Source organism: Rhinoderma darwinii, chromosome 1, assembly GCF_050947455.1.
Source record: "Rhinoderma darwinii isolate aRhiDar2 chromosome 1, aRhiDar2.hap1, whole genome shotgun sequence".
NCBI classification, from domain to species: Eukaryota; Metazoa; Chordata; class Amphibia; order Anura; family Rhinodermatidae; genus Rhinoderma; species Rhinoderma darwinii.
In genome coordinates this window covers 312,474,368-312,618,546 of record NC_134687.1, presented here as the reverse complement: position 1 = coordinate 312,618,546, position 144,179 = coordinate 312,474,368, and the positions used below count along the sequence as shown (strand labels likewise).

The 144,179-nt window shown below is 43.7% G+C and overlaps 1 protein-coding gene across 2 annotated transcripts; it reads left to right on the top strand.

Moving 5' to 3' along the window:
- The first annotated feature begins 81,138 nt into the window (after positions 1 to 81,138).
- Positions 81,139 to 140,139, top strand: SLC49A3 (solute carrier family 49 member 3). Of its 2 annotated transcripts, XM_075825530.1 has the most exons (11): positions 81,139 to 81,544; positions 91,523 to 91,681; positions 107,513 to 107,732; positions 107,892 to 107,968; positions 108,070 to 108,207; positions 109,759 to 109,875; positions 117,553 to 117,705; positions 122,727 to 122,884; positions 125,255 to 125,367; positions 134,626 to 134,802; positions 139,537 to 140,139. In XM_075825530.1, the coding sequence occupies exons 1-10, from the start codon at positions 81,347 to 81,349 to the stop codon at positions 134,769 to 134,771; spliced, it is 1,479 nt and encodes a 492-aa protein (XP_075681645.1). In that variant the 5' UTR covers positions 81,139 to 81,346; the 3' UTR covers positions 134,772 to 134,802; positions 139,537 to 140,139. The 2 variants fall into 2 exon arrangements, with proteins under 2 accessions (XP_075681645.1, XP_075681646.1); XM_075825531.1 differs by lacking the exons at positions 125,255 to 125,367; positions 139,537 to 140,139 and having other exon boundaries at positions 134,626 to 134,792.
- Positions 140,140 to 144,179: the final 4,040 nt, after the last annotated feature.

Here is a 144,179-nt window from a genome sequence, read left to right as displayed (position 1 = left end):
GCAGATCAACCCTGTCGCCTACAAGCTTCGGCAGCCTCCTACCATCAGGATTCCCAACTCCTTCCACGTCTCCCTCCTGAAGCCTGTGATCCTAAACCGCTATTCCAAGACTCCCAGCCCTGCGGTTGCTCCCAGCAGCTCCTCGGACATCTTTGAAGTAAAGGAGATCTTGGACACCAAGAGAGTGAGAGGAAAGACCTTTTATTTGGTGGATTGGAGGGGGTTTGGCCCCGAAGAGAGGCCCTGGGAGCCAGAGGAGAACCTCAATGCCCCTACTCTTCTAAAGAAGTTTCTCTCTCGCTCCGGTCCAAAGAAGAGGGGGCGTAAGAGGGGGATACTGTAATGTCCGTGGCTGCGGGCTGTCAGCTCCAGCCTCCCGCTGACAGCCGCAGCCACGAGTCGGCAAGCGCTGGCCCCAGCCTCCTCCTCAGGAGACGCCAGCGCTTGCATGCACTCACCTCCGCCAGAGCCCGCAGGGTGCGCGCGCACGCTCGTCCCGCATCTTGAACGACCTTTGACCCGTGAGTACCCTGAGTACCTGCCATGTCCAGAGGAATCTGCCACATCCTGTGTCATCTGCCACGTCTGGAGGAATCCGCCACGTCCTGTGTCGTCTGCCACGTCTGGAGGAATCCGCCACGTCCTGTGTCATCTGCCATGTCTGGAGGAATCCGCCACGTCCTGTGTCATCTGCCACGTCCGGAGGAATCCGCCACATCCTGTGTTATCTGCCACGTCCGAAGGAATCCGCCACTTCTGGCGCAACTTGCGGCTCCTGTGTCATCCGCCACGTTTGGCGCCATCTGCTGCACACATCTCATCTGTGCCAGAGCTGCGGCCACCATCTGGACTATTCAGGTACCCTTGTGTGGGACATTGTATTTCTGGGGTGTCCTGTTGTTTGGCCAGCTGCCTCCCCGCTGCGGCGGTACGGCCTAGTGGGTACACTAACCCGCTCCGTGACAGCTCAGCACATATATACAACATCACAGCCAAGCTCGATACATATATACAGCACCAGAACATATATCCAACTCCAGAACCAAGCTCAGTACATAAATACAGCACCAGAATAAGGCTTATTACATATATACAGCACCAGAACCCAGCTCAGTACATATATACAGCACCAGAACAAAGCTCAGTACATAAATAAAGCACCAGAACAAAGCACAGTACATATCCAAGCTCACTACATATATACTGAGAAGTCTGTCGAGTATCTGCCATCAAGACTTGGTCTTGGCTCTGACTGGAAGCCCAGGTTGCTTTGATAGCGGCCTTCAACTCGTCTGCATTGTTGAGTCTGGTGTCTCATCTTCCTCTTGACAATACCCTATAGATTCTCTATGGGGTTTAAGTAAGGCGAGTTTGGTGGCGAATCAAGCGCAGTGATACTGTTGTTATTAAACCAGGTATCGGTACTTTTGGCAGTGTGGCAGGTGCCAAGTCCTGCTGGAAAATTTATTTTATCTCCATAAAGCTTGTCATGAGAGGGAAGCATGAAGTGCTGGAAAATGTCCTGCTAGACGGCTGCGCTGACTCTGGACTTGATTTAACACAGTGGACCAACACCAGCAGATGACACGGCTCCCCAAATCATCACTGACTGTGGAAACTTCACACTGGACTGCAAGACACTTGGATGATGCCTCTCCACTCTTCCTCCAGACTCTGTGACCTGGATTTCTAAAGGAAATGCAAAATTTACTTTGTGAAGTTTCCACAGTCAGTGATGAAGCAACCTGGGCTTCCATAACACCTCAGCAGTGCCACAGGCTGATCGCCTCCAAGCCATGTCGCATTGATGCAGTAATTCATGCAGTGTCGGAGCCCCAACCAAGTTTTGAGGGAAGTTACTGTTCTAGGGTTGCCACGATACCAGAATTTGAACTTCGATACCGATACTTTGTATAGTATTGCGATAACAAAACGATACTTTTACCAGCAATAATAATAAAACAAAAGTTCTTCCATTGTCTGATGTGAGGCAAGTGGTATTATTAATTTTGAACCTCCATGTGACTCACAATAATAGTAATTAATCATTTCCTCAGTCATAATGGACAACATTGGGTTAATGTAGGCGGTACATGATGGGGTTAATTACTATTAATGTGAGGCACATGGAGGTTCAAAATTTATAACACCTCGTGCCTTACATTAATAAGTGAAAGAAAGCAGTTTTTATTTTATTTTATAACAGCTTAAACATAAATGACACTATAAATTTATTACGGTCACAACGATGCTGAATATGTGTATATTTTATGTATTGAGACATTTTATGTTTATTGTAAAAAAATGTGTGTGTGTTTTTTGTTTTTTTTCAGACAGCCCTGGGGTCCTTCAATGGACCCTGGGTTGTCTGTCTATATATGGTATGGCCCTCGATCCATCACAGGGATTACCTGTGACGTGATCCAAAGGGTATCCCCCTTCTCATTTACCCCTTGAATGCTGCAGTCAGCTTGATCAAGGGAATAGCGGCGGCGGAGATGAGAGGTTTCTCTGATCTCCGTCGTTACAGAGGGACTGCGGCTGTGTAATATAGCCATTGCACCGCTCCTGACAATAAGTGCACGTGCACGGTCAGCATGAGGAGATGCGGCTTGCGCTGCACTAATGAGCGGCGGCGCAGGCACTGAAGAAAGCACATGGGGGTGTTCTGCAGTGCGCCCGCCATGTTCTGTCTTCAGTGTCGGATCTCATTAGTGCAGCGCAGGTCGCATCACATCGTGATGACCGCATGCGCACTTGTCAGGACTGTATCACACAGCCACAGCCCCGTTCTAACTACATTCATATGTTACAATACTACCATTTGAGGGTGCACAGTATAAAAACAGTATCGAAGTTTTAATGCATCGTCCATCCCCATACTGTACATACTTCTCCATAGGGCAACATTTCGGTATTCAAAATCATTTGATATTCTGGTACTGTATATATGTATTAAGCTTGGTTCTGGGGCTGTATTTATGTACTGAGCTTGGTTCTGATGCCGTATATATGTACTGATGTATAAATGTCCCAGGAGACACCAGCACTCACTTCCGCTCCGGTCCCCTGTGTCCCGTAGGGTACGCGTGCACACTCGTGCCTGGCCTTAAAGGGCCAGTGCACGCACAAATTGAATCATCATCATCATCAACTGCCCATGATTCCCTGGACTATAAAAAGGGGCCTGCCATACTGATCTTTGTCTGAGCATTGTTAGGTTATCCCATGTCAGTCTTGCAAATGGTCCCTTAGTGTTATCCCGTTCCTGTTACCACCCGTGCCCTGTTACCTGTATCCTGTATCCCGTGCTGTGTTCTTGTTCCTGAGCCTGTTAGTGTTGGAGTCATGTCCTATTGCTCCTGCTGTCGTCTGCCACGTTCAGTGTCATCCGCCACGTCTGGCGTAACCTGCTGCACCTGCTGTCATCCGCCACGTCTGGCGTAACATGCTGCACCCACCTCCATCTGTGCCAAAGTCTCGGCCACTGTCTGGACTATTCAGGTACCCTGAATTGCTGGGGTGCTCTATTGTTTGGCCAGCTGCCTCGCCGCTACGGTGCTGCGGCCTAGTGGGCCCACATTCCCACAGACCGTGACACTAAACTTTGTTGTGATGTTGTATTTCTGTACTGAGCTTGGTTCTGGTGTTGTATATATGTACTGAGCTTGTATATGTACTGAGCTTTGTTCTGGTGCTGTATATATGTACTGAGCTGGGTTCTGGTGCTGTATATATGTAATGAGCTTTGTTCTGGTGCTGTATTTATGTACTGAGCTTGGTTCTGGAGTTGTATATATGTTCTGAGCTTTGTTCTGGTGTTGTATATATGTACTGAGCTTTGTTCTTGGGCTGTATATATGTATCGAGCTTGACTGTAATGTTGTATATATGTACTGAGCTTTGTCCTGGTGCTGTATATATGTACTGCGCTTGGTTCTGGTATTGTATATATGTACGGAGCTTGGTTCTGGGGCTGTATATATGTACTGAGTTTAGTTCTGGTGCTGTATTTATGTACTGAGCTTGGTTCTGGTGTTGTATTTATGCACTGAGCTTGGTTCTGGTGTAGTATATATGTACTGAGCTTGGTTCTGATGCTGTATATATGTTCTAAGCTTTGTTGTGGTGTTGTATTTATGTACTGAGCTTGGTTCTGATGCTGTATATATGTACTGAGTTTAGTTCTGGTGCTGTATTTATGTTCTGAGCTTGGTTCTGGTTTTTTATATATGTACTGAGCTTGAATATGTACTGAGCTTTGTTCTGGTGCTGTATATATGTACTGATCTTGGTTCTTGTGCTGTATTTTACATAGTTACATAGTAGTTACATAGTTAGTACGGCTGAAAAAAGACACATGTCCATCAAGTTCAACCAAGGGACGGGAAAAGGGAAGGAAACATTTCTATACATAGGAGCTAATACTTTTTTGTTGTAGGAAATTATCTAACCCTTTTTTAAAGCCATCTACTGTCCCTGCTGTGACCAGCTCCTGCGGTAGGCTATTCCATAGATTCACAGTTCTCACAGTAAAGAAGGCTTGTCGCCTCTGCAGGTTGAACCTTTTTTTCTCCAGACGGAGGGAGTGCCCCCTTGTTTTTTGAGGGGGTTTTACATGGAACAGGATTTCACCATATTTTTTGTATGTGCCATTAATATATTTATATAAGTTAATCATGACCCCCCTTAGTCGTCTTTTTTCAAGACTAAATAGGTTTAATTCTTTTAATCTTTCCTCATAACTTAAATTCTCCATGCCCCTAATTAGCTTCGTTGCTCTTCTTTGTATTTTTTCCAACTCCAGGGCATCCTTTCTATGAACTGGAGCCCAGAACTGAACTGCATATTCTAGATGAGGCCTCACTAATGCTTTGTAAAGTGGCAATGTTACATCCCTGTCCCGTGAGTCCATGCCTCTTTTAATACACGACAATACCCTGCTGGCCTTTGAAGCAGCTGATTGACACTGCATGCTGTTATTTAGTTTATGATTTACAAGTACACCCAGATCCTTCTCAACAAGTGAATCCGCCAGTGTAGCTCCCCCTAGGACATATGATGCATGCAGGTTGTTGGTACCCAGATGCATAACTTTACATTTATCTACATTAAACTTCATCTGCCAAGTGGATGCCCAAACACTTAGTTTGTTTAAATCCGCTTGCAATTCATGAACATCTTCCATAGACTGAACTATATTACATAGCTTGGTGTCATCTGCAAAAATAGAAATAGTGCTATTAATCCCATCCTCTATATCATTAATAAATAAGTTGAATAATAGTGGTCCCAGCACTGAACCCTGGGGTACACCACTTATTACCGTGGACCATTCAGAGTAGGAATCATTGACCACAACTCTCTGGATACGGTCCTTGAGCCAATTCTCAATCCAATTACAAACTATATTTTCTAAACCTATAGTCCTTAATTTACCCATTAGGCGTCTATGGGGGACAATGTCAAATGCCTTTGCAAAGTCCAAAAACACTAAATCCACAGCGGCCCCTCTGTCTAGGCTTCTGCTTACCTATTCATAAAAACAGATTAGGTTAGTTTGACAACTTCTGTCCTTAGTAAAACCGTGCTGGCTGTCACTTATAATACTATTTTTTGTCACATAATCCTGTATATAGTCCCTCAAAAATTTTCCCCACGATGGATGTTAAGCTTACTGGTCTATAATTACCCGGGGAAGACCTAGAGCCCTTTTTGAAAATAATACTAGCTAGTTGCCGTTAGGCAAAAAAGCCCTGTTTTCCAACTACCATAAAAGATAGATAATAAATAAATAAAGTAAATTCTTTAATGTGCTATATATAGCAATATGACAGACCACATGAAAATTAAAATTGTCACTGCTTGATTGCCGGGTAAACGTATGCGAGACAGCTGCCCATGCACTAGTGTGACACACCTATGAACCAACGTGACACGACCGCTATCTTAGCCGTCAGTGATTGAGGTGTGTGCTTTAGTTTAGCCAGCAAAAGCAGGAATTAAAAATTGAGGAGCCCCCCCGACATGTTTCCCCTGAGGACGTTACAGCAGTAACGAAACATGTCGGGGGGACTCCTCAATTTTTAATTCCTGCTTTTGCTGGCTAAACTAAAGCACACACCTCAATCACTGACGGCTAAGATAGCGGTCGTGTCACGTTGGTTCATAGGTGTGTCACACTAGTGCATGGGCAGCTGTCTCGCATACGTTTACCCGGCAATCAAGCAGTGACAATTTTAATTTTCATGTGGTCTGTCATATTGCTATATATAGCACATTAAAGAATTTACTTTATTTATTTATTATCTATCTTTTATGGTAGTTGGAAAACAGGGCTTTTTTGCCTAACGGCAACTAGCTAGTATTGTGTATTGCGCCCACCAACTACCTAGGATCTCTTTCATTTTTGTTAGTACTTTTTGAAAATAGGCACCACATTTGCCCTGCACCAGTCCCCTGGCACTATACCAGTCACTAGAGATTCTCTGAATATTATGAAAAGGGGGACAGAAATAACTGAACTAAGCTCTTTAAGAATTCTAGGGTGTAACCCATCTGGTCCCGGGGCCTTGTGCACATTTATTTTATTTAATTTAGCTTGGACCATATCAACATTCATCCAATTCAGTATATCAACTGATATATTAACAGCACTGGCACCGGCTACATCAGCTGCTCTTTCTTCAGTTGTATATAGAGAGCTAAAGAACCCATTTAGTAACTCTGCCTTCTCTTGATCCCTTGTGACCAACTCCCCATTACCACTATCTAGGGATCCTACATGTTCAGACCTTGGCTTTTTAGCATTTATATACTTGAAGAATTTTTTGGGATTTGTTTTACTATCCTTGGCCACCTGCCTTTCATTTTGTATTTTTGCTAATTTTATTACATTTTTACAGATTTTATTAAGCTCTTTATATTTTACAAAGGCTACAGCTGTACCCTCAGATTTGTATTTTTTAAATGCCCTTTTTTTGTCATGTATTGCCCCTTTCACAGAAGTGTAAGCCATGTGGGGTTTAATTTGAGTCGTTTATACTTGTTACCTGTAGGAATAAATTTTGCACTATAATAAATCAAAGTAGATTTGAAAATCTCCCATTTATCATTTGTCCCATTATTTGACATTAGTTCTTCCCAGTCTATATCCTGAATTGCAGCCCTCATCCTGGGGAAATTGGCTTTCGTAAAATTAAATGTTTTTGCCCTCCCAGCCTGCGTTTGTTTTTTACAGTATAGGTAAAATGTAACTATATTGTGATCACTGTTACCAAGGTTTTCACGAACATTGACATTCCCAACAAGATCTGCATTATTAGAAATGACCAGACCCAACAGAGCTTCACCTCTAGTTGGGTCTTCCACAAACTGGCCCATAAAATTTTCCTGCAACAGGTTGAGGAAATGTCTCCCCTTTGCAGTTGAAGCTGAACCATGACACCAATTAATATCCCAGAAATTAAAATCTCCCATTATCACTACAGTACCCGCCTGTGCAGCCCGCTCCATCTGTTTATATAGCTGACCTTCAATCTCCTCAGTTATATTGGGGGGTCTATAGATTACACCAAAAGTAATTTTTTCAGTGTTTACCTCCCTTTCTAGTTCCACCCACAAGGTTTCAACCTCCTCACAATCTTCACCCACTATTGTCTCTTTCACAATCGCCTTCATATCATTTCTCACATACAGACATACACCACCGCCTTTCCTATTTGTCCTGTCTTTCCGAAACAGTGTAAAACCCTGTAGATTTACAGCCCAGTCATGTGAAGAGTCCAGCCATGTTTCAGCAACACCAACTATATCTATATTTTCTTCCAGTATCAAGGCCTCCAGCTCCCCCATTTTGCTTGCTAGACTTCTGGCATTTGTGAACATACACTTTAACTTGCCTGTCAGTTTTACACTTTTATCAGAAATGTGATTTGACATTATTTGGGCATTTTTTTTTACACTGCTGTACTGTAACAAAAGGATCTCCTTATCTTGTTGCCTAGTCCTCTCCCCACATTCTGTTTCTCCCCCCACCAATATAGTCTGACCCCTCTCTAACCTGGCTACCCCTTTTTTTTCTATTTATGTACTGAGTTTGGTTCTGGAGTTGTATATATGTTTCGAGCTTGGTTCTGATGTTGTATATATGTACTGAGCTTGGCTCTGATGTTGTATATATGTACTGAGCTTGGTTCTGATGCTGTATATATGTACTAAGCTTTGTTGTGGTGCTGTATATGTCAGGGTTCCTTTCCCTGTTATTTCACAATGAATAACCACCTCTGTAAATTGGAAACTGAGGGCATGCATGGAAGAAATATACCAGACAGAGTTGTTTGTAAAGATCCTCCCTCGGTGAAGTAGGAAGTACAACTGAACTTTATTAAACAAAGAATTACAAGTTTCCTCCCTAGAGATGTGGGACGTGCTTAAGCCCCATTGGCTCTATTCAGCTGTGAGTTCATCTGTACACTCCTCTTGCATTCCAGGGGCGGTGTCTTCCATAGGCGTGTTCCTTATGATCCCGGACAGTCCCCTCTAAAAAAACTATTACACTATCCCTGAGTCTTGCCTAGCAACCTACTACTGACCACTTGAACCAGGCGTGTAGGGGTTTTGGATTTCTTCACCAGCTTGAGACGAGCTACTCATTATGAGTAACCCCCCTTTGTACCTGGACTTCCAAGGTTTCTGAATGGTCCTAACTTTCCCTATTCTCCTCAGGATACAGGATGGTTGTCTTTAAAGGGACTGTCAGTGTCACCTCGTCTATTTGTGTAAACATAGTGGGCACAGTCTGTTTGTCATCATTTTCCTGATACAAGGGAGAACACAACACACAAGGACAGAGAATAGTATCAAAAAGACCACTATCACTACTCCTATTTGTGCTAATATTTTCTGCCATCCAGTCATCCATGAAAAATACTAGTCCCATGGGTCGGTAATACCAGAGTTCCTTTTCAACTCTTGAGATAAGCTCTCCAACTTATGTATGGCCATTGTGACTTTCCCTTTGGGCCCGGTGTTGTCGGGGATATACGTACAACAGGTTGTCACTATCATTCGGCATACCCCACCTTTTTCAGCCAATATCATATCAAGAGCCATTCTATTCTGGAATGTCATAGTTGAGGTGGGCCCTAGTTAGTCGGCTAACCCTTGTAAAGCATCTCGGGTATAATTTACAAACCGCTGCTGGTTGTAATATATATAATTAATCCAGTCTACATTTTTATTAACGGTAATAATTGGGATAAGAGACTCAAATTCAAACTGGTTTGTAGCTACATGTGTATTAGAAGAATTATACCAAAAGGTGGTCTCTCCATCAGCCTGGGTGATTGCTACATGTCCCCCCTCAGCACTCTGTGCAATAACACGAAAAAGGATAAGGATGTATATGGTGATAGTCATTCTTTGGAAGAGACCCTCTTGCAGTGCCAGGTGTGGATCCATGTTGGCCTTCCTTCCAGCTTAACTGCAGTGGGCGAGATCAGGAGGACCTGGTATGGACCCTCGAATCTGGCTTCTAAGCCCCTCGCATTCTTTACTGTTAAACCTACCAATATTGGCAATAGTCCAAACTTCTCCTCCACGGCACTTGTATAGGTCATAATTGTCGCACTGTCACTTACTGTCTTAATGGGACTTTTACCCCTGCAGATATAACAGGTCATGGGCAGCAACTTCCCCAAACCTAAAGACACCCAGGTAACATAACCAACGGGCTCTCATTGCTGCCATGTACTTCTTACATATGAGTGACAACAACCAGTGACCTTCACCTCACACCTCCATATAAAACTCCTCAGATTGTAATTTGCAGTACTGTGGCATATTTACACACATTATAATTATAAACCTCAGACAATATAAACAATAGGGCCTCAATTAATAATATAATGCTATCACCAATCTCATGCTATCACCCTCAGGTTTTGGGTCCCATCAGTTCATTGCAATTCCTGTACATCATCGTCCTCTTCTTCTCCTGTTTTCTGACCTTCACTGACTGTCACCCTCATGGTAACCCACACAATTGTGGAATCAGACTGTACGGTGGTGTCCAGTGGGGGATTTATTATTACCCCCTCCTGGTCACTTACTTATTAAAACACTTGATACTGCTGACGGATTCACTCAGGTCTTTGCTCTTTACTTTACTTTGCTGATGTCATCAGGACTTGATTTGGTCCTTCTTATCTGTCAGACACCATCTCTTTTAGTATACGTCACCGGGCTGTACATAGCACCTCATGCTGTGAGCCTGGGGTGAGATCCCATGTAGACGAAGTAGTGGAGTTTTATTGTGACTACCACAAACCCTCCGTATCTGTCCTCTTTCTCCGGTAAGTTACTTGTCTGCACGGCTGCTTAGAATTGTGACACTGCCGTCAGTTCATGACAAATGTGTTGTATTGGCTCTGGCTGCGCTTGCCGCATCTCAGTAATGAAGTTCATCATATTAGAAGTCTTCTAGTTCATGTTTACTGGCACTTGCTGGGGACTCAACCCTTGTCAATTGTTAAAATAAATGCTAATCTGGTGATAACATCATCCGCATACGTTGTTCTAAGTACATACAATAATAATGTCAGGCCCTTAAACTAAATCAAACACACACCTTTATGTAAGAAAAACTTCTCTGTTCCACTGGACGGGGCACCTAGAAGATGTGTAGTTACTGGGTACATTGTATTTGCACTTAGTGTTACACTTTTCAGCAGGATTTATAAATATTCACAGATACCATACGGTTTATCTGACAAGTGTCTCAAAGCAATTTTTCCCACTCTGGTTTGTTCTACCTGGGAAGGCCTCTCAAGGTCTGTTCTCTTTGTCAGAGGCGGCTATGATAAGGTTGGCACCGGTCTGCCAGGACTGTTCTGTAGGCAAATCAAACAGCTCTAACAGAATTTACCAGCCTCAGCTGTAAAGCCTGGGACATACCAATTAGATCTTACCACATCGATCCTTGCAGTCTTGGGGCATATGTGAGGTCATACACCATCAATACAAGTGCCATCAAGAGTGCCTTGGGTGCTACCGGTTTACCTTCCTTTATCCGTCCACATTCTGTTAGGCCCTGTTCACACAGAGTTTTTTGCAGGAGGAAAATTCCTCCTGTAAAAACTGACCCTGGAGGTTTTCATGTTTGATGTGGTTTTTGACGTGGTTTTTGACGTGGTTTTTGACGTGGTTTTTCAGGCGGTTTTTCAGGCTGTTTTTGCCGAGGTTTTCACACGCATGAGGCTGGGTTCACACAACCATGTTACGTCCATAATGTACGGAACGTATTTCGGCCGGAAGACCCGGACCGAAGACAGTGCAGGGAGCCGGGCTCCTAGCATCATAGTGATGTACGACGCTAGGAGTCCCTGCCTCTGTGTGGAACTACTGTCCCGTACTGTAATCATGATTACAGTACGGGACAGTTGTCCTGCAGCGAGGCAGGGACTCCTAGCGTCGTACATCACTATGATGCTAGGAGCCCGGCTTCCTGCACTGTCTTCGGTCCGGGTCTTCCGGCTGAAATACGTTCCGTACATTACGGACGTAACATGGTCGTGTGAACCCAGCCTGACATCCTTCTGTCAACGGATATGTCACCATTGAAATGAATGGTGATGCAAACGGAACTTACTTCACACTTGCCTTTCCGTTGAGGGGTTCCCCTGACTGAAAGCACAGACGGAACCCCTCAGCAGAAACCACGCTGATGTGAACAGGCCCACATTAAAAAAAACATTGTTTTCTGTTTGCATCATCATTGACTTCAATGCTGATGGATCCGTTGCTAATGGGATTCCCTACACTGCGGTATTGGTTCCGTCGAAACGACAGAACCCTTTGCACAACGGGGACAAACAGAAACCATTAGCAACGGATCTGTCACCACTTCACACTTGCCTTTCCGTTGAGGGGTTCCCCTGACTGAAAGCACCGACGGAACCCCTCAGCGGAAACCACGCTGATGTGAACAGGCCCACATTAAAAAAAAAAAAAGTATACTTACTTCTTGAATCAATTTCCCAACATCAATGTCCATTCGGTGGTACACCTCTGCTGTCGTCATTTCTGTTCCTGAAATGTTAAAAAAAAATAAAAAAGAGATGACATACATGAACAACTGCATAACAAAATTAAAAAATTAAAAATAAAAAAATTGAAAAAAAAAATCGAAAAAAAAAAAAAATCGAAAAAAAAAATTAAAAAAAAAAATCGAAAAAAAAAATTGCACAGCTCCATACATGTATAGCATGTATGGAACATAGGAGCAATTGCACTTACTTGTATTCGATTTGGATGCAGGACTTCGGTTTTCTGTATCCCTGAGTTCTGTCCACGATGTTTTTCAGGCTCCACGAGCAGACAGGAAATGACAGCCCCTTGCTGGGCTGGACTAGCAGCAGGAGACGACTCCTGCAAGAAACTCCTCCAAAACACTCGCCAATATACTCATCAGAAAACACCTCACTAGTTCGAGGTGTTTTTTGACGTGTCCCCATTGCTTTCAATGCGGTTTTGGACGCGGAAACCGCATCAAGAAGGGTCATGTCCCTTCTTTTTGCCGCGAGGCGTTTTTTTTACTAGCGGTAAAAAAACGCCTCCGTCTCCCATTGAAATCAATGGGAGTCATTTTGGGTCGTTTTTGGCGCGTTTTCCGACGCGTTTTCCGTGTCAGAAAACGTGTCAAAAAACTCCGTGTGAACGGGGCCTTAGAATCTGGTTTTCACGCCTTCCGCTCCCAGTTGGATTTTTCCTGTGGAGAACAATCTTTTTCATTGTATAATCATTAATTGATCTTAATCAGATAATTAAATTGAAGAAAAACATTAACAAATAACATCTTTACATTAAACGTTCACATTGAGCAGTAACTAAAACTGATACATACAAACTGATTCTTCTTCTTTTTATATATATATCTATACATACACATATACACTGCACAGAATTCTCTGCTCTAAAATTTTCCTTTCACAACAAAAATATTTTCAAATGGGAATCTACTTGCACTAAGAAGTTCTCATTTACACAAACATAACACTTGCACATGCCTCCAATAGTCCAATGCTAAGATGCTAAGGCCGGTCCAGAACTTTACATAAAACTTAACCTCAGTATTTAATATTCCCACAACACTTCTTGAATACAGTTATTAAACAAACTAACTTTGGGATAACATCTGGAGAACTGCTGACATCTTATCATTGTACAAACACCAGTTCAATACTTGGGATAAGCACTGTTTCCCTGTCACTACACATAACGTCTGCAGTGGGGAAGATACCTGCCGAGCTTCAGGCCACCCTGAGAACAGATCTACACATACGAGCACATTGTCATACACTTCTACCTCGGGTAGTTGTATGTTCTGCAGTCACTGGGACGGGTAATCTGGCCGGGCTGCACTTTTCACAGGTACCTTTGCTGTTTTACCTATGTCATGCCGTGCACACATCATGCAGGCTGCTACAAACCAAGCGGTGGCATTATTGAATCCAGGGACAAGCCAATTTACTGATACCTGGCTGCACATAGCCTTGTTGTCAGTTCTGTCTTCTCTTGCTCTCTCAATTGGCTTACCCGATGATCCAATAAAGTTCCTACTACCAATGGGCCCATAATTGTGGGCGATGCCAAAAGCAAAGCCTAGAGTCAGTGTAAATGTCGGCCGTCTTACCTTCTGCCAGGTTACAAGCCTGAGCGAGCACCTCCAGCTCTGCTCCTTGAGATGAACAAGAAGGTGAGAGGGGTTTCTGGATTATTTACCTTGTGCCTCGTATCCTGTCTTATACATACTGTATATGATTAAGTATCTCTACATTACAAATTTACATTGGAAACCCATGTCACATATAGATAAAACATTTCAAAAGGATGGAGTTTTATTTTTCCCCATTCATCTGACAATCCAGGACACTTGTAAATCCCACCCCCACCAGGTCCTGTAAATACCTGATTAATACAAAAACAAACAAATTATGTTACTGAAATCTGGCATAAAATTAACAATGTTCAGACAATTATTTTTTGGTTTTGTTTTCTCCCCCATTTAAATCTGTAAAGACTCATCTGTGAGTGACATCATCTCGCCTCCTGTGTAAATTTGCTGGAGGGGGATGGTCTCTTACACAATACCTCATATTGGGTGGAGACTACAGCACAGCATACCCAGTGCCATATTTACCATTCTGGAAGGATCTGGAACCATCTATACAGAAAAACCTTAAAATGTAGATTACTGTCATACACATTTAATCTGGATTACTCATTGGGGTCTCATACACATTTTGTAGACCTCCTAGAACCAAATTCATTAATTCAAAACAAAATAAAACACAAAACAAAACTACCTGATCAGTCCCTTCACCATTCCCTCCTATTTGGACTCTGCGAAAGTAATGTAGCAGAGTTCAAAACTACATATCTGAACATAATAAAGTCGGGCACTCTATCTGGGGGGCACTAGTTTAGCCCCCTGTAATACACAACAGCCTGGAAAAAAAATGACATACTCCTGACAAAAATACATTTTATCTTTAAAATGATTTGCAATCATTTACCTGTAAAACATCTCATATTTTCAAAAATAACATTTAGGCCGCATTATAGCATGTGCCCAATGTGTGAAAACAAAAACAAATCAATTGTAATTAGTCATTCAATAAAACAGAAAATAATATATCTGGTAATATTAATTACTGCAAACCAATAAACTATATACAAGAATAGGGAACAGTGGGGGCACATACATTTTCAAGACCCCATGTCTCACAATATCTGTATTTTAATTCATTTGAATTAACATCAAAACATTCCAACATTAAATCTTATCACATCATAACACATAAATATGCAGTGTAACTTTTATCTTTTTGCAGACAAATCCTGACATAATATTTTACACACTCGGTACTTACGGACAACAGCGCATGCACAAAGATAAGAAACATTCCTTTACACAGAAAAAAAGAAACTAATTTTTATTGATCCAGTATACATCTAATCATTACATACAGCAATGAAACATTGCAAACAAAGCATTGGGATAAAGATCACTTTTTTTTTTTTACAAAAAAAAAACAAAAAAAATAACACACAAACAAACAAACAAAATTCCTGATCCAGACACGGCAAATTGACCACATATTCGACTAAGGTAATCATAAGAGTATGTCAGAGTAAGTAGAGTCAGTCCATTGATCCCATAAGGAAGTACGAGCGTAGGACCCTTGAATAGAGGCTAAAGCGCGTTCCATAACACAATTATTGTTAACATATAAAATCACTTCACTCATACTAGGCACTTTTGTAGATTTCCAGTATTTTGCAATCAATATTTTTGCAGACAGCAATACATGAAAAAGTACGTTTCTGACACCCGGAAAGAAATCTACCAATCCCACATGCAGTAGGGCTAGAGCAGGGGCGAGCTGAATGTCAACCCTTAAAAGAGATCGTAAGAAATCTTCTACTTGCTGCCAAAAGCTGGACAATACTGTACACTCCCAGAAAATATGGAGGATGGTACCCTTAGAAGTGAGGCACCTCCAGCACCTATCTGATTATGTTGGATATATTCACGACAAACCACTAGGAGTGTAATACCACCTATACATTATTTTCCTAGACGCTTCCAAATGTGTAGCGCATTTAGAGAGAGAGCAAGCTAGATTGAAAGTGGCTTCCCAATCCTGCGTACTTATAGGGATTCCCAGATCTCTCTCCCAATACCCCAGACAAGGAAATTCCTCCCGAAGCAAACCCTCACACAATACCTTATAAATTTTTGCGTTTTAGGGGAATCAATCAGAGGAGGCAATGTACTCAACAAATGACGTATTCTAAGGGATTTATAGTGATTTATAGAAGTCCCTACGGGGTATGTTGTACTTCAGACATATATCATTAAATGCCATTAGATGAGTTCGCTCCATAATGTCAGAAATACACTCAATGCCGGACAACAGCCAATTTTGGATATCAATATCAGGTATCAGAAGCGGAAGCAGTCGAAGAGGAAGATCAGAAAATCTCACCGGGATTATAGGGTGAATAACAGTAAATTTTTTCCAGACCTGGAGCCCCGCATCAATCGTTAAAAAAGAAGATTTAGATATTTTAGCACCAGTGGACAATAGCCAGATGCGCGCTTCTACAGAAGATCCATCAAGTAATTCCTTTTCCATAGAAATCCAATGTTTCATAGGAACTTTCGTCTTCCACATTCTGGCTTGATCCAAAATTGCTGCATAATAATAATGAGCCAAGTTCGGGAGACCCAAACACCCTTTAACAATTGGATGGTATAATACCTCCGCAGCTACTCTAGGGCGGGAGTTTTTCCATATATATTTATTAATTATACCTTGGAGTCTTTTAAGATAAGATACCGATAGCAGAATAGCTACATTTCTAAATAGATATAGTATTTTTAGGAGAATCATCATCTTAACCGCAGAGATTCTCCCTACCCATGATGCCTCATACTTCATGTACTTGGATAAGTCTGCTTCTATCGCAGATACCAATGGTATATAATTATATTTATATAAAAGAGAGGTGGGGTAGGTAAGTTGTATTCCTAAGTATAAGAAAAAGTGCTCAACCCAAACAAACGGAAATTTCTTACGGAGAGAGTCCAAAAGAAGATGAGAAATATTCATACTCAAAACCATAGACTTAGTAACATTAAGCTTATAATACAAAATTGCACTAAAAGCCTCCAATATCTTAGTGACCTCTAATAGAGATGTCTCAGGGTCAGATATAGCAATGAGCACATCATCCGCAAATAAGCCAATTTTATGAGATATATCCCCCACCGTTATCCCACTAATAGCAACAGATGACCTAATTGAAGTAGCCAACGGCTCCATCACCAGGTAAAGATGAGTGGAGATAAAGGACACCCTTGTCGAGTCCCATTGGTTATGTTAAACATTTTTTATGTACATTCAGAGGTAAATACCAATGCAGAGGGAGAAGAATATAGGGCCATTATACTATGATGCGCCGTACCATGAATTCCAAATGCCTCCAGAAGTAACTGCAAATATCCCCAATGGACCCGATCGAAGGCCTTCTCCGCGTCCAAGTAAAGAAGCAGAGAAGGTGTCTGACCTCGCTCCACCAGGCCCAACAAGTCCACAAAACGCCTTGTGCTAGCCTCCCCTTTACAAATCCCACCTGATCCTGATGTATCAAATCAGGCAAAATGACGGCTAGGCGTTCCGCAATTATTTTAGCAAACAATTTTAAGTCTGTATTTAGCAATGATATAGGTCTGAAGTTGCCCGGTTTGTCCGGAGTTTTCCCCGGTTTAGGTAAAACAACTACTGTAGCTTTTAACATTTCCGCAGGGAAATTACCACCTTGCTGTACATCAATAAACAGATTCAATAAATGGGGTAGGAGAAGAGAACCAAATTTTTTGTAGTAGTCTGCCGTGAGACCATAGGAGCCTTATGAGGTTTCAAGGACTTTATAGCCTGGAGGATTTCAGTTTCAGATATACTAGCAGAGAGCATCTCCAACTGATGAGAGGTGACTGAAGGCAAATTCATGTCCTGTAGAAAGGAAGAAATCATGGACACAGAAGGCTGTGGGGTATCTAAATTATCCTTTGAGATTATATAGATCTGCATAGTAATCTGCCAGTACATTTGCTATGCCTTGAGGATCAAATACCTTTTCTTTCTTACTATTATAAAGGAAAGGAATCCTAGATTGAGCCGAGCTCTGTTTGAGATGTGAAGTTAATAAGGCGCTGGTTTTATTGTTATATCCATAATAACGTGCCTTTACCTTTCTCAAGGACTGCTCATATTTATAAAGATCAAGTTGGTGGCGTTGATTCTGTAACTTCTTGAGCAAAGCAGCCCTATGTGGACAGTAAGACTGCTTGTTGGAAGCACTTAATTGAGTGATGTTGGATGACAAATTAAATCTCAATTCATTTTTCTGTCTTTTATCTCTAGCTGCAATACTGATAAATTGACCTCGCATATAAGCTTTGTGTGTGCACCAAAGTGTAGCCGAGAAAACGTCGGCAGTATCATTGAGCAAAAAAAATTCTTGCAATAAATCAGTGGATTTGTTAGCAAATTGAGGGGCAGATAGAAAATAATTGTTAAGTCGCCATTGGTTCGCAGGAGGAGTACTATATCTTTCTGGAATGGATAAATAAATGGGCGCATGATCGGACCAATCGATATTACCTATTTTTGTAGATATTATTCTACGAAACAAAAAAGCATCCGCAAAAAACATATCTATCCGTGAATATGTCTTATGTGGATGAGAAAAAAAGGTGTAATCTTTCTCTGAAGGATGCTGGAGCCGCCACACATCTAATAACATTTCTTTTTGAGTAATATTGTACAAGTCGGACGGTTTATCTGACCCTGAATGAGCTGAGGAGTCTAGTGTGGGCCACATTGTTTTGTTAAAATCTCCCATAAGTAACACCGAACCCGACCGATGCTTATTGAGAAGTTTAAACATTGATTGGAAAAAACGTAACTGTTTTTGGTTGGGCGCGTAAATGGCGACCAGAGTGTAGGTAATATTATTAATGTCACATATCAATATCACAAAACGCCCATATGGATCTATATGGGACTCCCTAAGTATAAAAGCCACAGAGTTTCTAATCGCAATTGCGACTCCCCTTTTTTTGTGATAAACCAGGGAGGCATATATATTCGCAAATTGCTTATGGTGCAACCTACTTACATCTACCTGATTTAAATGGGTTTCCTGCAAACATACGATATCCGCATGGGACTGTTTTGCCTCTTTCCATACCATAGAACGTTTAAACGGACTATTAAGTCCTTTAGTGTTAAGCGAAACTACCTGTAGCACCATTTTAAGACATGAAATGCATCTGCTAAAAGACAATTACCTGAGACCCACTGACTTACTACATGTCTGAGATAGAGATATCCAGAGCAGCTTTGACCTGCCCTATATAAACCAGAGTTAACAAAAGCAGACATACAACAATTAGGGTATGTTCACACGGCCAAATTTCAGACGTATACGAGGCGTATTTTGCCTCGTTTTACGTCTGGAAATACGTCTCAAATACGTCGGCAAACATCTGCCCATTCATTTGAATGGGTTTGCCGACGTACTGTGCAGACGACCTGTTATTTACGCGTCGTCGTTTGACAGCTGTCAAACGACGACGCGTAAAAATACAGCCTCGTCAAAAGAAGTGCAGGACACTTCTTTGGACGTTTTTGGAGCTGTTTTCTCACAGACTCCAATGAAAACAGCTCCAAAAACGGTCGTAAAAAACACCGCGAAAACGGCGTGAAAACGCTGCGAAAAATGCGAGTTGGTAAAAAAACGTCTGAAAAGCAGGGTCTGTTTTCCCTTGAAAACACCTCTGGATTTTCAGACGTTTTTGTTGACTACGTGTGAACATACCCTTAAACAGTATCCTGAGAGGGAGGACATCAAACCCTAAAGTGAGATGTAGAGGGGGGGGAAGGTGAAACACATCAATTGCAGTGTATCACCGTGAACCATACCATGGCATTTAAGAAAATACAGCAAGGATATACAACAGACAGTTATGTCATAACCCTTTCTGAAGTACAGAGAATATTCTGCAATAACCTTTAGGCCCTGTTCACACTGAGTTTTTTTACTAGTTTTTTGACGCGGAAACCGCGCCGCAAAACTCGTCAAAAACCGCCCGAAAATGCCTCCCACTGATTTCAATGGGAGTTGGACGAGTTTTCTTTTACTAGCGGTAAAGAAACAGATTTTAACCCCATACACAAAACACTAAGAATTATTTTTTAGACATTACTGCTGTTAAAAATAAGAGCATACAATATAGATCTAAAATCAGTGCAATATTGTAATCCCTTGTCTCACCAGTCCATGCTCTATATATAAGCTTATACTGGTCTACTTTTCAGACTTCAAACTGCACACGTTATATCACACACGTTACATCACACAGCCCCTTCCCGTCACAATCTATAGAAGCCATCACATTTTACAGGAGGGGGTCACGCACTCACTCCTCACAGCTTCTGTTCTCACAATCGTAACAATTTCAATGTTCACTGCTGGCAAAAACTCTCCCATACCATGAACCTCCAAGATCCACACATCTGTACAACAACTCAAGACAACGTACAGTACATATCTGCAATCATTCATCACACTAAAAGCTTTCAACATACCTGCTGGATAAAGACTGCGTGTCAGGAGATGTGATGTCATGACCGCTAATTCCGGCCTCGGCAATGAATGAGTGAACCATGTTTGTAAGAATAAGCTTCTTACTTACTGGCCGGTTTTTGATATTCACTGATGCAAATGCCGTCAGGCATCCAGCGAAAGCGTACCAGACAAGCAATTTCCCGCGGTTTCGGCACCAAAAACTGTTAACGCAATCATGGGCTAAAATATATTAGACTGAAATTTGTAATGGGTATGTCAACCGATACCCACCCTCCAGTGATTTATCCAGTTTCCAAATCATAGGTGATATATATATATATATATATATATATATATATATACAGTGAAGGAAATAAGTATTTGATCCCTAGGGCGGGTCGTTGCAAGTAGGCAGGGACTGAGTGGCGGGTAGATTAGGGCTCACTTGTCTGTTTCCCTATCCCTGTCATTACACGCAGAGAAGGATTTTGAGCATACAAGCATGGTCTCGTGTGTCATCTTTTCTCTCAGATATATAAATATATATATACAGTGAAGGAAATAAGTATTTGATCCCTTGCTGATTTTGTAAGTTTGCCCACTGTCGAAGACATGAACAGTCTAGAATTTTTAGGCTAGGTTAATTTTACCAGTGAGAGATAGATTATATAAAAAAAAAAAAAAGAAAATCACATAGTCAAAATTATATATATTTATTTGCATTGTGCACAGAGAAATAAGTATTTGATCCCTTTGGCAAACAAGACTTAATACTTGGTGGCAAAACCCTTGTTGGCAAGCACAGCAGTCAGACTTTTTTTGTAGTTAATGATGAGGTTTGCACACATGTTAGATGGAATTTTGGCCCACTCCTCCTTGCAGATCATCTGTAAATCATTAAGATTTCGAGGCTGGCGCTTGGCAACTCGGATCTTCAGCTCCCTCCATAAGTTTTCGATGGGATTAAGGTCTGGAGACTGGCTAGGCCACTCCATGACCTTAATGTGCTTCTTTTTGAGCCACTCCTTTGTTGCCTTGGCTGTATGTTTCGAGTCATTGTCGTGCTGGAAGACCCAGCCATGAGCCATTTTTAATGTCCTGGTGGAGGGAAGGAGGTTGTCACTCAGGATTTGACGGTACATGGCTCCATCCATTCTCCCATTGATGCGGTGAAGTAGTCCTGTGCCCTTAGCAGAGAAACACCCCCAAAACATAATGTTTCCACCTCCATGCTTGACAGTGGGGAAGGTGTTCTTTGGGTCATAGGCAGCATTTCTCTTCCTCCAAACACGGCGAGTTGAGTTAATGCCAAAGAGCTCGATATTAGTCTCATCTGACCACAGCACCTTCTCCCAATCACTCTCAGAATCATAAAGATGTTCATTTGCAAACTGTACATGTGCCTTCTTGAGCAGGAGGACCTTGCGGGCACTGCAGGATTTTAATCCATTACGGCGTAATGTGTTACCAATGGTTTTCTTGGTGACTGTGGTCCCAGCTGCCTTGAGATCATTAACAAGTTCCCCCCGTGTAGTTTTCGGCTGAGCTCTCACCTTCCTCAGGATCAAGGATACCCCACAAGGTGAGATTTTGCATGGAGCCCCAGATCGATGTCGATTGACAGTCATTTTGTATGTCTTCCATTTTCTTACTATTGCACCAACAGTTGTCTCGTTCTCACCCAGCGTCTTACTTATGGTTTTGTAGCCCATTCCAGCCTTGTGCAGGTCTATGATCTTGTCCCTGACATCCTTAGAAAGCTCTTTGGTCTTGCCCATGTTGTAGAGGTTAGAGTCAGACTGATTAATTGAGTCTGTGGACAGGAGTCTTTTATACAGGTGACCATTTAAGACAGCTGTCTTTAATGCAGGCACCAAGTTGATTTGGAGCGTGTATCTTGTCTGGAGGAGGCTGAACTCTTAATGGTTGGTAGGGGATCAAATACTTATTTCTCTGTGCACAATGCAAATAAATATATATATTTTTGACTATGTGATTTTCTGTTTTTTTTTTATATAATCTATCTCTCACTGGTAAAATTAACCTAGCCTAAAAATTCTAGACTGTTCATGTCTTTGGCAGTGGGCAAACTTACAAAATCAGCAAGGGATCAAATACTTATTTCCTTCACTGTATATATATATTTATATATCTGAGAGAAAAGATGACACACGAGACCATGCTTGTATGCTCAAAATCCTTCTCTGCGTGTAATGACAGGGATAGGGAAACAGACAAGTGAGCCCTAATCTACCCGCCACTCAGTCCCTGCCTACTTGCAATGACCCGCCCTAGGCGACGGGGTACAACTGGGCGACGGTCCCTACACTCAGTAAGTGCACGACCGACAACCAGACAAGGAAACACAGAGCAAAGGGAAAACGGGGCAGTTGCCCACGGCAACACCGTGAGCAACAAGAGTAGTAAACGAGCCGAGTCAAACCAGGAGAGTACGAGGTACCAAACGCAGAGCAGAAGAGTAGTGAGTAAGCCAGGGTCAATACGAAGCAGGGACAAGTAGTTCAAGAAGCTGCAGCAGGGCCAGGAAACCAACAGAGAAGAATCACAAGCAAGGAGGAACAGGAAAGGCAGGTATAAATAGACAGAGGGCGGGAGCTAGCTCCGTCTGGCCAGGCTGTGATAGGCTCTCTCACTCCTAAGCCTGCCATCCTGAGTGGTGGAAGATGGAGTCAGTCTCACAGACATAGAAGCAGGTGCAGACTGATTACCTATGGGCGTGGATACAGAAGCTGTGCCTGGCAGATCCTTAACACTGCGGTTTATTGATCCAAACAAATATACTGTATAAGTATAATGTCAGGAAACGTGTAGGCTTTACTTTGAGCCAATCATCTACAATATGATAATGACTCTGATTCAGCCAATGAGAATATTTCAATGCATTATAATGATTCTTCACTCTCCAAGGTTCCTAGAAAGTTAATTAGTCTCTACTTCTTATCTCACTAGAGAATCGACTGTAGATAAGATTAAATCATTTAAACAGAGTGCTTCTGCAGGGCTCATCACCCCCTCCCCCATAGTAAACAATGTCATTGTGCATTCCACCGAGGCTATTTGATCTGCTCCTTACGAGAGTAATAAAACATTCAATTTAAGAACACAAAATAGAACTGCTTCAGGACATCTGCTGACATATTACGTTTTACTTATTAATCTTAAGATGGCTCCTTCAGGCCAAAAGATGGATTCCAATGATCCAAAATGGACGCCTACCATACAAGATGGAGTCCATGCAAAATGTTATCTTTTAAACATATTCTAATCACTTAAGGCCCCTCTGACGTGTTTTTTCACCAGTACATAGTCTCCTAGTTGTAGCTTGTGCACCCATGGGACAGAATCTTAGTCTGGAATAGAAGAAAACACTGCAGCATGTGTTACTGTCAGCTCTTTACTGAGGGAAATGACAAAATTAACAAGGCTATCATTTCCTAATGATTTGGTTGGGCCGGGCGTGACCTCATCAGGGGGTGAGTGGCGGCCTCTCCCACAGAAAACACATTGCTCAGCTGTGAGGGGGTTTTGCTGCCCACAATGAGGACACACCCAACATGAGGGACCGTCGCCATTATAGGGCAGTGGCAGGTCCTGTGGTTTATAATACATATAACATAATACAATGCCTTTCTTATTCCTAACTTCCCTTTGTTCTCTCGAATACCTTTTGCCCAGTCTCCGGCTTGTAGCCGCCCTCCCCTATGCATCCCACCCACTTCCATCAATTTCTTCATTTTACTCACGTACTGCTTCCCTTCCCTTCACTTCACCAAGTCATACGAATAGGATCGTTCGGGGACGGGTGATCCTGATGAATTGAATATGGACCATAAACCATCCATTCTAACCTACTATATCCTTCACGTAATGTATATAACAACTTGAAGTCTGCAACCCTCTAGTGACCGGTTTCACCGGGGTCTAGCCAATATATAACAACTTTTGGTCTGCAACCCTCTAGTGACCGGTTTAATCGGGGTCTAGCCAATATATAACATCTTTTGGTCTGCAACCCTCTAGTGACCGGTTTCACCGTGGTCTGGCCAACATATAACAACTTTTGGTCTGCAACCCTTTAGTGACTGGTTTCACTGTGGTCTGGCCAACATATGACAACTTTTGGTCTGCAACCCTCTAGTGACCGGTTCACCGGGGTCGGGCCAACATATTACCCACGACTTATCACACGTCTTATCAATGTTCTACACACCCCGCGTGCGCCTGTATAAGACAGGTTATATTTTCTATCTAGTCCCTAATTACCCAGAGGATGGTTAGTCGGGCGCGACTAATTTCTTACGGGTTCGTGACCACACAGCGGGGATGTCTCTCCTGTCGCCTGAGGTAATCCAGCCAACCGACTAGGGTGCTACAGATTCCCACAAGACTGTCCACTAACACATATAAGTCTACAAGGGGGAGCTGTGTGGCGCTATCTACAAGGGGACTATATAGGGAACAGTAACTATAGGGGACTATAGGGAGCAGTATCTACAGGGGACTATATAGGGAACAGTAACTACAGGGGACTATATAGGAAACAGTAACTACAGGGGACTATATAGGGGGCACTAAATACAGGGGACTATATCGGGAACACCAACTACAGGGGCCTATATAGGGGGAGCTGACAACAGGGGACTATATAGGGAACAGTAACTACAGGGGACTATGTAGGGAACAGTAACAACAGGGGACTATAAAAGGAACAGTAACTAAAGGGGACTATATAGGGAACAGTAACTACAGAGGACTATATAGGGAAGTACATGGGACTATAGGAAACACTAACTACAGGGGACTATATAGCAGGCACTAACTATAGGACGCATGAACTACAGGGGACAATATAGGGAACACTAACTACAGGGGACTATATAGGGGCACTAACTACAGGGGACTATATAGGGGGCACTAACTACAGTGGGCTATATAAGGAGTCCTTATCTACAGGGAGCGCCTCAGGGGGCCCTATCTACAGGGAAGGCCACAGGGGGCCCCATCTACAGGGAAGGCCACAAGGGGCCCCATCTACAGGGAAGGCCACAGGGGGCCCCATCTACAGGGAAGGCCACAGGCGGCCCTATCTACAGGAGACGACACAGCGGACCCTATCTACAGGGAACACCACAGGGGGTTCTATCTACATGGAACGCCACACACAGCTCCCCCTTGCAGATAGCTCCACACAGCCACCCTTGTAGATAGCGCCACACAGCCCCTTGTAGATAGCGCCACACAGCTCCCCCTTGTAGATAGCGCCACACATCTAACCCTTGTAGATAGCGCCACACAGCTAACCCTTGTAGATAGCACCACAAACAGCTCCCCCTTGTAGATAGCTCCACATAGCCCCCCCTGTAGATAGCCACACACAGCCCCCCTTGTAGATAGTGCCACACAGCCCCCCCCTTGTAGATAGCCACACACAGGCCCCCTTGTAGATAGCTCCACACAGCCCCCTTGTAGACAGCTCCACACAGCCCCCTTGTAGATAGCCACACACAGCCCCCCTTGTAGATAGCGCCACACAGCCCCCCCTTGTAGATAGCACCACACAGCCCACTCCTGTAGGTAGCGCCATCCCCCTTGTAGATAGTGCCACACAGCTCCCCCTTGTAGATAGCGCCACACACAGCTCCCCCTTGCAGATAGCGCCACACACAGCTCCCCCTTGCAGATAGCGCCACACACAGCTCCCCCTTGCAGATAGCTCCACACAGCCACCCTTGTTTATAGCGCCACACAGCCCCTCTTCTAGATAGCGCCACACAGCTCTCCTGTAGATAGCGCCATCCCCCTTGTAGATAGCGCCACACAGCTCCCCCTTGTAGATCGTGCCACACAGCTCCCCCTTGTAGATAGCTCCACATAGCCCCCCCTTGTAGATAGCCACACACAGCCCCCCTTGTAGATAGCACCACACACAGCTCCCCGTTGTAGCTAGCTCCACATAGCCCCCCTTGTAGATAGCCACACACAGCCCCCCTTGTAGATAGCGCCACACAGCCTCCCTTGTAGATAGCCACACACAGCCCCCCTTGTAGATAGCGCCACACAGCTCCCCCTTGTAGATAGCGCCACACACAGCTCCCTCTTGTAGATAGCTCCACACAGCCCCCTTGTAGATAGTGCTACACAGCCTCCCTTGTAGATAGCACCACACAGCCCACTCCTGTAGGTAGCGCCATCCCCCTTGTAGATAGCGCCACATAGCTCCCCCTTCTAGATAGCGCAACACACAGCTCCCCCTTGCAGATAGTGCCACACACAACTCCCCCTTGCAGATAGCGCCACACACAGCTCCCCCTTGCAGATAGCTCCACACAGCCACCCTTGTAGATAGCGCAACACAGCCCCCCTTGTAGATAGCGCCACACAGCCCTCCTGTAGATAGCGCCATCCCCCTTGTAGATAGCGCTACACAGCTTCCCCTTGTAGATCATGCCACACAGTTCCCCCTTGTAGATAGCTCCACATTGCCCCCCTTGTAGATAGCACCACACACAGCTCCCCCTTGTAGCTAGCTCCACATAGCCCCCCTTGTAGATAGCACCACACACAGCTCCCCCTTGTAACTAGCTCCACATAGCCTCCCTTGTAGATAGCCACACATAGCCCCCCTTGTAGATAGCGCCACACAGCTCCCCCTTGTAGATAGCACCACACACAGCTCCCCGTTGTAGATAGCTCCACACAGCCCCCCTTGTAGATAGTGCCACACAGCCCCCCTTGTAGATCGCGCCACACAGCCCCCCTTGTAGATAGCGCCACACAGCCCCCCTTGTAGATAGCGCCACACAGCCCCCTCCTGTAGATAGCGCCATCCCCCTTGTAGATAGAGCCCCACATCTCCCCCTTGTAGATAGCGCCACACAGCCCGTCCTTGTAGATAGCCACACCCCCCTTATAGATGGCCACACACAGCCCCCGCTTGTAGATAGCGCCACACAGCCCCCCCTTGTAGATAGTGTCACACAGCCTCCCTCCTTGTAGATAGTGCCCCCTGCCCTTGTAAGTAGCACCGCACAGCCTCCCCCCGTCCCTTGTACTTAGTGCAAACAGAGCAGAGAGCTCTGCCTGACATGACTCACCATCAGGAGGAGGAGGTGGTCATGCGGCGAAGCATCACTTTTGACAGGGGTCGGTGACGGCACAGGACTGGACCAGTCCAGTCACCTGACCTCACTTGACATCGGCTGGCCTGCATATTTTCAGATTCCGCAGAATCTTAAAATATGCCGGGCTGCAGCCCACTATTCCTTTGCACTGCGCATGTACATTCAGGCGCATGCACAGTGCAAAGTTTCGGGAGACTGCCGAAAAATACCGGACGCTGCTTTTTTCTGCCGGACGCTACAGTAGAAAAAACACCCATTTTTGCGGACTGTCCTTAAATTTACGGACGGTTGGCAACCCTGGCTATGGATGGCTGCTCTGGCATACAGTCCCTTTTCTCTATCAGCTTAGCCTGACTCTCTGCTGCATCATTAATGCGTGCAGGCTCCAATAATTTTGCTAAAGTCATGGTGGGATCTCTTAGGGCTTGTTTTCCTAACTTAGAAGATGTGCATCCTTGTATGATTTGCATTTGAAGTTCTTTGTCAATATCTGCAAATTCACACTAGGTAGCAAGATGTTTTAATTGTACATGATACTCATCAATGCTTTCTGTTGGTGACTGTTTTGCTTGTCTAAACGCAAAAATCTCAAATGCTGCATTTGTATGTGTAGAGAAGTGCTTACTGAGAGCTGCTGGGCACAGCTCATAGTCACTGTTCCCTCCTGTACCAGGCAGGGCTGTGAAAACATCATAGACTTGCTCTCCAGCATAATGTAATAGCATTGCTTTCTTTCTTGCATTGCTAGTAATGTTCAGAGCTTGCAGAAATATCTCAAAGTGTTTCAGCCATTTATTCCAGCATGCCCCTAAGTTTGCTTGGGACTGGTGCACATCATAAGAAGGAAATTAGAGTAAACAAGGCCATGGTAGGTTCTAGTATTGCAGTCTGGTACAGAGTTTGCTGTATTGCTGAAATACCTTTAGCTGATTATTATTAATCCTCGTCCCCAGTTGTAAAGTTGTAGTGTTGATGCAGGTGATGCCCAAGGAAACCCACACTGGAATAATAGATTGCAGGGTCAGAGATCACTTTATTACATGCTTTGCTTCATAGCTCTGCCTGTAAGGCTGGGTTCACACGACCTATTTTCAGACGTAATGGAGGCGTTTTATGCCTCAAATTACATCTGAAAAAACGGCTCCAATACGTCGGCAAACATCTGCCCATTACTTTCAATGGGCTTTACGATGTACTGTGCCGACGACCTGTCAAAAGATGGCGCGTAAAATTACAGCCTCTGTCGCCAGAATCTGCTGATGACATCTAAGAAATAGAAATTTATACATATCTGGTTTCACAGAAAATAAGTATAAAACCAAGTGATATCTGCGCTCAATGAGTCAGTGCAGTACTATACCCAGTCAGACATGAAACAAAAGAAGAGGCTTCTCTTCATAGAAATACTAATTTTCTCAGGAAAACTCTTATCTGAGAACCACTGAACACTCAGGGCGCTTCCGCCCCAACACGTGGAATTTGCCAAGGGACGCTGACTCAGGCTTCCTAGAGGGAGGAAAAGGTTAAGGTGCATTACTGAAACATACAGCTAAAACATTAATAGCAGGCTGCAGCAGCAGTCCCCGGGTTGCATATGGTTGAAACACCCTTAGGACACCTCCCAGGAATCTAGGAACTTCAGCATAACAAATAAAAACAGTACCACAAAGCAAACAAGCAGTGCAAACCCATCTTATCCACAGGACAGAAAAAACACATGATGGGAGGGGCTAGATGTCCTTATGTAGGGCGGAGACTCTAATTAATTAGTGTTTCATTTTATTAAATTCAAAGTTGCATCTGTCCTACTAGTTCACAGGGGCAGAAATACCCCATTATTGTGCTTCTGTACGACATATGGGAAACATCTATTACCCAGGGTTAACAGCGCGATCCGGGTGTCAGCACTACTCTGAGACACCCGGATGGCGCTTTTAGCCCGGCAAGCGCCAACGTGAATTTACTGTGGGCGGTCGGGAAACAGTTAAAAATGGTGATCATATTCTCTGTAGCTGAACCAATCGGTTCGGCTGTCAGAGAACAGGTTGCTGGGGAGCCACGGACACTGACACCGTTGGCGTCAGAGCGATCTCCCCAGCGCTATGCTGGCAAAAGCAGAGGTCTGCAGATTCACGTCCTTGCTGCCCGGGGTATATGCGAATAGGACGTGAATTTACAGATTGTTGGAATGAAAGGGTTAAACATGATGGTACAAGGCGCAATTCAATAAAACTAAATACAACTAATAAACAAAACACAAAGAACAGATATGTGGTTAAGAAAGGCCGCAATGTTTTTATAAAGGGTTACCAAAAATCCATAAATGATAAAATAATCATGTATCAATAATAATAAATACTTGAATAACCAAAAATACTTAAAAACCATTATGATTAAAAGCACATATAATAAATAAGGCTACATTCACACGACAGTGAAAAAAATGGCCATTAAAAACTGATCAACTGTCAGTTTTTCATGGCCGTTTTGCATCGGTGCGTTTCCAAATTTTCATCCATTTCCAGTCCGTCTGTCCGTTTTTAATGGTCGTTTGCCATCCGTTTCTCATGGCCGTTAAAAAAAAGGATGGATTTCATTTGTCAGTTTTTTTTGTCCCAACCCCCTGAAAACACCACAGTGCCCACGTAGATAGTGCTGCAATGACCCTGTAGATAGTGCCACAGTGCCTACTGTAGATAATGCCCACATTGGGCCAGGGCCCACATAGTACCACAGTGCCCACATAGTACCACAGTGCCCACATAGTGCCTCAGTGCCCACTGCAGAGTGCCACAGTGCCCACATATAAAGTGACATAGTGCCCACATACAAAGCGCCAGAGCCCACATAGTGCCACAGTGCCCATGTAGATAGCTACACACACCCCATATAGTGCCACAGTGCCCATGTAGATAGCACCACACACCCCATATAGCAGAGGCGTAGCTAGGTTCTCCAGCACCCGGGGCAAAGATTCAGTTTGGGCCCCCCCCCCAACCTCTTTCCCGACATCTCCTTCCCCCTCGCCATGTTTGTTTTCTCTACCAATCAATGACGTGTCATTTCTTTTCCATATTTCTTTTTATGTAACTCGAGCATAAAAACATTTGTACATTTTACAAGCAATATAGTTCTATACACAACACCAGAATAGTGCTCAGTGCATAAATACAACACCAGCACAAATACAGCTCAATTTAGTGCAACCCGTGCCATATAAGTTTACACTAATTTGTTTTCAGCTCCCAGCATAGACCGAACAATGGTAAGGATATACTGGGAGATGCGGTTTCACCAAAAAATAAATCATATCATAATCATACCACCCCTCATCTCGCTGCAGATCATACAGTGACTACAGTACTGATTAGAGGCAGAATAAACATTTACATTAAGTGACTCACCGGTGACGTCTCAGATTCTAGTTCTTTTTCTCCTTTCGATCCAGACCTCTATGATGACTTCTCCCGGTCACAGCCCATTTCTGCAGTTTGCCGCTCAGATGTCTTCAGCTTCTCACTTTTCCAACATTTCTACACCTATAAGCAAAGATAAAGCTCTCATTATACCACACACTATGCCCCTAAATATAATAGCGCCATACACTGCACTTCTAATTATAATAGCATCATACACGGTGTCCCACACAAACACCGTGCCCCCTGTAGATAGTGCCCCCCATAGAGCCCCTGTAGATAGTGTCCCCATATAGCCCACCCCTGTATATAGTGTCACACAAATAGCTCTGCCTATAGTGTCCCACAGATAGCCCACCCTTGTATATTGCCCCCTGTAGATATAGCCCACCCCTGTATATAGTGCTCCACATATAGTCCACCCCTGTATATAGTGCCCCACAGATAGCCCACCCTCGTATATAGCCCCCTGTAGATATAGCCCACTCCTGTATATAGTGCTCCATAGATAGTGCACCCCTGTATATAGCCCCCCTGTAGATATAGCCCACCTTTGTATATAGTTCTAGATAGATAGCGCACCCCTGTATATAGCCCCCCTGTAGATATAGCCCACCCCTGTATATAGTGCTCCACAGGTAGCCCACCCCTGTACATAGCCCCCTGTAGATATAGCCCATCCCTGTATATAGTGCTCCATAGATAGCCCACCCCTGTATATAGCCCCCCTGTAGATATAGCCCCCCCATAGATAAAGCCCCGCTGTAGATAAAGCCCCCCCCCATAGATAAAGCTCCCCCGTAGATAAAGCCCCCCATGTAGATAAAGCCACACACTTTTTTATTACAATAAACTGACAAACTATTCAAACTCACCTTAATCCCGTTCCCACGCCGTCCGGCAGCAATGGAAACGTGCTCTGTTCTGCGCAGGTCTCCTGGGGTTGAATAAAGCATCTATAAAAGGCGTGATGGCAGGGCAGAATGACTTTCCCTGTCATTCAGCACCTTTCAATGACGCAAGCGGCGCAAAGTATCGTGCCGCTTCACTTGTAGTACCCGGCCATTCATTGCTTCTATTTGTACCTGTGTCCTATAGACGCAGGTACAATTACAGTGCAGGAGGGGGTGGCCCTGCCTGCCCCCCCCCCTAGCTACGCCCCTGCATATAGTGCCACAGTGCCCATGTAGATAGCATCCCTCCTTGTAGATACCCTTGTAGATAGCGCCACTGTAGCTCACTTTGGGACTGGAATTCCTCTGGCCGGGGATTCCGCTCATAGACGGAGCCCCTGACGTCTCTGCCCATATATGGACAGTGACGTCATGAGAGCGGAATCCACTGCCAGAGCAGGCCGGGGATTCCACTACAGGAGTAATCCCTTGACGTCTCTGTCCATATTTGGATAGTAATGCAGTGGCTTCTCCAGGAGTGGAATCCCTATAGGGAGCTACAGTGGCGCTATCTATGGGGGGTTGCTATCTACAGGCAGCGGGGTTCTATCTACAAGACTGGAGTCCCCAGCCAGAGATCTTGTGATGCTCTGGCTGGGGATTCCATTGTTGAAAGGCCTGACTTTACTGTCCTTATATGGACAGTAATGTCAAGGGCTTCCCGGAGCTCAGCTCTCAAAGTAGCGCTATGTGCGGGGAGTCCTCGGCCAGGATCAGTTTTTACCGGCGTTACAAGGATTGCTTCCTGACTATTTGAAAACACCAATAGAACTTAATTGTTCTGAAAACGGCCATTAAAAATACGTCCGTCACACTGTGAATGTAGCCTAATCAAGTTTAATAAGTCAGTCCACCCAGCAAAAACCCCACTAATAAAAATTAAAGAGAGGTAACAAAAAAAGGGGAGGGAGGGTGGGGTGCTGGTCACAGGAATACTGGAACTGGCATCGGACCCACGGAACTTGGGCCTTATAAGGAGAAATTTTCCCGCCGTTTGGTTCAAGCTGCCAATCAGAAACAGACTCCTGGTGTTGGGCAGATTAATGGAATTTGCAAATTGAACCAATATAATTGAATGAGTATAGTCTGTACCATCATGTGTCCCCCAAGCAATACTGCTCTGGGGCGCCCGTCAAGAGGCCTGTCAGGTGACAGATGCTCTTTATGAGTCTCCGAAAGCGTCACTTTTTTTTATTGTAGTCATTGGGCCTCCTTTATTAAGACTGTCTTAAAGAAAAACAGGCCTTGTTGCCAATAGGGAAAAGTTTGGGTCCCTTTAGTGAATATTAACTTTTTTATTATAGCTTGCACCTTTGCATTAAGTTGGACATAACTTTTGGGAAAATATATGTAATATTCAATTTATTTTACAAAGAAAATGCATAAAATTGCAAAGGAAGATTCATTAAACTGTCTAACAGAAAAACTGTTGCCCATAGCAACCAATCACAGCGCAGGTTTAATTTCTTAGGCCTAGTTCACATTCCTTAAGGAATTGTGAGGCAGATTTTGACCTGCCTGCACTATCTTGGGCCATTGTGCACCGCGGGCAAAAAATGCTATGAAAATGCTTCTTCTGCCTCCCATTGATTTCAGTGGGAAGTCAGAGGCGGAATCACGGCAAGAAAGGAGATGTCGCTGTAATGTCCGTGGCTGCGGGCTGTCAGCTCCAAACCCCCCCTGACAGCCGCAGCCACGAGTCAGCAAGCACTGGCCCCAGCCTCCTCCTCAGTAGACGCCAGCGCTCGTGTCCACTCACCTCAGCCGGATCCTGTAGGGTGCGCACGCACACTCGTGCACGCTCTTAAAGGGGCAGCGCGCACCGGAACTTGTGATGAACTTTGACCCGTGAGCACCCTGGACTATAAGCGGGGTCCAGACCCCTAGTTCTGCGCCTGAGCGTTGTTGTTGTTCCCTAGTTTGTCTATGTGATGGCCTCCTATTGTGTTACCTGTACCTGTTCCCGTTCCTGTTCCGTACCTGTTCCAGTTCCTGTTCCTAGCATTCGATACCTTCCTGGTCTAGCACTGTGCTGTGCCAAAGTCGTGCCGTGCTGTATCCACATCTGACCTGCTTCACCTCGCCTGACGTCCGCCTGCTACCTGGTCCCAGCCGAGCCTGCCTTGCTTTTGTCTACATCGTCTCAGCTTGCACCAGTCCTTGTCTCAAGAAGTAAACCTGAAGGAGCAGTTCTCCAGGGCGATCAGCCTATATGATGATTACCCAGCGGCAGAATGAAGGGTTGGGGCGGCAACTGCGCGAAGCCCAGACTCAGAATTCAGAGCTGAAGGAATCGTTGCGCAAAACAACTGCCTGTCAAAACGAAGTGGAAGACAAAGCACACAAACTGGAACGCCTGGTTGATGTATTATGGAAAAAGGATGGCTCTGGATCAGTTCGAACAATGATTTGACTTACCAAGTTGCCATCAGTGGACCAGTATGTCTGCATCAAAGTATGGAGAAAAGGCCTAGTATATCTAAATGACTTGGCAGCAACACAACTTTATTCATATTAAGTTCACTTACTGGCATTGATCCTACATCTAAATCAAAGATACAGTTCTTGTGGGTATGGTTCCTTTGGAAAACTTTTAGCCACCTCAGGAAAATGAGGCCTAAGTAAATCCTGGACATCACTTCCAAGCCACAATCTACTCATTTCTTTTCATCATCTATAATTATTTTTATCCAGATTTCATTATATTCGCCAGCACAGTTCTCTCCTCCTTAACACCCAGCCCCTGAGCTGACCCCTCCTAGCCACCACCCTGTCGCCTACAAGCTTCGGCTGCCTCCAATCCTCAGGATTCCCAACTCCTTCCACGTCTCCCTCCTGAAACCGGTGATCCTGAACCGCTAGTCAAAGACTCCCAGCCCTGCGGTTGCCTCCAGCGGCCCTTCTGACACCTTTGAAGTCAAGGAGATCTTGGACACCAAGAGAGTGTGAGGAAAAATGTTTTATTTGGTGGATTGGAGGGGGTTTGGACCTGAAGAGAGGTCCTGGGAGCCAGAGGAGAATCTCAAAGCACCTACTCTTCTGAAAAAGTTTCTCTCTCGCTCTGGTTCCAAGAAGAGGGGGCGTAAGAGGGGGGATACTGTAATGTCCGTGGCTGCGGGCTGTCAGCTCCAACCCCCCCTGACAGCCGCAGCCACGAGTCGGCAAGCGCTGGCCCCAGCCTCCTCCTCAGGCGTCCACTCACCTTAGCCAGATTAAAGGGGCAGCACGCGCACCGGAACTTGTGATGAACTTTGACCCGTGAATACCCTGGACTATAAGAGGGGTTCAGTCCCCTAGTTCTACGCCTGAGCGTTGTTGTTCCCTAGTTTGTCTATGTGATGGCCTACTAGTGTGTTACCTGTACCTGTTCCCGTTCCTGTCTTGTACCTCTTCCAGTTCCTGTTTCTAGCATTCGATACCTTCCTGGTCTAGCACTGTGCTGTGCCAAAGTCGTGCCGTGCTGTATCCACATCTGACCTGCTTCACCTCGCCTGACGTCCGCCTGCTACCTGGTCCCAGCCGAGCCTGCCTTGCTGCTGTCTACATCGCCTCAGGTACCCTTTTCTGGACTATAGACTTTATACCATACCTGTTTGGCCGGATTCTGCCCCGCTACATGGTACGGCCCAGTGGGACCACACCCCGCCTCCTGACAGCCGCTTTTCTTTCCCGTGGGAGGCAGCTTCGGACAATTTTTGGTTCTGATTTTGACGCGGTTTCCACATCAAAATCAGCGCCGAAAAACTTTATGTGAACTGAGTCTTATAGGGCTCTTTAAAAATTAAAGCTGCACTGATTCGTTGCTATGGAAACCAAAGACAGTTTCTCATTGTTTCTGGGGCTATGAAAGAATAACGGTCTTCATAGGGGTGTGCTACCTGTGCGAGTGCACAGGGCCCTGCACCCTCCCAGCATGTAGGGGGCGCCACTGGACTCTACCTCTGCTCTGTCCTCTGCTCCTCGTTACACACATGGAGGAAGCAAGAGTAGAGGTGGAATCCCCGCCCACAGCCGGTCCTGCAAGGAGCCTGTGAACCTGTCAGCAAGGAGTGATGGTAAATGTCTATGTGTCTCTGTGTTTGTGTGTGTATATGTTCCAGTATGTGCGTGTATATGTGTATATATGTCTCAATGTTAGTGTGTGTATATATGTATGTATGATTCTGTGTGTGTTTATATATGTGTGGGTATACTTATCAGTGTGATATCTATGGTGTTACATAGGACTTCAGATAACATCTACTACATTATCTTAACTTTAGAGTTATCACTGTGTTATCTGTGATGTTACATAGGACTGCAGGTGAAACTACTACACTATCTGTACTCAGAGAGTTATCATTGTGTGTTATCTGTGATGTTACGTTGGACTGCCGATAACATCCACTACATTATCTTAACTTTAGAGTTATCACTGTGTTATCTGTGGTATTACATAGGACTGCAGGTGACATGTACTACATTATCTGCACTGTGTATATATGGGTCTGTATGTGAATGTGTCTTTGTGCTTGTATATATGTGCCTTTTATGTATTTGTATATGTTCCTGTCTGTGAATTTATGTGCCTGTGTGTGTCTGTGTATATACAGTATGTGTATGTATGTCTATATATTTACCTTTATGTATGAATATATTCCTGAATGTGTGTGTGTATATATATATATATATATATATATATATAATTTGCCTGTATGTCTAAATATGTCTATGTATGTACGGTATATATGTTTCAGTATGTGCGTGTCTATATATGTGGTTAACTTTTGGTTTGTGAAGGGCAGCAATAGAGAATCCCGCACAGGGCACCATCAAACCTAAGGCCGAGGGGGCGTTCCCGGAAGCCGATGGAGTAGGTCGCACAGCCAGGAGCTTCTCTGATCCACGGCCTAAACGAAGCGGTTCATACTCGTTGTAGCCACCCAAGACATACCCATAATGGTGAGACGGTCTGCTAAGAAGCCAGACATTAAACTGGCATCCTCTGGAATCCCGAGGGATGGCACCTTGGACGCTTTCTTCTCGGATATGCCGGCGGGACACGCGCCATTGCCTGTGCCCTCTCAAGATGCTGCGTCACAGTCCTCCAGGTGTCCGTCGGAGCTGGACGAGCAAGACCCGGCTAACTTGCTGCCGCTGGCAGTTGGAGATACACCGCATCCTGAGCTGGATCCTCATGACGGAAATGGAGATGGCCTGCCTCCATCTTTTGTTGTAGCCTCTACTCCACATTCGGATGAACCGGAGTCGGAGGCACTTAACTCCCTGGGACCACCCTCCTCCCGACGACGGAACTTTCAGGTCAGTGACTTCCCGATACAAACTGGGGACTTTCCAATATCCCCCAAACCTCCGAGACCCCAAAGGAGCGACATTTGTGCTTCTAAACGCCCTAGCGACTCGGGCAGGTCAGGGAGAAACCCTGAGTTGGAGACTCCCTCTATTTCTGATCATTTGCCGCCATGTGGTCATGGCTCAGACTCGCAACCATGGCTTTCATCGTCTGACTCTGAGAGTCCCACTCCCAAACGACATGACTGGCAGTCTTTTTTAAGACAGCTTCCTACCAGAGATGATTTTAAATCACTTATTGCTGAGGTGAAAGACACCTGTAATGCGGCTATTACAACAGTCAGACAGGACATTCAGAAAATCTCCAATAGAATGGAGTCGTTAGAAGATGATCATGACTCCACCCGCCAATATGTATCCCAGTTGCAAACCACGGGGGCAGCACAATATACTGCTCTTTCTGATTATCAAAAACACCTGGAGGATCTGGATAACAGAGGTCGGCGACGTAATATTAGAGTTCGTGGTGTGCCTGAAGCTACTCAGGATGAGAATCTGAAGGAAGTACTGGCGACCATTTTTAATAATGTTCTGGGTGCCTCCGCTGACCATGCTATCAAGTTAGATAGGGCTCATAGAGCTCTAAGACCTAAAGGAGCTTCGCCTCTACCTCGCAATATTATCTGCTGTGTGACTGACTATGAGCTTAAGGAAACCATTATGAATAAAGCTAGAGCTCACCGTTCTATTCAGTATAATGGCTCAAGTGTCCAACTGCTTCTCGATCTGTCATGGATCACACTGCACAGGCGCAGACAATTACGCCCTTTACTTTCTACACTGCGAGAAAATAATATCTTATACCATTGGGGATTCCCGTACAGTCTCACAGCCAGACGTGATGGCCGTTCAGCTGTTCTCAGATCATCGTCTGATGTCCGGGCCTTCTGTGATAACCTGGACATTCCGATCCCGAAACTGCCCGATTGGGAACTTTCTCCGCCCCCACCCCCTCCTGTTTGGCAAAAGGTTTCCCCACAGAGGAAATCTGCTACTCCACGAGGCTCCATGTTTGATCGTGGACCCAAACCATCATCTCAACGTTAATGCTTTTGTTTATGGAGGCTCATACTCTTGTTTGCATGTTTGCGTGCTTAGACCGCACTGAAAGTTTACTTAGATTGTGTAAATGAATGTTCTTTCTGAACGGTTTTCTTCTTTATATAGGCTGTTGCGGAGTTCCACTAGTACAGATTGTACAAGATTTGTTCATCCCTGCTACTGGGGTTAATGGCTGTGTTGCTGATAGATTTAGCTTCCAGTGGTTCTTCTCCCTTATGGAGACACTATACCCTCCTAGTGCATTGGATGCATCTAGCGCTCACATTGTCGCATGCGTGTAAGAATTTCATTATTATGCTAGTCTTCCTATGGAATTTTGATTCCATTCATAGTCGCATAACCGAGTTGATAACGCAAGACTATTATATGTACTTATCTTTCTTGTCTGTTTTCGTTTGTCTATATCTCCCCCACCCATTCCCCTCTTTCCACCAACTTTGTTTCTTAATTAGGAGATATGGTCTGTGGATTGGGACTATATCAATGGTGTGGCAACTCCTCTTCATGACACTCCACTCTGCACACAGGTTTGTAGGCCCTCTGGGTTCGTTGTTAATATTTGATCCACTGCTTACGGAACTGTCATGGCGCGTATAGTATCCTTAAATGTTAAAGGCCTAAATTCTAATGTTAAGAGGCGCCTTGCACTCCGAGAGCTGAAACACTTGAGGGCAGATATCGCCTTCCTACAAGAGACGCACCATGACAGTTCTGGGTCTTTCAAATTTGCATTACCTAATTTTCCTGTTGCTTACACAGCTGTTCAAAATAAGAAAAGGGCTAGGGTCGCTATTTTAATATCACGGGATTGTCCATTACAAGTTACAAAGTCCATTGCTGATCCGCAAGGACGATATGTCATCCTCGCAGGGACCCTGAAAGGTGTTCCGATCACTTTATGCAACCTATATGCTCCAAATACGTTACAAATTCCCTTTTTGGAGAGAGTTTTTGCTAAGATCTCCCGGCTACCGCCTACTACTTTGTTTATAGGAGGTGACTTTAACCTCCCTCTCTCTGATATCATGGATAGGCACTCGCTCAGTTCCCCTTCTCCGCCTTTAGAGTTGCGTCGACGCGCATCGGCATTTCGTCGTTTCATTCGTAAATATAACCTCTATGATTTATGGCGGATCTCTAACCCATTGGCTAAACAATACACCTTGTACTCACACCCACATAGCACCCACACTCGGATTGATCTATTTCTCTGCAATATACCAGGTCTTACTTGGTCGGATCATGCTCCAATTATGTTGGACACACATCCTGATTTACGGACCACCCGGATATGTCACTGGAGGTTGAACGAACCAATGCTTAAATCCCCAGTACATAGGGCGACCCTTACTGCACACATTCATTCCTATTTTGCTCTTAACAAAGATTCGGTCCCTTCGTTAACCACAATATGGGAGGCGCACAAGGCGGTTCTCAGGGGGAACTGTATTTCCCTCTCCTCTCACATCAAACGAGATACGGCCCAACAACACGCAGATCTAACGACGACCCTCACCAAACTGGAACATAAAATGTCCCTTTCCCCCTCAACATCTACTCTTCGACTAATTATTGCCACACGGGGAAAGTTGAAGGATCTCTCTATTGCTAACGTAGAAAAGATGCTCTTGTATATTAAGCAACAATATTATGAGAGGGGGAACAAGGTGCATTCATTACTTGCGGCCCAATTGCGTGACAAAAAGGCTCAGTCGACCCCATCTGCACTCCGGGATACACGAGGTCAGTTGATCTATGATCCTAATCAACAAGCAGACATGTTCCACCAGTACTACTCAAAGTTATACTCTCTTAAATCCCAACTCCCTGTAGTCCACGCGTGCCCAACATTTAACTGAATATTTAAGATCCTGCCCTCTTCCTACTATTACATCTGATGACGCCCTTATGCTCAAATCCCCATCACCACAGAAGAATTGCAAGATACTATAAAAGACCTTCCTAATGGAAAATCCCCAGGACCTGATGGTTTCTCATACCTTTATTATAAGGTTTTTCAAGATTCATTAACTTCACATTTATTGGCCCTCTTTAACTCCTTTCTGTCGGGGGGCCTTGATCCCCCCCCCTCCATGCTTCAGTCCTTTATTACGGTTATTACTAAACCGGGGAGGGACCAGTCCGATTGTTCCAGCTATAGGCCAATTTCTTTGTTGAATGCTGATCTCAAAATATTTACCCTAGATTCTGGCCAATAGACTTGGCATGTTGCTCTCTGGCTTGATTCATAAAGATCAGATTGATTTTGTCATGCATAGACAAGCAGGAGACAACACTAGACGTACCATTGATTCAGTGGACGTTCCCAATAAAATGGATTCTCCTGGCTTACTCCTTAGCCTGGACGCTGAGAAAGCCTTCGACCGATTGGACTGGTTCTTCTTCTTTGCCGCATTAGAAACCATAGGCATCTCCGGTCCCTTTCTTACCGCCCTACACTCATTATATACCTCTCCAAATGCAGTGGTTAAATTACCGCACGCGATTTCCCAACGTTTCAGTATTTCCAATGGAACCCGTCAGGGTTGCTCTCTCGCCCCCTTTCTTTATGTTTTATGCATAGAACCTCTGGCCGCCCGTATCAGGAGTAATCCGGTTATTCAGGGTTTTTTAGTGCGAGATAGGGAATTTAAGATTTCTCTATTTGCTGATGATGTCCTCCTGACTCTGCGCAATCCACAAATTTCCTTACCTAATTTACATGCGGTCCTAGATGAATATAGCCTCCACTCGGGATACAAGCTTAACAATTCTAAGACGGAAACCCTACCACTTAATCTTTCCCCACCGCTTACTTCGACCCTAAAAACAGCCTTCAACTGCACATGGAAAGATAATGCGATTAAATATTTAGGTATCCAGATCACCCAATCTTATACCGCCTTGTATAAATGTAACTTTTCCCCCTTCTTCCAGGAAATTAATACACTATTGTCTAAATGGTCCTCCCTCCCCCTGTCCCTCTTCGGCAGAGTGTCTGTAGTCAAAATGACTATTCTACCAAAGTATCTGTATCTCTTGGAGACCCTTCCGGTGCCTATACCACGTAACGAAATCCGACGGTTTCAATCAGCTCTATTGAAATATATTTGGGCGGGTAAACGCCATAGAATCCCAAAATCAGTCCTACTTTCCACCACTACATTGGGTTGCCTAGCTGTCCCTGATGTATATCGATACTATTTAGCTGTACATCTCAGTAGAATCTCTAGTTGGACTTTGCTGTGTGCTTACAATAAATGGACTGAGATTGAGAAGCTCTGGATTGCTCCTACTCACCCGAATGCGCTGTTGTGGTCTGGGGCTGTGGACACTCTGCCGACGCCCTTACTTGGCCCCATGCTGTTCACTAAGAACATATGGCGGCTGGCTAATGCCTTGTACCCTTTGTCCTCTCTTAAATCACCAATGACCTCTTTCTTGTTTAACCTGTCCTTGCCCGATGGACTCACTGCGAGGATGACTAAACCATGGTTGAGAGCTGGCCTATTTTATTTTGCTGACATCATAGACCCATGCTCGAGAATTCTTTTACCGTTTTCGAAATTGCAGTCTAAGTATAACTTCTCACCAAACACATATTTCAGTTATCTACAGATCACCCATTATGCCAATTCCCTTCCTGGTGATTGTAGTTTCTCTAAACCTACACCCTTCGAAATTCTCTGCAAAACTATTACTTCCACTAGTGGTCTAATCTCTGAGATATACAACATTCTCTCCTCTCCAAATGGTAGTATGATTCCCAAACATAGCTATATGGTTAAATGGGAGACCTATTTTGGTAGGAAGCTCCCCCTGTCGCTGTGGCAAATTGTTTGGTCGCAAGCTGCGAAGTCGTCTCTTTGTGCCTCCTATAAGGAGAACCAGTATAAAATTCTGATGTATTGGTACCACACTCCAGATTTTCTCCACCGCATATACCCCCTTGTTTCAGACAGGTGTTGGAGATGCCGCAGCAATAGGGGGACACTTCCTCATATCTTCTGGGATTGCCGATTACTTCGCCCCTTCTGGAGAGAAGTTGCAGATTTAGTCCGTGCACTATTAGGGGTCCATATTCCTCTGACAGCTCTGACTTTTCTTCTCAATGTACCGCCGAAAGGCCTCCGAAAAGTATGCTCCAGATTGCTACTACATGTGCTTACCGCTACTAAGTGTCTCATAGCGGCTCACTGGAAGAAAACTAGTCCTCCTACATTGACAGATTTGTATTCTAGAATAAGAGAGGTTAGAAGAATGGAGTCCTTGACAGCCTCCTTGAACAATCACTTAGATCGTTTTCATGCTGTCTGGTCACCATGGCATGTGTATGATTCGTCTAGACCACCCTGAAGCCGCATACTACCTGTTCTAATCTCTTTTTGATGTGCTCAGACCACGCCAGAATATCTCTTTGCTTCCTTCCCTCCCCCCCCCCCCTATTGTCTTGTCGTATATGTTTTCTGTTTTCACAGTTTTTTCTTTATTTTTTATTTTTTAAGACAGAGTATGCCTAGTTGATTGGGTAATATGTGGAACCCACGCTTCCCTATCAGAGGCTCTTCATTGGGAGTTTTTGCAACATGATTGGTCTCTCTTATGGTGCCCATTGTAGACTATATGTTATTTTTGGTTTTAACCATGTCGTACCTTCATACCATTACTGTCCTGACTTATACTCTGTACTGTGATGATAACTTAAATATAGATATAAATAAATAAAAATATATAATTATAAAAAAGAAAAACCTAAGGCCGGCCCTGGTTGCGCATAGCAACAATTACAGAACAGCTTTAATTTTTCAAGAGCAGAATATGAAATGAAAGATGTGCTGTGATTGATTGCTTTGGGCAACAAAGACAGTTTCTATTTTACACAGGTTTCAAAGGCCCAGTTCACACTGACTTTTTGGTGCTGATTTTGACTCGGAAACCGCGTCAGAATCAGCACCAAAAAGCGTCCGAAACCGCCTCCCATTGCTTTGCAGTCAGAAAACTGTTGTTTAGGCCCATTAACCCCTTCCCGACACCCGTCGTATATATATATGGCCGAGGTCAGGTGGGAGAGTATGGAGCGTGTCAGCTGTATCTTATGGCCATCACTTCACTGTAACAAGCGGGATCCCGCTTGTTTAACCCCTTAGATGCCACAGTCAATAGCGACTGTGACATCTAAGCAGTTAGAATGAGGGGGTGGCCCCTCTGACACGCCAACCCCCCCCCCCCCCACGCAATGCGATTAAGGTCGTCATGGCAGCCTGAGGGCCTAATGAAAACCTCTAGGTCTACCATCTCTGTACTCCTGCTGAGCTCTCACGAGTCACATTAGTATTGCAGCATATTGTGTAAGCGATCCAACGATCCAGCTAGGGGGACTAGTAAAAAAAAAAAGTTAAAAAGAGCTCAATTACATTTTTTAATGTATAACAAAAATGTCAAATATTATAAGTAATAAAAACAACTTTTCCCATTTCCCCACAAAAGCAATGTAAAAGTCAGAACTATCCCAATCTAACATTATTTAACCTGAAGGTGAACGGTGTAAGGAATTTTTTTAAACCGGCAGAATCACTGTTTTTTGGTCACCTCATCTCCCACAAAAAATGGAATCAAAAGTGATCAAAAAGGGTCATATATCCCAAAATGGTACCAATAGAAACTACAGCTCGCCCTGAAAAAAATTAACACTTAGGGTAAGTTCACACGCTTAACCAAAAACGTCTGAAAATACAGAGCTGTTTTCAAGGGAAAACAGCTCCTGATTTTCAGACGTTTTTTTAGCACCTCGCGTTTTATGCTGCGTTTTTTACGGCCGTTTTTGGAGCTGTTTTTCTATAGCGTCTATGAAAAACTGCTCCAAAAATGTCCCAAGAAGTGACCTGCACTTCTTTTTCGCGGCTGTTTTTTTACGTGGCCGTTTTTCCAAACGGCCGTGTAAAAAAACTGCCTGTCGTTACAGAATGCCGTTTTTCCCATTGAAATAAATACGCAGATGTTTGGAGGCGTACTGCTTCTGATTTTTGGCCATTTACGGCGCGAAAAACGGCCCAAAATAAGTCGTGTGAACATACCCTTATACCGCTCAATCGACAGAAAGGTTAAAAAGTTATGGCTCTCAGAATATGGCGACACAAAACACGTTTTATTTAACCCCTTAAGGTCACGGATAATCTTCTTTTTTTTAATTTTCGTTTTTTTCTCCCCGCCTTCAAAAGCCATAACTTTTTTTTATTTTTTTGTCGACATTGCCGTATGAGGGCTTGTTTTTTGTGCGGGACAAGTTGTAGTTTTGTTTTTTTACATTTTTAAAGTGATCATGTTTATAGTGAAATGTGAAGAAAATAATACTGAGGGCGGATTTACGCTCCACACAAAAAAAAATCCTATTATTTTAAAATAAACTTTGCATCGACTACGGATTTATCGGGCAGTGCCGACGATAGTTTCCTATTTTCCATTTACTATAAACAAAGTCTTCACATACCAAGTCCAGCTACAGGATTCCGGTAATACAAATTCTGGCGACAGTACACCAACTGAAGACCAAAAACCTGTGGAGTTGAGTCCCGCAGCACAAAATACATAGGTCAGTACTTCAACCTATACTTTTGTCTTTCTTTACACAGAAAGAGGCTCCGTCACCACATTATAAGTGCCCTATATCCTACATAAGGAGATGGGCGCTATAATGTAGGTAACAGCAGTGCTTTTTATTTCGAAAATCTATTTTTAACACTTTATGAGCGATTTTTAGCTTTATGCTAATTCGTTTATTAATGCCCAAGTGGGCGTGTTTTTACTTTAGACCAAGTGGGCGTTGTACAGAGGAGTGTCTGACGCTGACCAATCTGCATCATACACTTCTCTCCATTCATTTACACTGCACTAGCGATATAGCTATATCGTCATGTGCAGATACATACACACACTATAACATTACTGCAGTGTCCTGATAATGAATATATATTACCTCCAGCCAGGACGTGATGTGTATTCAGAATCCTGACACGTCTGAATCTTTTCTGTGAGATTTTCAGCAAGGCAAACGTAATCTCGTTTACATCGTAATCTCGCTAGGATTACATTTGCCTTGCTGGAAATCCCACAGAAAAGATTCAGACGTGTCAGGATTCTGAATACACATCACATCCTGGAGGTAATGTATATTCATTATCAGGACACTGCAGTAATGTTATAGTGTGTGTGTATGTAGCTGCACATAACGATATAACTATATCGCTAGTGCTGTGTAAATGAATGGAGAGAAGTTTATGACGTTGATTGATCAGCATCATACACTCCTCTGTACAACGCCCACATGGTCTAAAGTAAAAACACGCCCACTTGGGCATTAATAAACGAATTAGCATAAAGCTAAAAATCGCTCATAAAGTGCTAAAAATAGATCGTTTTTCTAAATAAAAAGCACTGCTGTCACCTACATTACAGTGTCAATCTCCTTATGTAGGAGATAGGGCACTTATAATGTGGTGACAGAGCCTCTTTAAAAATAAGCTACCATATGAAACGCTGTCTTTTTTGTTATCTTGCTTAAATACTGCTAGTATGAACAGAACCTAATAAATTGTATAAGGAAAATGTTTTTTTCGCTGAGATGTCACACATGATGTTTAACCCGTTAGTGACCGGCCCATCGTGTTTTTACGTCGGTCACTAACGGGCCTTATTCCGATGCCATAGACTTTTTACGTCGCGGCATCGGAATAAGTAAACAGAGCAGGGAGCTGTCAAATCTCCCTGCTCTCAGCTGCCAGAGGCAGCTGAGGGCTGGGAGCGTCCCTGCTCTGCCGGGTGAGATCGATATTATTATCGATCTCACCCGTTTAACCCCTCAGATGCGGTGCACAATAGCGTGCACCGCATCTGAGTGGTTTTGGAGTGAGGGAGGGAGCTCCCTCTCTCTCCCACCGACACCCGGCGATACGATCGCCGAGTGTCTGTGTCTCCAATGGCAGCCGGGGGTCTAATAAAGGCCGGAGGCATGACCTAGCAGATGCCTGTCCGTGTTAAATGGACAGGCATAATACACTGCAATACAAAAGTATTGCAGTGTATTATAAATGCGATCGCAGAATCACATATTATAGTCCCCTAGTGGGACTAGTAAAAAAGTGAAAAAAAGTTTAATAAAGTTAATAAAAAAAAAAAATGTGAAAAAAAATGAAAAACCCAGCTTTTCCCCTTACAAAATGCTTTACTATTAAAAAAACAAAATAAAGTTAAAGAGTTACACATATTTGGTATCGCCGCGTCCGTAACGACCCCGACTATAAATCTATTACATTATTTAACCCGCACGGAGAACACCGTAAAAAATGTAATAAAAAACTAAATTTGCTGTTTTCTGTGAATACTGACTTAAAAAAAATGTGATAAAAAGTGATCAAAAAGTCGCATCTACTCCAAAATTGTACCAATAAAAACTACAAGTCTTCCCGCAAAAAAAATGCCCTCATACAACTGCATCGGTGAAAAAATAAAAACGTTACGGCTCTTCAAATATGGAGACACAAAAACAAATAATTTTGAAAAAAAAGCATTTTTACTGTGTAAAAGTAGTAAAACATACAAAAACTATACAAATTTGGTATCGTTGCAATCGTAACAACCCGCTGAATAAAATTATTGTGTTATTTATATCACACGGTAAACGGCGTAGATTTAAGACGTGAAAAAGGGTGGCGAAATTTCAGGTTTTTTTCTATTTCCCCCCCAAATAAAAGTTAATAAAAGTTAATCAATAAATAATATGTCCCCCAAAATGGTGCTATTAAAAAATACAACTTGTCCCGCAAAAAACAAGACCTTATACAGCTATGTCGACGCAAAAATAAAAAGGTTATAGCTCTTGGAATGCGACGATGGAAAAACTAAAAAAATGGCTTGGTCATTAAGGTTTAAAATAGGCTGGTCATTAAGGGGTTAAAGTTATAAATATTTAGATAAGTATGTATTGTTATCGAGCAGCCTTGCCTATACAGAGGTCGTTTTTAAAATAGTCCATAGCATACATAATTAAAAAATAAATTAAATATGATTGACAACTGTGCAACATACTTGCAACGATGGAATATTACATTGTATTGAAAAAAATATATATATTAACGGGGTTGTATGTAAATACTAACTTGGGCGAATTATTGGGAGGACATGTTTAGCCCTGTCTGTCACATCTATGCATTATGGTAAGTTTATCATAATAATAGTATGTATGCATAAATCCTACTAGGATAATTTAAAGGCTATGTAAACCCTTGCTGTTATTTTCTATTTTTTTTAATGTATGCATTTTTTAGATGAAAAACATTTTTTTACTAGATCTGTATTAAAAAAATGTTGCTTAGTTTTGAGATGCAGCTTCAATACATCCACTTTGCTGCATCTCGGTGCAGCTGACTAACGGCTGTGCTCAGAGCGGCTCCTATGTGTATCAAATCTAAAAATGTATCAATCTGTAGCAGGGCCACTGCACCTACCATTTGTTATTTACAATATTGGTGTCTACTTATGCGGCAGAGGGACGCTTAGGCCGTCTCAGGTTCCAGGGCTCAGGTGAAACTGCTACTTCTGCACTCCCTCTAGCTACACGCCTGTGCAGTAAACTCTGCAGTAATCAGGAGAAGTCGCCATAGCAGTCTGGTTTGGAATAGAGAAAAAAGGAAAGTGAACTACTGCAATTAGAGAAGACATCACCTGTGAGTTACTAGATTTAGTTATTACTCTGCCTGTGTTCACTTTTACGGTCTGCCACGTGATAATATTCTGCAGAGAGCCTGTGTAAAACAGATATATGAAGATTATATGGTCATTGTATGGCGGTATTATTAGTTATATTGGTCTTTCTATATTGGTAACGTACACTTGTCCCTTACTGAAAGAATAACTGTATACCTTTCCCTGACTGTGTGATCACGTTTTTTTTTTCTTATGTTGGAGTTATTGCTTATATATTAAGGGACGTGACCAAACAGAAAATTTTGCCAAATAAGCTATTAACATATGCTATTAAATAATATTTCCACTACCTCCCTTATAACAGCACACATGGAGATTGCTCCTTGACTTCTGTAGGAACAGGGACACAGAAAGGTTAAATTGCCCCTACCCACCACAATTGTCAGTGTTTCTTGTCCCTACTGAGGACAAGTGCAGAATGAATGCTCGTGGATTCAAGTGAATCTCACCATTGGCTTGATCTGATCGCAGTCTCTTTCTCCTTCTTAGGCCATTCTAGGACTCCTCTGGACAGGAGTCCCCTGGCTTTCTAGGTTCTCCATTGGTAATAGAAAAAAAGAAAAAAGAAAAATGATCCAGAAATATAACTAGGCACTCTTGGGTTAAATAAAATTTAACATAGTATTTTATTTTTGAATCCAGATAATACCGGCAACATTTAATTTATACATGAATACAAAATTTACAATTTAAAAAGAGAAATCTCCTGGCCAGGAAAGAAAACATACAATAGAGCCTTCAAAACATAGGTGATATTGCCTGATGGATATATATCAAACTATATATGTATAAACAATTTTGAAAAGATTTCAAAAAATGAAAAACCGCTGGGTTGTGTTCACACTTGCGGTTTTCAAACATATATATTATTTTTATCACAAAATGGCCAGAGTTCCTATTTGGAGTAGCTGGTAATGAAATTTTTAAAGAAATTCACTTTATGTGTAAGTAACATGACTTTACTCTCAAGATAGGAAAATAGCCTCATGAATTAAAGGAATGTGGTTAACAGCGTGCTTTTTTTCTTCTCATTAATGAATCCTCAGATCCAAATCAGATTTTATGGTGATAGGAAGTCTTTTCACAGACCTTTGGGTCAATGTGTAGCTCTCATGATATTAGGCTTTGAGGCAAGACATCAACTTTTATAGGTTTTTTACCTTTACCTTCGACATCCAGCAAGTGCCGGGAAACCATGCAGGGAAGCGGTCAGCTCCGAGGTGGAAAATAGCAAATCTCCACAGAAGGAAAGTTCACTTTGTGTGGCCACACATAAATTTCAAAGCCTTTAAATCTCCACCCGACAATGCAGGATCGCACCCCGGTATATCAGCTGGATAAGGGCACTCCGAGAGGAACAGACCCAACGGAACAGGATCGCACACCGGCAACCAGGTAAATAAAACTTCCAGAGTATGTCTCCTTCCACGTGTGATCTTCAACACTGGACAGGTATTCTCAGGGCAGGGTTTGGACGTCACTACCCGCCCCGTTAATTAGAACAGCTGACGCGTTTCATCCCTGAACGGGATTTCTTCAGAGCAGTTTGACAGGTACTGCCAAACACACCATATTTATAGTGTCCCAAATTCATTCATTGGTTCAATGATAAAAAACATAATGTTTGAAAGATATTCTAGATAATATATCTAGATCTTTCATGAGATGCCATAATGCTATCTATCTCTCAATTTTGATAACCGACATAGACATTTTTATATTCAAACATGCAATTCGTATATCCATTAAATCAGATCCATAAGTATATTCGGTATTTTCAAAGAAAGGGCAATCAGTGGTGTGTCTATACTTTATCAAGATAAGACCAATAACTGAATTTTACATAGGAGTACAATTGCTACCTGAACTCAATTATTAATATAAATTCTTCCGTAAATACGGTTGACTACTAATATCCAGACCCTATGTTGGATTTATGAAGGAACAAATTTTTCTTCAATAAGGGATCCTTTATTAGGCCTTTTAAACAAAAGACGCCGAAGTCTGATCGATTTATTAATTTTTTAATTCCCTATACATATACAATATGAAATTCTTATAATACTTCAGGGGAAGCAGGGAGAGAGGACCATCACCTGTTAAGGTATTAGGACCCGGGTCCCCACCACCCCCAAATCAATTTGATTTTAATACAATAAAGATTCGTTTGATAATTTTACTACTAAATTTCATAAAATTATGTATATATGTATAAGACTATGGCACATGGTAGAAGCTGTCGAGAGATCCCAAAGGGGGCAGGAAGAGGGATCCAGTGTCCATAGAACAATGGATCCCTAATTCCCACCACCCACGGGGACCAAAACCGCAACTCTCCTCACTACATAGGATTGCAAGAGATGGATATAATCTTCATTTATTTTATATTATTTATCCAATTGATTAATCATTTCATATTGGAAATAAAATTGTTCATACTCATTCCACTAAAAGTAGATTACCAATGTATAAGAAATGGGATATCCAGACCAAAGACACACACTAGGCTTCCAAGGGAAAAAATTATCTGATCCAAAAATTTCACACTCAATTTTACTAAGTCTTTCTCCAAGGATGAAATAATTAGGGTCCCATTTTTTGATCCAACACTCATCCATAAAGTATTGTTTTTATCTAATACTAGGTAACTCCAAAATACCGAGAGATGAGAAGGGAATACAATGCTAGGAGACAAAACAGCCTCTTGGCTCCCATCTATTCAAAGGAACATATTAAATTTTATTTCATTATTTAGTCCCCTAGGATTCAAGGTTCCCAGTGTGTAAATCCACATAGTTTCTTTCTGGAGGAGTGTTCGGTTGAGATCACCTCCCCTTCTGTCTTGAAATAATTGATAAATCCCCATGAATTTTAAGCCAGTTGGTGATTGGGCATGATACGTTTTGAAGTGTGCAGCTAAAGGATTTGTCATTTCACCCTTGGTAATGTCCCGAATGTGTTCGCTAATACGAATATGTAATTCTCGTTTCGTTTTCCCAATGTATTGTTTCCCACATGGGCAGATAATAGAGTAAACGACCATGGTTGAGCGGCAATTAATAAAATTATAGACTTTGAATTCCCTTTTATGTTCACTGTCAAGAAAGGTATCTGATTTTAACACATACTTGCAACATCTACAAGAGCCACACATGAACATGCCTTTTGGACGTTTCTGTAGCCATTTCTCATTGTCTGGGGTCCTTCTCTTGAACTCAGAACTCACCAACATATTCCTCAGCGTGGGGGCCTTTCTGGGAACCATACTCGGTACATTCCCCACTATTGAGTTGATTCTTTTGTCCAAAGTTAAATGTGGCCAGTTTTTAATCATCAAATTCCGAAGTATGTTCCAATGGGAACCATACCTCGAAATGAATCTGACTCTATTATCACTGTTATCTTTTTTACCTCTCCTGAGAATTTCCTCTCTATTCTGCCTAGATGCCCTATTGTATCCTTTCTTGATCATTTTTTTGGAGTATCCCCTATCTTCAAAGCGAGAGGATAGATCGTGTGCTTCGCTTTTGAAGTCCCTGAAATCAGTACAGTTACGGCGAATTCGAAGAAATTCGCTTATCGGGATCCCCTTAATTTGAGAGGGAAAGTGATGGCTACTTGCTGCCAAAAGGGTATTACCTGATGTTGGTTTCCGATATGTGGTCGTTTTTAATCTATTTCCCTCCCTATGAATATTAAGATCTAAAAAGCGAATGTGATCTTCACTATAAGTAAAGGTCAGAAGAATATTCAATTTATTGGAATTTAAATCTCCGATGAAGCTTTCTAACAAATCCAATGGTCCCTTCCAACATAAGAGAACATCATCCATATATCTAAGCCAAACAGAGGCGCATTTTCTGAAGAGGGGATGTGGGTATACTATAAATTCTCCATTGGTAATCCTCATTGGGAGCATCTAGATAGAGCGCTACTGCCTTTTTTTTGGCTGCTCCATGTGCCAAGCTCCAGTGTCGCTCCATGCCGGCGTTGACATCAGGAGGAGGCACAAGTCTATGGAGCGATGCAGGATACCGGAAATGGGGATAGAACTACATATGCTCTGCATTGCTCTGCAGGCATTGCTCTGCATAAATAATTAAAAAGTTCAACATAACGTCTGGTCTGGAGTCTGCTGGATCAATCAAGGAACCTCTAAGACGGAGTCACAATCTTTGGTGCGATCTGACCCTCCTGAGTCCAGTGAGATGGGCATTACCCGCTGTTATCTGCCAAACTGCATGCTCTGTTAGTATATTATCTTATATGGCACTCTTTCTCTTTCTACCTTTTAGGAAGAAAAAGAGACCGTGCAAAAATGTAAGCCTGTCTTAAAAAGAAAGGGGAAAAAGATGTGTCATGTATAATAATACTGGTTATCGCCTTTAAGAAACAATTATGCAAATCCTGCATATCCCAGGTGATTTAAGACGATTGACCAGCCCTCTTAGATAACATGAGATCTATTATAAGATAGTAAATCCAATCGTCTATTGTTAGTCACTCAAATACTAGTTGTGTAAAGCGTCAAAGCAAAACATCTAAGATATATGTCCTCATCTGAGTCAGAAGATGATTCTTCTGTTGTTTCTGATAAAAAAAAGATAGGAGAAAATGAATACTTCAAACCTTAAAATGAATATAAAAAGTTTTATATTGCATCTGAAGATGCAGAATGCTTGTGATAATGAGAATCTAAAGGAACTTATCCTTGAGAATAGAAAGATGCTGAAAAAAATATTTAAAAATAGACTCCCCTTCGATAAAGAGGACACGCTTCGTGGACTCATGGGCATGAAAGCTGACAGCCTATTAAAGAAAGCATGGGAAGCATCCGCCAGCCTCATACAAAACTAACACTCCAGCTGCATCAGTAGCCAAACCTTTGTTTAAAATGAATGAATCTCACTAGAAACCCTTCTGAAAAGCAAGACTTCAAGAGAATGGATTCTAGAGTCCATTCCTTCTACGTCAGAGGAGAAGGGGGGAAAAACACCTACATGGAATGTGGCAAATTAACTCAAAACCCCTAGGTCCTGCAAATATTAAACTCAAGATACAAAAAAGAATTCAGTACCCTCAGTCTCTCCAAAGTCAAATAGAACAAGGCATACGAGAACTCCTTTTGAAAGGAGCTATAAGTTCAGTCCCACGAGAATAAATAGGCCAAGGACACTATTCGACATAATGATCAGAACAATGATCAACCGAAAAAAGGTAAATGAGTGGGTGCTGTATCCAAAATGCAGATGATAAAAACAATGATTCCAAAAGATTTTATGATGTGCACTATAGATCTAAAAGACATGTATGCATTCAGGGTGGGAACTGTGGATCTTTAATGTCAGTTTCAATGCCTCCCATTTGGAATTTCATCTGCTCCCCATGTTTTTTCAAAAATTGTAGAGGAGATAATCGCCTGAGAAAGAAAGAAACATTATTCCTTACTTGGACATCTTCCTACTTGTTGCAGAATCCAGAGAAGTTGTTCTCCAACAACTAAAGACTGTACCAGACAGGATGGTTCATAAACCAAAAATAACTCCAGATCTCAGGAAATTCAATTATACTCAGTTTACCAGATATCTACTCTCCTGAAAGAAAACAGAGAGAGAGACTAAAGAACAAAGTTCAGTCCTTTCAGCTGAGAAATTCTGTATCAACAAGAGAAAGTATGAGGATTCTGGGACTTATGACTTCCAGTATTCCAGCAGTCGCATAAAGTCAATTCCACTAAAGAACCCTTCAGGGCTTAATCCTGTTAGCCTAGAACATACGGTCAAGTTCTCTAAATAGGAAGATAAAGATTCCCGCAAATATAAAATTCTCTGTCCTGGTGGTTCAAAAAAGCAAATCTATCAAAAGAGGTCCTATGAATCCAGCCCCCACCCTTATCATAATCACTACCAACGCCAGTCATTTTGGCTGGTGAGCTCATCTGCTGGACTTATCTCCAGTGGATGGAAATGAGAGAAATGCTGTCAATCTTCGGGGAAATTAGTGCAGTCCGGGAAACTCTGAAATCAGCAAGCGATAGATTAAAACATTTCCATATAACAATCCTCTCAGACAACCTAAATACAGCAGTGGCGGATTAAGTGTACCATGGGCCCTGGGCTGTTGACACAACTTGGGCCCCCTCTTTCCCACTTCCTACACGCAATGCAACCCTCCCAACCCACTGACACTGTACCCGTCAGTGCCACTGACTGACGGATACATGTTTTAAGCGCTAGATACGGCTGCCAGGTTGAATGCTGCGCCGCTTCGTTTCTGATTGGCTTTCTTCGGAGCAGTGTATGATCTCAATAGAAAGTTTATGAATCCGTGCACCTTTGTGAGAAGGTGTCCGGGCCATAGAAATGATCCGCAAAAAATAGGACATGTCCTATTTTTCGATTTAACGGACCATGCTCCCATACTTTATGATGGGAGCACGGCCCACTAATGTGGGTGAATGTCCGCGGCCACCTGTGCCCATAATTATGGACAGTGATTACGGGCACAGTCGTGTGCATGGGGCCTAAGCAGTTAGATACCCCTCCCCTTGCAGTAAAATAACTACTGAGGGCTATATGGGGGGATTAAACTGTATGGGGAGGTCAGATTGTCTGACTGACTGCTGAGGGCTCTATGGGGGTGTCTAACCATCTGACTCTCTGTGGGGGGAAGATACCCCCCCATAGAGCCCTCAGCAGTCAGTCAGACAATCTGACCTTCCCTTGCAATAAAATAACTACTTAGAGATCTATGGGAGGGGGCATATACTGCAAGGGGAGGTCTAACCATCTAATGGACTGCAGAGGGCTCTATGAAGGGGGGAATAATTATACTGCAAGAAGGGTGGGTTGAGCATCTAATGGACTTCTGAGGGCTCTATGGGGGGAAATTATTATCCCCCATAGAGCCCTCTGCAGTCAGTTAGATGGTTAGACCCCCACCCCTTGTTGTATAATCCTCCCCCCCTTGCTGTATAATCCCCCCTAGCGTGGCCGATCACTTTCATTTTGGCTGGAGCAGAGAATGAATGGCAGTACCACACTAACCTCACCGCCCTGCAATCCCGTTCTTCTGTTCCTCTCTGGCGGCGCATGCAGTGTCAGAGAGGCATGTTCTAAACAATAGCAGACGTGCCTTTAATGCCGCACATTTGCTAGCCAAATCCCAGCTCAGTCCACCCCTGCTATTGCTCTCCCTGCCCCTCCTCCCCATGAGCAGCAGCCGTCAGCAGCGCTAGCGTGCTGCATAGTTCTTTCAATGTTTTTTAAAATTATGTGCAGTTCGGGCGGCCATGAGCCCCCTGGGAGCTCTGGGCGGCCGCCCAAACCGCCCATATGAGGATCCACCGATGGACTACAGTCTCCTTTTTATGACATCAGGAGGGCAGATTCGAACATCTACAGGATGTATCAACAATGATCTTTTGGGGAGCAGAAAGCATGGCTTTCAGCTGTTCACCTAAAAGGAATGGAGAACATCATTGCAGACTTCCTAAGGTGTGTGTGTGTGTGGGGGGGGTGCCGTTAGGAGGATTTGGGGGTTTGTGACCCATGTCCTCACAAACGGTGTGGGCCAAGCGGTGGGGCACCCAGCTATCAAAAAATGATCACCTATCCTGTGGAAAGGTGATCATTTTTTTATTTTGGGAAAAACCCTTTAAGATACAAAACAGTCCCAAAAATATATGCTCTGAGGTTAGGAGACCGTCTGAGACCCTGTCTAAAACTAAACATATGCAGACCTGGAACTAGAAAACTATTGAGGCAGTGTTAACTGCAACCTGAGATGGAATACAACATTTATAAAGTGTCTCATGGGAGCTCCTTAGGGATCCCACCGATGAGAAATATAGAACCAAACTATCTTCATTAAAAGGATAAGTTACACATTAAGAGGGACTTCATTTGAAGGGAGGTAAAATGTCACATCCCCAGCCTCAGTCCAAGCCAGCGCCTCAGCCGGATCAGTAAAGAAGCTTGAAGACGGGTCATTCAGCACTCTCAGCATGGCAGGGTAAAGCATAGCGTAAATATAACTCTTTTCACGAAGCTTGGTACGAACAACAGTGAAGTGGGCACATTGTTTCTGCACAGAGACAGAAAAATCATGGAAAAAAAGATACTCTGGTGTTGTATATTATTTCGAATTTAGACTTCACTGCACGCAAAATGGCATCACAGTGGCAGGCCATTCTCATGGGGACCCTGGCGGGCCTATTCTCGTATGGACCCTTTGAACTTTTTTAGTGGCAAAGAAAGGAGGGAATGTAGAGGCATCCAGCAGGTTTTTGAGCCAGAATTCTAGAAAGACAACAGCGTCATCACCCTCCACCTTCACTGGAACACCTTTCACACGGATGTCGCTCCTCCTCAGTCGTCAGCATTATCAATAGAGGCTGACATTTGACCCTGCAAATCTGTTCGGTCATGGGTCTATGAGCATCCTCTAGCTCCGATATATCGTTTTTTTTTTATGTAAGTCTTGCTTGATTATAGTGAAATCTTTCTTAAGGTCGTCCACATTAGCCATCAGGGTAGACTGACAGGTATTAATGGCGAAAAAGGATTTCTGAAAGTTTCCTGTCAACCTGAGAGCTATGGCCAGGGGATCTTTGCGGAAACTGAAGAGGCGAGTGGCTTAGAGAGCCATCGAAAAATGATAGCAAAATTGGTCGATGAAATACGCTTGTTTGGGTATTGGGTTCTCGAGAACTTTTCCAGGCGTTTGACAGCATGGGTGCGGACATGAGACTACAGATCCGATTGACCCCGGTTTATGATCATCTCTGGGTATCTGTGATAGAGGACGAGCAGGGGCCACAGCCCACTATATTTTGGAGTCCTGTCCCAAAGCAGGGTCAGTTCACACATAGTTCTTTGTGCTGATTTTGACACGAATGTTACGGTTTTTGCAGTGGAAATGCTGTGATTACACCGCATTTTGCAAATCTGATTAAAAAAAAACAACCTTTATTTTGTTTAAATTAAAAAAAAAAGTCTATACTTACCTCCTTGCGTTGTCAAAGTGACGACTCGCGGCTGTTTTCGGTACAGCTCGGCCTCCTGGGATGACGTTTCATTCCATGTGATTGCTTCAGCTAATCACATGCTACAGCAGTCACATGGACTGCAGCGTCATCACAGGTGGCCATGCTACATGGAGTATGGAGGGATGCGATGCAATGGCAATGCCAGGGAGGTAAGTATTGGCTTTTTGTTCACCTCTGTTTTCTGCAGCGGTGATTCCGGCTGAATATCTGCACTACAATTTGGTGCATATTTTCAGGCAGAAATTCCTGTGAGTTCTAGGTCTGATACGCTGCATACTTTTACGCAGCGTATCAGACCCGTGGGAATATACCCACAGAGTTAGGAGCCGTTTATCTCACTTCACAACAGATTTGATTGGCCCGGTTCGTGATCATCTCTGGGCATTGGCAATGGAGGAAGAGCAGGGGCCACAGAGTTTCTTCGTACCTATTTTGACACGGAAACCGTATCAGAATCAGTGCTGATAAACTGCCTAAATCCCCCCTATAGATTTTAATATTAAGCAAAGGCGTTTTTTTTGCCCACTAGCGGAAAAAAATCGGCATGGTCTTTCTCCGAGCAGTTTGCGCCTCTGACCTCCCATTGAAATCAATGGGACGCAAAAAACACCCACAGGTGATCATTTTGAGCGTTTTTTGCTTGCGGTTTATGCATTAGATTCAATAGCCGCGGGCAAAAAAGTCACAAATACGCAAAAATAAAAAAAATGCTGGCAATAAAAAATCTGCCTCAAATTTCCTTCAAGAATTTTTTTTTTGCCAGGCAGATCATTTTTGCCTGTGAAAAAAACTCAGTGTGAACTAGGCTTAAGGATGACAACCAGATTTGCTCAAAGTGGCTCGCAGAGGGGCTTCACAAGGTGGCTCAGGTGACAGTCTGGTCCATTTGAGATGTGCAATTACGAGAATGATGGAGACATTATTATTAAGAAAGGTTAACTTGCAATGAACTTTTACACAGTGTATCAGACCTGTGGAAGAATTCCCGCAGAGATAGGAGCCATTTGTCTCCCTTCATGCAGTCATACAGCACAGTTTCACCAAATTTATGGAGTCTGAGAACTAAACAAATGGGTTCTCAGTCCAAAAAGAAAGTAGGTGGCTCTTAAAGGGGAAACATTTGCAGATACATGTAAGAGAGGGTAGGGAGTAAAACACCCTGATCCAGCAATGTATCGCCGCCGTCCCCACTTCTGCACTCAGCTGGAGGTGGCCTGGGCTGACCGAGAGAGCTTCTCAGCTCAGGCACAGGGTTGGATGGAGTCCCAGGGAAACTTACCGTTGTAGAAACGGACCCCACGCCGGCGCCAAGATGGCAGTCAAGCCGCGGAAGCGGCAAGTCTGCACTAACGTCCTCACCTCTACTACTCGGCTAAATGGATTGTGGTGAGAGCAGGGAAGCCTTCTAGCTCGGATGCAAGTCAAGCACCTCAGAGTAACTTGGAAGGGGCCGCTGCTCTTGGCAAGATGGCTTCGGTTATGTCGGACTGGAGTACCTTGGGCCCACAGAAGAAATAATTCTTGGGGCCCACCCATCAGCTATATAGAAATAATGCGAGACCACTCTTATTTGTGGATTAAAGCGTGCGTAGTAAAACAAAGACAAATATTACCACCATTTACTGACCATATAGTGTCAGATACCAGTTACATAGTTAGTACGGTTGAAAAAAGACACATGTCCATCAAGTTCAACCGAGTTCTATACAGGCGCTCTGCAGTAATTCAAGCTAAAATTATGTCCTGAAAACCATAGAGAGGTTCTTTTCATTTTGGGTCCCCCCCCCCCCCATGATATCAGGCAATAAATTACGTCACAAAAACGGAAGAATAGGATCCAGCGCTGTTTCATTAAAAGGAATGATATTCCAACTTTATTTCAGAGAAAGAGTAAAATCCACCAGGAGTAAGAACGCCCTTTTTCCCATTGAAATCAATGGGCAGATGTTTGGAGGCGTCCTGCTTCCTATTTATTGGCCGTTTTTCGTCCGTTTACGGCCCGAAAAATGGGCAAAAATAGGCTGTATGAACATACCCTTACTCCTAGTGGATTTTACTCTTTGTCTGAAATAAAGTTGGAATATCATTCCTTTTAATGAAACAGCGCTGGATCCTATTCTTCCGTTTTTTGCTGTGTTTGTACCGTGTGCCGCCACGTGAATCCGTGCGCAGTCCAAGTCTGGATATACATATCGGTGAGCTGGAAGATGAATTACGTCCTTAGTGGGGATATTTTTGAAAACAGTAGAAGCATTTCCTCAGTTTCATGTGCTGTGTATGAAAAATATGTCCAATAAATGACACATTTGTGAGAAATGAAATTTTTTTTTTTACACCGTCTTTGCATTAAATCCTGCAAAAACTGTGGCCTCAAAATGCTTACTATACCCCCTGTTGAAAACCTAAACTGGTCTGTTTTTTTAAATAAAGGGCATTTTTGTTTGGTTTCTTATGTTCTGTACCTTCTGAGCCTCTGCAAACCTTGTATGGTGCATGAAAACAAAATGTACTTTACAATTCTCAAACCTTTCACAATTTCAATAAAATGTGTACACCCTGTAATACGTTTAAAAATTTATTTTTTACATACATCAAAAAATAATATAGACATATGGAAATACAAATTTAAAAAACACATTAGTACAGTAGATACATATATTTGTGAAATATTATACTTATAATATGAAAAATATTTTTGTTCCTAAAGTTTCTTTATATTTTGTGTTTTTAATAAAAAATTACAAACCTGTTTTTACTACTAATATATGGTACAATATGTGACAAAAATACAATGTCAGATTTACTTGGATATGAAAAACCTTTACAGAGTTATTCTCTGATAAATTCAAGCATACCAGGTTTTCAAAATCTGGCTTGGTCATTAGGTGACAAACAGGCCTGGTCATTAAGGGGTCAAAATGGGAAAGATGACAGGTATATGCCGTGCCTCTGAATATTGTTTTGGTGCCACAATGCTTCCATAAAAAGTGCCAGTCCCAATTCCGCCAAACCAGTGTGAGAACAAGAACAATGATTCCATAACCAGTGATCTTAAACAGGTACAGTTCACTGAATCTTCATTAGATAGTGACCTAGTAAAATACCAGTTCTTATCATATTGACACTTTTGTTGTCCTAGCAGAAAAATATTTTAGGCCAGGATCACACACAGTTTTGATGCAGTTTTTTCCTGCCAAAACCACAGGATCAAAAGGAATCCTGTGTTTAGCGAAAAAAAAAAACTGGGCCAAAAACTGCACCAAAACGGTGTGTGATTCTGGCCTTAATATGTTACAAAATATTTCATATCAATTCTATTAGGCTATGTTCCCACAGGGCAGATACGCTGCGTAGAAGTACACAGCGTATCCGTCCCAGAACACCAGGGAATTCCACCCCAAAAAATGCTCCATCAAATATGTGGCATGAATTTTAATGATCAAAAGCTGGAAACCTGATTTTTCAAGAATACGATGGTGACTTGTGGATTATGTCAAGTGTAGCTTAATAAAACAAGTTTAGAAATCAAGAATGTTACAAAGAAAACACGTAAATTCCATTGAATTGTTGAAGCCATGTATTGCTTATGTAATACTGTGAATTTTTTTTTATTTCACCATTTAGCTATATTGAGCACGGGTTAGTTAAACGGGTATAGCATTTTTATTTATTTGGCTAGTGACGTGATTTTTGCTATGTTTTTTTTCGTGATCAATGCAGGTTTCTCTTTTTATCATTTTTATACACATAATTTGTGGGTTTATTTTTTTATTTTTTTAGGCTTAGCTTAAAAAAACAATAGTAAAAAACATGCATTTTTAAAAAAATTTAGCACATTTTTCAGGTAATAATATAGTGTCACCCTAAAATAGACTTTTTATTTGTGATTGTCATTTGACTACCGGAAATTTTTATATATTACATGTCTATTTTAGGGTAGTTGGGTCAGGTCTAGCTTGACTACTTAAAAGACAGGGACCGCCTCCATGACTCTTTATGGGTAATTAACATAAAGCACGCTCAACTTTGTAACTTCCTTTTCTACGTTATGCTGCAAGGGACAGTTTAGACAGGGGCTTCTTTAGAAACCTATTACTGCAAGGTATAACGCAATGGTGGCGGATTAAGGGCAGAAAATATTTTGACAGGTGCCCTTTAAAGTTTCTATTTTCTTTACTATTCACACTCTAGAAACTGTGAAAAAAAAGTCTAATGAACGTGATTTTGAGAAAAAAAATACTTTATTGAATAAACATAAAAGAACAGTCATATATTTGTTATCCTTATACTGAAACAATTCAAAGTGAAAGGTTAAAAGAAAATTCTACTATAAGTATCTTTTGGGTAAGGACACACACAGCGTAAACACTGCAGATTTTCTTCAAAGGATTTCATTGCAGAAAATTGGTGTGGTGCGGTTTTTCGGATAGAATGTGCTGTGAGTTCCGCGTAGCATACGCTGCATAGTTTTTACTGACTGCTGCAGCCTATGATTGGATGCAGCAGTCACATGGGATGAAACTTCATCCCAGGAGGCCGGGCTGTGCTTAGAAGAGAGGGAGCGCGTCGCTATGACTATAGCGGGGGTAAGTCAAATTTTTTTCTCCTGTCTCTTTTAACTGTGCACTCTGGAATTCTCGGTCCGTGTGAAACAAACTCACCTTTATTCACGACTTATTCCTTTCTAACTCTCTCAACCTCCTGGTTATTACAGAAACATGGCTACACCTGTCTAACACTGCTTCCCCTGCTGCTCTGTCTTATGGTGGTCTCCACTTCTCTCATGCCCCCAGGCCAGAGAACAGACAAGGTGGAGGAGTAGTCGTACTTCTTTCCCCACACTGTACTTTCCAGGTCATTCCCCCTTTCCCCTCACTCACATTTCCCTCTTTTGAAGTCCATACCCTGAAACTCTTTTGCCCAGTCTCTCTCCAAGTATCAGTTGTCTACTGCACCCCTGGGCTCACCACGTCAATTCCTGGATCATTTTGCTGCCTGGCTTCAGCAATTCCTATCATCTGAAACACCAACTCTAATCATGGGTGACTTTAACAATCCCATTGATAACCCAATCTCCTCATCTGCCTCTCAGTTTCTGTCTTTAACTTCCTTCCTAGGTCTGTCACAACTTACTAACTCTCCTACACATGAAGACGGGCATTCACTTGACCTGGTCTTCTTCCGTCTGCTCAGTTTCTGACTTTAATAATTCTCCTCTCCCGCTCTCTGATCACAACCTTCTCTCCTTTACTATCACAAATACTCTGCCACTGAAGAACATGCCTACCCGTCAGACATACAGAAATCTACATGCCATTAACACTCAGCAACTCATAGACAGTCTACAGTCCACATTGTCCCCTATCTCTTCCCTCTCCTGTCCCAAACAGGATAACAAACATTACAATAACACTCTGAAAAATGCTTTGGATGAAGCAGCCTCCACTACACTCCGAACCCCCCAGCAAACACGTCCACAACCCTGGCACGCTCCTCAATCACGCTTTCTTCAGCCGTTATAAACCCATTACTGAAAAAAAACAACTCTTGACCCATCCAGCGCTGCTACTGCCGACCTATCTCTAATCTCCCCTTCATCTCAAAACTCCTGGAACGCTTGGTCTATTCTCGCCTTATCCGCTATCTCGCTGCTAACTCAATTCTTGACCCCTTACAATCTGGTTTCTCTACACTCCACACCAACTGACCTTAATAAAGTCTCAAACGATCTCTCTCCTGATTCTTCTAGATCTCTCTGCAGCCTTTGACACTGTAGACCACAAACTCATACTTAACATGCATCACTCTATTGGCCTTAAAGACACTGCTGTTTTTTGGTTTTCTTCCTATCTCTCTGACTGCTCGTTCAGTGTGTCATTTGCTGGTTCTACTTCTTCTCCTCTTCTCCTTGCTATCGGGGTTCCTCAGGGATCGGTCCTAGGTCCGCTTCTCTTTTCTCTGTACACAGCTCCTTTTGGACAAACCATCAGCAGATTTGGCTTCCGGTACTATCTCTACGCTGATGACACCCAATTATATGCCTCTTCCCATTGCATCACCCCTGCTCTAATACAAAACACCAGTGATTGTCTGTCTCTAACATCATGTCCTCTCTCTATCTGAAACTGAATCTTTCTAAAACTGAGCTCCTTGTGTTGCCACCATCTACTAACCTACCTAAACCTCATGTCTCCATCTCAGTGTGTGGCACTACAATAACTCTCAGGTAGCACGCCCGCTTGGAGTTATTTTTGACTCATATCTTTCCCTTACTTCACACATCCAATCACTTACATGCTCCTGTCACTTTCACCTTAAAAACATCTCCAGAATCCCTCCTTTTTTACTGTGGAAACAGCCAAAACTCTTATTGTCGCTCTGATTCACTCTCGTCTTGATTACTGTTGTAACGGCTGCGGTCGCAGACCCCTTTCATCCTGCCGACGTCTTTCTCCCAGAGGATGCCAGGCCATCCTATCCTGCAGTGACCACTAGGGTGCGCGCACAAGCTCATTCCCGGCCTTAAAGGGCTAGCGAGCACACATGTTAAGAATTGACTAATTACTCCCAGATCACCCTGGACTATAAGGGTCCTGCCCCTTCACTCCTTGCCTGAGCGTTGTTAATAATTCCCATGTTAGTATTTGCAAATGGTCCTTTCGTGTTTACCCTGTTCCCAGTGTTCCCGTGCCCTGCTACCTGTATCCCGTGCTGTGTTATTGTTCCTGAGCCTGTTAGTGATTGGAGTTGTGTCCTGCTGCTCCTGTTGTCATCCACCACGTCTGGCGCAACCTACTGCACTTGTCGTCCACCACGTTTTGCTCATCTTACTGCACCTGCTTTCATCCGCCACGCCTGGCGCAACCTGCTGCACCCACCTCCATCCGTGCTAAAGCCTCTGCCACTGTTTGGACTATTCAGGTACCCTTATGCTGGACTTTGTATTGATTGGGTGCTCTGTTTAGCCAGCTGCCTCCCCGCTACGGCGGTGCAGCCCCGTGGTTCCACATACCCACAGACTGTGACAGTATGCTCAGGCCATGGACCCCGCCAGTCAACCTGAGACCTTGACGACGACACAAGCCATGCAGGCAGAGATGCAAGACCTTCAGTCACGACAAGACCAACTCCTCCTGGCGGTGAATGCCATTGCACATCGGCTGGTTGCACAAGCCACAGTAGTCACTGCACCTATTCCTGTTGTTCCTCCTGCTACACATTCTGTCAGTACCAGTACCGACCCCCGATGCTTCCTGCTGCTACCTCCTCGCTATGATGGAGACACGAGGTCCTGCAGGGGATTTCTGAATCCGTGCCAGAGCCACTTCAGACTACATACCAAGGCCTTCCACTCTGATAAGGATCGCCTTCATAATCTCTCCCCTTACTGGCAAAGCCCTGGCATGGACAAATCCCCTTTGGAAACATCAGGGACCAGAGACTCATGACTTGCAGTATTTTTTACAGACTTTCCGTTCTATATTTGAAGAACCTGGGAGAGTTTCTTCTGCTGCTGCATCCCTGCTGACCCTACACCAGGGAGACATCTCCGTGGGAGAGTATGCAATTCAGTTCCTTACACTGGCTGCAGAACTAACCTGGAACAACGAGGCCTTGGTGGCTACATTCTGGCAGGGACTGTCTTCTGGGATTAAAGACTAACTTGCTGCTCGCGATCTGCCACCTACCCTGGACGATCTCATTCTACTAGCCACCCGGGTTGACATGAGGATCCGGGAGCGTTCCCAAAAGGTTCATCGAGAGAGAGGATTTCCTAGGCTGGCTTCTACTTTCCAGCAACTTCTACTGTCCTCTTCAGTCGTCCCACCAGAGGAGCCTATGCAGGTGTTCCGGGCCAAATTGTCTACCCAGGAGAAACAATAGACGCACTTCAGGACTTTGTCTGTATTGTGGCTTCGGAGGCCATGTTGTGCGTTTGCGTCCCCAGAAAAGAGAGCCCAGTGCCTAGGATTGGTTGGAGAGACAACCCTAGGCGGAACGGCATTTAATAAAAAATTATCTTCCAAACTGACCATACCTGTGACCATAGTGACGCACCGGGTTTCTGCCTATCTGGACTCAGGATCCGCTGCAAACTTCATCCAGCAAGACCTAGTGGACCATCTCCAGTTGCCCACTGTTCCTCTGGAGACGTCTTTGGTTGTTGCCTCAGTGAATGATCTTCCTGCCCGATCCAATCATGTCTGAGACCAAGCCACTAAAGCTCCAAGTTGGAGTCCTTCATACTGAACTGATTACCTTCCTAGTCTTGCCTAAAGTCATCAATCCGGTTCTACTGAGCCTATCTTGGCTCCGGCTGCATGCTCCTGTCCTGGATTGGAGTTCCGGAGAGGTTCTCCAATGGGGCCCCAAATGCCACCACCTCTGCATGTTACAGTTCCATCGCGTCAAACTTTCTCTGCCTCAGTCATTAGCGGGATCACCTACTCATTTATCGCGATTTGCAGACGTCTTTAGCAAAAAGGAGGCCGAGATGCTTCCTCCACACCGTTCTTATGACTGTCCGATTGAACTGGTTCCAAATGCTTCTCTTCCCCGTGGATGGGTATATCCTCTCTCCTTGCCAGAGACTCAATCCATGTTGGCCTATATCAAGGAGAATCTGGAGAGGGGTTTCATATGAAAGTCTTCCTCCCCGGCCGGGGTCGGGTTCTTCTTCGTCAAGAAGAAAGACAGATCTCTTCGACCCTGCATTGACTACCGTGGTCTCAACCAGATCACGGTCAAGAACAAATACCTGTTGCCACGAATATACGATCTGTTTGCCTGTATACGAGGAGCCAGGATTTTTTCTAAACTAGTCTTGCGTGGGGCTTACAATTTGATCCGCATCTGTCAAGGTGACGAGTGGAAAATGGCACTCAACACCCGAGACGGGCACTACGAATACCTGGTGATGCCCTTCGGTCTATATAACGCTCGCGCGGTCTTCCAGGAATTCGTCAAGGATATCTTCCGAGATCTCCTCTATGTCTGTGTTGTAGTCTATCTCGATGATATTTTGATGTTCTCTCTAGAACCGACGAATAATCGGAGGCATGTTCGTCAAGTTCTACTGCGATTAAGGGAGAATCGTCTGTATGCTAAGCTGGAGAAATGCGTCTTCGAAAAAACATTCTCTGCCCTTCCTAGACTACATCATCTCGGATCAAGGTCTCAACATGAACCCCGAGAAGGTAAAGTCTGTCCTGTAATGGCCACGACCTCAGGGCCTGCGGTCCATACAGCGTTTTTTGGGATTCGCCAACTTCTACCGGCAGTTTATCCAAAACTTCTCATCACTGACGGCTCCCATCTCTACTCTTACCAAGAAGGATGCGAACGCCAAGGTGTGGACTCCAGAGGCAGAATCCGCATTTATTAACCTCAAGAAAGCCTTCACTTCAGCCTCGATCCTCCATCATCCTGACTTGTCTCGGCAGTTCTCATTGGAGGTGGACGCTTCTTCTGTTGGTGCAGGTGCACTTCTGTTCCAGAGGAGCTCCAAAGGAAAGGCAGTAGTATTACTTGAGACTTTTTTCCTCTGCAGTGTGCAACAACTCTATTGGGGATCGGGAGCTACTGGCCATCAAATTGGCTCTGGAGGAGTGGAGATATCTGATAGAGGGCGCAGTTCACCCCATACGGATATACATACACCGACCACAAGAACCTCACCTATCTCCAGTCGGCTCAAGAACTAAACACCCGTCAAGCCAGGTGGTCGATGTCACGTTGGGTACGTGAACCCACTGGACCAAACTGCCTTAACGGTATGGCAGCTGGCCAACTGGACACAGGTCAAAGTCTATAGTTCGTATAGGTGTACCTGAAGTAGCTTTGGACAGTAGAAAGGCAGGATCGGAAGGGACTTTGGCAGCAGGCGGACACCAGGCAGCGTGTAACAGGACAGGCGTGGTATATGGCACAGCACAACTCCAACTCGGTAGCACGGGATACAGGATACAGGTAGCAGGAACGGTAAACATGGAGAACTGGAAGACACTAGGAGACCATTTGCAAGGACAAACTAAGGTAACTACAACAAAGCTCAGGCAAGGCAGGAAGGGGCTGGGCCCTTCTTATAGTCCAGGGTGCTCATGGGCTAATTTGGCACTTAACTCACACATGTGTGCGCTCTGGTTCCTTAAGGCTGGACGGAGCTCGCGGGCGCATCCTAGTGGTCACTGTGGAACAGGACGCATGTGCAGACATCACTGGAGAGTAGGGCGTCGACCGGATGGAAGGAGTTCGTGGTCAGCGAACATGGACGTTACAGTCGCTATTCTTCACTCGTTTCCAATTTATATGCCACTACCATCTTGCTGACAAGAATGTGAGGGCCGATGCACTGTCATGGTCGTTTTAGATGATGACACGGTGGAGTCCCTTCAAAGTATCATAGATCTGTCCTGCAGTGTCACTGCCAATCCTTTGCAAGTTATAGACATCTCTCCGGGGATGACTGCTGTTCGGTTGGCAGACAAGAGCAGAATTCTCCGCTGGGGACACAGCTCTAATCTGAACTGGCTGGGCACGCTGGTGTTCGTAAGACCAGAGACCTGATTACTCGTCATTTCTGGTGGCCCACACTACCCAAAGATGCTGTGGACTTTGTCTCTTCCTGCACGGTGTGTGCTTCTAACAAGGTTGCTCACTCCAAGCCTGCCATTTGCATGGCTTGCCCCTTCACAGCATGTCTGATGTCTCGAAATTCTGGAGAGCTCTCTGTAAACTCCTGGATGTGAAATTGGATTTTCCTCAGCTTATCACCCCCAGTCCAATGGTCAAGTAGAGAGGATTAACCAGATCATGGAGAATTATCTCTGCCACTTCATCTCCATGCAGCATGATGACTGGTTGCAGCTTCTTCCATTGGCCGCATTCTCATACAAAAGTCACAAAAGTGAGTCCACCACTTCCACACCATTCTACATTGTGTCAGCTACATCTCAGGTACCCGCTGCTGACTCTGCATTTGGGGACTTTCTGCAAATCTGGCAATAGACCCGGTCCTCTATTTTGCTAGCAGTCGATCGCATGAAGAGAAAAGCGGATATAAAAAGAAGAGAGTATCTTCCAGGTACCAAAGTCTTGCTGTCCTCACGGAATATTCATTTAAAGGTGCCTTCGTACAAGTTTGCTCCCAGGTTCCTCGGACCCTTTGAGATACTACAACAGTTATACCCCGTCTCCTATAAGCTTCGGCTGCCTTCTACCCTCAGAATCCCCAACTTTCATGTGTCCCTCCTGACACCGGTGGTCCTGAACCGCTACAGTAAAACTCCCAGTCCCGCAGTTGCTCCTAGCGGTTCATCTGATGTGTTTGAGGTGAAGGAGATCCTGAACTGCAAAAGGGTAAGAGGAAGAACTTTCTATTTGGTGGACTGGAGAGGGTTTGGTCCTGATGAGAGGTCTTGGGAGCCAGAAGAGAACCTCAGTGCCCCTGCCCTTATTAAGAGATTCCTCTCTCACTCTGGACCCAAGAATATGGGGCGTAAGGGGGGGTACTGTAAAGGCCGCGGTCGCAGACCCCTTTCATCATGCCGACGTCTTCCTCCCCGAGGATGCCAGCACATGCGGCCGTCCTGTCCTCCAGTGACCACTAGGGTGCGCGCACGAGCTCATTCCCGGCCTTAAAGGGCTAGCAGGCACACGTTAAGAATTGACTAATTACTCCCAGATCACACTGGACTATAAGAAGAGCCCTGCCCCTTCACTCCTTGCCTAAGCGTTGTTAGTAATTCCCATGTTAGTATTTGCAAATGGTCCTTTAGTGTTTACCCTGTTCCCATTGTTCCCGTGCCCTGCTACCTGTATCCTGTGCTGTGTTATTGTTCCTGAGCCTGTTAGTGAGCCGAGATGTGTCCTGCTGCTCCTGTTGTCGTCCGGCGCATCTTACTGCACCTGCTGTCATCCACCACGTCTGGCGCAACCTGCTGCGTCTGCTGTCGTCCGCCACGTCTGGCCTATTCAGGTACCCTTGTGCTGGACTTTGTATTGATTTGGTGCTCTGTTGTTTGGCCAGCTGCCTTCCCGCTACGGCGGTGCGGCCTAGTGGGTCCACATACCCACAGACCGTGACAACTGTAACTCATTACTAATTGGTCTTCCACTCACTAAACTCTCCCCTCTCCAATCTATCCTTAATTTAGCAGCCAGGCTCATCTTTCTGACAGGCCGCTACACCAATGCCTCTACCCTGTGCCAGTCACTGCACTGGTTGCCCAAAACATTCAGAATAAAATTCAAACTTATTACTCTCACCCACAAAGTTCTCCACAGTGCTGCACCACCTTACATCTCCTCCCTAATCTCTGTCTACCACCCTACTTGCGCTCTTCGTTCTGCCAACAACCTTAGATTAAGATCCATCATAATCCGAACCTCCTGTCTCCAAGATTTTTCTCATGCTGCACCAGTCCTCTGGAATGCACTACCCCAGACAATCAGATTAATTCCAAACATCCACAGTTTTAAACGTGCCCTGAAAACACATCTTTTTAGACAGGCCTATAACATTCCTTAAAGGGAATGTGTTGCCAGAAAAACATGTTTTTTTTTTAAAAATTAAACATTTAGTGTGTGGGTGGTTAAACATTGTTCAAATTTTTTTTATTTTTTTGCACGAGTACAGGAAATATTATAAATTATTTCTAATTTATAATACTACCCATTTTTGGTCACTAGATGGAGCTGTTCCCAAAATTGCAGCATTGCAACATTGGGTTAAAAGCCCTCGCTCTAGTGAGCTCTCAGCATCCCCCCCTCCTTTATCCTGGCTAGTGCCGGGATAAACGAGGGGTTTGAACGGTGTAACCTCCTACACTGTGTGTCGCCATTTTTTGAGCTAACCCACAGTGTAGTAGGTTTACATACAGTAGTAAACACACACAAACACAAACATACATTGAAATCTCTTACCTGCTCCTGCCGCCGCGGCTCCCTCCGGTCCGTCCGCTCCGTTTGCTGCCGCTGGTGCAAGTGCAGAAATCCGGAAGCCGCGACCGGAAGTAGTAATATTACTGTCCGGCCGCGACTTCCGGTCCACAGGAAAATGGCGCCGGACGGCGCCAATTTCGAATAGGACTGTGTGGGAGCGGCGCATGCGCAGTTCCCACACAGACGCCGTACACTGCAGTCAATGGGACGGGAGCCGTTCGCAGTCCCTATGGGACTGTGGCTGCCGTATTCCATGTCTGTATGTGTCGTTAATCGACACACACAGAAATGGAACAAAAAATGGCAGCCCCCATAGGGAAGAAAAAGTGTAAAAATAAGAAAAAGTAAAACACAAACACACAAATAAATATAAAAGTTTTTAATAAAGCACTAACATCTTTAACATATAAAAAAATAATTTCTGATGACACTGTTCCTTTAATCTGACTACTTTCCCTGGATTCCCTTTTACATTAGTCATCAGAACCTGATTCACCCTCATTCAGCAGTATCCCTCACACACCTTACACCCTAATACACTTCATGTCTGTCATACACAGATACTGGCTGGTGACCGGCTCCTGCAGCTTTATGTGTAATATCCCATATGTATAAAACATGGATCGACCATTGTACTTAACAAGCACTTTTTACATTTTGTGTCTTCCTCATAGATTGTAAGCTCTTGTGAGCAGGGTCCTCACTCCTCTTATATTTCCTATTTCCTTATAGATTGTAAGTTCTTGTGAGCAGGGTCCTCACACCTCTTGTATCCCCTATTTCCTCATAGATTGTAAACTCTTGTGAGCAGGGTTCTCACTCCTCTTGTATCTCCTATTTCCTCATAGATTGTAAGCTCTTGTGAGCAGGGTCCTCACTCCTCTTGTATCTCCTCCTACTTCCTCATAGATTGTAAGATCTTGTGAGCAGGGTCCTCACTCCTCTTGTATCTTTTACTATTTCCTCATAGATTGTAAGCTCTTGTGAGCAGGGTCCTCACTCCTCTTGTATCTCTTACTATTTCCTCATAGATTGTGAGCTCTTGTGAACAGGATCCTCACTCCTCTTGTATCTCCTCCTACTTCCTCATAGATTGTAAGCTCTTGTGAGCAGGGACCTCACTCCTCTTGTATTTCCTATTTCCTTATAGATTGTAAGCTCTTGTGAGCAGGGTCCTCACACCTCTTGCATCCCCTATTTCCTCATAGATTGTAAACTCTTGTGAGCAGCATTCTCACTCCTCTTGTATCTCCTATTTCCTCATAGATTGTAAGCTCTTGTGAGCAGGGTCCTCACTCCTCTTGTATCTCTCACTATTTCCTCATAGATTGTGAGCTCTTGTGAGCAGGGTCCTCACTCCTCTTGTATCTCCTCCTACTTCCTCATAGATTGTAAGATCTTGTGAGCAGGGTCCTCACTCCTCTTGTATCTCTTACTATTTCCTCATAGATTGTAAGCTCTTGTGAGCAGGGTCCTCACTCCTCTTGTATCTCCTCCTACTTCCTCATAGATTGTAAGCTCTTGTGAGCAAGGTCCTCACTCCTCTTGTATCTTTTACTATTTCCTCATAGATTGTAAGCTCTTGTGAGCAGGGTCCTCACTCCTCTTGTATCTCTTACTATTTCCTCATAGATTGTAAGCTGTTGTGAGCACGGCCCTCACTCCTCTTGTATCTCCTCCTACTTCCTCATAGATTGTAAGATCTTGTGAGCAGGGTCCTCACTCATCGTGTATCTCCTCCTATGTCCTCATAGATTGTAAACTCTTGTGAGCAGGGCCCTTACTCCTCTTCTATCTCCTCCTATTTCATCATAGATTGTAAGCTCTTGTGAGCAGGTTCCTCACTCCTCTTGTATGTCTTACTAGCTCCTCATAGATTGTAAGCTCTTGTGAGCAGGGTCCTCATTCCTCTTGTATCTCCTATTTCCTCACAGATTGTAAGCTCTTTTGAGCAGGGTCCTCACTCCTCTTCTATCTCTCACTATTTCCTCATAGATTGTGAGCTCTTGTGAGTAGGGTCCTCACTCCTCTTGTATCTCTTCCTACTTCCTTATAGATTGTAAGCTCTTGTGAGCAGGGTCCTCACTCCTCTTGTTTCTCCTCCTACTTCCTCATAGATTGTAAGATCTTGTGAGCAGGGTCCTCACTCCTCTTGTATTTCCTATTTCCTTATAGATTGTAAGCTCTTGTGAGCAGGGTCCTCACACCTCTTGTATCCCCTATTTCCTCATAGATTGTAAACTCTTGTGAGCAGGGTTCTCACTCCTCTTGTATCTCCTATTTCCTCATAGATTGTAAGCTCTTGTGAGCAGGGTCCTCACTCCTCTTGTATCTCTCACTATTTCCTCATAGATTGTGAGCTCTTGTGAGCAGGGTCCTCACTCCTCTTGTATCTCCTCCTACTTCCTCATAGATTGTAAGATCTTGTGAGCAGGGTCCTCACTCCTCTTGTATCTTTTACTATTTCCTCATAGATTGTAAGCTCTTGTGAGCAGGGTCCTCACTCCTCTTATATCTCTTACTATTTCCTCATAGATTGTAAACTCTTGTGAGCAGGGCCCTCATTCCTCTTGTATCTCCTCCTACTTCCTCATAGATTGTAAGCTCTTGTGAGCAGGGTCCTCACTCCTCTTGTATCTCCTCCTACTTCCTCATAGATTGTAAGCTCTTGTGAGCAGGGTCCTCACTCCTCTTGTATCTCCTCCTATTTTCTCATAGATTGTAAGCTCTTGTGAGCAGGGTCCTCACTCCTCTTCTATCTCCTCCTATTTCCTCATAGATTGTGAGCTCTTGTGAGCAGGGTCCTCACTCCTCTTGTATCTCCTCCTATTTTCTCATAGATTGTAAGTTCTTGTGAGCAGGGTCCTCACTCCTCGTGTATCTCCTCCTATGTCCTCATAGATTGTAAACTCTTGTGAGCAGGGCCCTCACTCCTCTTCTATCTCCTCATAGATTGTAAGCTCTTGTGAGCAGGTTCCTCACTCCTCTTGTATGTCTTACTAGCTCCTCATAGATTGTAAGCTCTTGTGAGCAGGGTCCTCATTCCTCTTGTATCTCCTATTTCCTCACAGATTGTAAGCTCTTTTGAGGAGGGTCCTCACTCCTCTTCTATCTCCTCCTATTTCCTCAAAGATTGTAAGCTCTTGTGAGCAGGGTCCTCACTCCTCTTGTATCTCTCACTATTTCCTCATAGATCGTGAGCTCTTGTGAGTAGGGTCCTCACTCCTCTTGTATCTCTTCCTACTTCCTCATAGATTGTAAGCTCTTGTGAGCAGGGTCCTCACTCCTCTTGTTTCTCCTCCTACTTCCTCATAGATTGTAAGATCTTGTGAGCAGGGTCCTCACTCATCGTGTATCTCCTCCTATGTCCTCATAGATTGTAAACTCTTGTGAGCAGGGCCCTCACTCCTCTTCTATCTCCTCCTATTTCATCATAGATTGTAAGCTCTTGTGAGCAGGTTCCTCACTCCTCTTGTATGTCTTACTAGCTCCTCATAGATTGTAAGCTCTTGTGAGCAGGGTCCTCATTCCTCTTGTATCTCCTATTTCCTCACAGATTGTAAGCTCTTGTGAGCAGGGTCCTCACTCCTCTTGTTTCTCCTCCTACTTCCTCATAGATTGTAAGCTCTTGTGAGCAGGGTCCTCACTCCTCTTGTATCTCTTACTATTTCCTCATAGATTGTAAGCTCTTGTGAGCAGGGTCCTCACTCCTCTTGTATGTCTTACTAGCTCCTCATAGATTGTAAGTTCTTGTGAGCAGGGTCCTCACTCCTCTTGTATCTCCTCCTATTTCCTCATAGATTGTAAGCTCCTATGAGCAGGGTCCTCACTCCTCTTGTATCTCCTCCTATTTCCTCATAGATTGTAAGCTCTTGTGAGCAGGGTCCTCATTCCTCTTGAATCTCCTCCTATTTCCTCACAGATTGTAAGCTCTTTTGAGTAGGGTCCTCACTCCTCTTGTATCTCTTCCTACTTCCTCATAGATTGTAAGCTCTTGTGAGCAGGGTCCTCACTCTTCTTGTTTCTCCTCCTACTTCCTCATAGATTGTAAGATCTTGTGAGCAGGGTCCTCACTCCTCTTGTATCTCCTCCTATTTCCTCATAGATTGTAAGCTCTTTTGAGCAGGGTCCTCACTCCTCTTCTATCTCCTCCTATTTCCTCAAAGATTGTAAGCTCTTGTGAGCAGGGTCCTCACTCCTATTGTATCTCTCACAATTTCCTCATAGATTGTGAGCTCTTGTGAGCAGGGTCCTCATTCCTCTTGAATCTCCTCCTATTTCCTCACAGATTGTAAACTCTTTTGAGCAGGGTCCTCACTCCTCTTGTATCTCCTCCTATTTCCTCATAGATTGTAAGCTCTTGTGAGTAGGGTCCTCACTCCTCTTGTATCTCTTCCTACTTCCTCATAGATTGTAAGCTCTTGTGAGTAGGGTCCTCACTCCTCTTGTATCTCCTCCTACTTCCTCATAGATTTTAAGCTCTTGTGAGCAGGGTCCTCACTCCTCTTGTATCTCTTACTATTTCCTCATAGATTGTAAGCTCTTGTGAGCAGGGTCCTCACTCCTATTGTATCTCTCACGATTTCCTCATAGATTGTGAGCTCTTGTGAGCAGGGTCCTCACTCCTCTTGTATCTCCTCCTACTTCCTCATAGATTGTAAGCTCTTGTGAGCAGGTTCCTCACTCTTCTTGTATGTCTTACTAGCTCCTCATAGATTGTAAGCTCTTGTGAGCAGGGCCCTCACTCCTCTTGTATCTCCTCCTATTTCCTCATAGATTGTAAGCTCTTGTGAGCAGGGTCCTCACTCCTCTTGCATCTCTCACGATTTCCTCATAGATTGTGAGCTCTTGTGAGCAGGGTCCTCACTTCTCTTGTATGTCTTACTAGCTCCTCATAGATTGTAAGTTCTTGTGAGCAGGGTCCTCACTCCTCTTGTATCTCCTCCTATTTCCTCATAGATTGTAAGCTCCTTTGAGCAGGGTCCTCACTCCTCTTGTATCTCCTCCTATTTCCTCATAGATTGTAAGCTCTTGTGAGCAGGGTCCTCATTCCTCTTGAATCTCCTCCTATTTCCTCACAGATTGTAAGCTCTTTTGAGCAGGGTCCTCACTCCTCTTGTATCTCCTCCTATTTCCTCATAGATTGTAAGCTCTTGTGAGCAGGGTCCTCACTCCTCTTGTATCTCTTACTATTTCATCCTAGATTGTAAGCTCTTGTGAGCAGGGTCCTCACTCCTCCTGTATCTCTCACTATTTCCTCATAGATTGTAAGCTCTTGTGAGCAGGGTCCTCACTCCTCTTGTACCTCCTCCTACTTCCTCATAGATTGTAAGCTCTTGTGAGCAGGGTCCTCACTCCTCTTGTATCTCCTCCTATTTCCTCATAGATTGTAAGCACTTGTGAGCAGGGTCCTCACTCCTCTTGTATCTCTCACGATTTCCTCATAGATTGTGAGCTCTTGTGAGCAGGGTCTTCACTCCTCTTGTATCTCCTCCTACTTCCTCATAGATTGTAAGCTCTTGTGAGCAGGTTCCTCACTCCTCTTGTATGTCTTACTAGCTCCTCATAGATTGTAAGCTCTTGTGAGCAGGGTCCTCACTCCTCTTGTATCTTCTCCTATTTCCTCATAGATTGTAAGCTCCTATGAGCAGAGTCCTCACTCCTCTTGTATCTACTATTTCCTCATAGATTGTAAGCTCTTGTGAGCAGGGTCCTCACTCCTCTTGTATCTCCTCCTACTTCCTCATAGATTGTAAGCTCTTGTGAGCAGGGTCCTCACTCCTCTTTTATCTCCTTCTATTTCCTCATAGATTGTAAGCTCTTGTGAGCAGGTTCCTCACTCCTCTTGTATGTCTTACTAGCTCCTCATAGATTGTAAGCTCCTATGAGCAGGGTCCTCACTCCTCTTGTATCTCCTCCTATTTCCTCATAGATTGTAAGCTCTTGTGAGCAGGGTCCTCACTCCTCTTGTATCTCTTCCTATTTCCTCATAGATTGTAAGCTCTTGTGAGCAGGTTCCTCACTCGTCTTGTATGTCTTACTAGGTCCTCATAGACTGTAAGCTCTTGTGAGCAGGGTCCTCATTCCTCTTGTATCTCCTCCTATTTCCTCATAGATTGTAAGCTCTTGTGAGAAGGGTCCTCACTCCTCTTGTATCTCCACCTATTTCCCCATAGATTGTAAGCTCTTGTGAGCAGGGTCCTCACTCCTCTTGTATCTCCTCCTATTTCCTCATAGATTGTAAGCTCTTGTGAGCAGGGTCCTCACTCCTCTTGTATCTCTTACTATTTCCTCCTAGATTGTAAGCTCTTGTGAGCAGGGTCCTCACTCCTCCTGTATCTCTCACTATTTCCTCATAGATTGTAAGCTCTTGTGAGCAGGGTCCTCACTCCTCTTGTACCTCCTCCTACTTCCTCATAGATTGTAAGATCTTGTAAGCAGGGTCCTCACTCCTCTTGTATCTCCTCCTATTTCCTCATAGATTGTAAGCTCTTGTGAGCAGGGTCCTCACTCCTCTTGTATCTCCTCCTATTTCCTCATAGATTGTAAGCACTTGTGAGCAGGGTCCTCACTCCTCTTGTATCTCTCACGATTTCCTCATAGATTGTGAGCTCTTGTGAGCAGGGTCTTCACTCCTCTTGTATCTCCTCCTACTTCCTCATAGATTGTAAGCTCTTGTGAGCAGGTTCCTCACTCCTCTTGTATGTCTTACTAGCTCCTCATAGATTGTAAGCTGTTGTGAGCAGGGTCCTCACTCCTCTTGTATCTCCTCCTATTTCCTCATAGATTGTAAGCTCCTATGAGCAGGGTCCTCACTCCTCTTGTATCTCCTATTTCCTCATAGATTGTAAGCTCTTGTGAGCAGGGTCCTCACTCCTCTTGTATCTCCTCCTACTTCCTCATAGATTGTAAGCTCTTGTGAGCAGGGTCCTCACTCCTCTTTTATCTCCTTCTATTTCCTCATAGATTGTAAGCTCTTGTGAGCAGGTTCCTCACTCCTCTTGTATGTCTTACTAGCTCCTCATAGATTGTAAGCTCCTATGAGCAGGGTCCTCACTCCTCTTGTATCTCCTCCTATTTCCTCATAGATTGTAAGCTCTTGTGAGCAGGGTCCTCACTCCTCTTGTATCTCTTCCTATTTCCTCATAGATTGTAAGCTCTTGTGAGCAGGTTCCTCACTCGTCTTGTATGTCTTACTAGGTCCTCATAGACTGTAAGCTCTTGTGAGCAGGGTCCTCATTCCTCTTGTATCTCCTCCTATTTCCTCATAGATTGTAAGCTCTTGTGAGAAGGGTCCTCACTCCTCTTGTATCTCCACCTATTTCCCCATTGATTGTAAGCTCTTGTGAGCAGGGTCCTCACTCCTCCTGTATCTCCTCCTATTTCCTCATAGATTGTAAGCTCTTGTGAGCAGGGTCCTCACTCCTCTTGTATCTCTTACTATTTCCTCATAGATTGTAAGCTCTTGTGAGCAGGGTCTTCACTCCTCTTGTATCCCCTCCTATTTCCCCATAGATTGTAAGCTCTTGTGAGCAGGGTCCTCACTCCTCTTGTTTCTCCTCCTATTTCCTCATAGATTGTAAGCTCTTGTGAGCAGGGTCCTCACTCCTCCTGTATCTCTTACTATTTCCTCATAGATTGTAAGCTCTTGTGTGCAAGGTCTTCACTACTCTTGTATCTCTTACTATTTCCTCATAGATTGTAAGCTCTTGTGAGCAGGGTCCTCACTCCTCTTGTATCTCCTATTTCCTCATAGATTGTAAGCTCTTGTGAGCAGGGTCCTCACTCCTCTTGTATCTCTTCCTATTTTCTCATAGATTGTAAGCTCTTGTGAGCAGGGTCCTCACTCCTCGTTTGAATTGTATATTAGTTTTGTCACTATGTAATGTCTGATATTGTCTGTACATGAACCCTCTAAATTGTAAAGTGCTGTGGAATGCGTTGGCGCTATATAAAGATTATTATTATTATTTTTAGAAGATAGGATCGCATCACTATTATTACCTTTTTTTTTTTCTTCATTTCCGATTTTTTTGTGGCGAAATTGCAGCCATTGAATTGAATAGGGGGAATACGCAACACAAGGGCAGAGATTCCAGAGGATAAATTGACATGCTGCGGCTTCAAAAACCACACCACAGGTCAATTTATGAACTTTTTTTACGGTGGATTTTTTCCATTGTGTGTGGCTGAGATTTGTTCAAATCTCACCCATGCTGCTGCTACTGTATTACACTGCGGATTTTCTGCATGAAAATTCGTTACCAAAATCTGCAGGGTTTACGCCTAATCTGTTCGTACCCTTACAGTAGCAGCAAAGCGAATAAGATTGAGCAGCCTACGCTGCTGAAAAAAATGCAGAAATTTAATGCGAAAAGTGTTCTGCGGTGCGACTTTCTACATAGTTGCCAACAGTCCCGAATTTGCTGGAACTGTCCCGAATTTACAGAGACAGTCCCGGCAAATTACTGTCCCGGACGTGTCCCGACAACTGCCTTATTCAATTGTATCTGTGTGCCACACACACCCCCTTGTAGATAGTGCCACACACACCCCCCTGTAGAATGTGCCACCCGCCCCCTGTTGATATGGCCCCACCCCCCCTGTGGATAGTGCCACCCGCTCCTGTGGATAGTTCCAGCCCCCTCCTGTAGATAACGCCACAGACACCCAACCCTTTTGACAGCACTATTTACGGAGGGCACTGTGGCATTATCTACAGAGGGCACTGTGGCACTATCTAAAAAGGGGCTTTGTGGCACCATTGAGCCTGTGTGGCTCTATTTACAGGGGGACTGTGTGGCTCTCTCTACAGTGGGCACTGTAGTATTATCTACAGAGGGCATTGTGGCACTATCTACGGGGGGGCCTTGTGCCACTATCTACAGGAAGCAGTGTGTGGCAATATCTATCCGGGGCAGTGTGGAGAACCATTTACAAAGGGCACTGAGTGTGGCACTATCTATGCTGGTTTTTATGCTACCAGTAGTGGTCAGCACATATTACCTAGCCCTAGTGATAAAGTGAGACATCACCTGCCTGTAAACAACCGTATAACCAGAGACAGATTATGGCCACCATTGTAGTTGTCAGCCAAACTAGTGCAAAAACAACTAGGCTTTCTATTCCGCAGCATGTCAATTTCTGCTGCGGGTTCTATGTGGAGATGCTGCGTGTTTGACCCATAGACTTTAATGGGGAGCAGAAATTCTGCAACAGGTTTGTTTTGTTGGGGTATTTACAGCAATTACGTAGCGGAAACCACTGGAAATCCGCAGGTGCACATATACTTTGATATAATCAATGTTTAACACTAAGGGTATGTTCACACAGCAAACGAAAAACGGACGTCAAATACGGAGATGTTTTCAAGCGAAAACAGCCCCTGATTTTCAGCCGTTTTTTATGCATCAAGCGTTTTTTGCGGTAATTTTTGGAGCTGTTTTTCTATTGAGACAATGAAAAATGGCTCCAAAAATGGCTCAACAAGTGACATGCACTTCTTTTTTACGGGGCGTTTTAAAAACGCCCCATGGGCATGGAACGCCATTTTTCCCATTGAAATCAATGGGCAGATGTTTGGAGGTGTTCAGCCCCCGTATTTTCAGCCATTTTTCAGGGCGTTTACGGCCCGAAGAATGGCTGAAAATAAGCAGTGTGAACATACCCTAAATCCGCAGGTAAAACCGTTCACACAGGGCTGATACGCTGCAAAAAACTACACCGCTTATCCGCCCTGGACGCCGCAGGAAATTCTGGATGAAAAACTGCAGGTAAAAAAAAAGCGCCCATACTTCGGACATCCTGCAGCCTGGCCTTCAGGGATGACGTTTCATCCCATGTGACCGCTGCAGCCCAGTCACATGGGATCCCTGGAAGCTGGGCTAGAATCAGGAGCAGAGAGATCAGGGTGAGGCCTCATGCACACGAACGTATTTTTGTCCTCTCGTAAATACTGGCGTAAATACGGGTCCTTGGTCACACGTATTCGACCCGTATTGCACCAGTATTTACGGACCCGTTCCCTGTAAAAACGGGTCCGGTGTCACCAGTATTCCACCCGTATTTACGGGCATGTTTTCACTGCAAAATTGAACTGCACTAATCGGCAGCCCCTTCTCTCTATCAGTGCAGGATAGAGAGAAGGGGCAGCCCTTTCCGCAGTAAAAGAAATTCATACTTACCCGGCCGTTGTCTTGGTGACGCGTCCCTCTTTCGACATCCAGCCCGACCTCCCTGGATGACGCGGCAGTCCATGTGACCGCTGCAGCCTGTGATTGGCAAGAGCGGTCACATGGGCTGAAACGTCATCCCGGGAGGCCGGACTGGAGGAAGAAGAAGAAGAATTCTGGGTAAGTTAACTTTTAATACTATTCACTCCAGTGATAGTCACTGTCCCGGGTGCTGGGAGTTACTGCCGATCGGTTAACTCTTTCAGCACCCTGGACAGTGACTATCCCGACGTCGCCTAGCAACGCTCCCGTAATTACGGGTGCAAACACTTCTATGGGCCTGCCCGTGCCGTTATTACAGCCTGAAATAGGACATGTTCTATATTTACCCGTGGCCAATAGAAGTCTATAAGCCCGTAATTACGGGCGGTTTTACGTTCGTGTGCATGAGGCCTGAGTATAAGTTTTTTTTTCTGAGTTGCAAAAATCACATCTGCTATTCAATGGGGAAAACCAGCAACAGAAAACCAGCGATGCCGCAACATAAATTGACATGCTGCGGATTTTTAAAAAAAAACAAAAAAAAACCACACACTGCAGGTGAATCTATGAACGATTTTTCGGCGGGTTTTTTACGAAGCGTGTGGATGAGAATTGTTCAAATCTCATCCACTTTGCCGCTACTGTAATATGCTGCGGGTTTTCTGAAATAAAATCCATTGTGAAAAATCCGCGTGTGAACCCGGCCTAACAATTCATGTGAAGCTGGAAGCAGCAGGGGAACAACAGCAGATATTAGAATTCTTTTAGAATTTTGAGCGACTTGCGTGTTTTGTTTTTTTTAGCAGTTGGAACTTATATGTTGCCCTAGCCCGAAATGATGCGAAGGAAACACAACCTCACACAGCAACGTCCACATAGAAATAAAAATATACAGAACCCAGAGGGGTAGGAAAAAACAAATGAAGCTACAAACTGTTCCAGCTATAATGCACAAGTGACACTAGAAAGCCTGGATAGATTCTGTGTCAGCATGTGGGCCGGACTCCGCCTGTGTCATGAGGCATTATTCACTGATTTCACCGTGTTTGTGTGGAGTTTCCTGTTCCTCCTCAGACGGGGTGCAGTTGGCGGGGCTTGTTCTGTCAGGAGACAGGCAGCTCTCCTGCGTCTGACTAGACCGACACTCCGTATTAACCCCTGTGTACTCGTCAGTATATTACATACAGTCGGTATGTGTTGTTTACGCGGGTGAAAGGTCCTGTCATATAAGGAGTTGCACTATCTCAGCAGAGACATGGCTGAGGCTGAGCCTGGCATATCCCAGGACCCAGAGCACAATGCCGCGGACGATGCCGTGCTGTTACCAACTGGTGAAGAGGACCCAAACTCCGAGAGATGCCAGACCCTGAGAAAGCTCAGCCACATCAGGTTGTACAAGAAGAGGTGGCTCATACTTCTGGTAGTGTGTTTGCTCAACTCCTCTAACGCCATGGTAAGTGTTAATGTCAGGGTGCACTTCTTGTACACTTGTTGCTCAGTGTCTACACTCAATATGTACTTAACAGTTCAAGACGTTTTCTGAATGATTGTTTAGCAAATGCGTTTACATTGCAGCTTCCTCATTTGCACAGTGTCTGCTTCTCAAGAGGTTCTGCAGCAGCTAGTGACTTATATTAAGTTCTGTCTGTCTCTATATGGACTTTTGTATATAAACCTTTGTTTTAGGTTAACCAAATGATGTACCTTTGCTGTAAACTCCAGGGTCCATGTTATTTTGATAGTACTAGTTATTCTAAACCTGTAATATAAATAACATACAAAGCATAAGTATATGTGTACTGGGCCGGCCTTAGGATAGATGGCGGCCCGTGCGAAATGATCTTTCGGCCCCATCATTAAAATAAAAAAAATGGCCCATAAAAAAACTATAATGCCCCTTTAGTGCCCCCATACAGTATAATAATAATATTTAATAATATATTACAACCCCTTCAAGAACACAGTATTTTGACCTCTAATTGTGCCCACAATATTATGCCCCCTGTAGTACCCCTACACAGTATAATGTCCGCTTAGTGGCCCCCACACAGTATAGTGCCCCCTGTAGATTTTGCCATACAGCCTCCCTGTAGACAGTGCCATAATCCCCCTACTCCTCCTTGTAGATCGTGCCATACAGCCCCCCACCTCCCCCTTGTAAACACTGCCCCCAAACAAAAATTGTACTCACCTAGGCCCTGTTCCCACGACTAAGGCCTCATGCACACGACCGTATTTTTTCCCACCCGTAAATACTGGCGTAAATACGGGTCCGGTGTCACACGTATTCCACCTGTTTTGCACCAGTATTTACAAACCCGTGCCCGTAAATATGGGTCCGGTGTCACACGTATTCCACCCGTATTTACGAGCACGTTTTTGTCGGCAAAATAGCACTGCACTAATCGGCAGCCCCTTCTCTCTATCAGTGCAGGATAGAGAGAAGGGACAGCCTTTTCTGTAATAAAAGTTAAAGAAATTCATACTTACCCGGCCGTTGCCTTGGTGACGCGTCCCTCTCTTCACATCCAGCCCGACATCCCTGGATGATGCGGCAGTCCATGTGACCGCTGCAGCCTGTGATTGACCTGTGATTGGCTGCAGCGGTCACATGGCCTGAAACGTCATCCAGGACGTCGGGCCGGATGTCGAGAGGGACGCGTCACCAAGGCAACGGGCGGGAGACCGGACTGGAGGAAGCAGGAAGTTGTCGGTAAGTATGAACGTCTTTTATTTTTATTTTTTACAGGTTTATACTGATCGGTAGTCACTGTCCAGGGTGCTGAAAGAGTTACTGCCGGTCAGTTAACTCTTTCAGCTCCCTGGACAGTGACTATTTACTGACGTCGCTTAGCAACGCTGCCGTAATGACGGGTGCACACATGTAGCCACCCGTTATTACGAGAGCTCCATAGACTTCTATGGACTGTCCGTGCCGTTATTACGGCCTGAAATAGGACATGTTCTATCTTTTTCAACGGCACGGGCACCTTCCCGTGAGAAAACGGGAAGGCACCCGTCGCCAATAGAAGTCTTATGAGCCCGTTATTACGGGTCGTGATTACGACCCGTAATAACGGGAGTTTTTACGGTCGTGTGCATGAGGCCTAACTGAGCTGCTCCACAACGGGATCCTTGCATAAGCCGGCGTGATCTTGTAGCCTACTACAGAGTTTCCCGACCTTTTCGGACTCGAGGCAGCACTGGAAAAATAAAATTTCCTCAGGGCACCCCTACCAAAAATTGTTTTGAGAAAGACAGACAAAATGGCTAAGAACAAGCACTACACTCGTAGGGTAAGTTCACACAGTGTTTTTTGTAAGGCAAAAAAAATCTGCTTTAAAATTCCTTCAGGAAGTGACAGCCGTTGTCAGACCCTTTTTTTTTTTTTTGCGTTTTTTCTTAAGCCGTTGAAGCTAATGCAAAAGGCGCAGACAAGAAAGCTCAGCACGGGCGACGCAGGTATTTTCCTGCTTCTATTAATTTCAATTAGAGGTCAGAGGTGGAAACCACTTCAAGACCATCAGCCCCACCACACTCAGTAATATGACCATCAGCCCCCCACTGAGTAATATAACCATCAGCCCCCCACTCTCAGTAATATAACCATCAGAGGTGGAAACCACTTCAAGACCATCAGCCCCCCCACTCTTAGTAATATAACCATCAGCCCCCCACTCTCAGTAATATAACCATCAGCCCCCCACTCTCAGTAATATGACCATCAGCCCCCCACTCTCAGTAATATGACCATCAGCCCCCCACTCTCAGTAAAATGACCATCAGCCCGCCACTCACAGCCCCCTGGTAGGGAGCGCCGCACAGCCCCCTGGTAGGGAGCGCCATTTATGGACAGTGACGTCATTGGCTTCTCCTGGAGTGGAATCCCCGGTCACAGAGTCGGCAACGCTGTAAACGGGGATCCCTCTTCAGGAGTTTACCCTGATGTCACTGTCCATATATGGACAGAGACATCAAGCGGAGTACTCCAGGAGCGGAATCCCCGGCCACACGGGTATTCCGCTCCTTCAGGGAGCTACAGTGGCGCTAGTAGATAGCAGAGCAAGGAGATACCTCCCTGCTCTGCTATAGTGCGGTCGCTACCGCTGCATCATCCGCAGCGGCAGGCAGTGGCGCCGCCGCCCATGGCGGATGCCCTCTTGCCCGGTGTCGCCGCTAGCAGCCGCTATGGCTGCTACAGCGGTAGCGACGCTACTGAGTGAAGAACCGCCCGGGCGGAAAGGCGACTGCTGAGTCGCCGGGCCCTTCGGAAAAAAGCAGGGGAAGGGAGCAAAGCGCAGCACCCCCCTTGCACCTGCTGAGGCACAGGTCGCACACCCCTAAGGCCGGCCCTGTATGTGGATATACAGTGCCCACGAAAAGTTCCGGAACACCCTCATAACTTTTGAACGGCTCGAGGTAGAGGGTTGAAATTTGGTGGGATTTAATGGGTCATAAAATCTACAAGTTAATGCCCCCCAAAAAAACACCTCACCCCCTTCGACAGCAAAATCTTAAATGGCAAGGGGGGGGTCGAGTGGGGACTAATTTGAAAGCTCTTTTGAATACAAAAACGATGCTGCAAATTTTGAGATAGGATTTTTGTTCGCTGAGATATTTAACTTTAAAGTTATCATCTTCACTATCGGCTACCGCAGGTGTTGGCATTACCCAAAATGTACCGCGCGGGTAAAATTCTAAATGTGTGTGTGGGCGCGTGTGCGTGTGTGTGAGCTTGGGAATGTCACATCAAGGTGATTTTAAATTACGTATTATTACAATCGGCCTCGGCGATACAGAATGGACCTTGTCTACGATTGTAACATGATTTGATGTGTACACTTTTCGGTAGTCGCTTGTGCTCCACTCGAGACAGATGTATGAGGATTATCGTGTACAGTGAGCAGAACACCTAAAGCTTTTTCATCATTACTAGCAAATTTGGGTCTTCCGGATCTTGGTGCGTCTTTAATTGATTCGGTTATTTCAAAACGAAGAACAGTTCTTCTAACAGTTGATAATGAAATTGGATCACGGATAGGATAAGTGGCATTGAATAAAGCCGCTACTTCTTGATAGGATCTTATTTTTTCTTTGCCATACCCTCTCATCATCAATAAAGTGATCCTTTCTGTTTCGGTCAAATGCATTTTGTGATATGACAATAGAAATGTACAAAAAGGAAAATTACTCTCCGAATTAGCGCTCTTTGAAATTCACAAGTGACTACTGATAATTGTATGTCTGTCTTTTGTTAATTGCCTTTTTCTTGCCATTATGTGATCAATGTGCTCTGTCCCGAAGAGCAAAAACTGTCCAAATCCTGCCCTACATGGTATTAAAGCAAAGAAAAAACGGAGTACAAAGCCATATTTATAAAGATAACAAATTTTAATTAATCACAGAAATGGGACAAACATTTAAAAAGGTACAAAATGATTGGAGACACTCTATAATGTTACAAAGTATGAAAGGAAGACAGACCATCCATATGTTTACAGAGATGAAAAAAATTATATTGCACTGCGATCCCTACAATGAGGGTATATGGAATGGGTAATAGGTTATCCTATAGATGGCTAATCCCTCATGTAAAAACCCAATAGATTGTGGACACAATGGTCCTGGGAAAAGTTATGGAAAGCCTGAATGTCAAAGGATAGAAGAAACCTTACCCATATAAATGATCTTGAAACCTGGATACTGTGTATGGAACCCAAACGCGCGTTTCGCGATGTGTGCTTCCTCAGGGGGTGCCTAGTGTCCTGTTGCAGTCTTGACCTTAAATAGGACAAGACCCAGGTGTATTCTGCTGTTAATCAGCACCCATGAGATCGCGGCGCATGTCCACAGACGCAAGCGGAAGTGGGGCATGTCCCACTTCCGGCCTCCAGCGCCGTATCGCACATCCGGGTTCCTGACTCCTACCAGGAATACCGGACATGCGCAGTGCGCTATGGGAGGTGGGCACGGAACAGGCGACACCCCAGGTCATGGTCAATCAAGTGATCCTTTCTGGTTTGGTCAAATGCATTTTGTGATATGACCATAGAATTGTATGAAAATGAAAATTACTCTCCAAATTAGCGCTCTCTGAAATTCACAAGCGACTACTGATAATTGTATGTCTGTCGTCTTTTGTTTTCCTTTTTCTTGCCATTATGTGATCAATGTGCTCTGTCCTGAAGAGCAAAACTGTCCGAATCCTGCCCTACATGGTGTTGTAATGCAGTCTGTTCCAGCAGTGGTTATACTAGTCATTTATTTCAGTAATTAAATTCAAAAAGTGAAACTCCTATATTATACAGATTCATTACACACAGAGGGATCTCTTTCCATCATCTTTTTCTTTCAATGTGGAAGATTATTGTAACAGTTAATGATAACCCAAAATTTAGTCTCTCAGAAAATTTTAATATTATATAAACCCAATATAAAAAATGATTTTTAATACAGAAATGTTGGCCCACTGCAAAGTATGTACAGTATCTGCACTAAATATTTGGTCGGGGCTCCTTTTGCATGAATTACTGCATCAATGCGGCGTGGCATGGAGGCGATCAGCCTGTGGCACTGCTGAGGTGTTATGGAAGCCCAGGTTGCTTTGATAGCGGCTTTCGGCTAGTCTGCAGTATTGGGTCTGGTGTCTCATCTTCCTCTTGACAATGCCCTATAGATTTTCTATGGGGTTTAGGTCAGGCGAGTTTGCTGGCCAATCAAGCACAGTGATACTGTGGTTCTTAAACCAGGTATTGGTACTTTTAGCAGTGTGGGCATGTGCCAAGTCCTGCTGGAAAATGAAATCAGCATCTCCATAAAGCTTGTCAGCAGAGGGAAGCGTGAAGTGCTCGACAATTTCCTGGTAGATGGCTGCGCTGACTCCGGACTTGATATAACACAGTGGACCAACACCAGCAGATGACATGGCTCCCCAAACCATCACTGACCGTGGAAACTTCACACTGGACCACAAGCAACTTGGATTGACGCCTCTCCACTCTTCCTCCAGACTCTTGGACCTTGATTTCCAATTAAAAGGCAAAATTTACTTTGATCTGAAAACACGACGTTGGTCCACTGTAATGATGGACTATTCCGACAGGTGAAATGATCAGGGCTAGAAGGCATTAAAGCCAGGATTTAAGTTTTCATAAAGAACAAACACATTTGTGAGAGGCTGCGGAAGGGAGGCTGTAAGAATTGGACCCCTGATAGCGCTAAATTTATAGTGGGATCCAAATCCTGCAAGCAATTATTATTTCATAAAAAGTAATCTAATGTTTCTGACTTAGATAAACCTACCCTGGTGCTTCAGTATAGCAACCAGTTTCCACAGATAAGGGACATTGTATGGAGATACATACCTATTCTTCTTGAAGATGAAAAAACTGGATGTCCTACTGAAGGATGGATGTCGAATTGTAGAGCATCTACGTTAGGCAACATACTTTCTCCATATCTCCTTTCATCTTGCAATACGAAAACAACATGGCTACAACATAAGGGATTTTACAGATGTGGTGCCAATCCCTGCAAGGTCTGCTTATTTGACGAACCTAGAAAGAGTTTTCATGATTCTGGAGGTGTCAAACTTTCCAATCAAAACATACATTAATTGCAAGAGTGAGTATGTAGTATATATTATTGAATGTATCGACTGTTGCTTAATGTATGTTGTTGTACATCGAGGAAGTTCAAAGTTAGGATTTTAGAACATTTGGTATATGCTGCTATTCTCAATATCTCAAATGCAGCTAGACATTTTGTCACATGTCACAATAGATCCGTTAAATCTTTTAGAACATATGCCATTGAGAGGGTCAGAAGTTCAATACGTGGAGGTAATTTAAAGCACACCTTACTTGACAGGGAGGCCTTTTGGATTTACCATCTTAAAACAAGACTTCCAACAGTTCTCAATCTTAGAAATAGACTATTGTCTATTAAGAAACGAATCAGCATAAATCTAAAATTGTTCATAACTTGCTCAAAAATGATCGTTTTTCTAAATAAAAAACACTGTTCTCTACATTACAGCGGTGATCAGATTATGTAGGAGATAGGGCACTTATAATCTGGTGACAGAGCCTCTTTAACAACGGATCAACGGTCAGTTTTTCGTGGCTGTTTTGCATCAATGTGTCTTAAAATACTTGAATCCATTTTCCGATCATCTGACCGTTTTTCACCGATATTTGGAATCTATTTTTCAGGGACGTTAATAAAATGGATGAATTTTATTCGTTAGGGTTTTTTTTTTGGTCGCAGCCATTTGGAAACACCAATGACCATGTAGATAGTGACGCAATACCACTGTAGATCGTGCTAGTGGCCACTGTAAATAGTGCCACAGTCCCCACATAGTGCCACACACAGTGCCCATTTAGATAGCGCCAGTGTCCCCTGTAGGTAGTGCCCATATGCCAGTGCCCATGTAAATAGTGTCACGCGCCCTGCATATAACACCCACTGTAGACCGCACCACACCCCCTGTAGATAGCACCTTCCCCCCCCCCTGCAGATAGCAACATCCCCTCTGTAGATAGGGCCACCCCCTGTGGATAGTGCTACTTGCTTTGTATGTATCAGCACCACCCCCCCCCCCCCGACGGGGATTCCGCTCCAGCAGTAGCACATGACATGTCATATATGGATAGTGGCGCCAGGGGATTCCATGATCAGCGTGTCACCTGGGGATTCCGCTCCTAGAGAGAGCCTCTGATGGTGGACCGTGACGTCAGGGGCTCTCTCTAGAAGCGGAATCCCCAGAATAGAGCAATCTGACACCGGGAATTGGTAGCTTAGGTGGCGCTATCTACAGGGGGGTGGTTGCTATCTACAGGGGGGCACTATTTACAGTGTGGATGGAGAGACGTCAGGGGCTCCCTCTAGGGGAGGGATTTCCCGGGCCGGGGGGTTTTGCGCTTTCTACAGGGGGTTGTATGTGGCGCTATCTACAGTGGGGGTGTAGTCCGGGGCTCTCAAAACCCTGGCAGACATGAGAGCACAGCGCTGCTCACACTGAAGCAGCTCTGCACTCATTAAACCCTGTTCAAGGCTGTCAACGTTTATACACGTAGCAACGGCACAGGGCATTGTCAGTTGAAACGTAGATAGCCGTATGGCAGTCGTGAAGGGGTTAATTTTGAATGAAGAAACACCTGTGGGGTCAAAATGCTCACTACACCCCTTAAAATGCCTTAAGGGGTGGAGTTTCTAAAATAGGGGTCACTACTTGGGGGTTTGTTTTACTATTTGACCTCCGAGCCCTGAAATTGTGGGCCAATGCTGTGAAAATCACCAAAATGGACCTCAAATGCGCATGGTGCTCTTCACTTCTGAGCCCTGTCATATGTCCAGGCAAATTATAAATGCCTTGAGGGGTGTAGTTTCCAAAATGCGTTTACTTCTTTTGCTTCCACTGTACTCTGGTATCATGGGTTTTGCAAATGCGACATGGCGCCCAAAAACCAATCTAGCAAAATCTGCATGCCAAATAGCGCTCCTGCCTTTCTGAAGCCTTGCCGTGTGTCCAAACAGCAGTTTATGACCACATGAATATTGTGGAGAAACTGGTCTACAACCATTGGGGTTGTTTTTCTCCTTTATCCCTTGTGAAAATGAAAAAAATGCAACATTTTAGTGGAAAAAATTTTGATATTCATTTTCACGGTCTATTTCTAATAAATTCTGCAAAAGACTGTTTCCACTGTTTTGTTCCTTTAGGGGCTTTGCAAATGCGACATGACACCCGAAAACCATTCCAGTGCTTCTTCCCTTCTAAGCCCTGCAATGTGTCCAAACAGCAGTTTATTACCATATATGGGGTATTGCTGTGCTCAGAAGAGGTTGCTTTACGAATATTGGGGTGCTTTATCTCCTTTATTGTGAAAATGGAAAAATCTGAGCTAAAACGACATTATATTAGAAAAAAAAATACACTTACATTTTCACGGCCTAGTTCCACTAAATTAAAAAAAAACCTGTGGGATCAAAATGCTCACTATACCCATCGATAAATTCCTTGAGGGCTGTAGTTTCCGAAATCGTGTTTTCATTTTTCGGGGGTTTGCAAATGCGACTTTGCACCCGAAAAAATACCAGCAAAACTTGAGCTCCAGAAGCCAAATGGTGCTCCTTCCCTTCTGAGTTCTGCCGTGTGTCCAAACAGTAGTTTATTACCATATGTGGGATATTGTCGTAATCGGGAGAAATTGCTTTTCAAACGTTGGGGTGCTTTTTCTCCTTTATTCGTTGTAAAAATTTATAATTTCTACGTTTTAATGGAAAAAAGGAAGATTTTCATTTTCACTACATTCAGCAAAAAACCTCTGGGGTCTAAATGGCCACTAATAAATTCCTTGAGGGGTGTAGTTTGCCAAATTGTGTCTTTTTAGGGCTGTTTCCACTGTTTTGGCCCCACGAGACCTCTTTAAACCTGACATGGTGCCTAAAATATATTAAATCTTATAAAAAGGAGGCCCCAAAATCGCTTAGGTGCTCCTTTGCTTCTGAGGCCGGTGTTTCAGTCTATTACCACACTAGGGCCACATGTGGGATATAAACTGCAGAATCTGGGCAATAAATATTGAGTTGCGTTTCTCTGGTAAAACCTTCTGTGTCCACAAGGCCAAAACAGGCTGCGTCCTAAAGGGGTTAAACTTATACATTTGGTAACAGATAGTAACGGCAGACATATGCATATACCCTGTGGTTGCATATGTTTTTTTTTTGCATTCAGTTGAATATACGTTTTTGGAAACTAAAATCGAGAGAATTAAAGGATGCCACAGCTGTATGGATGTGAACATGCATTAGCATGGATTGGCTGATTGCTAAAAATCGGGCATGCCTCACCTTTGTTTTCCCTGATGGCAGATGTCGGGGAACAGTCAGGCTTTCCCACATGTTAGATTGTCAGCGGAATCTGCAGATCTTTATCGAGTGTGTATGGCCAGTTTTACTCTTTTGAAGGTATATCTTTCCATTCTACAAAGCGGTTTCTGAAGTTTTTTTTTTTTTGTTATTTTGTTTTATTCTGGAGATCTTTTCAGGAACAGGGGGAGTGCACACAGTTATTTTGATGTGGAAAACGTGCCAAAAAACGGCCGAAAATGGCTCCCATTGATTTCAATGGGAGGCGGTGGCTTTTTTTCCCCCCGCGAGGGATATGCCCTATCTTCGGGCGTTTACGCCTCTGACCTCCCATTGACATCAATCGGAGGCAGAGTAAGCGTATTTCGCAGTGTTTTTTGCCCGCAGCGCTCAATGGCAGCGGGAGAAAAACGCAGCGAAAATCAGCGTGCAGGCGGATTGAAATCTGCCTCAAAATTCCAAACTGAATTTTGAGGCAGATTTTCCGCCTGCAAAAAACTCAGTGTGAACCCAGCCTTAGCTAAATCTGTTTTAAACCTTTCTTTTTATGTTTCAGTTGTGGATCAGCTTTGCTCCAGTAGCCGATCTGACTGCCAGTTACTTGAAATGCTCTCTGGATACAGTCAACTATTTATCCCTTGTGTATCTTGTTATATCAATACCAATCGGCTTTCTTGCATCCTGGCTGCTGGACACGCTGGGCTTAAACTATGCAGTAAGTTTATTTCAAATATTATACCTTGCTCAAATTTTCTGTGTTTTGCAATCAATATCAAAGAGTGATAGATGTGTTTATATTTTATAATTTTACCAACCACTCACTGAGTATTCACACCTATAAAATAGGGATCCAAGGCCCTAGATGCACTTAAAGGGCCCCTCAAAACTGCTGACATTGCCATATAGAGGATGGGAATAGCAGTGTAATTATACCTGGGGTGTGAGAAATACAGGTTTTAATGTCCCTGATGCCGCAAGTGCTACAGTGGTGGCCTCATGTTGAGTGCTTTGAATGACCGCTTTGGTGCATCTTATGCACCAAAATACGCCTCAAAAAATGCTTGATTAAGCTCTCCATTCAAATCAATGATTCCCATTGCGCCGTTAGCACATGCAATGCATTTTTTTATGCGCCCCAAATGTTCCCATAGTCATTGGAAGTCCTAATTAGGCTTCAAGAAACGTGACAAAAATGCACCCAAAACACGTCAAAAAACGCATGCCGACAACGCATCAAAAACGCATGTATTTTAAAAAGCGCTTCACAAAAAACGCTAGGGCATTTGACACGTTTACACTTTTTTTTTTTTAGCGTCATGTGAACAAGGCCTAAAGGCTACTAAACGCTTTGAAATTAGCCTCATGGGTATTTTTACTAAAATGCATTTAGAGCGGGAGGACAGCACTGCCAACACGGTCCGAGAGGTCAAATGAGAACCTCTCTTTATGTACTACTTTAAACTTTCGTACTGTGCCGCCAGGACGGGACTGCCGGTCGGCTCCTAATGACTTCAGTTAGGTGCCGGCACATTGAGCCAATAAGACTCTTTGGGTGCCTGTGTTGCCTTACTAGGAGCTGCTCAGCAGTACCGCGCTGGCGGCACAGTGCCCAGGAAGTGAGCCGTGTACACAGATAAGCAGAATGGCTCACCCAGCAAGAATGGTTAGATGAGCTATAAAATGTTAATAGTGATAATTATGCAGCGGACAAAACTCTGTGGGCAGATGTCGCAGGTTTTTATTCGTTTTTTGAACAGTGGGTGCTACAAGTGTATCTCCAGCGTGGGCATAGAAGGCTGGCTTACACAGGCAGAGATCAGCTGGAACAATTAGCAGAACTATGACAACTGTGTCACTTCAGTTAGAAGCCAGAGCTTCCTATAGTTTTCCTCCTTACCAGAGTATATAGAAGGGTCAAAGAGGACAGAGGAAGAAGGAGACTAATCTGTAGCCGTGCCCCGGGCAGTCCTCAGAGGAGAGAGAGCTTGAGGTAAGAAGATCGCCTATGGTTCTTTTCCTCACCATCAGCCCTGACAAATTTGGGACAAAATTGTGCAGTTTTGCTATGATTCCAAGCAAAAGAAACACAATTTTTTTTATCAGTGTGTGAACCCAGCTTGACTGGAATGGGATCTGTTCAAATCCCACCTGACACTGCTGCACATTCATTTCTAATTGTGATAACTGAAAAAGTACTGCTTATATTAAGTAGTGCTATACCGTGCCCTCCTGAACCACAGATTTGCGCAGCCCAAATAAAATGGATGTCTGGGGGCGACATTTGTACAGTTCCTCTATTTCAGCTATTTTTGCTTTGACTTCGTCTGTTTGCATGGTCTTCTGCCCTGGTCCCTGAGTAGCAGGCGTCGTGCTTCAAGAAAGGTAGTGTGCACACTTATGTTCAGTGTGCAATATAAAATAGGTTTAGAATTACCGGTACCGAAACTCGCTATTTATGCAAGAAAGCATTGTTATAAACTATAGTAATGTTTCCCTGTATAAATAGTGAGTTTTTAAACAATATGTATTCCTAAGTTTTATTAATTAGAATTACTGCAAATTACGTACTCCTCCTCGGCTAAAAAGACTCTAAAAAGGGAGGAGTATTGTTATGCTGCTGGAATTTTTTTTACCTCTGGCTGCACTGCTGTTGACTGGTAAACAGGCTTTTGGTCAGACCGTAGTGTTTTCCCATTATTATCTGTGTGCATTCACCCCAGCCCAGGTTCCGATTGCCTCTTAATTTGTTATTACTCGAATATCCCCATATCATCCATATACTGGATAGGTCATAACTGCTAGATCGGTCTCCCACCCAGCTCCAAGAGCACTGCCAGGAAGAGTTGAATGAATCGGCATTCGAGCAATCGCCGCTGTTGGATTGGAGTAAAGACCACGCAGAGCCGTCAAGAAAGGACCCGAAATCCCAAATGACTTCATAGTTTCAAACATAAATGGCCATCCCAAGCGATCAAACATCTTCTCCGCATCCAGGCTAAGAAGGATCGCTGATTCCTCTTGCTTGTGAAGGGCATCAATAATATCAAGGGCCCTCCGTGTGTTATCTCCCCCTTGTCTAAGGGGCACAAAGCCCACCTGATCTTTATGAATCAAAGATGGGAGCAAGACATTAAGTCTATTTGCAAGGAGTCGAGTAAAAATTTTTAGTTCCGAGTTCAAAAGAGCTATGGGTCTATAATTGGAGCAATCTGCGTGGTCCTTACCCGGTTTAGGGATCAGTGTCATGTGAGAATGCAGGAACGTTTGAGGGATGGGAGAACCCTGTAGGAAGGCGTTAAACAAGGAAACTATCTTTGGAACCAGGATCTCTGCAAAAGTCTTATACTCATATGTGAAGTCATCCGGCCCAGGGACTTTACCACCAGGGAGGTCCTTCAGTATATCAGACAACTCCTCCGCAGAGATCAGGGCATTCAAAGAAGAAAGCTCCGTGTCTTTTAATCTGGGGAGATTACGTGATGAGAGGTAAGTTTGGAGCGGTTCCTGCAGACGGTCTGGATCAGAGGGTTAATGTGGTTGGCAAAAGATAGCAGGATTTATAGTAGTCATGGAAGAGTGTGGCTGTCGTGTCTGAGTGATAGCGCAGGCCTCCTCCAACATCTCGAACAGCCTGCGGAGTGTGAGCAGTCGCCTGATCCCTCAATAGACGGGCTAGAAGCGAATGGGCTTTGTTGCCCTTGTCATAATATCCGTTTCGTGTATAAAAGTGATTTTTCTACTCCTTTCATTGCTAAATCCTGAAGCGAGTAGAAAGTCCCGCGAGGGTGGGAGATGGAGTGGCGTGCGTAAGAGAAGCTCTGTCCATAATCGTGGCGAACGGGATATTGAAGTCCCCACCTACCAACCATGCTCCCCTAGGGAGGTTTTGTAGTTTGGAGAAAATTCTACGCAGGAATGGGATCTGCGCATTATTAGGGGAGTAGACGTTACATAGAACAATGAGCTGGCCAGACAAAGTGCCCTCTAAGATAACAGATCTACCCCCAGGATCTAAATGTGAGGTATGTTCCTGTATGGGACACGTAGTGGAAATCAGAATGACAACACCCTCCCTCTTATGACCAGAAGAGGCAGAATACACAACAGGATACGCCCCGCGAGCAAAACGAAATGAACCAGAAGAATTTAAATGTGTCTCCTGTAGAAAGGCGACCTCCGCTCCAAGTAACTTCAGCTCTCTAAGAAGCAAGCGTCTCTTTACATTGGAGTTGAGGCTCTTTACATTAAGTGTGACAAATTTAACCATGCTCATAGATGTAGGGGAGAAAAAGAAGGGATGTGGCAAGTGCAAATGTATACAGCTCACAGTTACGTAGAGGCCGGTCTCTGTCAAGTCTCATAGCAAAAAGTTCTCTAGGATACCCTTCATCCAAGGAGGTCCACAGAAGACACAAAGTCATCCCATCTATTAGCGTGGAGAGAGGTATAAAGGAAGGGAGAAACACTGGGAGAGAAAAAAAACAGGGAAACAAAACAAATATCAGAAATAACAAAAGAAAATACATGAAATCAATGCACATCAGTTAAACAACGGAATGTACTACCAGGGGAAGTATGTTACCCTGGAGTGGGCGTTTTTTAAAGCAATTAAAAGCTTGCAATACAATATTACCCTTTTGCAACTCTCTCCAAAAACAGAGGGAGAACTGCAAAAATTATATCCAAATCAAGGAGGAGGTCGGGTCTCAGCCATCAAATCACCTTATACAAGAGTACGTATAATTACTCAAAGGCCTAGAAAGAGGTTGGTGAGCTAAGTTGTCTTTGACCGATCCTACCCTGCCACAGTTTACTTTAAAGGAATAAAGAAAATCAAGATGAAACAAGAAATATAAGCTTAAATCAGCCTAAAACCGTTCAACTGGTGAAGAGAACATCTGGTATAAATGACCAGAATCCTTCACATAAATCACACAGGTGCCTTGAAACAGCGTAGCATCCATCAATTCGGATCAGGTCTCGGGGATCTGCGGCTTGGTGATTGTCGTGGAGAGAGCCTCCGCTTGTTTCTGACTGATTGCCAGACTGGAGGCGGAGGAGAAGGTGGCAGAGGAGTCTCCCAATTCTGCATCTTGGGTGTAGGTATACCAAAGGTATCACAGAAGTAAGGCAAATCCCCCGGGTATCGCAAGGTGGCAGAGGCACCATCTCTTCGAGCAGTAAGGGAGAACGGGAAACCCCATCTGTAGATAATATTATGGTCACGCAAGGTAGCAAAAAGAGGATGAAGCAGTTGTCTTTTCTGTAGTGTGATCCAGGAGAGATCCGGAAACAACTGGATTGGGGCACCTCCATAAGCCAAGTTTTTACGCTGTCTGGCTTTGAGCATAATGTCCTCCTTTAGTATGGAAATCTTGAACTCTGGGTTGAGCTGTGATTGATTTCAGTTTCAATGCCCGATGTGCTCTGTCAAGCGGTATCTTATGAGACGGGGTGCACCCAAAATGTCGTTAAAGATAGTCTCTAACACGAGATGAAGGTCTTCTGCTCCCGAGTTCTCAGGTATACCCCTTATCCGTATGTTGTGACGACGTCCCCTGTTATCCAGATCCTCCAGATGTAATTGCATGTCTCTAATGGACGCAAGCTGAGAGGACACAGTAGATTGTAGGACAGAAACATGGCATCTAGTAGCATCATGGTCGTCCTCCAGAGACTCCCCCCCCCCCCCCTTGTAGCAATTTGGTGCATATGCTGAGAAACCACCACCAATTCTGAACTAAAGGTTTCCTTCACCTCCTGTCTCATACTCTTGAAGTCCTCTTTAATGGGCAATTGTGAAAAGCATTCCCTCCACATTTGAGGCATATCCGAGGGTGGCGAAACAGGCTCATCCTGATCCGAATCTGAGGCATACATAGGGATCTGAGCATATGGGGTTAAAGATGGTGTGTCCCCCAAATCATCCCCCACCACCGGCTGCTGGGAAGATCTATAGGTGGGACACGGTATCCCCTTATGCTGGGCTGAGGACCTTTTGGGGTTTAGGTGCAGCCAAGAATAGAGGGGCTGTTTGGTCTGGGGACTGTAGCATTGGTGGAACAGTCAGCATGAGGGCAGGGTCCCCCTCTGGTAGTGGTGCACCACGCGGCATGGTGGCCGCAGCCCCACCCAAATGAGGTCTGTCTCTCCCCTGACTGTCAGGCGAAGCACTGGCCAATATAGGGGAGCCAGGGGGAATCGCTGGAGCCTTCAGGCCCTGTGGCTGGAAAGCCATGTCGTCCATCTGCAGGGACAGCTCCGTCTGCTGGCACGAGGAGGCCAAAGATGGCGGCTGATGTAGCTGGGGGAGCGGAGTGGCCTGTCTCCGCAAAAAGTAGCCGTCCAACGTCGGTGGAGCAGGAGTGACCTGATGAGGCACTGCAGGGGTGAGTCCAGACCCTTGGGGTCTCTTTTTCCCCTTAGGTGGGCACCTGTGAGTGCTATTGGCGGCTGTTGCTGTGTGGCAGGGCACGGAGGTCTGGGATTATGCGACCGGCGCCATTAGCTGTTGGCCACGCCCTGGCAGCAGTCTTGAATCTGTAAGGAGCGAGGGACACGGGTTACCCGTTCTAGCAATGGGTGGGGGTTCCAGCAGTCTGAACCCACGGATCTAGCAGTTAGCACCCATCCAGTGGATAGATAATAATTTATCATTACCGGATTGCCCGTTTAACCCCATCTTGTTAGAAAAGAAGGCAAGTTTCTGCACACATCTCTAATGCAGATTTATGGGAACACCTGTTCAGGCATGTCCAGCTTTTCAGTATATTCACACGGTGCAGTCAAATCGCGGTTTATTGTCCTGATTTGCAAAACTGCGGCATTTGACCTCACTGTGTCAATATACACTTTGTGTTTCTAGATAAATTCAGTGTCTAGAATTACCTAAATTCTGTATTTATGCAGAAGCATTGTTATAAGTTATATTAATGTTTCTTTGCATAATTAGCGAGCTGCCTAGAGCACTGAACATGTAGCACTTGTGATCACGGCGCCGGGAACTTTAAAACTTGAAATTCTCAGTCATGCAACCTGCATGAATGTCACCCCAAGGATTGTTAGGCTGTGTTCACACGACCTATTTTCAGGCGTAATGGAGGCGTATTACGCCTAAAAAGACGGCTCCAATACGTCGGCAAACATCTGCCCATTACTTTCAATGGGTCTGCCGATGTACTGGGCCGGCGACCTGTCATTTTATGCGTCGCTGTCAAAAGACGACGCGTAAAATTACAGCCTCGGCAAAAGAAGTGCAGGACACTTCTTGGGACATTTTTGGAGCAGTTTTCTCATAGACTTGAAAACAGCTCCAAAAACGGCCAAAAAAACGCTGCGAAAACGCAGTGAAAAACGTAAGTTGCTCAAAAAACGTCTGAAAATCAGGTGCTGTTTTCCCTTGAAAACAGCTCCGTATTTTCAGACGTTTTTGGCTCAGCGGGTGAACATACCCTAAGGGTATGTTCACACTCACTAATTACGGACGTAATTCGGGCGTTTTTGCCCCGAATTACGTGCGAAAATAGCGCCTCAATAGCGTTGACAAACATCTGCCCATTGAAAGCAATGGGCAGACGTTTGTCTGTTCACACGAGGCGTAATTTACGCGCCGCTGTCAAATGACGGCGCGTAAATAGACGCCCGCGTTAAAGAAGTGACCTGTCACTTCTTTGGCCATAATTGGAGCCGTTATTCATTGACTCCAATGAATAGCAGCGCCAATTACGTCCGTAATGGACGCGGCGTTCAAGCGCCTGCACATGCCGTTACGACTGAAATTACGGGGATGTTTTCAGGCTGAAACATCCCCGTAATTTCAGCCGTTACGGACGCCCTCGTGTGAACATACCCTTACACTGCTGTTCCCATCCTCTATATAGAGCTGTAAGCAGTTTTGAGGGGTTAAAACTGCTCACGAATTCCCTTTAAGACAAGTTTTATTTTTTCCAACATGCAACCAATATTGGCTTAAAAAGGTCCTTGTGGCCGAAATGTCCCTTTGCTATTTTTCGCTTTTACTCATTCGAAAGAAATAAAACTTATCTATTAAGTGGACCTGGTGACTTGCGTCCCTATTTTCTCCTTGATGTTATATGCGGTAGTGGTGGAATACTCCTCGAAAGAGCATGACCACTGGAGTAGTGCTAGGGAACCCAATCTTTCTTGTGACTATGAACAGAACACTCAAAAATGAGGTACCAATAGGACATGAATAGATGTCCTTCACTTAAATGGCAGATCAAGCTCAAAGCAGATCTGTACCACACTTGCGGTGTGTGTCAGGCGATTCAGTGCTTGAGTCCAATGATATTCATATATTCATTCTCCCTCCAGCCCCTGATTGACACAAGAGAAATGTATCAATCAGCGGCGGGGGGAACGTGAATATATGAAGATCATTAACTCAAGCCCTAAATCTCCAGAGGCACACCGCAAGTGTAAAGTTGTATTTCTCCAAAACTATGGAACATTACTGAATAAGTGACAGACCGCTGAAATCGGCATGTAGATCACTACTTAATGGTTCCCTCAGACAGGGCAGCATAAATAGTTTTTAAAAAAAATTAGAGACCGTACAAATGTGATAAAAAAAAATCAATACTCACCTGTTAAATTCTCCGCCACTCCAGCGGTGATGCTCCAGTGGTCTTTTGTTTACTTGTCCTGCAGTAACTATGTGCGGTTCATCCACGTGACTGCTGCAGCCAATCGGTGGTCTTAGCGTTCTTATGCCATACATGCAAGCTTCTCCACTGAGGCCAGTTATTGGCTGCAGCGTTCACGTGAATATATGGAACATCATCACTGCAGCAAAGTAAACATAAGCAGACAAGGAATACCGGCGCTGGAGCAGCGGGGGATTTTTACAGGTGAGTAGTGTTATGTTTTTTTCATTTTATCACATTTCCTACAGTCAGTCTGATATTTATTTATTTTGTTAACCCCCCCGGAAAACCTCTTTAACCCCTTAATGACCGGGCCATTTTGCACGTTAACCCCTTTAGGACACAGCCTGTTTAATAACTCCGGAACGCTTTTACCTATCCAAGCGATTCTGAGATTGTTTTCTCGTGACATATTGTACTTTATGTTAGTGAAAAAATTTGGTCGATAAATTCAATATTTATTTGTGAAAAACTTCAAATTTTAGCAAAAATTAGCATTTTTCTAAATTTAAATGTATTTGCTTGTGAAACCGATAGTAATACCACACAAAATAGTTACTAGTTAACATCCCCCATATGTCTACTTTATGTTTGCATCATTTTTTTTCACGTACTTTTGTTTTTCTAGGACGTTACGAGGCTTAGAACTTTAGCAGCAATTTCTCATATTTTCAATAAAATTTCAAAAGGCTATTTTTTCAGGGACCAGTTCAGTTCTGAAGTGGCTTTGAGGGCCTTATATGTTAGAAAGTCCCCATAAATCACCCCATTTTGAAAACTGCACCCCTCAAGGTATTCAAAACCACATTCAGAAAGTATTTTAACCCTTTAGGCGTTTCACAGGAATTAAGGCAAAGTAGAGGTGAAATTTACAAATTTCATTTTTTTTTGCCGAAATTTATTTGTAATAAAAAAAAATCTGTAACACAGAAGGTTTTACCAGAGAAACGCAACTCAATATGTATTGCCCAGATTCTGCAGATTTTAGAAATACCCAACATGTGGCCCTAGTGTCCTAATGGACTGAACCACAGGCCTCATAAGCAAAGGAGCACCTAGTAGATTTTGGGGCCTCCTTTTTTTAGGAATATATTTTAGGCACCATGTCTGGTTTGAGGAGGTCTTGTGGTACCTAAACAGTCGAAACCCCCAAAAAGTTACCCCATTTTGGAAACTACACCCCTCAAGGCATTTTTCTAGGGGTATAGTTAGCATTTTGACCCCACAGTTTTTTTGCAGAATTTAGTGGAATTAGTCTGTGAAGAAGAAAATCACCTATTTTTCTGTGGAAACATATAATTTTTACAAGGAATAAAGGAGAAAAAGCCGCCCAACATTTGTAAAGCAATTTCTCCCGATTACGGCAATACCCCATATGTGGTCTTAAACTGATGTTTGGACCCACAGCAAGGCTCAGGAGGGAGGGAGCGCCTTTTGGATTTTGGAGTGCAGATTTTGCTGGATTGGTTTTCAGTGCCATGTTGGGTTTGCAACGCCCCGGAGGGACCAAAACAGTGGAAACCCCCCAAAAGTCACCCTATTTTGGAATCTACACCCCTCAAGGAATTTTTCTAGGGGTATAGTGAGCATTTTGGCCCCTCAGGATCTTTTTTAGAGCTAAGGTGACCAAAAAACAGCGATTTTGGCGCTTTAAATTCTTTATTTATTACAGCGTTCACCGTGCGCAATAAATTACGTTTTAATTTATTCTGCCGGTCGGTACGATTACGCCGATACCATATGTGTATAGTTTTTTTTACGTTTTGCAGCGTTTGCACAATAAAATGAAGTTTCTATAAAATAATTTATTTTCTGAGACACGCTATTCTGAGCCGTAACTTTTTTATTTTTTCGTCAAAAAAGCTGTGGGAGGTCTTGTTTTTTGCGGGATGGGTTGTAGTTTTTATTGGTACCATTTTGGGGTAAATGCGACTTTTTGATCACTTTTTATTCTATATCTTGGGAGGGGTGGTGACCAAAAAATAGCGATTCTGACAGTTTTCCGTTTTATTTTGTTTGCTGCGTTCACCGTGCGGAAAAATTAACATTATAGTTTGATAGTTTGGGTCGTTACGAACGCGGCGATACCAAATATGTGTACTTTTTTTTCCCTATAATAAATGACTTATTATAGGAAAACAAAACCTTTTTATTTTTACACTTTTATAAAACATTTTTATTAACTTTTTTTTTTACTTTTTACACTTTATATTTTTGACCTGCAGCTCTGATCGCTGCTAGAATACATTACACTACCTAGGTAGTGTAATGTATTCCAACTGTCAGTGTGACGTCACAGTCACTCTGACAGTTGGTCTACGAGGATCAGCAGAGGCTGATCCTCATAGGCTGACATACATGGCAGACCTGGGGGCCGTTGTCTGGCCCCCGGGTGCCATCACAAGCATCAGAAGCCTTTTAGAAAAAAATTACTTGTTTTTGCATTGCCGCATTCCAAGAGCCGTAACGTTTTGATTTTTCCGTCAATGTGGCCGTATGGGGGCTTGATTTTTGCGGGCCAATGTGTAGTTTTCATTAGTATTATTTTGGGGTACATAGGACTTATAGATTAATTTTTATTTAATTTTTTATGGGGGGAATGGGAGAAAAGAGCGAATTTTGCCGTTGTTTTTTGCGGTTTTTTTTGGACGCCGTTCATCCGGCAGTTTAATGTGTTAATTTTATTGTTCAAGTTGTTACGATCGCGGGGATACCATATATGTGTATGTGTTATTTGTTTTGCCACTTTTACTAAATAAAACCACTTTTTGGGCAAAAAAAAGTAGTTTTATTTTATTTTCACTGTAATAATTTTTTATTTTTTTTCACCAACTTTATTTAACTGATTGACTTTTTTTGTTTTTTTTAGTCCCACCAGGGGACTTCACTATGCGATCTGCTGATCGCATATATAATGCTTCGGTATACTTAGTATACCGAAGCATTATTGCCTGTCAGTGTAAAACTGACAGGCAAGATGTTAGGCCATGCCTCCGACATCGCCTAACAGGCAGATGCTGAAGGCAGACCTGGGGGTCTTTGTTAGACCCACGCTGCCATGGAAACCCGACGGCGACCCGCGATTTCTTTGCGGGGGCGCCGATAGGGTGACAGAGGGAGCTCCCTCCCTCTGTCAAACACATTAGATGCCGCTGTCACTATTGACAGCGGCATTTAATGGGTTAAACTGCCGGAATCGGAGCGCACTTCGATTCCGGCAGTTGCAGCAGGAGCCAGGCTGTGTATAACAGCCGTGCTCCTGCCGCTGATCGCGTGGGTACAGTCTCAGTACCCGCGCCATCACAGGACGGATATATCCGTCCTCCTGCGCGAACTAGCAGCTGCTGAGGACGGATATATCCGTCCTTCGGCGTTAAGAGGTTAATGCTGAAAACTGAAATCATAAGCTCTCTGTTGCTAAACGCAGAGCTCAAAGCGAGCACTATGTTCACCACCTCTGACGCAAGCCCTAGGGTAGAGAAAATTTCACTGCTGATAACTCACCAGTAAGGAACATTTTAACCACCTGTCAGCCCCTCGCTCAGCACCCAGCCAAACTTTTAGAGCCACCAAGTATTGAGGGGACTGTATGTAGGTCCCTACATCGCTGTGTAGATTAGGGGTGCATGATGCAGCAAAATATCAATATGATTTCAAAGTTGTGCACCCTCAAACTGTTCAATACTGTGAATTAATGTATTGTAACCAACATGTAGCATGCTGTGCACTAATGAGCGGCGGCGCAGGCCCTGAAGACAGAGAACATGGTGTCCACACTGCAAAGCACCCCCATGTTCTCAGTCCTCAGTGCCTGTCACTTATTAGTGCAGCGCCGGCCACATCACATCATGCTGATCGCGATCAGCAGCGAGGCAATAGCTGTAATAATATGCAACAGTCCAATACATTTTGTTAGTTGTGCTGATTCACCTTCCTTTCACTGCCAGATTTGTTTTCCTAAGAATATGCAGTACAACTTTTTGACACATGGTGGCAAAATACACAAAGCAAATGCTTTGCTATATGCTTAGGCTATGTTCACACAGTATATTTTCAGGCTTATTTAAGAGCTTAAAATGCTCGTATTATGCTAAGAAATAAACTTTTAAATAGGCCTGCATACAGCTTCCCATTGATTCAAAATACACTTACAAAACGCAAAAAATAAATAAATCAAAAACACGTTGAAAGTCAGCTTAAAAAATGCACGGATTTTCTCTTGAAATCAGTCTAGAATGTTTCAGCCTGAACATATGCTATGTGAACACTTTAGCCTAAATGTATAATTTGTACATTTAAAAAAAAAATAAAAAAATGCCATAAGCCAGTTGCAGAAATGCAAAAAATATATATTTTTACAGAAAAATTGTCTGGAAGCAACCCCTCAATAATATCCTGGTGACTGCAAGCCTGCTGCCTTGGGGTTAATTTTCACTCCCATTTAAAATTCTATATATTTATTCAATCATTTGCCAAATGACAGTGATGCCAGAAGATTTTAGAACAGTTAAAGGGGTTGTCCACTACCGGACAACTGATGACCTATCCACCAGATAGGTCATCAGTATACAATGGGTGCTGACACCCAGAAGCCGCACCGATCAGCTGCTCTAGTGGCCTGCGGATACCGGATGTCATTGCACAGTATGCAATGTACGGAGCTGGAAGCACTTGGCTCCGTACATTGCATAGCAGCCGTGCACCTATTTACTTGAATACGGCATCTCAGCCGCTATTCTGTGACCGGAGCCAACGGCTTCTGGCATGGACGTCCGGTGCCCAGAGGCCACAGAAGCAGCGGATAGATGCGCCGGGTGTCTGACCCCGACAGATCATAAACTGATGACCTATCCAGTGGATAAGTCATCCGTGGTCCAGTAGTGGAAAACCCCTTTAAGAATTATTGCATGTATTTTACCTCCATTTACCTAATCTAAGTCAGAACACCACAAAGAGAGCACAAATACTAAAATACTGCACATTTATTTATTGATCACCCACAGCAACCCTTTTTTACTCAAACAGGTTATAAAAGGAACTTAGTTTAGGTGGGGGCAGATTCTCCGCTATAGAGCAGGAGAAGCATGGACTGTCCTTTTCCATAGACCTGAATAGGAGCGCCGGAAATAGCCAAGCCTGCAAATTTTTGCCATTTCCAACAGTCCGCCCCCCCCCCCCCCAGCTCACGCTGCCACAGGTAAACATAGCATGCCGTAAAATTATATTTTGCTTAGCATTTAGCCACGGATTTCTTCTTTTCCCTTGTAATAGGACAGAACGCTGCAAAATGTTATATTTTCTTCAGTTTTGAAAAAAGTATTTATATAAAATATATTTATACAATAACACAAGCAGTCTGTTTATATAGATGATAAAGTATACAGAATAAGGATTCATGCACATGACCATAATCTTGGTCTTGACCGTATGTATAAAGTGAGAAATATGGGATCAGATCCTATTGTGTAAGGCTGGGTTCACACTTGTGTCAGGTGTTTCTGTTGTTCTGCTCCGTCCTCTGAGCAGAACACTGGTCAACCTGAAGTGATGGTTCCGTTGCACTACGGACACCACTGGCGGCCGACGGAACCTATTGACTTTAATGGGTTCTGTCAAGATGTCTGTGATTTTACCAGAAAGCATGGAGCAGCATGGTGCGCCATTGTTTCCAGTATTCTCGGGGGGGAGGATCTGCGACGGAGACCCCTAACGGAGCCTACAACGCAGATGTGAACGAGGAAATCCTGTTTCTTTTGTGAGAATTCTACAACCCAGTCCGTGCTAAAATTTGTAGTATAGATATGATCTAATGAGTCACATCACTGTAATACATTACTGGAAGATGCACAACAAACTGCTTTTTAGGCTTCATTCACATCTGCGTCAGGGTTCCGTTCTGAAGTTCCGTCTGAGCTTTCCGTCAGAACGGAACCCTGACTGAAACTAATGGAAACCATAGGTGACTGATCCGGTGCAAATGGTTTCAGTTTGTGTCAGTTGTGCAAGGTTTCCGTCGTTTTGACGGAATGAATAGCGAAGTCGACTACAGTATTGCTTCCGTCAAAATGACGGAACCCTTGCACAACTGACACAAACGGAAACCATTGGCACCAGATCAGTCACCATTTAAATCAATGGTGATGCACCTTTGGTTTCCGTTAGTTTCAGTCAGGGTTCCGTTCTGATGAAAAGCTCAGACAGAACGTCAGAACGGAGCCCTGACACAGATGTGAATGAAGCCTTACATTGATCTTTGTACAGATAATTCTCTTTTCAAAAGATACCAGTGCACTGTGTGCAGGCATTGGTAATTCTTTAAACAGCCCGGACTCCAGATACATTGTAGCAAACTACCAGAGATTTGTACAGTTGCTGATGGATTTCCTACACTGGATACAATTATATGGCTGAGAGCAAGCCTGGGTCAGCACAGGTTTTCAGCCTGTGAATGTAAACAAGGGTGTTCTCATTCAATATCCGAAAACCAATACCCTGAAAGAGGTGATGAATTGAAACACAAAACCCACATTTATCAATGAATTTCATCTTTTTACTTTTGTATTTTACTCCAGAATAGTGTCTAATCTGCTTTGTGACATATTAATCATTTGCCAGCACTTCGACCCGTTTACACCATGCATGTCACTTTCTAAAAGTGGTATGAAAAGTGGGCGTAGTATATGAGTTTGCCAGGCTTTAGACATTATAAGCAATTGGACTTTTATTAAAAAGTCGCAAATGAGAAAGAAATTTGCATCTCTACTTGACACAGTACCTGTCGTAGAAAAAGTGGCGTGATTTTAGGCACTATGATAGTTAATGGTAGTGATGTATGTTTTGACAGATTTATTGTATAAAACAACTTTAGAATGCAGGGTCCACACTGAGGCCGAGTCAGAAAGGGATTCTTCATAAAAAAAAAAATATATATATATATATATATATATATATATATAAAAGCCCGGAAAACCCTTTTTCATGAGCCATCCGCCTGTGTCAGCAACACATGATTATATCCAGAGGCTCAAAACCTGTTAAACAAAAATGTTTGCACTCACTAACAGCAAGCAGAGATCTGTATATTAGAAAGTTGCATAACTTTTCATTATACAAATAATAAACTTTAAAGGGGTTGTAGAGGATTAGAAAACATGTCTTCTTTCTCCAAAAAACATTGCCACATAGTCCAGGGGTTGTTTATGGTATTCCAGCTTTAGGCTATGTTCACACGGGGTCTTTTGCCGAGTTTTTTGACGCGGAAACCGCGTCGCAAAACTCGGCAGAAACGGCCCGAGAACGCCTCCCATTGATTTCAATGGGAGGCGTCGGCGTCTTTTTCCCGCGAGCAGTAAAACTGCCTCGCGGGAAAAAGAAGCGACATGCCCTATCTTCGGGCGCTTCCGCCTCCGACCTCCCATTGACTTCAATGGGAGGCAGGAGAAAGCGTGTTTTCTGCCCGCGGCGCTCAATGGCCGCGGGCGAAAAACGGCGCGATCATTGCTATTCACACGGAGTATTTTGGGGGAGGAATATCTGCCTCAAAATTCCGTTTGGAGCTTTGAGGCAGATATTCCTCCCCCAAAATACTCCGTGTGAACATAGCCTTACTGTAGTGGATGTGGCTGAGCTGCAATACCACACACAACCTGTGGACAGTTCTGGTGCTGTTTTTGGAAGAAAGCAGCCATGTTTTTCTAATCTAATTATTGGTTTATACATTCCATTAACGGGTTTTCAAGCCTGATCATCAGTGGTGTCCCACAGGTCTCGTCAATGCAAAATGATATAATGCCTATAATCCAGAACATAGGGAAGCATGCCAACACCCTCTAGCTTGTTACTGGAATCTGTAACTGAACATACCATTCTTGTCCTTGCAGATAATTATCAGTTCATGGTTGAACATGGTGGGCTGTCTATTGCGTTCTGCCAGTGCTATCCCATTTTTGAATACTGGGAAAAGTACCTTGGTTTACCTATTTATAGGACAGAGTATTTGTGCTGTGGCCCAGCCTCTTGTGCTCTTTGTTCCTGCTAAACTTGCTGCTGTGTGGTTTCCAGAACATCAACGTGCCACAGCAAATATGATTGCTTCCATGTGTAAGTAATGTATATGTTATATGGATCATTGTGCATGATGTCCGATACAAAAACCTACTTTGTAGACCTAGGACCTTTCCTGTAAATAAAACCTACGACATGCATAGTATTTCACACAAAGATTTCATCGTCTACACAATTTTGTTTTACTTTATCTAGCAAATCCATTTGGCATATTTCTAGCAAACATATTGTCTCCAGTAATTGTCACTCAAGATACAAAGGTTCCATTATTGGTAAGTAAAATGATATGTTTGTATCTTCTTAGTCATTCTTTTATGAACATTAGAACTTCCACCTAAACAAAAATTACTTTTGTATTTTTCTGATATTAAAGAACGGTGTCTATGGCATTCCTGCTGTACTAGCCTGCATTTTGGCAACGGCAGTGGCTACTGAAAAAGCCCCATTGACACCTCCTTCACTCAGTGCCGTTAATTCTACCTCCGAGCCCTTCTTTGCTGGTTTAAAAAAGGTAAGCTCTATAGATACTTGCCATTACTTTGTCTAATTGATGCCTTCGGTAAAACAAACGCTCAAAGGGGCTTTTTAATCTCATAAATTAATGGCATATCACTAAGATATGCCATCTCTTTTTGATTATTGGGGGTAAGACCTGTGGGACACCCACCAATCCTGTGAATGAAGGGGCAGCAGTGATGCTTTAGCAAACGTTTCCCTGCACCCAGGGAACTGTAGCATTAGGCCTAAGTAAAAAATTATTTATACATAATTTCTCCACATTTTTCAAGCCAAATCCTCAACTGTGTCCTTTTAGCATCTCAAGGTGGATTTCGTAAATACTGGAAAAAAAAACAACAAAACTGATTAACATTCTAGTTGGGTAACTGTGGAAGGTCCACATAGGCTTAGCTGCACCCTGTATGTGCAGTTTCACTGACATTATATAGAAAAACGATTATAGTGCAGAAGTGCGCAGAATCATCACTATAGACAGTCCGTGCTGTAGTTAGATTCAGAATTGCTAACACAAGTTATTAAAGGAAACAATGATTGTGCACACTCCTGTACTATAAGCGTTTTTCTATATAATGTCAGTGAAACTGGAGGTACTCTTTATTATGATAGTGGGTAATTTTGATTTGCCAAACATTTGCTACACCATCATTTTCTGTTGTACTGTAGAATCATTGCATGAAATAAAAGCATGCCCACCTTTGAAAAGGGCTGATTAAGGCTATGTTCACACCTGCGTTGTGACATTCTGTTCTGCTCCGTCAGAGGAGCAGAACAAGGGAATAACGGAAGCAAAGGTTCCGTTGCACAATGAACACCGCCGGCAGCCGACGGAACCCATTGACTTCAATGGGTTTCGTTGGCTTTCCATCAGGGTGTCCATGATTTTACCGGAAACAATAGTGCAGCATTCTGCGCTATTGTCTCTGGTAGCCTCCAATGCATCTGTGAACGAAGCCTACCCTAATTATACTGCCTAGTGTCGCACTGTGCAGATTATCAAATAGACCGAGGCTTTGATGTACAGCTATTAAATGACCAGATGACAGTGTTTGTGTTGCAATGATGCCTGATTTTATGATGCACAAAACAGTAAAATGAGGTAAATAGATTATAAAATTAGCAAAATGAATATTCATTACACAAACTTAGTTTTACAAGAAATTGTTTAAGACATTATACAGTAAGGCTTCATGCACACGACCGTAGCCATGTGCACGCCCGTAATTTTCGGGTCGGCCGGCAGCGGACTGTCAGCTGCGAGCCGCCCGTAAATCGCGGGACATGCACATGGCCACGGCCATTATTTTCAATGAGCCCGGACCGCAGAAGACGGCCGTAATAAGACATGTCCGTTCTTTCTGCGGTGCGGTCTCCCGGGCCACGCACAGACCGTAAAAACTACGGTCGTGTGCATGGCCCCATAGAAATGAATGGGGCCGCAATTCTCCCGTGGATTTTCGGGGGAATTGCGGCCGCAAAAGCACGTTCATGTGCATGGGGCCTAAATGTTATATTTTTAAATCAATTGTCTCCTCATCTCTTACAGCTCATAAGAAATAAAGCTTACGTTATACTAATGATTTGCTTTGGAACTGGTCTCGGCATTTTCACCGCTTTCTCTACATTTCTAGAACAAATATTGTGCTTCAAGGGCTATTCAAATGTAAGCATAAAACTCCTTTTCGTATTGTTAAATGGAATCTCGTAATGACTTTTCAGTTTCAACAGTTGAATATAAAGTACTCTGAGGATGTTTTTGTCCGCTTCAAAATGTCACCTAAATATTTTTAAATATTTGTCATATTGAATTTTTCATATTGAATATTTCAGATTTTTAAAGAGGTAATCTAGTCAACATGCTCCTTGGATTGAGAAAATCACTTTAGTGAAGTCTGTGATCTTGGACAACGTCTGATTTCCAGAATGATAGGGCTCTGTAGATTTCAATTTACTTAGAATACTGTATCAGATTTTCATTAACTAAAATCTTTAAACAGTGCCAAAAGGGGTTGTATAGAGCCCCTTTGTTCTGTGAACACCAAATATCACATCCATACGTGAACATGTAAAACTGTGGGAATCAGTTGCTGCTAGGAGTAGGAGTTCTATACTTAGTGAATTTAACTATTCGGCATTAAGGATAAGTTCCGGTTCATAGAAGGTCGGTTGAGTCTGAATGCAGATTTGACCAAAGGCTAGACAATGCATACATAGGGGATGGCAAAAGTGCTCGTTCATCTGCTGATCGCTGCCCTGTTTACAAAGGACAATTATCGGGAACGAGCATTCTGTGAACGCTCGTTTGCCTGAGAATTGGCCAGTGTAAAAGGGTGTTTTATTCCTTTAAGTACCTCTATGTGAGTCTTATAGGCATGAACAGAGAGACTGACTTCCTGTCCACACAGCAGGTGCTATAAGATTTGGTCAGTTAGAGCTGGGGTCATGTAACCGAACGGCAGCCCGGAACAGAGGCTGAAACTACAAGATAAAAAGCCATAGGTGAGTTTTCTAAACACAGTATCATTTATGCCACCTCAATTACAAACAGCTGTGCCCAAAACATTTAATCTGGGAGTGCTTCTTTAGAGTTAAGGTCTACCTTTAGAACCAGTTTTTAGAAAATATTAGGGATTAAAGGTAATCTGTCAAAATGACATACCGCTTTAAATTAGAACATCTTAGTATTGATTGTCACTCTTCACCCTACACCCACAGTCCATGACCCACTCGGCTAGAAAGCAGCTATGAGAAAAAGGAGTCAAGGACTACATTCACTGTACATGGTCAATTTCATGGTCAAAGTTAAGAGGCATCAGGTGATAGACTATGGGCCTCCACAGAACCTGAAAGCACTTTCTTTTCAGTTCTACTGTTTGACATTGTAGGAGGTTGTTTAGTGGGTGTATTTATACTCACTAGTATGCCACTATTAAAGCGGTTGTCTAGTTTAGAAAACCTGTTTTCATATACCCTATTAGGGGGATTGGGTCCTCATCTTTTGGCCAGAATGTAGAGCGGCTGTTAAGAGCTTCTCAGTCTGGAGGACCTGTGCTATCCTGAATTACACAGACAAGCCATTGATATTAATGGGCACTGTGTAATGCTTAATTTTCCCCTTCACCCATGACCGCAGTGAGAGAGGATTCTCCCCCAGGGACAGGAACCCTACAGAATAAAATGGTGAAGCCTCTCCTCCCACTTCAGTGGTTTGCTGTCCCTGGAGAGGAGACCTACAGTCCATGGTACGTTAGGGTTAATGACCTTTTTATGGAGTTGGGAAGAGATCCTGCCGGTATCTGCGGTTGGTCCGGTACGCGCGTGGAGAAAGGAGATGTGGTGCTTCTGGGCTGGCAAGAGCGTTTAGCAGTCGAGTACATCAGGCGTCAGGCTGAGTGTCTGATGTCAGTTCCAGGTGTCAGAGGCGTCTGACGTAGGTTGCGGGGTGGCGCCAAACTTGAAATCAACAGTGATTTGGCGTCCTAAACACTATATAAATTAAACCCCCTGGGCCCAGCATCCCTTGAGTGTTTTTTCCTGCTGGCAGCCTGAAATGGAGGAGTAACTGCAGCGGTTCAGAGGTGGCAAGACCCAGGAAGGAGGTCCTAAGGAGAATCCACCACCACCTAGCATGGTACTCCTTGGAATGTGTCATAAGTGGGCTTCGGACCGACTATTTTTTCTTATATTTTTCTAATGGGTTATTCCTGTGTGTTTCTTAATTAGGATAAATCCAGAAAAGCTCTATCCAATACCAGAAACAAGGAGTGTGTCTAATGTAAAGCCAGACTTTTTCTCTTCATATGAGAAAAAGCTCTGCCAGACATGTATTAATAAGACCATTACTGAAGAATCTCCTTTCCTGTTTCTGGCCATTAAATCCATGATTCATGATGAAATACGCACCTCCCTTAGGGGAAAGACAGTATCTAAAAAAGGCCCTAGTAGTTCTCCAGACCATTTTCATGTCTCTTCCTCAGACGAGGCCCATGGGATAGAAAGTAGGAAATTGTATTCAGCATCCTCCTTCTCGGAGGATGATGAGGAAGTCAGCCCTTTTTTCCAGTGGAAGATACGTACAAGCTACTTAAAGCTATCCGTTCTACTATGACCATTGAAGAGCGTAAACCCTCTCGCTCTGTCCAGGACATCATGTTCGGGGGCTGGCATCCTGGCAGCGTAGGTGTTTTCCAGTATACAAAAATATCCTTTCCCCAATTAAAAAGGAATGGAAGAAACCTGACAAAGGGAGGGCTCATTGCAACGGGGATTAAGCGTAATTATCCCTTTGAGGAAGAAGTGCCTCATGGGACTCTGAGCCCAAGATAGATGTGGCCATTTCCAGGGCTTCTAAGAAAACGGCTTTATCGTTGTTTGATTTGGGTCTCTTGAAAGAACCCCTGGACAAAATAAATGGAAAGCATTCTGAGACGAACTTGGGAATCTGCAGGGGCATCACTCAAGCATAATATTGCTGCTACCTGTACTTCTAGGATCTTGATTCTCTAGTTGAATGAAATAGAGAGTCAATTTAAAGACAAGGTTTCCAGGTTTTAGATCCTTGGTATCCTCCCCACTATTCGCAAGGAGTCTGATTTTTTGGCAGATGCATCTGCTGATGCAGTTAGGCTTTCAGCCCGTTCCTTAGCCTTAGCATTTTCCGCTAGGCGGTCTATTTGGTTAAAAATTTGGTCTGGAGATATGGCATCTAAGTGCCGCCATTGTACCCTTCCCTGTGACTGAATATTTGTTTGGGCCCATATTAGATGATATTCTGGAAAAGGCTGCTGACCGGAACAAAGGGTTTCCCAATGCTCCTGTCCTTCGATATCGTAAGCACTTTCGTCCCTTTAAAAGGTACAGGAGGGAGAGACTGGGTAAAGACAGCGATGACAGGTGGAAAGAGTCTAAAAATAAGAAAAGGGGATTAATCTTTTGTAATTCCTCATGCAAGCAGAGCAATAAACCCAATCCCCAATTACGCCAAGCCCCAGGTGGGTGGAAGACTAACAATTTTTCTACCTGCATGGTCTGACATTTCTTCCAGCTGGAGGGTTCTGGATACAATAAAGCTAAGGCTAGGACTGGTCCAACCTCCCCTACAAAGGTTTATAGTTCCCAAAGCTCAATCCTCGGTGATTTCTAGACCTTGTAAAAAAGCAGGTGTTGGTATCAGTTCTAATAGGGGAAGAGCATCAGGGGTTTTACTCCCATCAATTTTTGGTCAAAAAAACGGAGGGGGTCATAAATTTAAAGGCCTATATCGTTATTCGATAGTCAAAATATTCAAGATAGAGACGATAAAATCTACTATGAATCTCCTGTTTCCCCGATGACGGATGGTGGTAATCGATCTGAAAGATGCCTACGATCATATCCCTATCCACATAAACCATCAAAAATTCCTGAGGGTGGCGGTAGTGATCAAGGGATCCCTTTGTCATTTTCAATACTAGGCATTTTCCTTTGGGATCTCTATTGTGCCCCGGATTTTAACCAAACTAATAGTAGAAGGTGGGGCTCATATCAGGGAAAGAGACATTCTCTTTATTCCATATCTGGACGATTTCCTGATCGTGGGGAGTTCAGCAAAAGACTGCAGCCGCTGTGTGGATCAGGTTCTCTCCATCCTGGGATGGATTGCATATCCCACAAAGTCAAGACTGATTCCCACCAAGCAACCTGGACTCAGACCATCAGATTTTCCTCATTCCAGAGGAGAAGATATTGAAGGCTCACGGCCTTAATTCAGAAACCCATTCTGTCCTGAAGGAGAGCCATGTTTATACTAGGGTCCCTAACAGCTTGTATTTCAGCAGTCCCTTGGGCTCAAAGCCACTCCTGAGATTTACAGTGGGAAAGCCTGTCAGCATGGCATCAGAACATGAAGTTTCTGGAAGGACAGGTGAGTATCTCAGAGAAAAACATTGTCTCCGTGGTTAGACGGGGAATATGTCAGTCTGAGTCCCCTGGCAAATATGCAACCCCCATTACGACCGATATCAGTCCCTCGGGGTGGGGAGCTCATCTGGGAGATCATTATTTTCAGGGCTGTTGGTCAAGGAAAATGTGTTTTAAGTTCTTCCAACTAGAAGGAACGATCAGCAGTTTGAAAGGCCTTACAACAGTCAGAAGAGTGGATTCAGGGCCGCCATGTAAGAATCTTCCCAGACAACATAACCACGGTGTCCAACGTCAATCGACAAGGAGGCATGACATCAACCTCCCTGATGTTAAAGATGAGGAACATTCTAAATTTAGTGTAACACAAGTTTCTCTCTCTGAAAGGAGTAGAGAACACAAAGGCAGATTTTCTGAGTCGTTACCAGTTGAAACAGGGAAACTGGGTAGTAAGTCAGCACACATTTTTCAGAACATCTCTGAACCAATTTGCCAACAGGAAGGTGAAAAGATTTTTTTTCTCTAGACCCAAGGGTGTACCCACTTGAAGTGGATGCCTTGTCCCACAAGTGGTCCTTCACACTGGGTTACGCGTTCCCTCTATTTTCCCTTATCCCGGCAGTTCTCAGGAAAATCGGGGAAGACCGAACAAGGATGATTCTGATAGCCCCCTTCTGGCCAAAGAGAACTTGGTTCTCATTGCTCAGGATTCTGTCAGTCTCGGACCCTTGGGTACTTCCAAATATCCTGTACCTCCCGTCTCAGGGACCAATCCTTCACCCACAATCCAGCGATCTACATCTAACTGCCTGGAACTTGAGAGGGATATCTTAGTCAGGAGGGGTTTCTCTGGAGGATTGGTGGCTACCTTTATTGAAGTTTAGAAAACCTGTTACTTCTAGGATTTATGTTAGAACTTTGAGTAAGTTCCTAAAATCTTCAGCTATTAATCCACTTGAGCTTGGACCACTCCCTATTATCCAGATTTTGGAATTTCTCCAAAAATGTTGAAAGAAGTTATCTACTAGTATCCTTAAGATTCATCTCAGAGCACTCTATTCAATCAAAACATAGCAGACCATCCCTGGATTATGAGGTTCATTAAAGCTTCTTTCAAGAGCAGACCTATTAGGGTCTCTAAAGTTCCCCCTTGGGACTTAAATTTAGTGTTAACAGCCATCACTAGATCTCCCTTTGTGTCTAATTCCATTAGAGCTTTGTCCTTTAAGACCATTTTATTATTAACGCTTCCTTAAGCTTGGCATATTAGTGAGCTTCAGGCTATTTCAGTTAAAGGGGTTGACCAGGTTTTGAAAAACAGGTCTACTTTCTTCCAAAAATAGTGCCACATCTGTCGACAGGTTGGGTCTGGTATTGCAGCTGAGCTTCATTGAAGTGAATTGGACTAAGATGCAATACTACACGCAACCAGTGGACAGGCATAATGCAGTTTTTTTTAAAGAAAGCAGCCATGTTTTTCTAATCCTGGACAACCCCTTTAATCCGCCTTCCACTTCGATTTCTGATGATAGAGTTGTGATTAGACCGGGGCACAGCCTTCCCCCTAAAGTGTCCTCTAAATTTCACTGTTCTCATGAGATTATTTTGTCTTTTTGTATCAATGCCAAATCTCCTAGGGAGGTAGAATTTCACGGTCTAGATGTTAGAAGATGCATTAGTCAATTTATTGTGTCTACATCAAAATGAAGAAAGACTAGTTCCCTATTTGTCCTTTTTTCAGGGCCGAAACAAGGTAGGCGCTGCATCCAAGGACTCTTTGGCTAGCTGGATGAGGCTCGCTCTCTCCTTAGCCTATAGCTCTGCTGGTACTCCTTCTCCAGCAGGGTTGAGAGCCCACTCCACCAGGGCAATTTCTACATCCTGGGTGGAAAAGGCCAATGCTTCCATTGAGCAAATTTGCTTTTTTCAAACACTACCGGTTGAATATGGGATCCAACTCTGATCTTTCCTTTGGTAGGAAGGTGCTTCAAGCGGTGGTCCCTCCATGATTCGTTCCTATTCTATTCTCTCACTTGTTCCGTCATGGATGGAGAAGAAAAATGATAATTAATTACTTATCGATATTTGATTTTCCAGAACCAATTGCAGCACCATTCTACTTCTAGTATATGGTTCTTTTTTTCCTTTTTTTTTTTTTTACTGGGTGTCAGAAAAAAAAGAAAAAAAAAATATATATATATATATATATATATATATATATATATATATATATTAATATATATAATTTAAACTTAACGATGTGGTCTGGTGACACTTCCTATGATTTGACATATTGAACTTAATAACTGTTAACGGGATTCCTTTCTTCTACTATGAAACTCACTGAAGTGGGAGGAGAGGCTCCACCTTTTCATTCTGCAGGTTTCCTGTCCCTGGGGGCGGATCCTCACTCACTGGTAAATTACTGGTAAGTAATTATCATTTTCTCCAGGGGGGGGGCACTGCAGGGAAATTGAACACTTATTGCCTGGTTTCACCTGATCACTGGGGGTCCCAGCCGAGGGGCACTATGTGATCCACTCATTGTCAAAGGACCCTTCTAACAATGTGGACAACCCCTTTAAGGTATCCTCCTGATATTTTTATTGGTTAAACTAAAGGTGTTTAATGGGGTTGAGGTCAGGGCTCTGTTTAGGCCATTTGAGTTCCTCAACACCAAACTCGTCCAATCATGTCTTTATACATGGCATTGTGCGCTGAGGCACAGTCATGCTGGATCAGGAAAGGACCTGGTACCTGCACCTATATCGCGAATGGGAGTCACCCACGGGTGTCGCTGCTGGCCGCCGATTTCAGGCGGGACTATGGGGAGAGGTGGCCACACATGCGCATCTCTCTCCATGATGCTCTATGGGAGTTACGGAAACAGCCGAGCAGCGCTTGCTCGGCTGTTTCCTTAACTCCCACAGGACATCATGGAGAGAGACGCTCCGGGAATCGGCGGCCGGGATCCGCCTCACCAGATGGTACGGGGTTTGGGTGACCCCTGTTCTCGATGTAGGCGTGATCTGGGAACCGCATTGATTAGACATTTATGGCATGTCCTGTGGATATTCCATAAATGCCTGAGATGGGCATAATCATTTAAGGTTCCCAACACTCACGCTGACTCAAACGACAATCAGAATTTGTGTAGGGCACAAAAGGCTTACAAATCACACCAAGCAGTGGAGAATAACACCAGGTATAATCTGGTGGTGTTCCAGAGGTATACACAATACTGCCCAACAGTAGAATGCTATATTGCTATTCCCACATTTCGCTGGTATTAGTAGATGCCTCCAATATTAGTTTAATATAAGAATAAAGTGTTACATGCTACAGATGGTTCCTATGTTTATTCTTTTATGAAATATTTGATTTTGTTAAAAAAGAAGCATATGTCTCTGAGAGAGGTTAATTCAGTGTTTTATTTTTCCAGTTTATTTCAGGTTTGTGTGGAGCACTTTTTATTTTATTTGGGGCTATCGGCGCCTTGCTGTGTGGACTGTATGTTGACCGGACTAAGAAGTTTACAGAAGTTGTGAAAATATGTTTTGCGTTGACAGCTTTTACGGTTATAGGCTTTGCTGTGGTGAGTATGCAATCATGTATTTAGAGAAAGGGGACTTAAAAGTTGCGGTCACCTCTCCTTTGAAAACAATAACAGAGGGGTCACCAACCTTTGACACTCCAGCCATTGTGGAACTACAACTCCCAGCATGCCATGACAGCCAAACACTTTATTTTTTTTTAGCCATAGGCTGTCAGGGCATGCTGGGAATTTTCACTTCGCAACAGCTGGAGTGCCAAAGGTTGCTGACCCCTGCAATAACAGGTCCAGCATGTTCTTGGGTGGAATTCCCCTACTGGGGAACATCTATATGACTTTAGTCATGCCTTTTAAGCTAGATTAAAATTTTAAAGGGTTGTTAGTACCTTTTGTGCAAATTCTTAAAAAAAAAAAAAGTCTTTGTAGCTACTCTCTGCTCAGACTAATTGATGGGGCCCAACAGGGCCGATTCTAGATTTTCAAAACCAAGCTTAGTATATATACATACATGTCATTGCGCCGCTTGTGTCCGTAATAGGCGCTGAGTGGCAGGGCAAGACATTCTGCCTTGCCAATCGTCGTCTTTCAACGACGCAAACTGCACGATGAAATAATTGCGCCACTTGAGTCGTTGAAAGGCGCTGATTGGCAGGGCTCTATCTGGCAGTCTGATGGGGTTGTTTTTCAGGGGTTGTCCTAAGCCCCTTCGTTCCAGTGAAGGGAAATCTTAATGCTTCAGCATATCAAGACATTGTGGGCGGTTGCAGGCTTCCAATTTTGTGGGAACAGTTTGGAGAAGGCCTTTTTCTGTTCCAGCATGATTGTGCACCAGTGCACAAAGCAAGGTCCATAAAGTTATGGTTGGGTGAGTTTGGTAAGGAAAAACTTGACTGGCCCGCACAAAGCTCTGACCTCTACCCCATCGAACAACTTTGGGATGAACTAGAACAGTGATTGCAAGCCAGGTCCCCTCGTTCAAAATCCATGTCTGACCTCACAAAGGGGGACTAACTCCATATTATTGCCTGTGGATTTAGAATAGAATGTCATAAAAGCTCCTGTAGGTGTAATGTGCAGGTGTCTCAATACTTTTGTCCATAAATTATATATGTAGAATGGGGCCACCTGATCCTCTGCTCTACCTGTTCCTGCTGTTGCTGCTCTCTGGCCACTAAGTTACGAGGTAGCTGGGACTACAGAGACAGCTGAGCTACGCTATTTCTGCAACGCTTATTCTCTTCTATGGGAATTACGGAAACAGCAGAGCTCATCTTTTTCCATACTCCCACGTACCTTCGCAACTCAGTGAATGGAGAGCAGCAACGGCGGGACAAGGTAGGACGAGGCAAGGGGCCCCATTTTAGAGATGGGTGCAGGTCCCAGATATGCCATAAATGTCCGAGATGAGAATATCCCTTTTAACATACACTGTATGGCCAATAGTATATGGACACCTGACCATCAAACCTACATGAGTTTGTTGAAAACGGATTCTAAAACCACGGGGGTTAATAAGGAATTAGGCCCAATTTTGCGGCTATATAAGCCACCACTCTACTGGAAAAGCATTCCATAATATTTTGGAACGTGTCTGGGGGAATTTGTGCCCATTCAGCCAAAAGAGCATTTGTGAGGTCAGACACAGATGTTGAATGAGAAGGACACACAGGGCAGATCCGGCAGACATCCCATACCAGAGACATCTACAATCAGCGACATTGACAAAGGCCGTGGGTCAGCCGAAACGTCCTATCAAGTTGCTTACTACTACAATACCACCATTTTGTTGCAATAAAACGTAAATATAGTTTGCATCTTAATCTCTTTTGTACTTTTGTGTGTACTGCGGTTATATTTCTTTATATTGTGGGATTTTCGTCCCTACCCTACTAGCACCACACCGACAAATTGAGGAGTGCATCCCAATATTTATTCTGAATGAGAAGGTCTGGCTTGCAATCTGTGTTTTAATTCATCCCAAAGGTGTTGAGGTCAGCGCTCTGTGCAGCCCACTGGAGTTCCTCAAACCATGTCTTAATGGACCTCACAGGGTGAAAGTCATGCTGGAACAGGAAAGAACCTTCCCCAAACTGTTTCCACAAAGTTATAAGCATACAATTGTCTAAAAGGTCTTCGTATGCTGCAGAATTAACATTACCCTTCACCGTAAATACCTGGCCAAAAACCCTGAAAAACAGGCCTATACTATTATCCTTCCTCCCCCAAATTGTACAGTAGGCACTGCATTTCAATAGGTAGCATTCTCCTGGCATCTGCCAAATCCAGATTAGTCCATCATACGGCCTGATTGTGAAACTGGGTTCATCACTCCAGAGAAGCCGTTACGACTTCTCCAGAGCCCAGTGGCAGCGTGCTTTACAACAGACCAATAGAGAAGTAGTTGAATTCAGCACTTGAAATGTAAAACTTCACATTTTATTGAATCATATTAGAAGTCAGAAGCGGGCGGGGGGGGGGGGGTTCCCCAAGTCTTACGCGTTTTGAGCGCTAAAACACTCTTGGTCGTAGCAGTATGAAGGGAACACCCTGTAGATTTAAAAACATATAACCCCGCTTGATGACAGAGGAAACAATCAAACCAGGGGCAAACGAATGCACCTGGTAAGTGTGACAGTACCCAATATACAAAGAAAATCATGAAAATTGAATAACCACTAAGAGCGTTTTAGCGCTCGAAACGCGTAAGACTTGGAAATCCTTAGTTTCTGACTTTTAAAATGTTTCAATAAAATTTTGACGTTTTATTTTTCAAGTGCTGGATTCAACTACTTCTCTATTGGAATTACCCTACACCAGCCAGTACAGCTGGTTCATCTGTGCACTGAAGTCCGGCAGTCTCTACAAATCCTTGATGTTGGTCTGGGTGAGCTGTTCAATTACTCTATTTTATTTACAACACACAAGCCAATGCTTGGTATTGCACATTGTGACTTTACTGTGGGCTTGTGTGCAGCTTCTCGACCATGTAAACCCATTTCAAGGTCCTGTTGCACAATTTTTGTGCTGATGTCACTTCCAAAGGCAGTTCCGAAGTCTGTAGTAATTAAAGTAATAAAGGATAGGTGATCATTACGTGCTATACGCTTCAGCACTTGACAGCCCCATTCTGTATGTTTGCGTGATCTACAGGTTCGTGGCTGAGCTGTAATACTTCAACTTCACAATAATAGCACGTACAGTTTACCTGGGCAGATCTAGCAGATCATATTTGATGAACCGACTTGTGGCAAGGGTGGCATCCTTTGACAGTGCTACGTTTTAAAGTCACTGAGCTCTTTAGTACAACTAATACTACTACCAATGTTTGTATACAGAGATTGCATGGCTGTGTGCTTGATTTTATGCACCGGTTTGCAATAGGTGTGGGTGAGACACTTGAAATCAATTTCGTGTCTACATACTTGGCCATAAAGTGTACATGGAGATGGCCAAAAAAATACTACTTTGTGCGGAACTTGTAAAATATCCGGGTTATTCCGCAGCTTGACTCTCTGGTCCATAAAACTTAAAGGGAAACTGTCAGCAGTTTTTACCCATCAAAACATCGGACGGCGCTAAATAGACAACAGGGAGAGCAGTGAAGGTCACCACAGCTATTGTACTGAACATGAAGGAGCTGCCTCCTTCGCACTTGTAATTGCGGTTCCGGAGATATTAAAAATTGGATTGGCCATCACCCCAGGTATGGTTACACTTCTTACCCGTCCTCTTTATAGCACTGTCAGCAGTTTTGAGGAGTCTAAACTGCTGACGGGTTCCCTTTAAAGCTTCAACTTCACTGATCACGGATATAAATATGAGAAATAAAGCACAGCCAGCAACCAAATCATACGGATCATACAAGACTCCCAACTTCAGGGGGGTGCCCGCAGTAGATAACCCCAGACTGGGGTTAATAGGTAATCCAAATAAGGAGGAGAAAACCGCAGCGCTCCGATAGAAAAATATTATTTTATTCACCAAAACAAAACCTGCAACGTTTCAACCCTCACATGGTCTTTGTCAAGCAGTGCTGCAGTGTTCTCCTCCTTATTTTGATATAAATGGGAATGAAGAAATATTTAAATACCAATACATGCATGACAATTGCTTAGAATTCTAATGACTGATATGAAAGTGACTGATAATTGAAAAAAAAAAAAAAAATCAGGTTTAACTACATGTTACATCCGGCATATATTATATTATTGTGTTAGCAGTAAGGGTATGTTCACACGGCCAAATTTCAGACGTAAACGAGGCGTATTATGCCTCGTTTTACGTCTGAAAATAGGGCTACAATACGTCGGCAAACATCTGCCCATTCATTTGAATGGGTTTGCCGACGTACTGTGCAGACGACCTGTTATTTACGCATCGTCGTTTGACAGCTGTCAAACGACGACGCGTAAAAATACAGCCTCGGCAAAAGAAGTGCAGGACACTTCTTTGGACGTTTTTGGAGCTGTTTTCTCATAGACTCCAATGAAAACAGCTCCAAAAACGGACGTAAAAAACGCAGCGAAAACGCCGCGAAAAATGCGAGTTGGTAAAAAAAACGTCTGAAAAGCAGGGTCTGTTTTCCCTTGAAAACAGCTCTGGATTTTCAGACGTTTTTGTTGACTACGTGTGAACATACCCTAAGCTGTCCCTAACCATCGGATTGTCTTTGTCGAACAACCCCTTTTTCTTCAAAGGGGCACTTGACTACCAGCTGATATGTCAGTGAGTCAAATTATTATTTTTTCCTCATTAAAATACATGTAATGCACAGAAGACCTGAGTCCTCCAGAGCAAGAATTACTCTTTTCTAGCGGCTACTTATGTGGCTCCCCCTCTTCCATCCATATGCCTTATTAGGATTACATTTATTTAGAACTAAATTGTAATAAAGAAAGTAATTCAAGCTATTCGGTTACCAACATATATATGAAATTAGTTACCATCCTTAACCCTGAAATCTTTCAATGGGAGTTGCAAATGTGTATTAACTATCTATAACTATTGTTGTAGCTTACGTTCCTGCTTGTTTCAATAACTTAGAGTATTTGTTTTACATTTAGGCATCTAATTTGAAGAATATGGCACCTTTGTTGGTAGTTATTTGTTCTTTGCTGGGATTTTTTGGGTTTGCAATTTATCCAATAGCTATGGAACTAGCTGTGGAATGTTCATATCCAGTTGGTGAAGGCAGCTCAACAGGTTTGGCTTTTATATCTGGGTAAGTGGAATTGTTCACTCTTGCTGAATCTATATACTAACATTTACAATTTTAGCATTTTTTTCCAGGGAATGCAGGGATAGGCACTGCAAGCTGGTGTTGCTGCTGGTCTAATCATCAGCTCAGAACAGTAATGATACCAATGTGCCTAACATTAAGGGCGTGATTATCACGCGCGTCGCACGGACCTATGTTAGTCAATGGGGCCGTTCAGACTGTCAGTGATTTTCACGGCGCGTATGCGCGCTGCGCAAAACTAACGACATGTCCTATATTTGCTCGTTTCTCGCGCATCACGGCGGCTGCGCAAAAATCACGCAGCCACGCATCATATGCTCATGACACACGGAGCTTTTGTGGACCTTTTGCGCGCACAAAACGCCGCGTTTTTTGCGCGCGCAAAACGCACACGCTCGTGTGAATCCGGCCTAAGAGTGAGACTCCCTGCAAAAGCTTTGGATCATAGCCAAACTCCTCATAGATACATACCAATACTGTGGATTCCCTGCTATCTTCTTGCAGACCTGTTTTGAAGCCTACTCCTTCTGTTAGCTCCAAAGAGTACCTACATAGGTGACCTCTCCTAAGAGTCTCACCATGGCCATACAATTTTAAACATTTTTACTGTTGTCAAGTGTCTGCAGAATGTAGTTGGACAAATCTAATCCTCTGTCCTACCAACCTAAGAAAGTTAGTAGCTCTTTCTATTCTTTAGCTCCATGAGAAATAACAACTTTTTTTTTTAAGTAAAGGTTGGCGGGTGGTTAAATATAGTAGCTCAAAAGCAGTCTTTACAACAGCCTCCAAGCAGGCCTCTTTTGCCTGTTTTCAATTGGACTGTCTTCAGTGTATGTTTTGCTACTTTTTTTTAGTAGTGTTTGATGGGCAGCTGTTGATGAGATTTTGCAAATCTCGCCACACGTGGCGGACAAAAATGCAGGGAAGTTGTGCGGAAAGTGTTCTGCTTTGCGAATAACAAGTCCGCAACATGTCAATTTATGCTGTGTATTCTGGGTGGACATGCTGCGTGTTTGGCCTATAGACTTCAATGGGGAGCATAAATTCTGCACTAAAATATGCAAGTTGAGTTTGTTGCGTTTTATACAGCATTTACGCAGCGAAACGCAGTAAAACACGCTGACAATCCGCAGGTGCAAATAAAGTTTGCTATGATCAATGCGTCACACTAAGGCCCTGTTCACACAGAGTTTTTTGCAGGCAGAAAAAGCTACCTCAAAATTCCGTCAGGAATTTTAAGGCAGGTTTTGACCTGCCTGCGCACCGTTTCACACGTATTTTGCAGCCGCTGACATTGAGCGCTGCATTTAAAAAACGCTGCAAAAAAAAAAAAGAAGCTTTTTCTGCCTTTAAAGTCAATGGGATGTCAGAGATGGAAATGCCCGTAGAAAGAGCATGTTGCTTCTTTTTCCTGCAAGCGCTTTTTTGCGTTTGCGGGAAAAAAACGCCTTCTATTGAAATCCATGGGAGGCGAGTTCGACCATTTTTTTGCTGCGGTTTCTGCGGCAAAAACGTAGTGTGAACAGGCCCTAAATCCGCAGGAAAAATAGCAATATTTCCACAGCAATATGCGCAGCAAAAACGCACTGTTTGCTGCGGGTTTCTGTGACTGTATTACCTCTGCAGATTTTGTTGCAGATGTGTCCTGCCTGTGGGATTCTTTCATCTCTACCCCTAGAGGAAAAATAGAGGGGATGGTTATGTTTGATCCAGTGAGAACAAATAAATGCAATAGAGGATCTTGTCATCATTACTGACAGCAGCTGAGAATGATAATCCTCTCTCTACTTTACATTATGTCCAATTAGAAGATACCTTATATTTTTTTCCCTTTCGGGAATCTTAAGGATAGGTCAACAATTTTTAAATCCTGGATAACCTCTTTAATTCAAGGGCGCAGCAGAGGGTCAATGTTTAATAATAACAAAAAGGGGGGGTAGCTAAGCAGACACCTTAAGTGCAGTTGCACACGACTGAGTGCCACTTGGGCCATTTTTCACAGCATCCGAGTAGCACCCGATAGTTTTCATGGACCCATTCACTTTAGCAGGTGAATCGGGTCAGTGAAAACGGACCCGATTCTCTGATCCGTGGAAAGATGGGACGTGTCCTATCTTTCCACGGATCAATGACGGGAGCAGACCGGCGCACACTGTCTTGTGCATGAGGCATTACAGTGGGGGATAATTATATATATTTTTTCTACAAAATCAATGACATAACTTTAAAACCATAATAAAGTTTATAAAGCAGCTTGTGGTCAGTTTGGTATTATTAAACATGCTGCATGCATCAATTCTCATTCAACTTTGTTTTAACATGTACACGTTTTTTGGTTTTTTTACCGTCCAGTCAGGTCCAGGGATTAATATTTATGGTGTTATTCCAGTCACTTACCAAACCTTATTCTGCTTCTCAACTATCCTCATGTGGTACGAAACAGACGGAAATATATGACTGGTCGAGTATGTACTTTCATGTGTCTTTAATAACATAACATAGAAAATAGTACATAGTGTACCTCTACATTTTACACATTCTCTTCACTGCACCTTTTCCCATTATGTATATTAGAGACAGACAGCACCTAAGTGTAAATTATACCTAGATAGGAAAGTTTACAATACACTGGAATAGGATTAGGGTATGTTCACACGCGGAGTCAAAAAGTCTCAAAATACGGAGCGGTTTTCAAGAGAAAACAGCTCCTGATTTTCAGACGTTTTTTTTGTGCCACTCGCGATTTTCGCTGCGTTTTTTACGGCCGTTTTTGGAGCTTTTTTCTCTAGAGTCAATGAAAAAACGGCTCCAAAATCGTCCGAAGAAGTGACCTGCACTTCTTTTTCGCGGCCGTTTTTTTACGCGTAAAAAAACGCTTCGAAAAATGCTCAGTTGGAACAGAACGCTGTTTTCCCATTGAAATCAATGGGCAGATATTTGTAGGCATTCTGCTTCCGATTTTTCAGCCATTTTTCGGGCGTAAACGGCCAAAAATAGTCCGTGTGAACATACCCTTAGGGTGCATGGAAGCCATTTCCTAAAGGCTTTGTGAACTGCTTCTTGCTCCTTTAGTAACCAGCTTATTTTTATCCTACATTAACAAGCAAGATTTCTAGTTTTTTTTTTTTTCTCATCGCATTTCAAATTGTGGTGAGTTTTTTCAGACCGAATTTCCGATGAGGAAAAACGCTCTTCTCTACGATGACTTTGCAGGCCATGTGACGCCAATCAGCCAGCGGTCACATGGGATGAAACGTCATCGCAGGAGGCCGGACTTCAGGAAGAAGAGCGTACTGGGTACATATGATTTTTTGGGAATTTTTTTGCTGCGTCAGAGACACGCAGGACCCGCTATCACTGAACTTGTCAGTGCCGCTGACCTGACTGACTCAGGTCTCAGCGCTAGATGCAGCTGCTCTGTATACAGGATACAAAGCAGCTGTATCTGAAAAAAGGAAAAATTATTATTTATTTTTTTTATAACATATTTTTATTAAATTTTTCCAAAAAAAACACAAATCATACAGTAATGCATTGCCATAATAATAAACATTACAAAAAAATGTACAAATGAACATGGGATAGTAAATGCTTCCTAACAAAATAGGTTTAATCGTGGATGGTATTCCCCAGAGGCTATCAACCCTCCTTCATCTCCTCTGTCCTTCCCATCCTTTAACCCCACATGTCGGGTAGTCCTGTAAACATAGTTACATAAACTCGCGTAACTGCCTAACTAACACATCAAAACAATACAAAAAACAAATAAGAAATGAGAGCATACATAACATTTGGAGCTTCGTGAAGCAGTTCACCCACTCAGGCAGCTAGTCCGCAAGAAGAAAAATATCCAAGAGGAGATATACGCTTTACTCCCGTGGTATTTTCAGTGCCCTTGAGATCCTCAATCAAGTACCATGGCGTTCCTGTGAATGGGCCTATAATGTCCCTTCGTTCTGTACTGGTGAAATATTTTGTGAGGAAAAGCTTCCATTTCTCAAAGAATTTTTTACTCTGCGTGTCTTTATTCTGTAATATACCAATGCGGTCTAGATAAAACAGTTTCCTCAACCCCTGGACCACCATATTCTGAGTCGGTACTTCAGCTACCAGCCAGTTTTGGAGTATGCATCTCTTTGCCACTATCAGTGTGGCATGAGCCATGGGGGATATATGTGTCGTTTCTGTCTCTTCTAATTCTCCATCATGTTGTATATGGAATAAGACCTCCATTGGCCCTACATTCCCGTGGAACCTGCCCACCTGCTGCATTAAGGATGTTATCTCCCCCCAGAATGGCTGAATATGTGCACACGCCCAAAGGCCATGATACATGTCCGTCTTTGAGATATTACATCTAGGGCATGACGTTTTCCTATCTGGTTGTGAGGCGGAGGGGGCCAGGGTAAATGCATATATTGCTTGGTGTATAATCTTCAATTGAGTTTCCCTCCAGTTTTCGTTGTGTACGTGCGCCCTGAAATCCACCAGCCCTTTTTCAATATGTCTTTCAATGCCTGGTAAATTAAACAGTTTTTCCCATCTCCCAAAGGCCTGCCCCGGGGACATCTTCAGTAGTAATGGTCTGAGTGTACTATATAATTGGGAAATGGAGTGTCTGTGATTGTCCGTGAACCATGAGTCAAACAGGTTGGGGGGGACCTCATCTGCTACATCCGCAAGTTTAGTTTTACAGTGATTAACTATTTGCATGTACTGTAAGTGCTGATGCCGTGCAAAAACGTATTTATTCTGGAGCTCTTGCAAGGTTAACAACCTCTTATCCTGTGCGTGAAACATATCCCCCAGTGTCGCTACCCCTTTCTCCCTACATTCTGACATTAGTTTGTTAGATCTTCCTGCTGCAAACTCTGGGTGCTGCCATAAGGGCATAAGGGCATATGTTTTGAAATACGGTAAGAAAGATTATAATGTTTGCGCAGTACCTTCCAGGCAATGATGGTATCTCATAACAGAGATGATTTCTTGACGATCTTTGGGAGACAAGTGAACGTTGTGTGTACCAGAGCCATGAGATCCCAAGGTTTTGCTAGCTGTCTCTCCAATCTAGTGTTGGAGTGGAACTCTGTGTTGTGTTTCCAGTCTAGCAGATGTCTACTCAGACAGGCCAGGTTATAACCCCGGATGTTAGGGAAATTGACCCCTCCTTCCGCCTTCCGCATCATGAGTTTCGTGAGCGCTATTCTTGGTTTCTTTCCCCCCCCATATGAATTTGGTAAATGATGAGTTGAGTATATTGATATCTGAGTGCTTGACCAGAAGAGGAATAGTCTGGAGCGGGTAGAGTAATTTCGCAAATCCTGACATTTTGACCAAACAGCTCCTTCCCATAAGTGATAGAGGTAGACTGTGCCATCTCAGAAGATCTGCTTGGATATCCTGTATAAGGGGAGGATAATTTAGATCATATAGGGAGTTGGGTGCTCGACCCACCTTAATACCCAGATAAGTAATGTTTAGCTTTGCCATCTCTACATCCAGGGTGGCTAGGGACCGCCTATATGCTGGGTCCTGTGTTCCCAAATCTAATAACTGGCATTTTAACGTGTTAACATTGTACCCTGAATAGCTCCCAAAGTCGTTCAATGCCTGGAAGATACGCGGAACATCTTTAAGGGGGTCTGCGAGAAATAACAAGATGTCATCTGCAAACAACGTTTCCTTGACCTCCATCTCCCCCACCCTTATGCCCGTATATAGATTGGATGACGCCAAATAACGTGCCAGCGGCTCCAAAGCCAGATTGAACAATAGTGGTGATAGCGGACACCCCTGCCTTGTACCTTTACACAGACGGAATGGTTTAGATAGAAAGCCCGGTGTGGAGATTCTAGCCTTAGGGTCTTTGTAAATGTGGTGTAATAAGATCCTGAATGCCCCCGTTATTTCCATCCTATCCAGGACTGCATCCAACCATTTCCATCGGACATTGTCAAAAGCTTTCTCCGCGTCTAGTAAAAGTAAAGCCGAATGTTCCTCCGGAAATGGGTTATGCTGTACTCTATCTAACACTGTCAGAACAGTCCTAATGTTAGTGACCACCGACCTACCTTTAATAAAACCTACTTGTTCTGGGGCTATGAGGAACGGCATTATATTCGCTAACCTATCAGCTATCATTTTGGAAAGGAGTTTAGCGTCCACGTTTATGAGCGATATGGGCCTGTATGACCATGGTAGTAGGGGATCCTTTCCAGGTTTTAGCAATAATTTCACATAAGATGTGTCTGCTGATGGTGGTAGTCCCTCCTCTCCCAGAGCATTGTTAAACAAGGAGACCAAAGTCTCCGTAATCTGTTCCCCGCATTACTTTAAAAAATTTGCCGGTCAGCCCATCTGGGCCAGGTGCCTTACTATTTTTTAGGTTTCTTATTGCCTCATCTACCTCCTCCCTTGTGACCCTGGCATTTAGAAGTTGCAACTGTTCCGCGGAAATGACCGGTAAAGTGACCTTGTCTAACAGTGTGTCTGTCAGCGGAAGGGAAGATGTATCAGAGTACAGCTCCTCATAGAATTTGGCCAGGATGGTGTTAATACTAGATGGATCGCATGTTTCTCGCCCATTATGATCCCTCAATTTCGCTATGTGTTGCACTGAGCGTTTTCCTCGAGCCATATTGGCCAAAAGTTTACCCGCCTTATTTCCAAACTTATGTAAAGTAGCTTCAAAGTCTCGAGTATGCAGTGTTTCTTTCTGAGCTGCCCACTCGTCAAGATTGTTTTGCCTGAATCCAGGCCTGTCTAGCATCCAATGTAGGGTGTGCCAAGTATGCTGTATAGGTTGCCCTCAGTGTAGCACTAGAGGCATTACATTTTTGCGTTATTTCCCGTTTTTTGCTGACAGTATATGCCATTATCCTCCCCCTCAGCACTGCCTTGGCCGTATCCCAGAACAGTGAGGGGGTCATCTCTGTGTCCTGAATTCGTCGACGTGTATTCTAACCACCACCCTCTTAGCTGTCTCACAAAGGTGTGATCAGTTGCTAAATGAGCTGGGAATCTCCATATGAAGTCTGATCCTCTGGGATATATTTCCTGGAAATCTACCCGTACCGGGACGTGATCTGAGATCACTAGGTCCCCTATCTCGGCGACCCCCAGCCTCGGTTGTAATGTTGGGGATATTAAAAGGTAGTCTATCCTGGACCAGGACTGTTGAGCATGGGAGTAATGCGTAAATTCCCGGGCATCCGGGTTACCCCTTCTCCAGGGATCTATGAAGTGTGTTCTTTCCATCAGGGGTCCTAACACTCGGTCCTGTTTTCTGGGGGCCCTTGTAGGAATGGATTCCGTGCTTTGTGAATTGTGTGTGCGTCTATCCTCCTTGTGATCAGAAACTGAATTAAAATCACCTCCCACTATTTTGTGCTGGACATTATCTGACAGAAGGGCCCTCTCCAAACCATTGAAAAACGAAATATTATCACTGTTGGGTCCATACACGTTATAAATGCTTAATACCCCGCATGGTGTGCTTAGAGTAATATGGAGCAGTCGCGCTTCCTCATCAACATCAGTATGAATTACCTCATGTACCAGGTTTCTATTTATTAAAATAAAGTACCCCCGCTTTACGGCCACAAGCTGAAGAGCCGTATACTTGGCCCACCCACAATTTTTTCATGCGGTGGAAGTCGCTCTCCTCCAAATGTCTCTCCTGAAGAAGAGCGATGTCTGTATGGAGTTTTTTTTAAGTGACTGAGTACCATCATTCTCTTGTTATGGGACCTGAGCCCCTTTACATTCCATTTGGTCAGCTGCATAAATTGGGCGTTCCGAAAAGGTTCACTATTGACTGGTCATATATATCTATTTCTAGGCAAGAGTGCTTTGCTGGCTTGGTAGCCGCTCGGCGGCGTCTGCTCCAGATTGCTCCCAACATTTCAATAACAACATTTACATTTGGTGCCAGAGAATTGGCACAACCTTTAACAACAAAATGCCCATCCAGGAATGTCACCAGCATTTCCTGTGAGAGTTGGACTTCCTATACATCACAGGTACAAGTGCTTATGCCTATTATAGCAGGAATTTTATCGAAATAACATCCCACCAGAACCAATTGCCACATGAATATATAAGGCACAATCAAATGCGCTCGTGGAGCCCCTATGAGATACTTATCAGTCCGGGATGGTTGCAAGCCGGTTTTCTGAGCGTTGTCGGTGTGGCGTCTTAGACGATTCTGCCCGTTGTTGCTTGGGTGAGGAAGTGGAATTGCGGGCGATATCTGACCATGTACAGTCCCTCGGTGGAGAAACTGGTGCACGGGGTCCTTCCCCTCCTGTACCTTGACTCGCCGTCTCCTCTCCCGATTTTCTAGGGCCCCGAAGTCCAGGGATCTTGTCTACATATAATGCCGCCTCCTCAGGATTGTGGAATACCTTGGTGGCGCCATCCGTCTGCATGATCCTCAAGGTGGCCGGATATTGTAGTTGGAATTTGATTTTGCGTTTGTAAAGGGAGGTGCAGACCCCTCCAAATGCTCTCCGACGCCTTGTGACTTCTGCCGAATAATCTGCAAACAGGATGATTTTTGCACCCCTTATATGCAAAGTGGTATTACGGTTCCGGAAACTGCGCAGAAGTTACTCTTTATCATTGTATTCCAAGTAACGCATGATCACCTGGCGCGGTCTGCTTTGCGGCTCTCCTTTCGCGTTGGCGCTCGGACAAGGGGGGCCCACTCGGTGCGCCCTTTCCACTCTGCAAGATCTGGTCAGGCCTAGCGCTTCTGGTAACTCCGTCTCGCAGATGCCCTGGAGAAGCTGCGGTCTAATATGCTCAGGTAGTCCTACTATCCGTAGATTATTCCTTCTGGAACGATTCTCAAGATCTTCTAAGCGGTCCCTGAGTTTTGTGTTATCTCGCATTAGGTCTCTAATGCAGGTATGTGCCCCTGCGGATTCATCTTCCATGAGACCAACCCGCTGTTCCAATTCATCTAGTCGATTGCCATGAGATGTCACCTCATTTTGGAGTTTTTGGAGCGTTGTTGTGACTGTGGCTATTAGGGAGTCTCTGATGTCGGGTAGCCACCTCAATTGCCAGCTTCCGATAATCAATCTGAGAGTCAGTCATTACCGACGGCGATAACATTTCCCTCTGTATTTCTGGGCTCTGAGACCAGCTCTTTGAAAGTGATGGCTGCAGCGGCGCCACCATCTTGGATGGCGCCTCACCTCGTGTGCTGTGTTCGGCCGGGCAGGAGATCTCTCTGCTGCCGCTCCGGAGGAGATATCTCTCCATAAACCGCCCGGTTCTTGTCACCCAACTCTCCTCCAAACGCCGAGCTGGTTATATCCTGCGGGTGTGTGGCGTCGATGGGTTAGGGGACCAGGGTTTCAGGAGCTCATGCAGCTCCGTCCTCAGATCCCAGCGCCGGAACCGTAAGTCCGGAAAAATTATTTTTAATGTAAAGTATTTAGAAAGTTGCACAACACACACTGATAGACGTTATATATATATACAGGGTGGGCCATTTATATGGATACACCTAAATAAAATGGGAATGGTTGGTGATATTAACTTCCTGTTTGTGGCACATTAGTATATGGGAGGGGGAAACTTTTCAAGCTGGGTGTTGACCATAGCGGCCATTTTGTATCCAACTTTAGTTTTTTCAATGGGAAGAGGGTCATGTGACACATCAAACTTATCGAGAATTTCACAAGAAAAACAATGGTGTGCTTGGTTTTAACGGTACTTTATTCTTTCATGAGTTATTTATGGTGCACCACCACATTATGGGTGTCAGGTCCGAGCATTCCTAGATGAACAGTTTCCTGGAAAGTGGATTGGTCGTCGTGGGCCAGTTGAATGGCCCCCTAGATCTCCCGATCTGACCCCCTTAGACTTTTATCTTTGGGGTCATCTGAAAGCAATTGTCTATGCTGTGAAGATACGAGATGTGCAGCAACTGAAACTACGGATACTGGAAGCCTGTGCTAGCATTTCTTCTGCGGTGTTGCTATCAGTGTGTGAAGAGTGGGAGAAGAGGGTTGCATTGACAATCCAACACAATGGGCAGCACTTTGAACACATTTTATAAGTGGTCAGAAACGTGTAAATAACTCATGAAAGAATAAAGTAACGTTAAAACCAAGCACACCATTGTTTTTTTTGTGAAATTCTCGATAAGTTTAATGTGTCACATGACCCTCTTCCCATTGAAAAAACTAAAGTTGGATACAAAATGGCCAACTTCAAAATGGCCGCCATGGTCAACACCCAGCTTGAAAAGTTTCCCCCCTCCCATATACTAATGTGCCACAAACAGGAAGTTAATATCACCAACCATTCCCATTTTATTTAGGTGTATCCATATAAATGGCCCACCCTGTGTGTATATATATATATATATATATATATATATATATATAAAAAGATGACTATTTCAAAAGGTGTACAAAGCCTTCAATAGTTCAAAGATGGCAGACTTGGAGGCCTTCATTAGGCCCCCAGAACGCCATCTTAACCATCACCTCCGCTATGGCATCGCAGGGGTGGTGGGGGGGATCGATGAAACATCAGAGTGGATTGTGCCCTTGTTTCTAACGGTTTAGATTCCGCAGTCGCTATTGGCGGCATCCTCGTTCTACATATGGCAGGGTTCGGGTGGTGGAGTATAGAGCGGACTCATGGGCTGCTCCGCTGTATATATACGGCGACGGTCGGGAAGGGGTTAAAAGTATTTGGTTTTGAGTTATATTCGAAGATCCATAAAATTTGGATTTTTATTCCGCCAATGTAGCTGTATGAGGGCTTAATTTTTTGCGGCACGACTTGTAATTGTTATTGGTAATATTTTAGCATACATACAACTTTTTAATCGCTTTTCATTGCTGTTTTGTGTTCATCCTGCCTTCCAAAAATTAATTCCAATTATGGCATTAGATTTATTTGTTTTTTTTTACAGCGTTCACCGTGGGGGTTAAATAATGTAATAGTTTTAAAATTTGGGTTTTTACAGATGCAGAAAAAACAATTAACTGCAGCTTTTTTTATATTCAAAATAAAGCATTTGTAAGGGGAAAAGTTAGTTGTTCATTTATTTTTAATTATAAACTTTATTGATCTATTTTTTTATTTATTTATTCCCCCTATGGGACCTAACTATGCAATTGCTTTTATGATACGCTGCATTATAATACACAGCATTACTTCTGTATTGCAGTGTATTTTGCCTGTCAGCATATACATTGTTGGCAGACCTGGGAGCCTTTGTTGGATCCCTGGCTGCCGTAGAAACTATTGGCAACCCGTGATCACATCGCGGGGGGGCTGATGGGATGGCAGAGGGAGTCCCTTCCCTCTTAAACCACTTAGATCCTGCGGTCACTATTGACTGTGGCATCAAAGGGGTTAAACGGACGACATCGGAGGTAACTCAGATCCCGGCCATTAGAGCAGTAGCCTATGTTGGGCTAATGACCCAGTGACGTGAAAAGGAAGGGCCGTGGCATAAGAACTCTTAATGACCGCTGTGTGGGCAGATATTCAGGATTTAAACGACAGGCATTAACTGAGCCAGGATCCAGATCCTGGACCCCCACCAGTGTGACCCTTATTTATTTAATGACATGTCAATTAGAAATGTCATTATAGGAACATCCCTTAATCTTTGGTACCTCAATATTTGATTTCCATTAACCATTTGCTTGCTTATTAATAGCATGTATTTTTTTTTTCTTCTTTTAAAGTTGCTACTTTAGTAATGGCGGGGATTTGCTGCATTGGAGCCTGCATATTTATCATCTTTTTTCATACGGACTATAAAAGATTAAAAGCAGAAGTAGCAGCTGAAACTGAAGACCAGAAACATGAAGACCAACTTGTCCAAACATAACCTTCTAGAATTTATATAGACTGCTAAAAATGTAAGCAAATGAAGAGGCTGGTGAGATCCTGACTTTTGGCACTTTAGTTGATTATGCTATTGGATAAGCCACTAAATTTAGGCAGCTTTCACATAAAATACTACAATTATGGAAATAGTAATTGTGTGCACATGACTGGTAGCGGACCCAAAGTGTATGTACAATAACTGAAAATGGGTGCCAGCCATTGTTGTTTAGAACATGTGGAAGTGGTTCCAGATGAGCAGGTTTGTTTTTTCCCCAGATTTCAAAATCTGGACATGTGTTGTCTGACCTGTTTACCAAGCATTAAAGAGGCTCTGTCACCAGATTTTGCAACCCCTATCTGCTATTGCAGCAGATAGGCGCTGCAATGTAGATTACAGTAACGTTTTTATTTTTAAAAAACGAGCATTTTTGGCCAAGTTATGACCATTTTCGTATTTATGCAAATGAGGCTTGCAAAAGTACAACTGGGCGTGTTGAAAAGTAAAAGTACAACTGGGCGTGTATTATGTGCGTACATCGGGGCGTGTTTACTACTTTTACTAGCTGGGCGTTGTGTATAGAAGTATCATCCACTTCTCTTCACAACGCCCAGCTTCTGGCAGTGCAGACACAGCGTGTTCTCGAGAGATCACGCTGTGACGTCACTCACAGGTCCTGCATCGTGTCAGACGAGCGAGGACACATCGGCACCAGAGGCTACAGATGATTCTGCAGCAGCATCGGCGTTTGCAGGTAAGTCGATGTAGCTACTTACCTGCAAATGCTGATGCTGCTGCAGAATCAACTGTAGCCTCTGGTGCCGACACGATGCAGGACCTGTGAGTGACGTCACAGATCTGCACTGCCAGAAGCTGGGCGTTGTGAAGAGAAGTGGATGATACTTCTCATCAGAGCGCCCAGCTAGTAAAAGTAGTAAAAACGCCCCGATGTACGCACATAATACACGCCCAGTTGTACTTTTACTTTTCAACACGCCCAGTTGTACTTTTGCAAGCCTCATTTGCATAAATACGAAAATGGTCATAACGTGGCCAAAAATGCTCGTTTTTTAAAAATAAAAACGTTACTGTAATCTACATTGCAGCGCCTATCTGCTGCAATAGCAGATAGGGGTTGCAAAATCTGGTGACAGAGCCTTTTTAACTGGAAATGTATTACTAAGGCTTTCAATCACTTAAAAGGTGTAAAAAAAAAAGGCACAATTAACTCGCACCTATCTCTGCAATGGGGTCCCCTGACCCGTCATACCTTGTCTCCCTACGCTGTTTTTGTAACTCTCATAGAAGTGAATGGGAGCTACAGAACACAGCGTAGCACGGCAAGCTACGCTCTTACCGTGACTCCTATAGAAGTTATTTGGAGCTACAGAAACAGCGTAACTCGCCGTGCTGCACTGTTTCCGTAACTCCCATTCACGTTTTTTGGAATTGTGGAAACAGCGTAGCTCAGCAAGCTCTTCTGTTTTTTCCTAACTTCTCTAGAGGTAAGTTCAGGTCCCAGGAGTAGGACCTGCAAATATTAGACATTTATGGCATAACCTGTGGCTATGCCATGAATGCCCAAAGTGGGAAAACCCCTTTAAACATATTTGCTATCTTTAGATTTGAAGGTGAAGAGTTGGATGTTGTAAACAGCTTTTGCATTACTGGAAGGGAAGGAGCACCATTTGGCTTTTGAGCACAGATTTTGCTGGAATATGTTTTAGGGTGCCATGTTACGTTTGCAGAGCCCATGAGGTACCAGTACAGTGAAAACAACCAATTTAAGAAACCACACCCCTTAAGGCATTTAACTAGGGGTGTAGTGATCATTTTGACCCCACAAGAGTTGTCTAAAATTTGATGCAAATCATGAAAAATTGCTAATGTTTCCCAATGATGAGACTTCCCAATATGTTGTGCCCAGCTTGTGTTATTGTAGACTAGGGATGCACGATGCATTGAAACTTCGATACTGTTTCGATAACGTGCACCCTCAAACGGTTCAATACCGTTATTTCATGTATTTCGATACTAAGCTGTGCGGCCGAACAGCTTAGTATTTTAACACATGAATGTATGAGAGCCGTGCTGCGGCCGTGTGATATAGCCATTGCCCCGCTCTCGAGTCCTGACAAGTGCGCGCCGTCAGCATGATTTGATGCGACCAGTGCTGCACTTATGTGCGGCAGCACTGAAAACCAAACATGGCAGGCGCACTGCAAAACACCCCCATGTTCTGTCTTCAGTGCCTGAACCGCCGCTCGTTAGTGCAGCGCCAGCCGCATCACCTCATGCTGACCGCGCGCACACTTGTTGTCAGGAGAGGGGCAATGGCTGTATTACACAGCCGCAGCCCCGCTCTAACGGCGGAGATGAGAGAAACCTCTCGTCTCCGCCGCTATTCCCGTGAATTCTGCGATTGAAGCTGAACGCAGCATTCAAGGGGAAAATGAGAAGGGGGGATGCCCCGTGGATCGGGTCACGGGGAACCCCTGTGACGCGATTGAGGGACATACCATATATGGGTAGACAGCCCAGGGTCCATTGAAGGACTCCAGTGCTGTCTGACCATATTTCCTGTTCGGACATACCGAAGTATGCCCTAACAACTGCTTGTGTACTGTCCGTACACAGGCTAATGTACTGGCATATAGATATATGCCAGTACATTAAAGTTTAAAAATAAAGTAAAAACATAAAATAATGTTAAATTTAAAAAAAAGCACACATACACCTTTTTTACAATAAACATTAAAAATGTCTCAATACATAAAATATACACATTCAGTATTGGCGCAGCTGTAATAATCTGCACAACATTTTTTGGCCGTCATTTATGATGTGTGCGCTGTAAAAAAATAAAATACAAACTGCTTTCTTTCACTTATTGTGAGGCACGAGGTGTGATGAATTTAACCTCCATGTGCCTCACATTAATAGTAATTAAGTCCATCATGTACCTTACACATTAACCCATTATGACTGAGAAACATGATGGGGTTAATTAATTACTATTAATGTGAGGCACATTCAAAATTCATGACACCTCATGCCTCACATCAGAAAATGCATATTTAATTCATGTTTCAGGAGAAGCTGGGGCAGATTTACTTAAAACGCCAGACTTTGCGTTCTGTTCCACTGCAGTAAGATGCGACAGATTTATTAAGAGGCGCACGCCTCTTAATAAATCTGTTGCATCTCTCCACTAACCGTGGGCCACAATTGTACTCAACTCATCACTCCACTTCTCCCCCCTCCTAGATCTTCTCAGACTCCATCATTGGGTTACAACGCCTACAGGGTCCTAACAGCGTTATACAGACGTTATATGCGACGCAGGCACACAATGTCCAACGTTGTATGCTGCGTTAAATATAAGGCCCTGGCGCTGACCGCCGCCAGGATATTGTATATATGGAGTCTGAGGAGATCCCAGGCTAGAAGCGATGGGGTGAGTACATTTTTCAATCTTTTTTTTCATTTATTTTTCCTTATTTTATTTGAATATGTGACCATGGGAGGCACATATTTAAATAAATAGCAAGTATTAAGCATATTGGGCAAAAATCTCTAGGCTCTTTTTCACATACAGTATATGGACAAATGTATTGGGACACATTTCTTAATCATTGAATTCAGGCGTTTCATTAGGTCCCATTGCCACAGGTGTATAAAATCAAGAACCTAACCATGCAGTCTGCCTTTAAAAACAGTCGCTCAGTGAATTCAAGCAATGGGATGCCACTATTGCAACAACTCCGTTCGTAAAATTTCTTCTCCCCTAGATATTCCATGATCAACTGTGAGTGGTATTATTGCAAAGTGTAGGCGTTAGGAACCACAACCTAACATCAAAAACTTTGCATCAGGGGCTTAATGGCCGAGCAGCTGCATGCAAGTCTTAAATCACCAACCACAATTCCAAGCATTGGATGTAGTGGTGTAAAGCGTGCCATGATTGGATAATGGAGCAGGGTAAACGTGTTTTGTGGAGTGACAAATCACCCTTCTCTATCTGGCTGTCAGATGGACTAATCTGGGTTTGGCGAATGCCAGAAAAACTTTACCTGCCTGACTTCCAACTGTAAGGTTTGGTGGATGAAGGATAATGCTATAGGGTTGTTTTTCAGGGGTTGGGCAAGGTCCCTTAGTTCCAGTGAAGGTAAATCCTAATTCTTCAGCATACCTATACATTTTGGACAATTGTATACTTCCAATTTTGTGGGAACAATTTGGGGTAGGCCCTTTTCTGTTTCAGCATGACTGTGCCCCAGTAAACAAAGCAATGTACATAAAGGCATGGTTAGGTGAGTTTGGCGTGGATGAACTTGACTGCCCCACACTGAGCCCTGACCTCAACCCTATGAAACAGCTATCGGATTAACTAAAACAGATATTGCAAGCCAGACCCTCTCGTCCAACATCCGTATCTGAACTCCCAAATGCTCTTCTGGATGAATGGGCAAAATTCCCAGACAAATTTCTTGTAGAAAGCCTTCTCAGAAGAGTGAAAGCTGTTTTAGCTGCAAAGGGGGGGGCCAACTCCATACTAATGCCTTTGGATTTAGAATGGGATGTCAAATAGCTCCTGAAATGTGTATGTCTCCCAATACTTTTGTCTATATAGTGTATGTGAAGTATCCTTACAATATATAACTAAGTAATAAAGCCCATCCACCCCAAAACAATAACCCATTTGACTCAGATGATTCACACACAACTTTAAGAAGAAAGCTAATGCCGCATACCCTTTCTCATTTAGAGTGAAAAGGACTACTAAGCCAGCTACAGAAGATGTAACCACCTCAAGGAATTCAGAGAAGTCCTAAATCTCCTTTTAAATTTGCCTGTTAGACATTGTGACACCATTTCGACACACTACCTGGTACTAACACATCATTCCGTATAAACTTTTTCAATATGAATAAAACCCATTTTAAAAAAAAATATCAATCATCAGTTTTTATTTGGGTGGATGTAGCTATAGAAATATGAAAGTGAGTAAAGTGAGTTTTATCTGACTCCGTTTGGAACTCAGGAAGAATGTGATTCCATCTTGTAAGAAAAATAAATTTTATAGTTTTAAATATCTGTTCCCTGTAAAATGGATCTCTTGCTGAGGCTTCCTGGGAACTAGTGCGTTTACCCTTGCATATCTGAGTTACTGTCTGGGAACTTATGTGTTTACTTTTTCTTATCTAAGTCTGTAATGAGACCTGGTGATTTGCATCTGTAAGATTCTTATGGGAACTCTTGTCTTACTCATGATTCCCCGTGAAAAACCTATCTTAACTTGTGATTGGTACAGCTCAAGCCAACTCCCTCAGCTCAAGCCACCTCCCAACCTGTGGGATACAATTGTTGCTGCATACTAACAATAAACCAGAGAAGGATTTTTTGGATATACAAAGCATGTCGGTGTGTCTCTTACTTCTCTCCAATATAACTAATGGATTTGGATCTGGGCAAGTGACTAAAGGGTGTCTGTTGACAGACCCATCTAAAACTTTCAGTCAAATATATTTTTCACAGGATTGAGTCAACCGTTTTTGGTTCCGAAACTCGGGAAATTAATCGTCTGAAATAGGTCACTGGGAGGTCAGTCATCGATACATCAGTGAAACAACAAAACCGTGGTAAGTAAGAAGCTTATTCTTACAAAAACCACTTAACTCATATTTTTGAGACCTTGAATTAGTTGTGATGAGACAATTTCCCGGATGCAGTCACTTGTGTTGAGGTGTGTTGAAAACTATTGTGTGATGAATGAGTGAATGTGTGTAAATCTATCTGGAGTTAATGGTATGAATGGTATAAGAAGATATTGTCAACAGTGTAAATGTATGTTCTATGAGAGCTAGAAGTAAGGATGATGAGAAATATAAGATTGTGTCAGTGAATGAGGTTTGTCAGACTCCATAGGTACAGCTCTAATATACTGAGCGGACGGCCGAGAGGTGTTTTAACATACATAAAGGTTTTTGAAGTCGTTCAGGGATTGCAGATTGGACAGTTGGGAAAAATTGTACTGATCAAGACACCTACTTTCAGAGGTCCAGTAGGGTCTCCATTGATTGTGATCCCACAAGCTGTGCTGGAAGGTGAAGGTTTTGTAGACTAAAATTGCAATGAATTGGTGGCTGTTGGATTTGTGTTATATTGTTATAGGTCTGTTGTTTGTTTATTTCATTGATTGACTGTTGTGTAAAATCATTAATGAGCAAATGAAAGGTTACCTTGTTGCCTGCTTGGTGTGAGAGAGTTGAGTGCCAGGTACATCAAGTCTGGCTCAGTGGTCGAGTGTCAGGGGCGTCTGACTCAGCAAGGTACTACAAGTGTCCGTGGGGTGACACAGAAGTCTGTCCGCAATGAGAGACTGTCCGTTGGTGACACAGTCGGGGACAGAGAAATGTCCTGAGCGACAGACTGTCGGTGACAGAGAAGTTGGATATTTGGAGGTAATATCTGGTAGTACCATCAGGACTTCTTCTGTGGTTAAGTCCTGATAAGGGGGAGCAGGGCCTCTGTGGTATACAGCCACAGAAATCATAAACAGAGCAGGCGGGTACACTACAACAAACTGTCAAACTGTGAAAGAATGCTTAAAAAAGGCTGGCATGCCAAAAGATGGTTGTTGGGACATGATAAATGGAAGGACTTTACAGAGAATAATAAATACTGGTTGAGCGATCATGAGTTAACTGAAAAAGCAGACACATGACTTAAAGTGGCAAAGCAAGTGATTACTGGTGGTCACAATTAAGTTTGTATGAGTGGTATGTGTATACAGGCATAGATTTTGACAAAAAGAGTGACTGTACTAGTGATGATGAAGACTAATACAGCTAGGTACATTGCAGTGAGTAATGTGAATTACGATGGAGGGTGTGATGTGGACATGTGTGTTTCGAAGAAGAGTCTAAGGAGCAGACTGGTGCAAATGACAATGGATTGACAAATGTTGGAAATCTCTTCCCAATGTTAGGGAAACAAAAAGAAAGAAAAAAGGATAGCAAAGTTCAAAAACTGAACAGGTATTACGTGGCTGATGGACAGAGACTAGATTGATTTTAGATCTATACTGCATGCTCTCTCACTCCTAAAACCAGCTGTACTGAGATCATTTTGTGTATCTGCTGAACTAATTGAACTGTTAGTTATTTTAGTGTAAAATTCCCTAGATAAATAGGCTGGCTTTTTAACTTACCTTGTGTATAAGGTTTAAATAACCAAAGTTAGCTGTGTTAAGTCAGGTTTAAAGAATTATTCATACAGCAGTCTTAATTGCTTTCAGCGTTTTGTCTTGCTGAGACACATAGTTCTACAAGAATGGGGCTGAGAGGAGGGGGACAGCTGGTTACGGTGTGTGTGTCAGAAGAAATGTGAACGCTAATTGTGTCTTACCTTCACACACTGCTGTTCTTAGTACCGCTCTCAGTAACATACTCACATCGTATGAAGTCTCATTGTTAGCATTTTCACATGTTCTTATTTAACGTTGTAGTGTCTTGAACCACCCAGCTATATTGCGGAAGAGAATTAAAATACAGATATTAAAAATTCTGACCCACCCCATGATTGATTACAGATTAATAAAGAGTGAGACACAGGGTCTTGAGACCGTATATACAGACCCAATTCCTAATGCAGCCACTGAGGTACAGACCCCTAATGTTTCCAGCTCCCACACTTTGCTTAGTCAGATCCCACACACAGCTTTTTGCTTTACAGCAATTGACATAGCAGATGCTTTATTTTTTGTTCCACTAGATGAAGTAGTACAGTTGCTATTTGCTTTTACACATGCAGGCAAGCAATACTGTTGCAACAGCCCCAACCAATTCAGTACGGCCCTTGCTGCAGTATTGCAAGGCTGGACCCTGCCCACTGCTGGAACCCAGATGTTGCCGTATGTTGATGACCTACTTCTGGCCTGTGGGTCAGAACAAAACTGCCTAGATGTCACATTGAGTTTCCTGTTGTTTTTGGCAGCAAACCGCTGCAAAGCATCTAAAGATAAGATGCAATTTTGTCAGGAGAAAGTCACTTTTCTAGGCTATTGCATGTCCCAGGCATTCCCAGACAGCTTCATACCTTTCTTGGACTGGTGGGATATGGTGGTCAGTGGATACCAGGGGCGTCCAGCCCCTTAAAGACCTTGACACCAGGTCCTGACCAAATACCGAGCTGCAGCCCGCCTCACCAGGTATGGGTTGGTCTTGCTCACCCCACTCAACCTACCTATACTGGGATGTTCAGTTTTGAATCCTGCTACATTACTTCTGCAGGGTCCAAAAGAGGGGAGCAGTGACGAGACAGTAGTGACGAGACTGATCAGTTAGATCTCAGTGAGACACCACACAATTGTGTTAAATTAACGAACTCAGAGCTAGGAGGTCTACAAAACGTGTATGAGACGCCCATACGTAGCCCAGATTTTGAGCTTTTTGTAGATTGTTCCAGATTCCACTATGAACACACCTACAAGACAGGATTCGCGGTAGTCACAATGCACAGGGTAATCATCCAGGGCCCACTTCCACCTTCTTGTTTTGCCCAAGAAGCGGAGCTGGAGGCACTCACTGAGGCATGTAGTCTGGCAAAAGGTAAGACGGTCAACATTTAAAAATGACTCTTGGTAAGTTTTTGGCATCCCCCACGATTATGGGCCCATCTGGCGTAGTAGGAACTACAGGCCCTGTTAGAACCCAGTCAAGTAGCCGTAATAAAGGTGCAAGCCCACTTCAAGGAGAGTATCTGCAGCCAGGTATCGGCAAATTGGCTTGCCCCTGGATTCAATAATGCCGCGACTAGGTTTATAGCAGCCTGCATTATATGTGCACGGCCTGACATCGATACCGTTGCTGTTTTACCTATGAAAAATGCACCCCGGCCAGATTACCCGTTCCAGCGACTGCAGATAGCCTACATACAACTATCTAAGGTAGGTGCGTATGAATATGTCCTCGTATGCGTAGACCTGTTCTCGGTGGCCTGAAACCTGGCCAGTATAATCTCCACTGCAAAGAATATTGCCAAGAAAATTCTCAGTGAATTTATGTGGAGCTACGTGGTCCCTGGGAACATAGAAAGTGACAGGGGAACAGTATTGAACTGGTGTTTGCACAATTAAGTTTCATGTGACGTTCCGGATCAGTATGCCATAGAATTGGACTATTGGAGACTGAACACGCTCGTGTGAATCCGGCCTAAATGATAACTTCTCAGTGGAAATAGATTCCCATTTGAACATTTTTTTTGTTGTAAAAGGAAAATTTTAGAAAAGAAAATTCAGATCAAAAGCTATACCTGGATCTGGTCTCTGTATGCACATTATTATTTTGTTTTGCGGAGGACTGAACCTGCTGTTCTATAAGAAAATTCTGTGAAGTACATATAAAGAAA

Coding starts and splice junctions, on each gene's coding strand:
- SLC49A3 (XM_075825530.1), top strand. CDS start 81,347: ATGGCTGAGGCTGAGCCTGGCATATCCCAGGACCCAGAGCACAATGCC. Junction 108,208..109,758: donor TCTTTGCTGGTTTAAAAAAG/GTAAGCTCTATA, acceptor CATCTCTTACAG/CTCATAAGAAATAAAGCTTA. Junction 117,706..122,726: donor CGGTTATAGGCTTTGCTGTG/GTGAGTATGCAA, acceptor TTTTACATTTAG/GCATCTAATTTGAAGAATAT.